The following is a 144,179-nucleotide window of genomic DNA, read 5'->3' as shown; positions in this document are numbered from 1 at the left end:
GATGGGTGGCGACAGCTCAATCCCCACATCTACCCAATCTATTGATTTAGTTTTTTTCTGGGATAGAATGATGGGCGGCACAGCTCATCCCCACATCTACCCAGTCTATTGATTTAGTTTTGTTCTGGGATAGAATGATGGGCGGCGACAGCTCATCCCCACATCTACCCTGTCTATTGATTCAGTTTTTGTTGTCGCCTAATAATTCAACATGGGTCAAACCCCTTGACAAGCCCCACCGCCCGACTCCGCTTTGATTTCGAGTCGAGGGGGAGTCGGGTGCAACAGAGGTTTTGATCCACGCGCTGGTATGTCCGCATCATCTTCTTCCAATTCCGTAGATGGCACAGTTCAGCATCTTTTCCTCCCTCCAGTTGGATCGATCGGTTCTCCTCGCCGGTCCTGATGGGAATATTGGGCGGAACCCTGGGCCCCTCGGATCTTTGCTCCCGGTCCCTGGGTCGTTCTCCTTTGTCAGTCTCCATGGTTTCATCACTCCTAGGATGATAAAGCAAAAGCGGAAATGCACATTCCTAGAAATGTTTCCCTCACTATTGATATAGTGGGGCGGCATATACATTTTATAGTCAAAAACATGAACATATACATTTTTTTCACTCAGGAGGCAAGAACATATTCAAGAATCATAGCATTTTATAGGCTATATGTGGAATATTTTAGGGTGGAACTGAATTAATCTGGAGCGGCCCCCTCTGGGATTCCAGAGGATTCCTCTAGTTGCTGCAGAGTGTGCCTGGGATGGCAACACTTTAGCTGATTTATATGTACCCACTTGTCTTCCCCTTCCGCCAGACTACCTTTGGGGATGCAGATCTTATAAACTACTGGGGAGACCTTGTCTATAATTTCAAAGGGTCCCTTCCATGTAGGCAAAGATTTTCGCTGTTTGGCCTGGTTCCTTTGGAAATTGTATAGATAGACCCGGTCTCCCACATTATATACTTTCCTGGAAGTTTTCAAATCGTAATGGGTCTTCATGCTATCAGCTGATCTTTCTAGATTCCGCTGAGCATAGGCAAAAGCATGTTGAAGGTGTTTCCTTAAATTCTCCACATACTCATGAGTTGTGGAGGCATTGATCAACGTCTGCTCTTGGGTCCTGTAGAGCAAATGCTGGGGAAGCACCATCTTGCGTCCAGTCATCAGCTCAAATGGTGACATTTTAGTTGCAGATGAAGGGGTAGATCTGATGGCCATTAGGACCAGAGGTAATCGGATATCTCAACTTGGCCCAGAATCTGCCACAAACTTTTTTAATATGCTCACAATGGTCCGGTTGTAGCGTTCTACTGCCCCAGAAGAAGCTGGCCGGTAAGCAATATGTAGCTTCCTTTTGACCCCCAGTATCTCCCACATCTTTGTCATCACTTCACTGGTGAAGTGGCTACCCCTGTCTGACTCAATCCTTTGAGGTAGACCAAAACGGGAAAAGATGTGGTTAATCATCAGGGCAGCTGCTGTTTCTGCCTTGCAGTTTGCGGCCGGGAGACATTCCACGCACTTGGTAAACAAGCATGTAACCGTCAACATGTACTTGTTTCCTCTAGACGAGCGAATCACAGGGCCTACAAAGTCGATTTGCAAATCTGACCATGGCAGTGTCATACCCCTCTTTTGGAGAGGCGCCCGGTGTGTGAGGGATGTTGGCTGAAATTGTGCACACACAAGACACCCCTTCAAGTACTGGTCGAGGTCCTGCCCCATGTGTGGCCAGTATGCAACCTCTCTTAAGATTTCCAGTGTTTTGTGAACCCTCTATGACCGGCGGTGGCCGCATCATGGGCGTGACTTAACATCAGGCTTCGGAATGAGGTAGGGACCACCCACTGATCATGGCCAGCTTGGGATTTCCTTACCAACAAACCATCTTGGATTCGGAACATCTGTGAACATTTCATCAACACTCTAAGGTCCTCCCTCCCAAAGTAATCGGTATCCGTCAGGGGAAAGTTCTCAGGGTCCTCAATGTGTTGGTAAAACTTACCAATTATTGGATCCCCCTTCTGAGCCGTAATTAAATCAGCATCAGGGGTCTCCTTACTCCATTGTGCAGTTGAGAGATCATTGTGAGCATTTGTCTGGGACCTAGTGATAGCAGTGACCTGGATTTCCCCCAACAGGGACTCTATTTCTATTAGATCCCCTTGGATGGCCCCGGTTTTGGCCAGCTGATCAGCTAAGTCATTTCCAGTTTTGTCTGGTCCCTCTACTTTGGAATGACCCTTGATCTTTTTCCAGTAGATGGTCATCCCATTCAAGGTGACCAGATAATCAATGTTTTGGATTAACTTCCCATGTTTCAAGGGTTTGTTATTAGCACATAACATGCCTCTGGTTTTCCAATTAACCAGGTGCTCCACGAACCCGTTCCGGGCATAATCCGAATCTGTGATTATGACCAGTTCGTGGAGTTGATGTTGGACAGCAGTGAGGATGGCTTGATGCACAGCCATCAACTCTGCTACTTGACTACTTCGGGAACCGATTTTGTACCCGGCTGAGGGTTCTGGAGACTCATTCACCCATGCATTCCCTACGCTGGCCACCAGTTCTTTTTCCCCGTTGTGGTCAACATGGTAAGAGCATCCATCCACATAGACAGTGGGCATTCCCTCACACTTGTCCTCTTCAAAGACTTTGTGTGGGGAATTAAGGTATGCCTCCATGTTGTCCTTGATTTTTAGACTTTCGTCCTCCAGACAGTTTTCTCTGGCACAATCATGCAAGTCAGCCAGACCTTGCGCGAGGGGACTCTTCTTGTTTTGGCCATAACTGACCTCCACAGGAAAGCCTTGCATTGACAGAATCCAGGAAGTAATTCGGGAATTACTCACATTTCCGGCCCGGATTCTGTCACTTTGGAGGTATTGCAGAGGCTGGTGTGTCTCCACTATGATGTGTTCCCCCTGGATGAACGGGCAGTAATTCTTCAATGCCCACACCGTTGCCAGGAGTGCCTTCTCACAATCGTTGAATTTTTCCTCCACAGAGGCTAAAGTTTTGCTCGCATAGGAGATTACTTTATTGACCTTGTCATGCTTTTGGTATAATACTGCCATCAAGCACGTATTAGAGAACCCTGTCTCCAGGAAGAACTCCTTGTTTCTGACAGGGTAAGCTAGGCAAGGCGCATGGGAGAGGCTTCTTTTGAGTTGTCTTAATGCCTCGGATTGTTCTGGACCCCATTCCCACTTGACCCCCCCTTCAAGAGATGAATCAGGGGTCTGGTGATCTCTGCGTAGCCCTCAATGAACTTTCTGCTGTAATTAGTCAGTCCAAAGAGGCTCCTTAGTTCCCGCAGAGTTGTGGGATCCTTCAGTTTCTGAAGTGCTTCCACTTTCTTTTCCTGGGGACAGAGACCCTGAGGAGTAATCTCATGCCCCAAGAAATTAACACAGGTTCTACACCACTGTGCTTTCTGAAAGGAAAGTTTGGCTCCGGCGGCCCTCAACTGTGTCAGAACATAACGGATCTCTGCTATATGTTCCTCCACAGATGAACTTTTGATGAGGACATCATCTACATAAGCCAGGTTACCCCTCGCACCCAGGTCGGGCATGGCCTTATGTAGGAAAATGTTGAATTCATTGCCGGAGTTGAGGTATCCGAAGGGAGTCCGGGTCCATGTGTACTGCTGGCCCCCAAAGGTAAAAGCCAGTTTGTATTGGTCCTTCCTACTGACAGGCACGGTCCAGTATCCATTGGTCAGGTCTATTGCAGTGAATACCTGTGACCCCTGAATCTGGGCCAGCCTTTGGTCAATGTAGGGCAGAGGCCATCAGGAAGTATGGACCCGTTTGTTGAGCTCCCTAAGGTCAGCGCAGAGTCTCCACTGGCCGTTTGGCTTCAATATTCCCAGCACCGGATTATTGAAGGTGCTGTGGACTGGACAGATTATTCCCCGGGACTCAAGGTTCTTAATTATTTCAGTAAGGGACTCCATGGATGCGAGAGGCAAACGATATTGCCTCACAAACACTGGAGTCATGCCAGGGTCCGTGGGAATTGTTGTTGAGTGGATGTCGGTGCGACCACAGTCATATAAGTCTATCGCAAAGAGATCTCGGAAATCCAAGAAAACTTGTTTCAACTTTTGCTTCTGTTCCAGAGTCACGCAGGCATCAGCTAGTTTGACTCTCTCTTCCACCATCTGCCTGAAGCCTGGAAAGACTTCTGGTTTTTCTATCTCAGCGGCCTCCTCCAGCTGGGCGTAGAAGTCCCTGGTCAGAGTGCTGATTTGGACCGGAGGCTTCAGGTGGGAAAGGCAGCCCTCATGGACCTGGAAAATCACCTCATCCCCTCTGAAGTCACAAGTCACATCTTCTTTACCATAAGGGCAAGAAGTGTACACCAGGAAGTTCCCCCCATGCCGGGTAAAGATCCTGTCTGGTATTGTATTGTCATCACTGTCACTGTCAAAACAGTCCTTGGGGATTGGTCCTAACAGTTCATTTCCTAAATCAATGGAGAAATGTCGGTCATCAACCGCCATTCCAATAATGGTGCCTGTGGCTAGAGGGATACTCTTTAAGTCGCTGTTATCCACCTCTATTGGAATGGTGTCATGTTCTATGTTGACTAATGGTGTTGGGTTTACCCCCAACCCTTGCTGTTGGAGAAAAGCATTTAGATGAATATAAGCATCAGGGATTTTCAATTTTTGTCCCCTTTTAACTTTCACTTCCAGGGAGAATTGTCGGGTCCTTTCTGGGATGGTGACTTCCTCTTTAACCTGAATTTCAACTGCATAAGGTAGCAATTTAGCTGACCTAAATGCTTTTTCTTGATCATCAAAGCCCATGGGATTATCCGCTAATCGGGACCAAGCTTTGAAGTTTATTAGGTCCAAACTAATGGCAAAGCGATTGAGAATGTCACTGCCTAAGTGAAAGGCGGCAGTGACGTCTCGCACGACCCAACAATTATGGACTATGCTCTTGTTGCCAATGGAGATTTTGAGCATACACCTGCTTGGCAGGAGATGTTTGGAATTAGGAGCTTCCAGGTCCAGTTCCCATTTGTCTATCAGTTTGAATGCGGGAATGGCTGGATCTTTTGGGAGTTGGCGGAACATGGCTTCGCTGATGAAGCTCTTACCGTTGTTCACACACACTCGAGCGAGAACAGAGTCCTTCCCATCATTTAACTGAACAGGGATGAACAACTGCTTTCCAATTTGCTGAACATCAGCCAGGCTCTGAGCTGATTTCACAATTTTCTGGACAATTGGAGTGGGAATGTCTGATTATGAATTAGTAAAGAATTTCAGGGTGTTTCCCTCCAGTGTGGAATGCCACCTTAAACTGGAAGGAAGGTTGATTTTCAGAAATAGAGAGGACCCCCCATCACCAGTCTGTTGTCCTACTTCTATTACTGTCACATCTGGAATTTGGTTGTTCTGGAAGTGAAATTCTACTTGGTCCGATTTTTGTTCAACCATGTGGCAGGTGCCGTTTAAACTAACATGGTTGACACTCTGTTTTAGTTTTATTGGTCGGCTAGTCTGGGTCCAGAGGACCTTGTTTACGCAATCTATTAGGGGTGACAACCTTCTCAGGAGGTCATTCCCTAGTAAACAAGGGGTGCCCTCTGGAGTCACTACTATGACCGGGTGTTTCACCTTGTGTCGCCCAATTTTGATTTCCAAATCCGCAGTCCCCTCGACGGGAATTTCCTTCCCGTCAAAGTTCTGGAGTTGTCCAGGAAGAGAGGTGAGAGGAATACGGTAATTCTCCTCCCTTCCTGCATTTAGTTCATCAAAGGCCCTTTTGGACAGAAGGGTAGCTTGGGATCCAGTGTCCACCAGTGCCACAATTGTACCCTGCCCCTGTACTTGTACCGGGGCATAATATCTTCCCTCCTTCTCCTCAAGGGGGCACAGATAATGCACATTTTTGGACAACTGGTGGGCTAACTTTCTGGTTTTGGACATGGCGAGAGAAGAGATTTGGGCAGAATTCTGTGGAGAGCCTGGGGAATCTGTAAGAAAAAGTTGGCAACTGGAAATGGTTTCGGGTTCTGGGCCGCCCCCCCTTTTTGGAGGCAGTCATCAGGATGGGTTTGACCCATGGGATTTTGGTATTGTTGGTTCTGGGATAGAATGATGGGCGGCGACAGCTCAATCCCCACATCTACCTAGTCTAGGTTGGAATCCCTTGGGACCCATGTTTCCTTGGGAGGAGTTCCCCCATCTCCAAAGGAGAAGATCCTTTTCCCAGGATCCTCTGAGGACCCCTCTCCCTCAAATTGGAAGACCTGTACCTCCTCCACAAAATGGGTCTGTTTGGGTCCTTTGTTTCTCCTACCTCCTCTCTGCTCCTTGGGTGGCAGACTTTCAGGGGTAGGAGATTTTGTTTCCGGTTCCTGGTTTTCCAGGGGTTGTTTACAAGTTGGGAAGGAAGCTTCCTCCAAGGCTTTACACCCCCCTTCCCCTTGTGCCTCCTCCCTGGGAACCGGTGGGTTATCGGGGTGCTGCCCCCGTCATTGTTCTGGAGCACCAGGCCCAGAGTTTGGGGCATTCTGCGGTGGCATGCTCATCTGAGGGTTTGCTTGCCAGCAAGACCATTCATAGTTTTAAGCACTTCTTGTGGAGATATGAATGTAGCCTTTCGATTGGAAATATTAACCCCAAAGAGGATGGCTTAGCCTTTTGTATCCTTCTGAGGGAAATTAAATGCATTTTATTGAGTTCAGTAAAATATTTCTGCTGATGTTATGTTATGTATGTTGAAAAATGTTATTTCATTTGTCAAGTGCACTATACCGTTTCTTCATGACATTCTTTTAAAAGCATTCTCCATCAACACATGAACACTATTTGTGGAGTAGTTTGTAAATGTAGCAGCAACCTGGGAGCTATTTTGCATACTTTCTGTGTTTTATTAGAGATTCACCATCTGACAGGTGCTTTAAATTACTTTTAGAAATAGTATTTTTTTAAGTTAACGCTAATCTATTTGACAAATTAATTGAATGTAAAAGGACTAATATTACATCTTTTTTCTCTGTTCTTTAACTAAGGAATTTAAGTCTTGCATAGAAACTGCCAATAGTTGCGTTTCGAAAGATGTGAAATAGTTGGAAGACCTTTTTGCTCCGGTTCAGTTCTAGCCTCAAGTATTCGAGCAGTGTGTCTAGTAAATGGTGGCACCAGCCGCAGGAACCTCAGACTATAGAGAACGATGCTCTGTAGTTTTTAGCGTATTGCAGAACTGCCAAATGGAAACTAAATTGTGATATAAGGAGTGATGCCTGTACGGAAGGGTCACGTTTATTGTGCCAAAAACTCTTACAAAACATTTTTAAAGGGGAGAAGGATGACTATACAGTGAAACACCGGGAGCTTCTGGAGAGAGTGGTGTCCTTGAATGGTACTAAATGTTTAGGAATATGGTAGCAAATGGTGGTTGTAAACAGGATGGCTCAATCTTGCAAACAAGATGGATGGCTCATTTTCAGGACTTTTTTATGATTCATGTGTGGCTACAAACTATTCCATGGGAGATTACAGTGGTAGTGATATTAAATTATCTTAGGGAGATATTGGGGTCTCTATTAGTTCCCTTAAAATTGCAGAAGCCTGAGATGTTTTTAACTGGTATTCCCAGTGATTGCTTATCTTTTGGGAAATTGAAGCTGTCACTGAGTCTGGAGTGAATCCAGATTCATGGAAATGGAAACGCAGCCTGATTGTGCCAGTATTCAATAAAGGTTTCTCAGTTGATACCCACTGTTTTAGGTGAAATATTTTACTGGATATTTCAAGCAAGCTATTCTCCAAACTGCTGCTGCTCAATTGGAGGAGTGGGCCCACTGTATTAATATTGTGATGGCCATTCAACTGGGTTTCAGGCAAGGATATGGTACAGTGAACAACTGCTTCACTGTGCATACCATCATTGAGAAATACTGTAAGGTTAGGAATGGGTATTAGGTATGGGTAGGGAGAATATTGTTGTATTGTTTGGACTTAGATAAAGTGTTTGACTGAATTGTGGTGCAAGCTTTATTCTTTGGGGTTCCAAAAGGATTACTAAAACCTATCCAATTGTACTATGCAGACACTATGCTGTTGGTTTGTTATTCAAAAGCGGCCAAGTATACTTTGTTTTTCCACCCACTAATAAAGGGATTAAACAGGGATGACCCTTAGCACCCTTGTATTCATCCTACTCCTCTTTGACCCTATTACGTCTGGTAGGAAAGTTTATTCATCATTTTTGAAGAAACCATCTTATAGTGTGCTCATATGTGTGGAAAAAATAGTTATTCTGGATCTAACGCTGGTGGGCTTCAACAAGGGCTATTTTAGGCTAATGAATACTTGGAAAACCATAGCCTGAAAGCCAAATATATTTAAATTTAAATAATGTTTCGGGGAGCCATGGGGGATCCTGTAACTGGTCTCTCAACGGAAATATGATCAAAGAGGTTGATTCATAATCCTATCTTGACCTACTCTTTTTGAATAATGACGCCTGGTCGCAGTATATTAAGAAGCTAATATAGAGGGCCTTCCTTAGCCTGAGAGGGCTTAACATTTTGATTTCTGGTTGGGGCATATTGATTAGTCAAATGTTTGGAGGTCTACAACATGAAGATTTTTCAATGATCTTATATGGAAGTGAAATCTGGGGACATTCAAATTGTGAGTCTTTGGGGGTGGTGCAAGATACATGTTTGTGGCAATTACTGGCCCTTTCGCTGGCACCTCTAGTAGTGCACTACGATGTGAACTATGGATATTATGTATAGAGGTCCTGGCCCAGTTGAAAGTCCAAACATACTTTCTAAAAGCACATCTTGGCTTGTCTCATAAGCACATAAGCCTTTGCTCGCTTCTTTTGCCTTCCTGAAGCAGCGTGAGTGTTATCCACCAACCTGGCTCCATTGGCCTCTAATTTGTGTATTTTTTGTAAAATAATCTGGCCCCATGCCCCCTGTGCTCCCATCTCCCTCGCTTCGCCTAACACTGCATCCCCTTCCTGTTTACTGATCCCTCCAGCCTCCCATCCGACCCTCCTCCTGTGATTGGTGCAATCCGCCTTGTTGTTCAGGTCTACCACTCGCCTCTTTTGCTATCCTGAAGCAAGGTGAGTGTTATCCACCAATGTTGCTCCATTGGCCTCTAATTTGTGTATTTTTTGTAAAAGAATCCGGCCCCCAGGTCCCCTGTTCTCCCATCTCCCTCGCTTTCCCTACATTGCATCCCTTTCCTAATTACTGATCCCTCCCGCATCCCAGCCCCCCTTCACCCATGATTGGTGCAATCTGCCGTGTTGATCAGGTCTACCGACCAGCGATAGCCGTCCCTTGCTTCTTTTGCCTTCCTGAAGCAAGGTGAGTGTTATCCACCAACGTTGCTCCATTGGCCTCTAATTTATGTACTTCAATGCAAAATAATCCGACCCCCAGGTCCTCTGTGCTCTCATCTCCCTTGCTTCCCCTACCCGGCATCCCCCTTCTGGATTACTGATCCCTCACACCCCCCAGCCCCCGCTCATTTCGTGATTGGTGCAATCTGCCATGTTGTTCAGGTCTACCAACCAGTGGTAGCGTTCGCTCGCTTCTTTTGCCTGGTTGAGTGTTATCCACCACCGTTGCTCCATTGGCCTCTAATTTGTGTATTTTTTGTGAAATAATCCGGCCCCCAGGACCCCTGTGCTCCCATCTCCCACGCTTCCCCTACCCGCATCCCCTTCCTGATTACTGATCCCTCCCGCCTCCCAGCCAACCCTCCTCCCATGATTGGTGCAATCTGCCGAGTTGTTCAGGTCTACCGACCAGCGGTAGCCTTCACTCGCTTCTTTTGCCTTCCTGAAGCAAAATGAGTGTTATCCACCAACGTTGCTTCATTGGCCTCTAATTTGTGTATTTTTTGTATAATAATCTGGCTCCCAGTTCCTCTGTGCTCCCATCTCCCTTGCTTCCCTACCCCAAAGCCCCTTTCTGATTACTGATCACTCCCGCCTCCCAGCCCACCTTCCTCCCATGATTGGTGCGTTTGATGGTCATAACTGACCTCCCCAGGGCAGCCTTCAACCAGCAGCTAAAACAAAGGTAGGTGTGGCGGGGTGGGAGTAGAGCAACCACTCTACCCCAGAAGCCCTACCACTATACATACTATCCTAGCACTGTGAATGTTGGCCTGCGCCACACCTTAGCGAACTGTTCAATTTGATTTGACTCACATCTAAAAAGTGCCAACTAAGACAGTACTGTGACTAACGTGTCTATGCCACTGCCTCAGAATTTGTCCCTGCTCCATTGACTCAGATCCAGAAAGTGCTTTCCTAGATAGTATTATAAATTATGTCTCACACACTTAGAAAATTGTTCTTGTTACACTGTTTCACATCTAAGGGTGCCACTGAGACAGTACTATGAATTGCATGTCCCACACATTTAGGGATTTCTCCTGTCTGCCTGATCCGCTCCTAGAAAGAGCCCGCTAAGATAAGACTGTGATTTGTTTGTACCACATACTTAGAAAATTGTTCTTGTCGCACTGTTTTTCATCTAGAGGGTGCCCACTGAGATTGTACTGTGAATTTTATTTGCCTGTCCAACACACTTAGAAATTACACGCTGAGACAAGACTGATTTATTGGTACCACACTCCTAGAAAATAGTTCTCGTTGCTTTGATTCACATCCTGAAAATTTCCTCTGCGACAGTACTGTAATTTTATTTACCTGTCCCGCACACTTACAAATTATTCCTGTTAGCTTGATCTGCATCCGAAGTCCCCACTGAGCTAGTTCTGTAATTTATTTGCCTGTCCCACTCAATTGCTAGCCTGATTCACATCCAGAAAATACCCACTGAGTGATATCTGTAATTTACTCACCTGTGCCAGCCACACTGACAACTTGCTCTAGCTGTATTGATGCACATCTAGAAAGTGCACACTGTGATATTCTGTGATTTGTTGCCTCTGCCACTCACTTAGAATTCGTTCCTGTTACATCGATTCTGCTAGTCATTCCTGTTACATCCACTGTGACCTTAAATTTGTTCCTGTTAGACTAACTCACACATAGAAAGTTACATTGACTGTCACCTAGAAAGTCCCCACCGAGCTAGTACTATGACCTACTTGCCTGAACCGCATACCTGAAATTGCTCCTGTTCGTCCAATTCACTTCTCGAAGGTGCCCACTGTGATAGTACTGTGATCTGTCACCTGTGCCGCTCTCCAAGAAATTGTTCTTGTTAGATCGAATCTCATATAGACAACCTGGAGGAAAATGCTTTGTTTCTCATCTTGAAAGTGCCCCCTTGCTTACTCTGAAGGTACTGTGATTTATTTGCCTGTCCCACACTCTTAGGATTTGTTCTTGTTCTTGTTAGATCGAATCACACCTAGAAAGCTAATAGAAGGCTACTGTGATTCTCATCTTGAAAGTACCGCCGGAGATGGCAGTGATGTACTTGCCTACGCTACAGAATTAAATTGCTCTCAGTTGTTCGACTTACAACTAGAAAGTGCCGCCTGAGATGGTACCGTAATTTACTTGCCTATGTTTTAGGCGTCGCTACTTCATCTAGACCTCCACCCTACAGCTACCCTATTTGGCCCTCTCCCACTGCCCTTGTGTCCAGAACCTAGACAAAGGATGTACATCTAGGGCCTCCACATCTACTATTACTAGTTCATCGATCTCCGGGTACCGCCCTGACCCCGGGGATGGAGACCCCAGCTCATCTGAATTCCCCTCTCTGACCCGTCCTGATCCCCAGCCTCCCCCCACCACCCCTCCACATCGCACACGCCTCACAGCGTTTGGCATGCGCTCTAGCACCCATATTCATGAGCCCCTTTTTGCTCCCCCTGATCACAACCCACAACCCCTCCCCTCGTACATCAATACACCCTGACGCCGCCCACCCACTCACCTGCCAACACCCCGCATCCAACTCTAAAATCAGAGGAGCATTCTGGCGTGCCAAACACCTCCCTCCTCAAATGCTTATTCCCCATCCCCCACCCCACACTAACACACCGACTTCCATCCTCCCTCTGACATCTATTGAGAACACCCTGATACCCCCCACCCATACTCCACACCCTTTATCGAACTCCCAAGGCAGAAGAGCCCTCTGGTGCTCCAAACAGAGCCAATCCACCTCTTCTTCCACTCCATCCTTGTGCCCTCGAAGGAACTCCCTTACCTCCCTTCTGAACTCCCTTGCCACCCAGCCTCTCCCCCTTAGCCCACCAGGGAACTCATCACCCTCTCGGCCATCCTCCCTTGCCACCCTCTCCCTCCCCCTTTATACCTACTCGACCCCCACCAACAAACCACCCCCTTCATAGCCCTTTCCATCTCTGAAAGCAGCGTGTCTTGCCTTGCTAGAATGGTAGCTTCATCTCCCTCGCCCTCTGACCTTCCCACCCTCTCCCATAAGCCTATAGCACCAAAACCCACAAAATGCAGAAAACATGACTGGTCCTCTGCCTCGATCCTCTACTCCTCACCACTTCTGCTTCAGCCCAACCTCCCAGTCTCTCACTGCCCTACCCCCACACACTCCCCTCTCTCTTCTCCCAGTCTCCACCCCCTCTCTCTTGACTTCTCACCCTGTACACCAGAACCCCCAGCACCCTCCAGACTCACTCCAAAGTCTACCCGCCTAATCTCCCATACACCAGCTGATCCACTCACCACCCTCCCATCAGGCCTCAACCAACCCCCCACCTCTCACATATCCACCTCCGCCCGCCTACTCTCCAGCCCCCATCGACTGAACCCTCTCACCCATCACTCAGAATCCACAGGCACCCTTCCGTACCCCACCTCAACCTGTCTCAACCACCCTCACCCACTACCCTACCAAGCACCCACGCTCATCATGCTCCCACTCTGATGACCTCCATGAAGACCATATCCCTCCACAAAGTCACCTGCATCCTTTTTCAATGCCCGCTCCGTAGCAGGAAACAGACACATCATCTTTGACCTCCTATCCTCAGACAAGGCTGACCTCATCTTTATCACCGAAACCTGGTTCTCGGACAACTTTGCCCTGGGTGCAAATCAAGCCTTCCCGCCTGGCTACTCACTCATCGCCCACAATAGACCCTGCAGAGGGGGCGGAGTGGCAGTCCTCTTCAATCCTCATTTCTCCGCCTCACTCGTCGAATCCCAGACATGCATTCCCTCCTGTGAATCCCTTCTAGTTAAACTCTCGCTACCACCGACTTTCTCTGACAGCTTCCTACTCATCTACAGACCCCCTGGTTATGACAGACATTTCGCCAAAAACAACCTCTGTGATTCAATAGCTACCATTCAAGTAAATATCCCATCTCTTACACTCCTAGGAGACTTCAATATCTGGTTTGATATTCAGAACAACACCATCACTCATCCACTGGTTGACAGTCTTGATGTGCTCAACCTCTCCCATCATATGACTGGTCCAACCTACTCTGGGGGGCACACCCTTGATGCAATTTTCAGCTCCAATGACCTGGTTTGTATATCCCGTCCCAAACCACTCATCTGGACCAACCACTATGTCATCCCCTTCTCTACCCACACCCCTGCCCCGCCTGCTACAGCTCCTTGCCCCCCCCTCGGATATCAAATGCTGGAACAAAGTCCAGATCCTTCCCGACCTAGCTGAAGCCCTACTTCTTCGTCCCCCTGCAAAGCCGCCCCCCCCTGATAGATCCTTGACAATTGACTCTTTCCACTCTTGGCTTAATGACTCACTAATTCCTCTCACCCGCTCGTGCCCCGCTTCCTCACGCAATGGACAATCCCCCAAAAGGTTCATGCCCCACCTGAGGAACGCCAAAAAACAAAATAACTCTCTTGAACGCAAATGGCGCACATCTGAACTGATCTCAGCAGATCCATGTTCACCCTGCACCACCGCAACTACAAAGCTGAAATCCGAAAGGCCAAAAAAGCCTATTAAAATAAACAAATTCTCAACTGTGGCAACCACAGCAAAGAACTCCACATGCTCATATCAGAATTCATCAAACCCACTTGCACCTCTACCCAATCCACCCCATCTCAATCACTCTGCAACTCCCTCTCCCTACACTTCTACACCACTGCTCTTGACAGGACGACATCCCTTAACACCAAACTGTCCTTCCTCTCCCCCTTCCTAGCACCGACCCCCCTGATCCCATTGCCTCAATGCCCAACTCCCCTGCATTTGACTCCTTCAAACCCATCTCCAGAAACAAATTCCTTGACCTACTATCTGCCAGCAAACCGTCCGGGTCGCCCCTCGACCCCTGCTGCGCTTCTGTCCTGAAAGAAATAGTGTCATCTACCTGCGCAGGAGAACAAGCAAGAGCCATACTAAATGACTCCCTCACCTCTGGCATCTTCCCTGATGCCTTCAAAATAGCACGTCAAGCCTCTTCTTGAAAAGGCATTCCTCGACCCCAAAAACTACAAACCAATCTTCAACAACAGATTCCTTGCAAAACTCATTGACCGAACAGCATACTCCCAGCTCAACACCTTTGTAGAATCCAACGGTCTCCTCGACCCCGCACAATCAGACTTCAGACTGCAACATGGAACAGAAACCACTCTGACCTCGATCTGGGATGATCTCAAGGTCACTGCAGACTCTGAAGGATGTGCTGAACTAATTCTGCTCGATTTCTCTGCAGCCTTTGACACGGTTAACCACTCAATCCTCCCTGACTGCCCCCACTCCCTAGGAATCTGTGGCACTACTCTCAAGTGGTTCGCCTCCTTCCTCAGAAACAGGAAACAAATAACCTTCCACTCCCCTTTTGTCTCAGCTGCTTGCTCGGTGGAGCACTGGAGTACTGCAAGGCACATGCCTATATGCTCTCCTATTCAACCTCTACATGACCGCCCTTCCTGGAATCATCCGCATGCACAACATCTCGTGCTACAACTGCGCTGACGATACACAAATCATCCTAAAAATTCACAAATCAGGACCCAAGTCCCCACCCCGACCTTGAAGCCTGTCTTTGCGATATCAATCGATGGATTACAATAAAGCACCTCCTCTTGAACCCTGCTAAAACTGAAATCATGGTGTGTGGCAATACGCCCTTCTACCTCATCTGCTCCCATAGCCCCCGTCCCTCAGCCCACCCCCCAAACCCTCCTCCGACACAGTGAAAAAACGTAGACTGCACTGGACTCAGGCCAAAACCTCGCCAGGCAGATCAACAACGTGTCAAAAAGCTGTCACTACCACCTCAAACTTTTCAGATGCATCTTTCCCTACCTCTCCTTCCCGAACAGGATTTCCGCAGATATGTCTATTGTGATGTTGACAATGGACTCTGCTAACTCCCTATACCTAGGAGCCCCGGCATACCAACTCAACAAACACCACTGAGCCAAAAACACTGCCACAAAACTGCTCCATGCCCTGGGTCCTAGAGACCACCTCTCACCAGCTCTCCGAACCCTCCACTGGCTCCCTGCTGGACGAAGGGACACCTTCAAGACCCTATGCATCACTCACTGAGCAGTGCACAAGACTGGCCCACTATACCTACAAGAAAAGATAAAACTATACCTCCCACCTCGCACCCTAAACACTGCCCTCCTTCTAGTCATTCCAACCTCTAACTCTGTTAGGATTGGAGGGTCCGCCTTCTCAACCTTGGCCCTAACTATGTGGAACTCACTTCACCCACATATTCGACACACCCAAGTCTATATGACGTTCTGCAAAGCTCTAAAGAGGAGGCTTTTTCTGTAATACCAACCACGACCATCTGAAGCCATTGAACCCTAGCAACCGATGACTAATTGCGCAATGAGATCCCAATGTCGCCAGTGAATACGCCTATTGATTCGCTCCAAGCGACCCATCCCTGAAATCCGGAATATCGATCTCCTTAGATTATAACTCCACCCAAACACTCCCCTATGCATATCACTATGCTTACTCTCTGCTCTACACCATCACACAATTAGAGTGCAGCTACACCCCTCGATCAATTGGGCCTAGCTGCTCACATCGGAACACTACCCCATGGACACCTCATCATTCTAATAAAACGCAGCTATATCCCATGACAAACTGGCCTAGCTGCTCACATAAGCGTCCTTCAGGCCTAACACAGCCAGAACCCAGTCTTGATGTCCACCCGCCAGACTGCACACATTCAACCGATATCAAAACCACCACACCTAATGCTAGGATGCAGCTACCATCAAGAAATTGCATCAGCTGCACACATAACTGGTGCACCCATGCACCCTACGACACCCTTCTCTCTCAACTAACCTGGACTACTGTCCCCGAGGGCGTTCAACCTACCAGCGCTTTGAGATCATACCAATGATATATAGAGTGCCTTATGAATGCCAAATAACATAACATAACATGACAAGGTGAAAGTGGAAGTCTCAGAGATTGTGGCTTCCCAGTTCAAAATAAAGTCAAGTGGTATAACAGTGGCTTCAGGATATGGTCTGCTTGGTATAGGGGAGATAGGTATCTAACTTGTTTTGGCTCACCAGGTCACCTTACTAAAGATATCAATGTCAGAGCCAGTCAAAGGAGGAGAGAGATAGATATTCAAAATACACATTATTTGTCCTCACTAGCATCATACGCAGATTTAACGCTAAAAACATTTCATCAAGAGGTAATTTGTCAAATTAGATTGCCAGAATGTAGGAGGTTGCTGGTGCTTATCAGATTTTATTTACTTCCACGTAACAAAAGCATAAGATGGATGGGTGAATCCATGATATGTGCTTGTGATATGGGGAGCAATGAAAATCTGGTGCATTTTATGTTAATATGCCTTTGCTACCTAGTTCTTCTTAAGAATTGGTTAACACCCCTCATCCAGCAAAATGGAAGAATGACTTGCAATGAAACTATGCCTCATCCTGTGACAATCATCTGTTTATATACAGACCATTTGAATATGTTGAAGCTGCTTTTTCAATGCAGGTTTGTCATTTATAAAAGTTTAGAAAATATGGCACTTGTTAACTTTAGATGCTAGAAAAAGCTATGTTTTATGCAACTAATTGCCACGCATAGGCTCTGACACATATTTTCACAATGGGTTTTCCTGCTATGAATTTTACAAAAGTAGCCCATGGGGTGATTTTAGATATTGTAAGACAAGCTGAAGAGGAAGAGCATTTTGTGAAACTGCAAAAGAATATGTAATGACAGTAAAAGTAGTGAGCTATGATCCTGGGTTCTTCTATAGGAATCATCACGTGGCACCAGGTTGTAATTCTTGCCACCGTACGCACTCCAGCCTAGTCTCCAGCTGCCATCGCCAACGCTGTCATCTTGCTTCTTGCATCATGTGTCATGCTGCTGGGGCAGGACGGCCATGAGGAAAATCACCAAACAAGGGCCTGCCCTGCCCCATAATATCAAGACCACCAAAGGGTACTGCAAAGGGGTGTGACTGACTGCAGCAGTCAGACACCTGAATATATCTTATGTAGTTTAAAATGTGTATATTTTAACACAAATACAATTATGCGTCTACCTATGTATAATCATGTATATATGTAATTAGTATTGTAACGTAAATAGTCATATAGGCTTTTATATATGGTTAATACAGGAATATGTTCAGCTGGTGATTACAAAATCTTGAGTAATTTGTCCCAGTTATAAGACAAAGTTATATGCCGAAACCTTAATCATTGAAGTACTGTAAAAATCTTGGTTGTAGACTTTAAGGTTTCATATAATATTACATTGTTTTCTCCATTATATATATGGGCTTTATGTCGTCCACCTGGGCCATTCCAGACACTACACTTAAAGGGAAGAAAGAAAATAAGAAAGCAGACCCATTAGTTGATTTCATGTTGTCTCATGATCTTTGCCATCTCAATGATTGCACATTCTCGGACATTCCAGCTGCATTCACTTTTTCAATCGGCGTCAGAAGAACCCCAATTGATTGCATCATCACTGATGCTGCTCATTGGAGATTAGTGGAAAACATGATAGTGGTATTATGGCCACAGAATGACCATGACCCTTTGATTGGATATTTCTTATTATTTGAGAAATATGTCTTATTGCCCAATAAACTCATACCTACAAACCCACATTTTAGAACCTGAGTTGGTTGGAAAATATGTGTTTCTATTGGAGGTGTTAAAACATGGTTGTGTTTGGACTGCTGCAGATTGAAATTATTTGAAATGAGCATATAGAAGTGTACACCTTAATGGAACATAATATAGTGTTGGTTGATAATGGGTGTAAGGAGGGCAAGGAAAATCTTTGTAGAGTTATCAGGAAAAAGCAAAACTATGGATATACTGAAGTGAGAAACCTTAAAAGTTATTAGAAATAATTGATAAAGAAGAAGAAAAAAGATGTTTGTCTAAAAAGGTGGGAGGAGTTACAGCTACTTATAGACAAGAGCGACACTAGGGGGTTCTGGCACTTCATTAATCAAAAGCTTGAAGCTTCAAGTACCATCTCATTTCCGTCGAATTGCCTTAGTAATGGTTGGTATGGTCATTCTAGTGCCCTTTATTCAATGATTGGGCAGGCTGAGGCATTGCATGTAATGGATAACATAATGCCTACTAAAAGCCAGGCAGCAACTAAAGTACTGGAGGTAGTAACATCACCTTAGAAGAGTTAAAAGAGGAAATTAATTCACAAATGTATAACAAGATCCCTGGGCCAGACAATATAACGAGTGACTTGTTTAAATATGACCTGCATATCTGGAGACCACTCCTTTATAAGGTATTTTGTCAATTTTGGAGACATCAGAAATTCCTGAATCTTGGAAATTGACACTTATTATACCAATTATTCAGATGGGAGAGAAAAATAATCCAGCCAATTATAGACCCATTTCTCATGTGGATAAACTCAGGAAAATTGCGGAAAGCACATTTTAGCCAAAGTAGAGGGAGTCATTATAGAATATGATCTTCTCTCATCTGAACAAGCTGGGTTTAGGAAGGGCCGAAGATGAAAGTCTTTATCAGTTCCTATTACTCCAGAATATGTTCACCTGTAGAAGATTATACTATATCTGGCATTTGTTGATTTGAGTTTCGCTTTTGATGTGGTTGCTATAAGCAAGCTATGGTATATTCTAAAAACAAAGTGTACCCCCCCCTGTATTTTGATTGATTCTAATAAATTATTATATTTGTCCAACACAGCTTCAGTGAGGTTTGGCATAAATAGAGGAAAAACAGACAAATTGGTATTACGGAAGGATGTGAGACAAAGTTGTGTCCTAGCCCCCTCTTATTTATCCTTTGTATTGACAGCATAGTGGACGATTTAGTTATGAGGAGCTGCTGATGTACCAATGTTAAATAAACATCGCTAGCCCAAAGAAATAGTGGACACATGTTTTTTTGAATTTCCAGTTTGCCACCAATGATTCAGGCACCCCACAATCTAAAAAGGCTACTACCACTTTGATGGTCAATACGAATTTAATTTGAAAATTTAGCAATGAACTGAGAGGCTCTACATTAAATGCTGTTTTCAAAGGATATGACAATAAGGCTGAGCCTGCAGCATGATATGGGTGAGAGCTTTGGGGCCTGGGCAATGTATTTTCCTAGTGAGAGCTGAAAACACATTTCTAAAATCACTCATCTCCTTCCCACAATCCACAGCTAGAGGTTCATTTGTATGGGAATCTACACCGAAGAAAAGGATGCAGAAAAAGGCTCTGTATTTAAAAAGAAAAATGTGGCACCAGGCTGGCACAGCATCTGAAAAAGACATGTGCAAGGAAATGTTAAGTTTTAGCAGTCTACAACAAGAGTATGGGCCTCATTACGAGGTTGGATGTAGCCATGGCACTATTAGCGCCATGGCTGTGTCCAAAATCGTTCCGACTCCGGTCTGGTGGATGGAGTAATTACCGGTCCATTCCGAGGTCGGCAGGACTGGTAATTCCCCATTCACCAGAGCCATTCCCCATTCCCATTTGAGCCCCCATAAGGCTCAATGGGAAGGGGGAAGGTGGCAAAAACGGTACCGAAAATTGCGGTACCGTTATTGACCCTGGCATCCCTTTGCGGGTCCCGTCTTTAACGCCTGGTAAAACCAGCCGTTAAGGAAGGACCCGCAAAGGGAACTCGTAGTAGGGCGGTAAGGGATTACCGGCACCGGTGCCCTTACCGGTGACGTAATCCCTTACTGCCCACCTCGTAATGAGGCCCTATATGATCAAAATAATTAACTGCACAAAGAGAAATCTTCTCAGGTACATGGAAGAATCCAGCAATCATTTGTTAATTGGAGAACAGTCCAATCTTTGAGCCAGATTACATTGTTTTCCCCAACATATACTGCCACATACTTGCTCAAGTGATAGAAAGTGTCTGTAATCACTCAAAGGGCAGTGATCTGTATCAACAAACGGCCGGCACAGCCTAATATCATAGTGCCTTCTGACACAGTTCCATGATGACCAGGCATTTGAGTCCGAAATGGGCCAGCTCTCAGATTCAAAGGAACTAAGATTATGTGACACCAGGTGTTCTGTTTTCAGGTAGGGAATGGTATAATATTTCAGATTGTGATTCATCCCTTTAGATGTAAGAAAAAATGACACTATGTAAGTTTAACATATGGAATCATATTTCTGTTTATAACATTTGATGAAATGTCGTAAAGCCTTATTTGTTTTAATTGTTCAGTTTGAAAAGCTCTATCAGCTGAATGCAAAACTTTTGTTTTACATTACTTTAATTATGCTTCTTAGATGAATTGGTATATTTTTAGTAGAAACAGAGCACTTTTGTGACTCAATAATCCTAGCTTCTGTGCCGGCAAGCCTGTTATTCTGAGGTGGAAAAATAATGTTCTGTATAAAAGTATGAGAGGAATAATTTAACAATATGTAAAACATGTGTCACAGGTCGTGCAAAGTTTAGAATCACATGACTGGATTCACCTGAGGGAGAGCAATATGATGAACCGATTAGTAACATCAAACCATATAAGGAATCTGAGGTTTTAGAAAGTTATAATCATTTAACATAGAAATCTCCAAGATGATATCACATCAAGTGGGAGGAAACTGGGTTTGGAAGTTAGTCCTGTTAGACTGTCCTCTTCATTAATAGGCCCAATGAGTGCAAAGGGGATGGTTTAGTTTGATGGCCCTTTTGGAACATGACCAATCACATACATTGACCAATTAAATTAAGAAATTGTTCACAACTCTTAAGGGAGTCGTTTTTGATCTATAAAAGTCCAAACTCATAGATTCTGGGTGACTCACTTGCTCACTCTCTCACCGGGATCAACTGACTGACAGAAGAAGGAAAAGGGGAATTGAAAACAACAGAAAGTAGAATGGAAGAGATTTAATTCTTTTTAGACCCATTTTGGATTACTAACAATAGACTGCAGAAGTGGCCTACCTGGAGTTAAAGTCCCAGGCCCTCTTCACTGAAAAAAGACCGGAGACAGATGTCATCTTGCTGACTGATGCTCACCTGTTCTCATAGAGTGGGGAAATTGAAGCAGTCCTTAAGAGGGTGCCCACCTGGCCTTTGAGACAGTCAAAAAGAAATTCCTATGTGAGTATAATATTAAAGGGAAATCATTCTAAGGGAAATGATGCTCTAACATGAATAGTTTAAATATCGGCCCTTTTTATTTTGTGAAAGCACTAAGGGGGCAGTCGTTTAAAAGTGTATTGTACATCCTGAGAAATTCATCAATATTTTAGAAGTGTATGTACTTCTGCAATTATAGATTTGATTGAATAGGTCCATAGTGCGCATACTGGGAGATCCTCTGCCTCCTTCTCTGTGTATCAACTAACCACAGACACAGTATTATGGGTGCCTAAAGGATATATCACTGTCTACATACCTAGAAAAATAAGGTATTTGTAGTAATTTTCTAGTTACATCACAAAGCAGAGTTCTGTTACGGGCGCCGAACCATTCAAGATAAAGGGGAAAGGGCGATAAACCACTATTTCCACCTTTATGTTGTGCATTGAAAATGAGAAACGTACCCTTTTACACAGTAATACAATAGAAGTACCATTGAAGGGAATATAGTAAACAGACATTTTAAACAGACATTGTTCTCTTTTCAACTGATTTAAATGTAGGCATGTTAAGTAGCCAGTATTTTAATTGTGTTTCCTATAACGCTGTTTGATATTCTGACATGTCCATTAAGAAAGGTATCTATTTCAAACAAAGCTGAACCAGAGAGAATTAGATAGGCATGGATGCTATGAATAAATTTGGTTTTCTATAAAATGACAGCTTTTTCCTGCGCCCCATACACTTTTCAATGCATGGTGGATGCGTGCTCTGAGTAAACCAAAAGTACAGATGGCGATGTGTTTGTTAACAAATGACCACATTCATATAAACTTAGCATAAAAAATCAATGCGACCAGTTTACTTTTCATTGTAGTCACCACAGACATTGGAATTTCATCGATGCATAGTTTGTTTATATTTAAATTGATTCACTTATTTCTTTTTTTATTAATGAATAGATCTTCTAAACAACCCTGTGTGTTTCTTGTCCCAAAAGGGGAAGGATGCTGTAGGGAATCAATATTATTAAATTGGGGTACTAGGTTCATAAAAAGAACTTCATTCAATACAAAAAAAACTGTACATCCCCGATTTGGGGTTGTTGGAATATTCCCCAAACTAGTTGTCACCCAATTAAAACATCCTACACAATACACTTGGAAATGCGTTCCTATTGCATCAATAAGGTATTGGGCTTTATGCCTTTCAGGCTTTGGATTAAATATTGGCTGAGACCTGATGATGATGAGTACAGATTACTCTTCAAGATATTTTAAGTAAAGAAGGGGTTGAGAGTATTTCATGGCTGGCTCATTTGAAAAAGCTATAACCTTCAAAATCTTTAGCTTCATCCAGAAACATTCTCTAAAGAATATGTAGAGGAGTAGCCGAATACCTCTGCAGGAAGTCCCGCCCCCATTCTTCCTATATTTTGGAAACCGGAAATTGCAACATGCACGACACCAGTGATGGTGTCAATTCCATCGAGAGTCTTTGAGACGAGGTATTCATTGAGAAGACCCTACATGATGCATCCCCGTAGAGATGACAATCTCTTGGAGGAGATCCCCGAAGAAATATGAAGATGAGAGACCTAGATGGCTGTTTTCAGACAGTTGGCCAAAACCCGAGTTGGCATGAACTAACCAGGCACGAATTCAACCAGACATTTGCTTTAGGGTTTCTTGTGAATCCCATTTGAAGCGATTTGTAGGCTACGTAGGTGTTAAAATCACTCATTTGCAACGTGGGACAGAGAAATGGCACGGCGTGTTTATGAATAACAGCAGTTGCTGGATGTGTATACCAACCAGGGAGGGCTGGTTGGATGGTTCAGCTCCCCAACTTTGTTCACTGTTTGCAATTGTGTTCTTTATTGGTTCACTTTTTGTATGTTGGTATTGGCACATGTGTTAGTATGAATGTTAAAGTGTGAACGGTGGTTGGTTTCTAGTATCTCCCACAAGACTAGTTCCTTATTGTGGGAGTGTACGGGTAACAATTCTTTGAATGTGGATGTTCATTGTATGTACTCTTTTTTTAGGATGTACTGCTTTACTATGTGCTTGATTTTGCATAATTCCTGACAAATAATCAATTTGATGCTTAAATATTCATTTTCTACATTTTGCCAGTGCCTTCAAGTTCCTTTTGACAAACAAGCAACTGCAATATTGTCATTCTGCCAAATGCATAAGGGGCTCCTTTTGGTTGTGTTATACGTGTTTCCCACGTTGGGCCACCATGTAATTAATTGTGGATTGACATCTGTTGTGTGTGTGCTCCACCCAGACAGAAGGTGCCTCATATTACCCCTCCAAAGAGTTTGCTCAAGTCACCCCTCCTTCCACATGAGGGACATGTCCTACTTCTCCTCCACTGACTATGTCCCTAAGGGGATATGCACTAGAGGTCATGCCTATCAAGCCTCTCTTTGAGTGTCCACAATAGACCCTGCTCGCCTCTCTAAGTGGGGGCTTCCACTGATGGCTCTGTCTACCTCCCCACTCTTCTCCTGAGGCGCGCCAATGCCTCAGCCTCGCCCACTGACACAGAGGATCAGCAATAGTACATGGACAGGCCAGAGAAACGGCTCAATTTCCCCCCTCCTCATCCATCATGGATGGATTTTCCTCCTCCTTCTATGGGGGAGAAAAAACTCCTCCTCATCCAACTCCTGTGCAAGCTTCTTCCAATCTCCCTCCAGCGTGTGTGCACACCCTGAGAGAACTAAAGTGCCAAACACCAAATTAGGCACAAGAATCAGCACTCAAAGCCAATATAGCAAGTACATAAAGCCTTATAACTACTATACTGTACGAATACAACTAAAGCTAAACCCAAAGATCAGCAACTGGGGAGATGAGTTGACAGCAACAAACACATAAGGAGGAACTGGTAAAGGCTAAACAATGGGATTAGCGGCAAGAAACGTGATGAGCTCAGCTAATTGTTGAAGTTGGTAAGAATCTGTGTTGGATCCCTAAGACTTATAAAGGTGGGATGGATGTGGGTGACAGGAGGATGGTAGATGGACAAATATCAGTCATTCAGGTGGAGCATACGCAATTAATTAAAACAATGAAAGGGAATGGTATGATCGAATAACAAGGCTATATTTGAGTAGGTCAGGTTTGATGATGGAGCAAGAAATAACCTGTATACACAGCATTATTTATAGGCGCCGCTAATATTGTAGCATTTAGAACAAAATACGTTTTCTTACTACAGTTTATAAAGCCAAAACGATTTAAGTACAATGTTATTATACTCCCAATAGCGTTTATGAAGCATGCATGGGGAAGGTACAATGCTTTCATTGCAAGGTGAAACATATTCCCTCTTTTGCCTTGGAGAAAACCACTACAAATAAGCAAAGGAAATGGACTGGCAACATGCTATTTCTGCACCACATAAATTACACTGTAAAACTATCTACTGACACTATGGAACGAGGGTTAAGTGAGTGAATGTATAAGTGAGAGGGTGAGCAGGCAAGAGGAACGGGTGAATGAGTTGAGAATAATTGAAGGTGTTGGTGAGAAGGTGAGTGAGAATGACAGGTGACTGACTGAGGAAGCTAATAAAGTGGGTGAGTGCCAGGTATTCAGGGTGAGTAATCAAGTGAATTAGTTAGTAAGTGAGTGTGTGCGTGAGTGAGTGAGGTGCTATATAGTGCGGCTATAGGTATCAGCTCAAGCCTGTTCTTGATCTCAGGAGGAAGGGGGACATATCAAGATCATGACTTGGGTACAGGTTTCTAAAGTCATTATAAGGGTGGCGGCCACGGTATGAACGGTGCCGGTAAGGCACCGGCACCGTTCATACCGGGCTGCCGCATTACGAATTCTGCTAGCGGGTTCCTGACAGCCCCCCAGGTCTTACCTGGTGGACTGTGCGGCACCCGCGAGCAGAACTCGTGATTGCACCAGCACCTTTCTCAACGGTGCCAGTGCAACCATGCTCCCCAACTCCATTCTGCCCTATGGGGCAGAATGGGGATCGGGAGCCCAGCATTACCGCCACCCACGAATAGGCAATTACCGGCCCACTCATCACGTAATGGGCCCATTATTGCACAATCGCGGGAGGCTGTGCCGCCATACAGGTACGGCTACCGCCATGCTCGTAATGAGGCCCAATGTATCCCTGTGGGTGAAGTGTTACACCTTCAGGCAACTGTATTTTTTAAAAACTTTTTGGAGCCTGGTACTTTCAATACATTCAAACAGAGGGTGGTTATTTAGTCTTAATCCTCATGGTAAATTTACCAATGGGGCCTAAACTCCCAAAAGTGTGAACACATTGCTTTTCTTCCACAAAATGTACATAATGATGACTTTAGTTCATTACACAATAATTATTGGAAATTAAAGTAAAATAAACCGTAACAGAGTATCATCAACAAAGCCGGTACTTGTCTCATACTCTGGCAGTATAGAGTACCAGGTGTGTAAGAGAGGCGATGCACACCATGAACTTTAATATTGAATTATAAAAAAACCAGTATTAATTAAATCAAACACCTCAAACCAGCAACAGTTAGTGAGTGTAAAACATAGGCCAGTAGCGTTTTATAGCAAGGCACAAAGCTTCTACAATCTATATTGCGTATATAAAAATGCCAAAGGTTAGGGGGAGGGTTTGTGCCCAGCGCTCCCCAGTTACTCTACGTGCTTATCCCCTGTTTATAGGGCACCGACTTGGGCGTACACACTGGCCCTTTCTACCATTCAGGAAGATGAACCCTTCCTTGCAGAAACACCCCCTGACGCACTGCAGTGTGCACATAACTGGTGGGTTTTTGTAATTCTGACAGTTGAGGGGGCAGGCTGTGCCGCAGGTGGTGTAGTAGGAGCTGTCCTTGCAGGAATCACAGAGTGCCCTGGTTATGCAGTTGGTGCTGTCAGGCCCTTCAAGGATGTAGCCTGTGTTGCAGACGCATTTTGGCACGCACTGGGCAGTGCAGGTGATTCCTGCTCCTCGCTGTGCGCAATTTTCTGGACAGTCACTGCCGCAGGCACTGAAATGCATGTTTAGTGGACATTTCCCTGCTGAGAAAATATAAAAAGACAAAAAACAAATTTTAATCTTGAATCTTAAAGCCTTCATGATGTCCAGTTTCACCACTACGCCACCCCAAACGCCCCACCTGCTTTCCCCCCTGTCTCTCTTCTGGTCACTCTCTCTGTCTCCTACCTTCGTCGCTGCCTCCCTGTCTCGCTCTTCCAAAATGGGGATCTAAACCACCCTTCCACCACCAGTAATCCCAAAGTAAACCCACAGGGCTGAGTGGCGGCAATGGTAATCGAATTTGATGGCAATTCTGCCGAATTACTGCTAAACTCATGATAAGGCCCCTTGTCTGCTATAAATGCTAGCAGTACCACATGCTGTCAATAGAGGGCACTCTGAAAATGGCTGATGTCCGCTATACACGGATGCACTATTAGTGCTGTCTACAGTTTAAGGTTATTTTGGAAAATTCGACATTACAGTGTAATGTAGCAAACTTTCGGCATTGAACTATGCTCTTGAACATGATATGTATTGTCCATTTGGGCAGTGTTTTGAGTTGGCCCTGAAACAAAATAAGCGTTAATGTATGCCAATGCGTGTCATTCTCTGTTCTGTTGCTCGTGCCCTGTGGGCAATGTGTTTACGCGTATGTCGCCTGTGATATCACTTGTGCCATCATGAGCAGTGCATATCAGTGGATGAGTTATGGTTGCCTTACTATCCATAAATGTCAAATTGCAGTTGTGTTTATTTTGTGCTTTACATCCCAAACATCTTTTTAACTAACATTGTTTTCAGTTAACTTCTAGAGGCCACATACCAGGTTAACCATAATGTCCCTTCAACTAAAGTTTTTTTCAGTGAATTTAAAATGTTTTGATTACTAAATTAAGGAATTAGGAATGAGGGTGCACAGCTTTTCTCACAAGATTGATGTAAACAAGATACGATCTCAATGAAAAATTAGTTTTCAAAGCACTTCTGGTGCCTTGGGTAAAGTCCTAGAGTCGTGGACATCTGACAATTACAAACAGAAAATGACCCTTTTAACAACCCAAAGGCACTCTGATCGGACCGAACTTTTCAAATAATTTCATAGCTTTCACACATTAGACACAACATGTACAGGGTAATTCATAGAATTTCGCACAAAAGTGGCGCACGCGGCTGGCGCACAGTGTGCGCGTGTGAATGTCTGCGCCAGCCGCGTGCGCTAAAATCGATATCCGCGCACAGCGTATTCATGGATTTCACCCTCCAAAACCAGCCGTGGCGTTCACCCTCCAAAACCAGCCGTGGCGCAGAGTGGCGCAGCGACCCTGCAGCAGCGCCAGTTACGCCCCCAAGAACGCCCTCGCGCAAGAAAAAGCCATCAAAATTCCCAATTCAGCGCAAAGGGCTGCGCTAACCCTGGACCAGTATACAGGGCTGGCAAACAGCAAATGCCGAGCGGGGAACGTGTATTACTGGGGTGCGCGGGAAGTTCCACACGCGATTCCAGCAGGGTACGTGTATTTCTGGGGTGCGGGGAAGTTTTACACGCAATTTCAGCAGGGTACGTGTATTACAGGGGTGCGCGGGAAGTTCCACATGCGATTTCAGCAGGGTACGTGTATTTCTGGGGTGCGGGGAAGTTTTACAGGCGATTCCAGCAGGGTACGTGTATTTCTGGGGTGCGGGGAAGTCCAATACGCGATTTCAGCAGGGTACGTGTATTACTGGGGTGCGCGGGAAGTTCCACACGCGATTTCAGCAGGGTACGTGTATTTCTGGGGTGCGGGGAAGTTCCACACGCGATTCCAGCAGGGTACGTGTATTTCTGGGGTGCGGGGAAGTCCAACACGCGATTTCAGCAGGGTACGTGTATTTACTGGGGTGCGCGGGAAGTTCCACACGCGATTCCAGCAGGATACGTGTATTACTGGGGTGCGCGGGAAGTTTCACAGGCGATAGGCCCTGTGCGAGTGGGGAACGTGTATTTCGGGGGTGCAGGGGAGTCCTGCACGTGAATTGGCAGTGTGGGTCCTCCCAGGTGTTCCCTCTACACCCTCCACGGCCCCTGCAGGCAGACCACACCACAGGGGACTACCCTGCACCCCTGGACATGTCCCACAGGCAGCCCATCCACCATGGGCATGCCCCCCCAGCCAAGCCACATGTCACCTTGCACCAGTTATCACCAACGCATTACCCCCTTGCACCCCCACCCCACAGCAGTGCAGGGCACCTGCCAGCAGGCCCCCACTCATGTCCCCTTGCACCCCCACCCCCCAGCACTGAGGGGCACCTGCCAGCAGGCCCCCACTCATGTCCCCTTGCACCCCCAGCCCCCAGCACTGAGGGGCACCTGCCAGCAGGCCCCCACTCATGTCCCACTCATGTCCCCTTGCACCCCCACCCCCAGCAGTGCGGGGCACCTGCCAGCAGGCCCCCACTCATGTCCCCTTGCACCCCCACCCCCCAGCAGTGCGGGGCACCTGCCAGCAGGCCCCCACTCATGTCCCACTCATGTCCCCTTGGACCCCCACCCCCCAGCAGTGCGGGGCACCTGCCAGCAGGCCCCCACTCATGTCCTCTTGCACCCCCGCCCCCCAGCAGTGCGGGGCACCTGCCAGCAGGCCCCCACTCATGTCCCACTCATGTCCCCTTGCACCCCCACCCACCAGCAGTGCGGGGCACCTGCCAGCAGGCCCCCACTGATGTCCCACTCATGTCCCCTTGCACCCCCAACCCCCAGCAGTGCGGGGCACCTGCCAGCAGGCCCCCACTCATGTCCCACTCATGTCCCCTTGAACCCCCACCCCCCAGCAGTGCGGGGCACCTGCCAGCAGGCCCCCACTCATGTCCCACTCATGTCCCCTTGCACCCCCACCCCCCAGCAGTGCGGGGCACCTGCCAGCAGGCCCCCACTCATGTCCCACTCATGTCCCCTTGCACACCCAACCCCCAGCAGTGCGGGGCACCAGCCAGCAGGCCCCCACTCATGTCCCCCTGCCCCCAGGTCATGACGATCCTCAATCATGGCCCTTATGGCCAGCCTCCCCAGACCAAAGACCCTACCAAGTATTGCACCCACCCACATAGAAAAGGCAATTACATGATACAACCCCACTGGCAAGTATGTAAATGAACACATGTCCGTCACACACACACAATGGTTGCAAGTGAATGTGAAAACCCATATCATGACATGCATGAAACCAATGAGATAATACCACACATGGAAGTATGAAGAAAAAAATGTATTAAAAGCAACATGAATGGAATTAAAATCAAACAAACAACAATGGGAATAAAAAAAGAAAAGCTGCATGTCCGTAAAATAATGAAAAAACAAGAAATCATAATCCAAAGGAAAGGTGTCCAAAGTCACAGTCCAACAAAGCAAATCCAAGGGAAAAACAAAAGTGAAAACCATTGCTCCATGGGAAAACCAAAAAAAAAAGATGAATCCAATAGTGAACTATATACAGATGAACAATCCAGGGTCCATGATCCCAATTGAATAAATGAAACCTATAAAAAAATACTACCTAATGAAAAACTATATACAGAAACGTGGTGCATTGTCCAAGCACAACCAAAAAAAAGAAAAAAACAAAGGAAACCTAACACTATCTAACTATTTACAAGGGCAGCGGGCAAGTCCAACGGCTCACATGTTGATGTCCCGGGCCAGGGCATCATCGAACTCCTGCTCGATGTCCCGGAGGCGGTCCTCTTCCATGGACCCGAGGGTTCGCAGGGACGATGACATCTGGAACTCCAGGTCCCTGCGAATGGCCTAGAGGCACTCGGCCCGCCTCAGGGCCCTACACATGGAGTTCTCCGCCCTGACCATCGTGAGCCATGCCTCTTCCGCCCGCTGCCGCTCCGCATCTATCGCATGGCCCAACCGCTGCCACACGGAAGACACTTCCCGTCCAAGGTCCTCCTGCCCTCCGGCCATTGCCTGCTCCTCCGATGATGAAGGCCCCGAGCCATCATGGCTCCCACCTTGTTGCTGCTGCTGCTGTGCCGCTGCCTGTGCCCTGGCTCCTGCTGCCTGCACGTCCTCCTCCAGCTGGGGTGCAGTTGTTGAGGTGGCCACCCCTGCTGGACGTCCGACTCCCGACTGTGGCAGGGATGTGTCCTCCACCAGCCTGGCCGCAGGGTCAGAGGCAGCTCCACAGGGCACCCAGGTGACACATGGGTGGGAAGATGGCACGGAGGACGACTGGCGCATAGGGGGTTCAGTTGAGGAGGGGGTAGGAACAAGGTCCAGAAAACTGAGGAATCCGGCCCTGGTGAGCTGTCCCAGTGGGTCAACGCGGTCAACGAGCCATGCGAGAAGACGTGCACTCTCCTCATGAAAAGACTGCAGGTCAGCTCCCATGGCACGTTGACGCAACGCCACCCCACCCAGGACAGACTCAACCCGGTGCCGGATAGCCACATCCGCAGGGAGAGGAAGGCCAGTTGGTGTAAGCCAATCCCCTCCCTGAGAACGGGTCTGGACGTAGGTATCCCTGCTGGTGCAAGATAATGCAGTCACAGGATCGGGGACAGGATTACACACAGGCACCTCCGCGGCGGCCTGTGCTCCCTCCTGTCCCTGCCCCTGCACTGCACCACTAGCACCCGTGGAATCCCCACCTCCAGACCCCGTCTCTGTCCCTTGCACGGCCTCCTCCTCCACCAACCTGGATAACTCCGTGCCATCTTCCTCCGTCGGGCCCTGTGGGGTCTCAGCTGCCCCTTCGGCTGCCGAGGAGTCCAACTCCAACCTCCGCCTCTTGGACCTCCCCTCGGCAGCTGCGACCTGGGACGCGGCACCGGACTCCTCACTCCCCGACGAGATGACTACCTGGGAGGGGAGCCGGGCCTTGCGTCTCCGGCTGGCGGTGCGATCCCTGCCGCTGTGCTCCACAGCACCTTCTCCACCCTCTTCATCAGTTGACGGTGCAGACAGGGAGAGATAGGAGACAGGCATCAGGGCACTGTACAATGGACTCATACACACATGAAAGTTGTACATGAGTGGCATTGTCAAACTTCAGACATGGCATCACAATCCCCAACACACATGTCATTGCAACTCACACACATGAGCTATTCCACAGCCATATTGCAACAGCCAGCACCATCCATACACATACAACAGCATGAGCAGCCAAAGGTGAGCCAGACATCACATGAAACACAGGGAGTGCACTAGACATGCACACACGCCACCACAATTACATGCATGTGTACACCTCCGCCAACTGTCGCAGTGATGAGATTGGCATCCATGTCACATCTGGCAATCAGTCTTCTACATATCAGTCTCACATGCATCCATGTTGCATCACTGTTGCACCAATGTCAAATACACACACATGAACATGTACACGTTGCAGATGCATGCAGCTGGAACCAACATCCATGTGTGACACCACAACCATGCCAACTTACATACACAGATGCTCACACATCTGCATTTGGCCTGCATGCTTACCCACACATACACCATCCATGTGTCTCACACATGAAAGGACTTGCATGTGTCAGCCTCACAGCCCTGTACATACACATCCATACATGGCCCTACGAAACCACATGTACAACCTGCAAATGACTGGCACACCACCACATGCACAGCTTCCAATCAGAATGCATGTACACTTACCGCTCAACTCCAGACGGGTCTGCCTCTCAAGGACCTGCACGTGGAGCGCTGGGCATATGCGTTCCAGGACCCTCATCTGATGTTCCGACAGGTGGCCCCGGCGCCCCTTAGCATCCGCTGCCTTCAAGAGGCGCCGGGCCTTGTTGAGGGTCCTGGACCTGAAGTCCTACCAGCGCTTCTTGACATGTTGGAAGTCGCGGACTGCCACCCCCTCCACTTTGATGGCAGTCACGATGTCTGTCCAGATCCGAGTCCGTCCTTCCTTGTCGGCGGCCGACCTTCCGAAGAGGGCATCATACTGCCCCAGTACTTGCTCCACAAGGACACCAACTTCGGTGGCAGTGAAGCTGGTGGCCCTCTGCCTCTCTGGCTGGGGGTTGCCAGTGGTGCCAGATGGTGTAGTGCCCTACATGGCAACCCCAGAGGTAGGTGTGGGTGGGCAACTGGGTCCTGTGGCTGGGCTGTGGAGCGATGGAATAGCAGTCGGGAGTCTACGGTTCCAGCAGGGGTGGTCACAGCAACAGCACCCCGGCTGACATGCAGGCAGCAAATGGCAGGGCACGTGGGCAGCAGGCAATCAGGCAGCAGCAGATGGCAGGTGGGAGCGTTCTCGGGGCTCTGGGGGGCAGTAATTCAGCCTTCTGGGCAGGAGCATGGTCTTCCGTGTGCGAACGCATTGCCAGCTTGATACAGAGTGATTTGGCACGTGAAAATCTTGCACGTCAGCGTGTAATTCGAGGAAAGGCCCTTAGCACGTAAGCGCGTCAGCACGCGAATGCGATTTCATTGGACCAAAGGCCCTTAGCGGGCGTTTCCCTGAACCCGGGTGCATGTTACACGTCCAAGAACTGCACGTCCGAGTGTCAGCTCGTGTAATTGGAGGATAGGGCCTGAGCGCGTATACGCGGAAGTGACGTTGGACGTGTGGGCCGGCTCAAAAGGTGCGTGTAGGACATCATTTCCTTGTACGTGCTTTTCGTGGAGAGCGAGTGGGTGAATTCTGTACTTCTTGTCGGTTCACACGTGATTTACTTCACAGCGCTTCTAGTTCGTACTCCCTGTTACCTCTGACAGCTTTTGTCTGATTGTCTGTTGGGCCTGTTTCCTCAAACAGCGTTCACTTCTTCTTTTGTCCTGTCTCCTCAGACAGCGTACAATTCTTCTTTTGGCGGGGGTGTTGCCAACGCGCACACGCGCGTATTTTTCACGCTCTTTTTACAGGCAGACGGTGAGTCGTGCACGTATTTACCAACTGTGCTTGCCCCGTGTGTCGCATACCCCTTCAGAGGTCATTGTAGGCTGCGTGTAACACGCGTGCGTTCATTTTTGTGTTTCTGGGTGCCACAGCGTAGTGCGGGTTCATTTTTCCATGCACGTGGTCTACGAGGGGTTGCGTGCACGTTATTTTCTGTTTTTGGGGTGCCTGTGCGTTGCGTGACCCATCATCTTTCCCCAGGGGTCACATACAGCCTTGCTAGAGCATTAGGGTACGAATTCCATCTAGTACCCTACCCCTTTGACCCCCAATTGCCCAGGACAATAGTTTACTGCAACTCCCATACGCACAACAACATCAGTGCCATGGTTGGGAGGCGACCAAGCGGTAAGGGTGGCAAAGGTGGCCGAGCCTCATGAGGTGGGCGTGTTGGGCGCGGTAGGGGACGTAGCCGGGATTTGCAGGGCACCCCTAGCCCCCCATGTGTGGAGGACCAGTCAGGGACACCCATGCCTCCCCCCCATGGTTGAGGGAAACGTGGCTGACACCATCTCTGCTCAGCCCTTGTTGGACCCGCCCATTGTGGACCTGACCTGGCACAGGGTGACTCCCAGGCTGACTTCCAGGTCGCCAAGTCTAGGCCACGTGTGGCGGTGCAAGTTGGTGTCACCAGGCCACGTGGATCAGGGGCAGCTATGTCATCTGCTGCCCCGAGTAGGCAGGGTGGGGAGGCTGCAGGGGCAGCTGCAGCTCCATCCACCCCAGCTCTGACTCTCCCAGCCAGGGCAGTGTTGGTCCCAGTCCATCTTGCTAACGTTCCCCCTGACTATGTCACACTTCAGCCAATGCCTGCACCAAGTCCCAAGCTCAGTGTGCATTCCCACACTCCAACTACCCAGTCCACCGGTGCTCCTGCCCCTAGTGACCAGAGCGGCGTAGGCCACTCAGGATCCCCACCACCTTCCAAAAGAAAGAGGAAGAGTGCTTGTCCAGTACAGGCTGATACCCCAGACACGGCTACGCAGTCCGGCACACCAAGGAAGCCTAGCTTCAATGATGCCGAACGTGATGCACTTGTGCAGTATGTGTCCGCACATGACAGCGAAATGTTGATCACTTCAGGGTGCAAGACCACACCTGCTCGACGTCAAGCACACTGGCAGACCGTCGCGGACATCATAAGTGGCCTTGGATTTGTGAGGCGCACAGCTGGTGAGTGCTACAAGCGCTGGAATGACCTTAAGCGCAGGGCAAAGAAAAAGCTGGCCTCAAGTCATGCCACTACTCTGGTGACTGGAGGTGGGTCTCCACAAGAGGACATTGAACTCACTGTACATGAGTTTGTTGCTGGGACGTACGTCACAAAGGAACAGATCCAAGGTGTGGGAGAACTGCGAGATTACGAGGCATTGTCCGGTGAGTGCACATGCATGTGTGTGTGATCCATGTGTATGTTGTGGGTGTGAGGGGTTCTGATTGGGTGCCAGGTGAGGGTGTGTGTGCTTGAGTGGTTTGGGTCACCCATGTGCTTCATCCAATACATTCTGCGCCCCTGGATTTGGGTATTACAGTATCCCTTCTGCCCACAGTAGACATTTTGTGCAACATCACGCCAGTTGCCCTTGAAGTGGCATCTTGCAACAACATTGTTCCGTATTTTTCAGTGTTCATTCAGGCTGATTGTTTCAATTCCCACACTTTCACTACGTATTTCTCAGCCCTATTGTCAAGCAATATGTGACATGCCTATGGTACATGCCATCTGTGTGATGGCATGTGTCATGTATGTGGATTGGACATGCCACTCACAGGCCAATGTGTGATGGCACTGCTAGCCAGCATGCAGCTAATGTGTTGCTCTTCCATCTTGGTGTCATCAGTGTCTGACATTTTCCTCCCCTTCAAACTCAGTGACAGTGCATGCATGGGAGGGTTATTGTCATGTGGGACATGTGTCAATCAAGTACTGGTTCTGTAGCTTGTCAGGCCTAATTGTGTGCCATGGTGCTAATGCCTGTTTCCATTTTTTGTCTTTCATGTTTTTGCAGGGGATGACACACTTGATGCTGTTGAGGGTGAGGAGACGGTGCAGACCCAGGAGGGATCTCAGGTACGACCGGGCACCAGTGGGGGACAGGGTGTGGTGGTGGGTGAGAACCCACTCTTGTTGCAGACCGTTCTCTCCAGGGGTGTCTCTGGGTGCACCTCCCCAGACCTCTATTCAGGTGTTGATTCGGATGATGAGACCTATGTGGCTTCGCAGGTAGGTGTTTCTGGAAGGGATTGTATTCTGTACGACCTACCTGCACCAGGGGTACAGCCCACTATGGGGATGTCACTGTTGGTAGGTCCGCCTTTGGTGGTTACGGATGCAGGGCCACACTTCGCAACATATGATCCTGTTCCTGGGCCAGCAGATCAGAGGGGGAATGCAGTCCTGCAGCCTCAGGCAGTGCCGACACAGCAAGGCACAGTTCGCCTTGCCCCAGACAGGTGTGGTGCCCGCCGACGCAGTGGCCGTACGCCACCAGGCAATACTGCATGGGAGCAATCCACATACGGTATGGCAAACCAACAGGCAGCATCATCTGAGATGATGGCTCAAGCAATGGAGAGGGTGGCCACTTCCATTGTCCCCCCAGAAAGGCAGATGGAGCAACTACATCAGGCAACAGACTCCATTTGCCAATCACTCAGGGAGGAAATGTTGGCGTCCAACAGGGGCAGACGGGCGGCCCTGGCCACTCTGTGGGAAGCCATTTCTTTAGAGTCCCAGGGCCAGAGGGAAGCCCTGAGGGTAGAAGTCCATCACCTCAGGCAGACTCTTGTGGACCTTGAGGCTTCCACTGTCACGAGGACAGAACAGCTGCTGGAGCGGGTCACACGTACGCTCTCAGCAGAGATGCAGGCAACACGGGAGGAGGTCCGGGCATCTCGTCAGGTGGTGCATGGGGATCTCCGCACCATATTCCTCCAGAACGAGACCTTCCACACCCGCATGCTTGCTGCCATGGAGGACCAGACTAGGGCTTTGTGTGGGCTGCCTCCTATAGCACCACCACCTCCTGTGGCGGCAGCAGCACAGAGTGATGAGAGCGACCACAGCGATTCTGAATCTCTCACGATAGCGTAGCCGTGCAGGCCATGAGCCCATGGAGGTGTTTTTTTTCTCGCAACATCCACTCAGGTGGCTGTTGGTGTGCACCCTGTCCTCGGACCTCCTGGATGGCCTCCCCCGCTCCCCCTGGCCCTTTTTGATTTTTTGTTACAGTGTGTTGCCTTGTGTGGCTCCCGTGGGCATCCACTGTATTCCGGCTGTGCACATGCAGACTTGTCCTGAGATTGGTTTAGATGCTTGGGTTCATGAGACACACACCCCTCCTGCTTCCCGTTTCCATGGGCTTGCAAAGGGTGTTCCCAAGTGACACTCACTTACACAGTGACGTTGGACTCCCATGACATGTGTGGGCAGTCTGTAGTCAATACTGTGTATACATTCCTAGTGCATATTGTTGTAGTATTGTACACTGCATGGTGTATTGATGTGTGCTTGTGCATCCATGTCTCCCTCCTGATTTTCAGGTTCATTCCTCATGTCTTCACAAGGCCGTCTACTTTGGAGATGGAGTTCATGTTGTAAGCAGTGCACTTCCAGATTTGCGTGGCACCAACACTGTACAGTTGGAAGTGGTCGATGTGCTAGCATCACCAGGTTGTAAGACTACGTATCCTTTGACTTAGTACTGTCATGTGAATGCTATGTTTGGGGTTGGGTAGCTGCATTGTAGTGTGGTAAGTATTTGGTTTTGTGTGTTGTCAGTTCTACATTAATGGGAGCATATTGTGTGTGGCCAGTTTCCATTCGGGACACTGTACTTTGTGACACTTGTGTCATGTTTTGGGGATTCCTTTGTTTGCTCTCACATAGCATGACATGCCATGGTGATTTGGGTGGCGGTGCTGGGGAGGGGTTGGGTGACATGGCACTGTTGTCATGTTGTATCTTGCAAGAGGGTAATGATTTTAGCAGCATAGAAGTGTGTCTTTTGATGACACTGCATTGGTGGTGTTTGTGTAGGTAGGGATGCACACAATGGAACACTTCCAGGTGAACAATCTCAGGCTGGTATGGTTGTGACAGTTGACTGTCACTTGACTCATCATCATTGATAGTCAGCTGGTATGTGCCAGGGCTGTGTGCACTCCACAGGGGTGTGATTTTAGGTGAAGTAATTATCCACCAGCTGCGTACGGGCTGCCTCACCCTGTGCCCTTTCCCCTCCCATGCGCAGCGGGCGTGCATGTGGTTGGGGATGTGGGGGCACCACCATGTCCACGGCCAGGCCCCGGCGTGTTGCAACGTTGTGCAGGACACATGCTGCCACTATGATCCTGCACACTACTGGGGGAGCGTATAACAGCTGCCTGCCAGAACGGTCAAGGGAGCGAAAGCGTGACTTGAGCCCTCCGAATGTGCGCTCCACTATGCCCCGGGTTGCAATGTGGGCTGTGTTGTATCTTACCTGGGGTGGCGTGGTGGGGTTCTGAATTGGCTTCATCATGTGTCAGAGGGTAGGCACTGTCCCCTGGGGAGGTGGTGATGGGTATCATTAGTGGGGTTGTGACATTACTCAGTATCTGACATGCATGCATGTGCAGTGGCATTTATACTCACCAAGCAGCCATGTATCGCCATGCCGCCCAGCTTCTAGGTCTCGGTTTAGGGTTGACATTCTGTAAATGAAACTGTCGTGGGTGGACCCTGGATAGTTGGCATATACTGAGGTGATGATTCCCTTGGCATCACATACTACCTGGACGTTGATGGAATGCCAGTGCTTGCGGTTTCTATAGATATGCTCAGATGCCCTGGGGGGACGTAGAGCCACATGGGTGCAGTCAATGGCACCTAGCACTTTGGGGAATTGTGCCACCCCGTAGAAATCCTGGGCGGCAGCCTGCCTTTCTGCAGGTGTTCTGGGCAGGTATATGTGCCTGCGGACTGATGGGCGTGTAGTGATGATGGCCAAGACCTAGTGTAGGCAGCGTGACTGCGTGGCCTGTGACACCCCCCCCACTATGGCACTTGTCCGCTGAAATGATCCAGTGGCCAAGAAGTGCAGTACATTAAGGACCTTCTCCAGGGGGCTGAGTGCTTGGGAGCACAGGGTGGGTGATGTGAGGCATCCTCCCACTCACTGACCAGGTCGAGTATTATGTGAGGTGGAAACCTGTAACTCCCATACACGTGGTCATCAGGCATCCCAAAAAGGCTGGTTCTGGGTGTAAAAATTCTGGCCCTGACTATCCTCCTCCTCCTCCTGTGGTATCCCACGGCCACTGCTGCTAGGAACGGTATATTCATCCTGGCGTCTGAGCTTGTTTGTTGTTTGCGCGCACTTTTATGATGTGCGGGTCGACGTACGCCTGCTTCCTGCTGGCGTACGTGTTTCCGGATTGGCCCGACTTTTTGGGCGCATGCCTTAGCCACGTTCGATTCCATGAATACGTGTTGTAGGCGAGCGTGTGAAACTTCCCGCGCACCCCAGTAATACACGTACCCCGCTCGGCCAGGCCCAATCGCGTGTGAAACTTCACGCGAACCCCTGAAATTCACGTACCTAGGCCAATCGTATGTGACACTTCCCGCGAACCCCAGTAATGCATGTACCCCGCTCACCCAGGCACAATCGCGTGTGAAACTTCACGCGAACCCCTGAAATACACGTATACAGGCCAAACGCGTGTGACACTTCCCGCGCACACCAGTAGTACACGTACCCCGCTCACCCAGGCCCGATTGCGTGTGAAACTTCCCGCGCACCTCTGGAATACATGTACCCCGCTCCCCCAGGCCCGATCGCGTGTAGAACTTCCCGCGCACCCCTGGAATACACGTACCCCGCTCCCCCAGGCCCGATCGCGTGTAGAACTTCACGCGCACCCCTGAAATACACATACCCCGCTCACCCAGGTCCGATCGCGTGTGAAACTTCCTGCGCACACATGAAATACACGTACCCCGCTCCCCCAGGCCCGATCGCGTGTAAAACTTCCCGCGCACCCCTGGAATACACGTACCCCGCTCCCCCAGGCCCGATCGCGTGTAGAACTTCACGTGCACCCTTGAAATACACGTACCCCGCTCACCCAGGCCCGATCGCATGTGAAACTTCCCGCGCACCCCTGGAATACACGTACCCCGCTCCCCCAGGCCCGATCGCGTGTAAAACTTCCCGCGCACACCCGAAATACACGCACACGCTATTTTTCACACAGCGGGTGTCGCTGTTTGTCGCATACCCCTTTGCACGTCATTTGTCCTAGGGGGCCACAGTATGGGACATTTATCAGAGCTGTATATTCGTGCTTTTTGTTAGCGCACATTTTGGCGCACATTTTTTTCCAGCGCAGGGACGCTACCGCCTGCCTTCGCATGGCGGACGGGTTTGGGTCTGTGCGCGTCTTTGCCCGTGCGCTAGTTTGCCCTATTCGATTCCATGAACACGTGTTGTAGGCAAGCGTGTGGGCGTTCCGCGCACTTGCCTCCTGTACTTCCCCGTTGACGCCCACATTTTCACGAGTTGTTCCCCATTCCGAGTGTTACGCCCCGTGTTCTGCCTACTTTTGTTATGTGCGCCGCGCTATGTGCGCTTTCGCTGTGGCCTTAGCGCACGCCGTTAGATGACCTGTGTGCGGGCGTGCACCGCGCACTTTTTCAGCGCACATCCCTGATTTTATTCGCGCACGGACTTCCATGAATAGATGTGCGCTGGTTTCCCTGCGATATACGCACTTTCACTGCGATTTTCGCTCTTTCACTGCGAATTGCACGTTTTCGCACGCTTGCGCCGAAATTTTCAGCGCACATTAATTCCATGAATCGGCCTATTGTTAATACATGTTTTCCACTATTGCACTCTATTAACTGCAATGGCAGTTTTTTTTTTTGGCGTTGGCGTTCATAGATCTTTTTAATGGATCAGTCATGATTTTGATCCATAATATCCATGATCTCCTTTGTGCTTTGCTGATTACTAATTCAGGGCATCTATCTACCATGTGAGAAAGTCCTTAGGCCTTGCCCACTTTTTACAGTATCTGCAGCTGCCAATGTACTGCATCATTTGAACATTCTGCTCAGTATCTGCAGCTTCTGCTACCTTACCGCAGTGTTCTTCTTTACCTTTCATTGTGGCATGCTGGTCTCATCTAATAATATGGGGGCATTGTAATGGCCTATTCTTCATCTCCTGCTCCTATATGTCATCTTTTGTCTATGCCCTTCTTTGCGGCACTTGGGGCTATACAAAGTGTATTTACAGCTGAGGCTAGTGTATTGCATCTTTAATGGATGCATTACACTGGCATCCTATATTCTTACAAACAAGTGGGGGTCCTGAGAGTCCCTCTGCCAGACATTAGTCCTGGTTACAAAGGCCTTACCCAGATTCTTTAGCTCACTATCTTCCACAGAGGAGAAAAATCCAAAGCATATCAGTCTTTGTCCTGCCCTGGGGCAGTCCAGCACCGAAATGCTAGGCAAGTCTCCTCTGAACAAGAGTACCAACAGCAACCCCAGACACGTGTTTCGGTCTGGTTGGACCTCATCAGTAGGGTGGAGCTGTGCCTCTCTAAGAATAGTGAGCAAGGGGTCCATGCCTGGATTCCCCTAGTAATTTAGGGTGAGACCCAAAGTTACTTAAAATATTCAAAAAAACAATGGGGGTCCTGGGAGTCCCTCTGCCAGATAATATTCCTGGTTACAAGGGCCTTACCCAGATTCTTTAGCTCACTATCTTTCACAGAGGAGAAATATCCAAAGCATGTCAGTCCTTGTCCTGCCCCGGGGCAGTCCAGCACCGAAATGCTAGGCAATTCTCCTCTGAACAAGAGTACCAACAGCAACTCCAGACACGTGTTTCGGTCTGGTGTACCTCATCAGGAATAGAATAGTGAGCAAGGGGTCCACGTCTGGATTCCCCTAGTAACTTAGGGTGAGACCCAAAGTTACTTAAATTATGCAAATTAACAAGGGGGGTATAGTTACCTTTTAGGACCCTCTGGACATTACTGGCTGCATGACATTTGGACACCCTACCGCATTCCCTGGATTTCAGCGCAAGGGGTTTGTGGGTTTGCGAAGAATTGCTCCTTATTCAATTCCACACTGTTTCACCAAGCTGCACCATATTTCCATAGTTACCTGGTATGGGCCTCCGGACATTACCAGCTACATGACATTTGGACACCTCACCCCTTTCCCCACATTTCAGCACCTTCACACATGAGATGTTTGACTGAAATCGGTGAAACAACAATGTGATCGTAGAAGGACCTGTCCTGGCACGAGGAACAAAACTCGAGGTCCAGACCATAGGATGGACGGTTTCCAAAATATTTGCACTGTAACAGACTGAAAAACGCCAGGGTGAGGTGACAGGTGGAGAGAGATCACAGAAGTTCCCAGTATCTAGCAGCACACCAACTCTCGCCTCCCCCCAACGTCTGCTAAGGGTTATATCACTCAGTCACACATGGCCATTCTCAGTGCAGTTTACTTCAGGGTGCAAAGCACATCAAGGGATAAGCAAATCAGAACAGTGACCTAATGGAACAGTGTTATCATGTCTGCCTACAGAACCTGTTCAGAAAACGGTCACTTCTGCTAGTATATCATAAATAACTGCTGGCTTTCTGTCCACCCTCAGAACCGCCTCTGCTTTTCCCTCCCTCCTTGCGCCAAAATGCACAATTACATCTTCAATTCAGGACATTGACATCTCAATGGTTGCTCCACAACTGGGGTTACCAAACCCTTCACTATTTCATACCACTAGAGAACAAAGGGCCTGTGGCACAAGTGCACTTCTTGAAGACAGCATAGTGCCACAGCCTAAAGTGTTTGTGCAGTGAGGAGATGCACATGGCACTTAGTTGGGTTACCATGAGAAACTGTCTTCTAGCAGCAGTTAAATATTACACTGTCTGTCTCACCTCTGACAGTCACACCCTCTGCTAAGCCAAAGTAGTCACACACCCATGACCAGATGGGTGGTAATGTCATGGGTAGGGATGTCCTCTGGCACCCTCTTCAAGAAAGCCTACTTCTGCTTTGGCCCCTAAATGTAGGAGGCAATGGCCCCAGTGTCCTTTTCCTGAGCCATATGCAGGCTCTTCATCTGTTGCTCATCAGTCTCCTGCAGCACAAGGGTTTCCTCTCAGCTCTGCTCCTTGTCTGACCGCACCTCTGTGGTTACCTCCCCCTTCTGCTTCTTGTGTTCCTCCTCCTCCCCACCACGTTCAAGGTCAGGTTACTCACTCAGCTTCTCCATTGTCCATTTCACCCTCCTCAACTTTCGTCTTTCACACCTCAATCACTGTCTCCACTTCCTACAGCCATCCTCTTGCCCTGCTCAGCCAAAGTCATTTCCAACTCATGCTGCATCTCAATCTACTGAAGAAATAACATTGGGGTCCACGCTGCTATGTACTTAATTCAAAATAGTTTTTCAGTTATTTAAATGACTCCGTGTATCTTTTCAGATATCACCTCAACAACAATTTAAGCCATATCCATTCTCGGTGCAATCATATAACCACACTATATAAACTATGTATATTAAAAATTCTAATTTATTTAGATGTGACAATTATAAATTCAAAAAGATTCCAAGAGTGAAGAACAGAAAACACTTTTGTTAAAACAACATGTATGAGAAATTGCTGAGAAAAGGAAGCACATGTTGAATCAATAGCAAATCAAAACAAAAGAAAAAGGCAAAAAACAATCATTGCAAATGAGCAAACACAAAAATAAATTCAGTTAGAATACACAATATGAAAGAAGGGAGGAAGCACATTACTATGATACTTCCTTGCATGCCAATTTTTCTAGTTTATGAAATGGCTTATTGATTAGGTGCAGGTCTGCTTACGTGTACGTATCAATCACAATTTGATTCCCAAAAGGTCATAACTTAAGTAGACATCTAAAACACGTTTCGGTGACAGGGCCACCTGCTGGACAATAATGTCAAAGAAGCCTTCCTCAGGGCAGAGAGCAACTGAACCCCATGTTTAGTGGGCAGGACAATTTTAGGCCAACCCGTAGGAGACCTTGACTGCACAGCGCATAAGTGGAGGGGTGAGGCCGAGGGGCCAACTCATCTGGCCTTGGCAAATCTTTAAGAATGGAGCAGTGGATGCATCCAGAAATTTTAGTTGCACTATTTTGAGGTCAGACTAAAGGGTGCTTGTGAACACCGATACGGACGTAGAGTCGGAATTAATTTTCATAGATGGCTGGACCCTGAAACTTGTTTGAGATGGTTTCAAAGAGACGGCCGTCATTGAATCGAGCGTACATGGAGTAGTATTTTTAATTTGCCGCTTCTCGTGGTCTGCGTCTATGTTAATTCTGTGTTCCCTGTTCTTGGTCGTTGCTATGGGCAACCAGACTCTAGGTCTTCAATATCCTCTTAAAGCTCTTTTACCCCTGCTGGCTGACTCGCTCATCCTTTGACACAGAGGTTGAGAAGTTGTCCAGATCCTCATTGTCTCCTCCCAATACACCCTCCAAATAAAAGTACATATTGCCTAAGGTCCCAAAGTACAAATCACAAATGTGCCTAAGGTGCTTAAGGGGTGTGTGATGCATTGGATTCTGCACTGCAGAAGTACAAAGAAGAGTACAGTCTAAAGTGCCCACTAGTCCTCACACTGCTACACACCATGAACCAACACAATCATAAAGATAAAACAGCCACAGTTAAGAGATATACCTATTTCGCTCCCTATGGTAACGTGGGTCGAGGGAATTCTATACTCTCAAGATGGCCGTGGGTGCAATTCAGTAGCAACCCAAACAGCAAAGCAAAACCGTACAAAATAAAGGGAATATCTAATCAAGGCTCTATGAAAAATAGATATACTGTAATAAAATGTGTCAACTGCAAAATAAGTAAATAGACCAACACTAAATAAAACCCAGTTCTGAGGAAAGAGCAGAAAATAATTAAAGATAGCACAAGGCAGCACTCTGGCTAATGAATTGTGGTGGCTGTTAAGTGAAAACCACAATGTTTTTCTAAAGGGATATGTTTCTTGAAGATAAGAAGGGATGTAGTGACCTAACCAGTCTCTAGGGCCCACAATGGACCAAGGGTGCAGTTAAGAGTCTATAGTACCTTCTTCGGTTACTTGGCGGTTTGACGGTGTCAAATCGGGGTTTGCGGTGCTGTTCCAGCAGTTCGTATTGGGTTCAACTGGGTCGCGACTATTGTTCCTGATTGGAGGAGGCATCGAGCTGGTGTCAAGTTCGTTGTAGTTCACAGAAGTGCAGATTGTGTGCTAACAGCTTCAGTTTGGTAATAAAGCGGCTGATGACTTGATTTGCGATTTGAACGAAACTGCTCAAGTGCAGTGTTCGCAGATCACAGTTCAAAGGTTCCTCCAGGGTCTGGCCGTCTGCTGATGAAGATCTGCAGGGAAGATTCTGTCGACTCGAAGAGGGTGTTCTAAAATGGCAGGTGCAATTAGGAGCTCTATGTTTGAGCAGGTGCAACAACGCACTCAGCTGGTTCCTTGCGATGGTGAACTGGTTCAGGATGTGGTTCATTGGTTCTGGAGCAGCAGTTGTGTTGTTCTAGGCAGGGTGTAACTGGGTATGAACAGAGGCGGCTGCATTTCAAACATGATCCTTGAGAAGGGCGAATCGTAAGGGCCCCCAGGGTCAGTTTGGCAGTTGATTCGACTGTGGGGATGCTGGAGATTGGATGTGTGGGTCCACTTGATCTGTTCAATGGAGCACTTCAGGAGCTGTGGATCGTAAAGGCCACCAAGGTCAGCTCAATGGTTGGTTCAACAACGGAGATGCTTTAGTCTGGAAACACAGTTTGGTTTGAGAAGCTCGATGCAGCATTCGATGGTTGGGGCTTGATGGACCACCAGGGTCGGTTTGACTCGGGTTGGCAATCAGCAGCGAAGATGCTGACAGCTCAAGGCATGGTTCGAATGTGGCAGATGCAATTATGAGCATGCTGTTCGGGCTGAGGCTGTTTTGGTCCTCTGGTTGCTGTGAGTTCCAATCCAGGTGCTCGAAGAATAAGGTTGGGTTCTTTTCTTCATCCTCCCCAGCACTAGGGAGGCTGGTCCACAACTGCAGGAGTCCAACAACGCAGAAAGGCCCTGGATACAGTTGTGGCCGGCAGAGAGGCAGATCTTGTCCCAGCAGCAGGCCCTCCCCAATGGTGCATGGAGACAGTAAGGTGACAAAGCTCACCTGCGCCTTGCACAATCACTCTTCAAGTCACTGGTGGAGGACTTTGGAGAGATTAACTCTCGCAACAGAAGTCCAGTTCATTCTTCCCCAGGTTTATGTTCAAGAGCTCATTCAAGAAGTGTTGTGAGACCCCTTCTTCTAAAGGGAAACGTCCACAGGTGATTTGACTAAAGGCAGCCTGCCTTAGTGTTCCAAACCCTGCTCTTAAAATAACTGGGCTTTGCCATTTTTGCATCACACCCAAATTGCTTTGTGCTAGAGGAAGTGGAGGGGACAGGAAGGAGAGAGAGAGAGGCAGAGAGAAACAAGATGGTCCACTATACCATAACTCAGGTATTGCTTATATTCAAAGATTATTCTGCCACTAGGAGGTATACTCATAATGATAGGGTTTTGGAACATGGGTGCATATCATTAATGCAGCCCCTGTGCTGAAGAGTCTTAGCTGTCACTGCAGCTGTCAAATGGGCACCTGTGACCTATGAACCTGCTCTGTGCTACTGGTAGGACATGTGCTGCAGATCAGGATACTGATGCAGCAAGACACAGGTACATGCTAGGCATTTGACATGGAGCTTATGAAAAGGGACTCTTGCCAGACTCACAGGAGGGGAAACACAAATCATTGCAAAAAGGGACAGAATACAGTACAGAAAGGGGTCTCAGATTCAAACGCATAGTTTTCTTTACAGACTAAGGAAAGGACAGGTGTTAGAAAACATTTTAAAAGGGATTAAGGATAAAAGAGGGAGATTAAGAGGGAGCCTACAGAACACACAGAAACAAACAGCAAAACACATCTAACATATAACAAACTCCCCCAAAATACTCCCAATGTCTCCTAAACCTGCCATAAGCACTCCAAAACATATATAAAACGTTTGTAAACCTTGCTTGTGTACTTCTAACTTGTCAGCCAAACAAAATCCACAAAGGAACTGTTAGGCAACCTGTGCCTTTTACTGGCTCTCAAACTTACTTTAGAATGGTTGGTCCACGTCACCTACAGATTCTCATATCTTGCAAATCTTATCATTGAATGGAAAGCCTCGAACCCCACTGTGAGACCAAAGTCGTGGTTGGCCCTTTGGGAAATATCAAGGGGCATGTCGTTCCTACACAAAAAAGCTTGACATTCCTGCAGTGCACACTTTGGAAGTGAATGCATCATTTACAGCATTGGACACAATGCTCACCCAATTGCTTTTTACAGATCCTAAATGTCCTGGCAGAGCACCTGAGAGGCAAATTTCACATAAGAGCTTGATTTCATGGTAAATTGATCCCAGGGTATGATCTCTTTCAGAGCATTAGCAAACCTTTGGCCACCCTATTACTAATCATTGCTTGTTCAGCCGAAATAAATGGACAATCCATGAGGCTGGTGAACAGTGGATCTACAGAAAAGATGACTATTTTCTCATGAGAGCAGTCAACCTACACAATACGTATCCTTAACCACAACACAGGTTCGATCCCTGGGTCGGCGCTTAGAAACCTCTGGGTATTAAGCGCGTTATAAATAACCAATTACAATTACACACATTTGTAAGACAGGTATTTGCCTCTTGGTTCCCCACAGCATCAAGAGCAGATGCTTAAGAGGAAGAAGTAGATGAAGTATCTCTCTTTCCTGGAAAGTTTGCTTTCATTATAGCCCTTATACAAACCCGCCACATATACTCTGTGGAAATGCCCATTGCTTTTAGCCATTCCCCAGATTCCTCCTAAACATCTCATGTGTCCACTGGGTTTAGCTCCAGTCACACCGAGCTATCATTGTTCCCTAATCTCTCATAAGCCACCGCTGTAACCACTGGGCAACCTGCACCCATGCTTAGTGTCCACTTTGCCCAGGGTCTTTGGTCATATCTAAGTACCTCACAAACGAATTTCTGTGGCTACTGAGCATGCTTTCTCTCATGCCCGTGGCAACTTTGCTTACGGCATGCCTGTACTCCGCACTGAAAACTGGCAAGTTGCATCACTTTGGGATCCCCCTGACCCTAGGCAAAGTCATGGGGGCAAAGAGAGGAGCTGAATGGCTAAATGTCAACTAGTAAATTTGGTTGCCGAGGTCAACGAATTTAAAATGGACCATCAGTAACTCAAACATGGGATTCTGTGAACAATGGCAGAAAGGACATATATCTTTATTGGGATTCTGCCCACTTTTGGGGGAATTTAATAAAATAGTTGGACTGATTTTCAGAAGGTCAACAAAGAACCCTGAGTGAGTTCAGAAGCAATCTTCTCACACAGGTTTGGAGCAAATCTGTTCAGTGCTTTACTAAATAGAAGGTACGAGCTAAAACTGTCCAATGAGAAATTGCTTTGGACAAACTCCTTTTCAGAAAGCCCCTTTGCATCACTTGGATGGAACTTTACAACACTTTCCAAAAGAATGTACAGTAGGATGGACATTATTTTTGGAAAATGTCCACCAGCTTCGGGGGTGTTAGCCAGACTGTATTCAGGGACTTTGGTGGTCCATGGTATGACAGGCAAAGATGCCAAAAGATGGCTAGAGGAGCTTGCCGACTCGTGAAGACGGAGCAGGAATTAACAGTTCAGAATGAAAGCCTGATATGCATATGGAGTCCCCCCTGCTTCTATGGCACATCAAGCTGAACAGTTTGGTTTAAAGGGATGCCCATTGAAAAGGGAGTGGTTAGGATGGATTCAAATTCTTGCGTCCCTTATTCTTCAGTACCGTGTATATTCCCTGCCTGACATGCACACTTCCTCTAGGGAAGGGCAGATGATTTTATAAACATGTTGGCATGACTGTCTACATCTAACGAATAAACTGATGATTGCTATCTTTGGGCAGGAAACTAATCTCGCGAGAGCTTCTTAAAAGTGGTTTCACGTGGACCTCACCCGTTGCATCATAATATAGCATTGTAAACCGGCTGCCTAGTGTGTTTATTTATTTATTTATTTATTTGACTTTATAAAGTGCACAAACAGCCCAGGGGCATCATGGCACCATTCCGACTTATTTACATGGGGATTACATGATGTGTTGCATATTGAGACATTACATATTAGCAGTGCCGGCTGTTCAGCATACAGGTTCAAGCAAATAGCCAGGTTAGTGTTAGAAGGCCGAGTTTAAGGATGCAACCTTCCCATTGCCTTAGGTGTGGTAAGTTATGATTCTAGTTGTGTCGGATGTTGTGTAAACATATGCACATATCGCATTGTACGATGTCGGTCTAGTTAGTAGATTTCAAAATCTCGAATGAAGTCATGTGTTCGCCCAACTTTTTTTAAATACATCTGCTGCCCCGTGGGTTCTGCATTTTCAGTGATTCACTGAGCATCTCTTTCTGTCAATTATCCGATCGTCCATTGTCTACGCCATGCCCTCTAAAAATCAAAAACGTGATTTTTCCTTACCATAAGTGCCTGGAGAAGCCATCATCAAGGTGAATCCTGTGAACAAGAGCAACACATGTGATTATATCAGTATGATTCACCTTTTGGTTGCAGCGTGACATTTACAACAAAATGAATATGTTGAAGTCCATTGGCTAAAGCAACTTTTGCAACATTGGTTGCAACTTTTGCTTTTTTCATTCACAATTCTTTCTCTTATGTTTCACAAAAGACATTTTGCCATGAGCATGACCTGGGTGAGGGTGTGGGGGTGATGAATGAATATTGATATATTCGCCTATGTTTATTAAAACTCAGGGTATCTAGTCAATTAATCTAAATCCATTCCATCTAATACCATTCCATCGAATGTTTTCCATCTAAATTATTTCCATCATATAAGCATGTTTTTGGGGGGTAAAGGGTTAATTTTCGTTCAGGTGTATTTTAAAGGGAAAAAACAGGGGTTTAGGTGGGGGACCTCCCAAAATAAATAAACAAATTAATAAATGATTTAGATGGACATTTTTTAGATGGGAACATTTCGATAGAATGCCATTAGATGCAATGGTTTTAGATGAAATGGTCATAAACCATTGGCCTGGCCTATAAAACGACTTAGGGCATATATATCCCTCCAAGCAGGTTACCTACCACACACTCAACTTGACATGTTTGGCAACTTGTTTGTTTCTATGTGGCAGCAGCATCGCTGTTATCGTAGGTGAGTGGAAAGCCATGCCTCATTGTAATAGGTAGCCTCCCGCATCACACTCCCGCCATTATGCTCTGTCGAGGGAATGGGATATGTGCTGTGTATTTTCATTTTGAGCTGCACAACCAAGGCTTCTCTGGCGGCAGCTTGCTCTCTGTGGCTCACTTAGAAATGTTCATTGTAGGCAGATTAAAACTTATAAGAAACCCAACACACCTTCCCCGAGGCCTGCACATAATGAGACATACATTTGGTGCCCCTGTCAGACCCAACTTCTTTAGGGAAGCGAACCTTACTAAGGATGTCTAATGATGCTCTTGCAACTGCCTTGGTAGTTACATTTTTAAGTGGGGTGGCTTCATGATATACGGTGGCACAGACCACGGGGCCCAGGGAGACTCCATTTCAGCTCAGCTGACAGTTTATTAAATGTGTACCTTGGTCAGCGACCGCCATGCGCCCAGCTTATGCTAATAGCTGTTGTCCCCATGTCCTGCCCCTGATCTTCTTCTACCATTTCTTATGATCGCAGTTGCTCCAAGGCTCACTCGCTGTCTACCTTATAAGAGCATTGCAGATTGGAAGGGAAATTATGTCGGCAAAGAGAAAAAGTATATGGGTAATCGTTACAAAAAATATTGGCAAAATCTGTACAATTAACATTCATGGATATCTTTGTGTCTCTGGGCGTGTGGTAAATTACTGTGTCATGGGTTTTCATCTGGGTAGGATCATGTAGTGCTCTGAACTATCCAACACAATGTTGACAGCAAATGGGTGTAGACATTTCCATCATCATTAGATTGATAGGAATGGTGTGCTTCCTCCTCACCTGTGGCCAGTGCCAGGACAATAATGTTATCCTTTCCCATTGTGAAAGGCACCAATGCTCCTGATCTGTGCCTAGAAACAGAGGTGTCACAGTTAGATTGTGCCTTGAGGAAGGTCGACATCAAGTTTTAGCAATGATAAACATACCATTTCTACGTTATACACCTCAACAAAGCCAAGTCACAATTTTCTTACTTCAGGCGTGATTCCATCAAAACATTTTACCAACACATTCAAAAAGTTCCGGCCAACTCTTGGGGCCTGTTTATAGGCATGGGATAGGTATTTGCCAGGCACCGGCATAATTGCACTTGGTGGCATAAAATATGCAACAGCTGAACATTTGATAGCAGTGGCAGGAAGGTCTCTAACTAACACCTATACACAAGCCAACACTGTTGATTTTGGCAGTGCTTGGTATTAACAGGACATCAGTGCAAGGAACAGATGTGAGGACACATTTATTGTATTTAAGTCAATTGGAAGATGGAACACTTGGTTACGACATTTATATTCCACCAGACATGCACTTATAACTCTCAGAAGAATGTTATTGCTTGATAGAGCTACCTAAAAGAGTTCACAGGTGGATGTGTTTTAGGTTGGAAGTGGCATGTAGTTGGTGGGAATGGCCATATGGATTAGTGTGCTCATTTCCAGTCAATCAGTGGGATAATATTCAACCAACATCCACATACCTTGTGTTCCTCCACAGTTTCATTTTATAGGTGGTAGTTAAGCACCACCAAATAGCCAACGCTGAAAATGATCCATGTTCAATTACAATGATATACAAATATCACAAATAATTTAAATAACTGTTTACATAATGATAGAAATAGTAGAAAATATTATTGCCATAAAGGTGATAAATAGGTGTCTGTGTCATGCCTGCGCCATGGGCGTATACATTGGCGATCAATATGGACTAATTGTTATTCATTTTTCTGCGGAGAACTCTTGGATCAACTGTTGTTCACTTTTTGGACCTTGTTTCCCATTTGCGAGACTTTGGTGCTTTTCTATTTTTCCCAACAAACTTCACTTACCATAATGCTCTTGGATATAACTATCTATTCCTGGCCATTCCTATTCATAATCATCGGAACTACAATCCCCAGAAGCTCTAGGGATCAGCTCTGCTTCCACCAGCTCAGGAACAGAGAGGGAGGAGGCAGATTGTATGCAGGTGTTCTGATACAGGTGCGACCAATTAGCCTGCCTCTGTGCTGGGCGGTATAAAAGCTGCTGCCTACAGGAGCTCAGTCTCTTGCATTTAGTGTCCTTCCGGCACCTTTTTGCTTCGAGCTACGGATCTTTGTATGCGGTTCCTCCTTACTCCTGCTTTGGATCCAGTGCCCTGCTGGGCTCTCTGCTTTGCAGCCGATCACGCTCTGCTGCTTTCCAGCCTCCGCCTTTGCCCTTCCGGGCTTTTGCCTTGCAGCCAATCACACTCCGCTGCTACCTTCCGCCCTTGTCTTCCAGGCTTCTGCCTTGCAGCCGATCACGCTCTGCTGCTTCCCAGCCTCTGCCTTTGTCCTTCCGGGCTTCTGCCTTGCAGCCGATCACGCTCCGCTGCTACCTTCCGCCCTTGTCTTCCAGGCTCCTGCCTTGCAGGCGATCACGCTCCGCTGCCTTCAATCTACAGCCTTCATCCGCTGGGCTTCCAGACTAGTAGCCCTCTACAGTCCTTTGCAGCCTTCTACAGTCAGCGGCCCTGCTCCTCTGGGCTTACTCCTTGCTGCCCGGTCCTTCTAGCTCCTTGCCGCGCAGCCTGTTTCTCTCCGCTGTCAACAGCCCTTGTCCTCGGGGCTTCCTTCCTTGCAGCCGATCACGCTCCGCTGCTTGCTACCTACAGCCTTTGTACGATGGTTTCTCAGCCTAGCAGCCCTCTACAGTCCTTTGCAGCCTTCTACAGTCAGCGGTCCTGCTCCTCTGGGCTTACTCCTTGCTGCCCGGTCCTTCTGGCTCCGTGCCACGCAGTCTGTTTCTCTCCGCTGCCAACTGCCCTTGTCCTCGGGGCTTCCTACCTTGCAGCCGATCACGCTCCGCTGCTTGCTACTACAGACTTTGTCCGCTGGGTTCTCATCCTAGCAGCCCGCTACAGTCCTCTGCAGCCTTCTACAGTCAGCGGCTCTGCTCCCCTGGACTCACTCCTTACTGCCCGGGCCTTCTGGGCTCCTTGCCGTGCAGTCTGCTTTACTCCGCTGCCTTAAGCCCTTTCCCTCTGGGCTCCCTTCCTTACAGCCCTGCTCCTTTGGGCTTGCTCATTGCTTTCCTGCTCTTCTGAGCTTTCTACCTTGTACCCTACCGTCCTCTGCTATCCACAACAGTTCACCTACTTAATTTACTTTCAGTTATTGCAGTCCCCCTGTTTCCTGACTGCTGCTCCCTTGCTTTCTTCCTTGTTTTCAACCCTCTGTTCTTTATCCCTATCCTATCCTGTTATACGGCTTTCCCTTCATTTCCTTCTGCTAGTTTGCTATCAACTTCCTTTTTCCTGGATTTGTCTGTTAGTGTCTTCTCTTGTTCCGTTTGTAGACCCTTGTACAGAGCTTGTCTGTTGGTTTCCGTCAGGCAACCTCTGACCCTTCCCTTGTCTCGTTTCTGCGTTACAGACACCCATAGCTGTTGTTCCAAGCCATGAGCAATCAGCGTGGGCCTCTGTTATAGCAAACTGTGCAGAAGGCTAGAGTTTTTCCTGAGGTCCGTGGAATACTCTTTTCCTATAACTGCATACACCCCAAGAGGGAATTCATTCTGTTGTACCTTATTTCCTTGCTACACTTGCCTACTCTTCGTTCTCTCTACTTTCAGCTGTGTGTGTACTTATCTGTCCACCTTACTTCGGCACAACCACCCAAACCCTTCCTGGGTGTCCTGTGCCACTCTTAACAGAGTGTCATCCGTGACAGTCTGGTAGCAGGAATATAAAATTATACCACTACCTGTAAACTCCATCCTGGTGCCCTTTTCTCTAGCTTAAATTACACAAGTTAATAATGTTAATTTTGATTGGGAATTGAATCCCATGTTTCACTTGGAATGACCATCGTTGACCCTCATCAAACCTTAAGATAAATGTAAGTGTTACTTCTACAAGCAGTGAATTCAGTACCATTAGCAAACTTCAAATAACAGTAACCACACAAGACAGTTTGAACCTCAGGAGGTACACGATATGTATGAGATATGTTTGGCTCATTGCTAGATTAGAGGTACATAAAAAACACAAAGTAGCAGAATTAGTTCCTGTTTTTTCAGTCCTCCTGATTATGGGCCTCATTACGAGTTTGATTGTACCGTACAAATGTGGGACTAATGAAATTACATGCTATTTTTACCCCAATGCCATTCAACGAGTTTGGAGGTAAAGTGGAGCGGATTTACATTGGGCAAAATTGCCACCTGAGATAAGTCCTTCAGGATCCCCATGGAATCCTTTGGAAATCCATAAATCCGGAGTAACACTGGCCTTTTAGCCTGGTGGATTCACCAGCAGACTGAGTTCTGGTCAATGGAATCAAGTTTAGTGATATTGCAGAAAACAAATATGGGGCTTGATTTTGGGTGTGGTCATTTTGTTAAAACTATAATATCAGCACTGCAGGTAAACACAGACAAAAATATCATTCAGGTCCCCATGCCATCCCAGAATGTGTTCCACTGGCCCCTAAATCAATATCTCTATACCTCTTTTGTTCCATTACTTTTGATGCAGTAAGTAGAATATTATTATGACCCCAGCAAGGATGGTTTCAGGTTCACCCAATTAGCACAATAGCTGGCTCGTTGGTGCCTGTCCATAACATACATTCAAGGTCAAACTGAAATCGTTCTAAGAGAATTATCACAGCTGCATATATTGGGTACAATGAAAAACTAAGATTTTCTTAACGGTTTTAATCTGGAAGCAACCTTAAAAGTATTTTTTATATGATGTTGGCAGTGAAAAGGTTACTCAAAACAATTGCAGCAATTGCAGTAGTTTCAAATGTGTGAGTACATACATCAATAAATTGCAGAGCTATAGATTTGCATTCTGCCTGCATTCATAATATTCAAGATGGATTCTCTTTATCAGCAGAATTGAGCACTACTGCTAAATTGATGCGTGGTTCTTTGCAAATGAACCTGCATCTCATTATTACATTGTATCTACTTGCAGTTACATTTCTTATTAACATAATGTTTAATGACTGTTTGGTTGACTTCTGCATTCCAACTTAAGTGTGTTTAGAAACAGACAACTAAGTCATTGCATTTCTCCACCTCCTCCAGTTCCCTCCTAATAGGCCATAATTTCAGAAGTTCATGCACCACCAATGGAGTGGAGGGCAATAGCCGTTGCTTTGGAGACATTTAGACTAAAGCCATGGAGTTGCATAGAAATACATATTTTTTTTAGAATGCAGTGGCCAATAGTCAAGAGGGCAATCAGAAATGCACTAGATGCATAAAGTAGGCACTATGACACGTATATTGTATTGTAGGTAGGTCAAGTATTGTGCAGTCAATTATGACTTTAACTCATTAACATATAAACTAAATACCAAAGGTGCTTGGATGTGTACTTGTTGGATTCCCTTTTTTACCTCAAATGGAACAGGCATTACTCCTTTATGCTACAGAGCCCTGAGGCTGCTGAATCTGAGCAGATGTTTGTTAGTACACTTGAATATACCAGATCCAATCATACCAAAGCAAGGACCTTCAAAAGCAGAGCCTACTCTGTCAAATGTTGTCTTAATACCTATGAAGGCTAAAAGCAGTTTCCCCTTTCCCCCCACAATGTATTTTTGACAATGATCAACTGCTTCACAAATACCTTGCCTAAACCCGTATTGCATGTCGGATATAGCCACTCCTGAAAACCGAGTTGGAGGCTTTTCCCTCAGGTCTTCACTGTATCATCAATTAAAGAAATTGGTTAGCATCATTTTAGGTCCATGCAGTCTCCCTCTGTAAAAAATAGGTCAATCAAGACCAATTTTCAGGCAATCTATTAGGAAGCAATGCAGAATAGCATAGCCATCTATAAATGGTTCCATGTTCTTTCATCGCCTGCAATTTAATCCCCTGCCATTTCAACATGAACATTCTAACGAAAATGTTCATTGTTTTTTTTCTTTATTTATTTTTGGGGGGGTTACCCCACCAACCCCCTGCACCCCCACACATTTTTAGCTATTCCCTACCACCCCAACCCATTATCTACCCTTTCACACCCCCCCTAAAAAATTAGATGAGCGTTTTCATTAGAATGGTCACCTTGAAATGGCAGGGGATGAAATTGCAGGCGACGAAAGTACGTCGTACCCTGTAAAAATAAAAGTCAAGAGTATATTTGAACAGATCATCTGGCAATAAGCACAGTCCAGGGGCATTATGTGATTCCTGATCATAAAGAATCAAGAATATTTCTTGTGGAGATGTTTAAAATTGTTAGCCTAGCCAAATGTGTCTCAATGTCAGCAGGGTTTCTGCTTCCCCATTTCACTTCTATCAGATAATGTTTGGGAGTTGTCTCCTTTTCTTCTGTTACCTCTATTAAACTATTATCCCACTGATTTTGGTGCCTAAATTATGTTGTGGTTGACTTCCTGCAGACCCTTAAAATGTGTTACCCAGTCTGCTGTTAAGATATGTCTGTTTTTTGTATCCTCTTTTGTGTGTTATTTGCTTTGAAATATTTTACCACTCACTGCCAGACCTTTCTTGAGTCCTTTTCTGTTGCTGCCTTCTGTAGTGTTTTCCACGCCTCTTAATCAATAATTGTTTTCCTTTTTTAAGGGTATTGGTACTGGTTGACTGGGCTGCACTTCTCTCTTACATATTTACTTCCCTCTTTGAATTACATCTATTAAGGCTATTCAAAACTATTTGCCCTGTCTTCTAAACCACCCGTATTTTGCGTTGTCTCCCCATTTTCAAGCCGGTTTTGAAAAGATACACGTGCTTCAACGTGTTGAATAGAACTTAGTCCTGCATTTAAACATAGAGAACCAACCATTGTACCATTCATAAGAATGGCCCTTTGCATCTTCTTTAGCCTATATTTTTCCGACCGATTTTCTATGAAGCCTAGAGAATGGGTTCCTCACTTTTTGCCAAATTACAATGTCAAAGGCTTATTCCCAAACCATAGTCCAGAGTCACTAATTTTATTAGTAGGCCAGCAATGTTCCAAAACAAAAGTTTCTCAAGGGAGCATTTGGGTACCCGGTAAAGAATGTCATGTATAATAACCATTTTTTTAGTAGTATGTACTCTAAGAGTATGACCTATGACCGCAGATATAGGACCTACCAATTAGGTCTTTAATTCCGGGAATACATACATACAGTCTTTTACGTTTTTATCATTATTATTATTTGTTTAATTTCTTATGGTTCACATAGAAAACCTTTGCAACAACATAAGCAATACATCAATACACATAAGAATACAACAGTAGAAATGCAATCACTCACTTTAAAATCAATTCCAAACATTTTAAATGTGCTATTTCTAAAGAAATGTCATTACTATTTAAAATCCTTATCCAAATCATTTCAGTATTTAAAAGAGAGCCATTAAAAAACAATCGAGCCAAAGTTTCTAAATGCAGCACTTGAGGAGCAGAACACACAACAACAAGATGGTACAATGTTTCAACATCTTTGCCATACTATCTACAGTGCCGTACATTTCTCCGAGGACTTCTCCAGTTGAAAATAAATTCAATTTAAAATACAACATTGCTTATCTATGGGGTCTCGATGGATGTTTTAACGAATAAGAGGGCCGCACATCATATCCCTTAATTTCGTGCTTAAGATGGTAAAATAGATGATAATGTATTGCTGAGGCCCGGTTATTTATCCAGTCAGTTTCAAATTTTTTCTTTTTCACCCTATACAGAAAAACTTTAATCTCCTCATCAGAAATATTGTAGACAACTGATCATTCGTAATGTGTTGTTTGCACTCATGTAAAGCCTTACAGGAATTCCGATCTAACTGTCACGACTGCTGGCAGCTGGCGAGTCTGGTGGAGGTGGAAACTCCGACGCCATTAGACTGTTCCGCCACATTTCCTTGAAACGCTTAACCGCAGTCTAATCTTTTCCAACATGCCGCCGTCATGTATACAACCATTAGTTATTCGGCGGATCAGTGCGTTGCAACTGTGTTTTCCCGTGTTGCGTGCGCTCTATTCTGTGATTCATTCAGCGATTCTTGTTACGCCTTCCCCACCCTTTCCACCCTCTTCCATTCCTTGCTTCTAGTCTAACCGTTGTTCTTTGCCTCTTCCTCCTGGATCCCTACCTCTCCTTCTCCTTCATTTTCTGCTTGTGGCAGTTGTGTTTATTATCCTCACTCCCGTCTTGGAGAGCTCCTCCGGAGACTTCTGCTTCAGTTACGGAAAGGTTACCTCTCATCGGATCAGCCTATTTGACAGTCCTCTTCGAAGCATCGTGGGTTTTTTTATGCCTTTGTGGTGTTTTCCCCTGAATAATATCTGGCTGTCGCGGAGAGGAGTCACTGTGAATTTCTCTATATAGAGTCACAGTGGCTTCCTTTCGAGGCAGACCGTATCTGCTCACAAAGAAGAAGACTCCAGCGCAGCAATCCCGAAGAAAGAAGCTAAACTATTCTACCTCATCAGGTGAGGAGGAGGAAGGGTTTTTGGGGCTGTGCAGTAATTCTAGCAGTGAGGAGGACATAGCAGATTCTGAGATCAATCCTGTAAAAGAGTCTGATAGTCGTGTTAGCTTGCAACGCCAAAGTGAAGACATGGCCACACCACAGCAATTACAAGAGCTGGTGGCAGCAGTCTAGAACCTCCAGGTTGAGGTCCAGACACTCAAGACCGATAACGCGGCTCTCCAGCAGAGAGTTGCCGCTAGAGAACAACAGTCTACAGATCTACCCCTTTACCCCTGGTGTCAGGGAAGTTTGATGGCTCCGAAAGGAAGGTAAAGGAATTTCTTGACGCCTGCAATATACATTTCACGTTCAGACAAAATGCCTTTTCCACACACCATGCTAAGGTGGGTTTTATGATAACACTCTTAACCGGGAACGCCTTGGCATGGGCAACCCCTTTTGTATCCCAGTCCGATCCAGTCCTACAATATTACACTGCCTTTAAAGACCTTCTGAAACAAACCTTTCTTCGGACGGAATGTGCCCACATAGCCAGTGAGGACTTACTGGATGTTCGCCAAGGGAACTCCGATCTACTCACCTACATATCCACCTTCAAGAAATTGGCTACTGAGGCTGGTTGGCAAGAACAAGCCCAGTATACGATTTTCCGCAGGGGATTGCGAGAAGAACTTAAAGACGAACTTGCCAGGATTCCTCGCCCTGACTCTTTCTCGGATCTACTAGCGGCAGTTCTACGAATCGATTTCCGTTTAAACGAACAAAAGAACGAAAGGAAAAAGAGTCGTAGCTCTACCTCATTCCCAGACACTCACACTCCTGCCTCCTCACCTACTGCCAGCAATGCCCGAGAGGAACCCATTCAAATCGGAACCACCAGACCTCCTTTGACCGCAGAAGAGAAGAAGAGGAGACGAGATGAGAATCTCTGTTTGTATTGCGGTTCGGCAAATCATCTATTGAGGGATTGCCCAGATGTGCCTCCCAGAAGGTCAGGAAACGAAAGCCCTCGGTAGTTGGTGGGACAGACTACCGAGGGACTCTCCCTTGTTCCTACACCACACTCTCGGTAACCTCATTAAAGCCATCGAAGATCTGCGACTGATGGTAATAGGAATCAAACTTCGTTTCAGAGATAAGGAAGTCAATACTCAGGCGCGATTGGATTGCGGAGCCGCAGGTAACTTTCTGGACACCCTGTGGTCAGATAAGGTGGGTCTCCTCAGAATTGCCAAGAAAGAAGATCAGAAAGTGGAAGGGTGGATGGTACTCCCTTATGTTCAGGGCTCATAACCCACACCACCGAGATGGTACAAGTCTCTATTTAGCAACACAAGGAGCAGATATTGTTTGACATTATCCGTGCTGCGCATTCTCCTGTCATCTTGGGTATCGGTTGGCTTCGGAAGCACAATCCTACGTTGGATTGGACTAACAATCTTATGAGCTTTCACTCCAAGTACTGTCAAAGGGAGTGGTTACCGGAACCATCACATGAAACCGTTAAAACGGTAAGCGCTACGGAGAAGATTTCCATTAATTGTATTCCAGGATGTTTTTCTGAATACTCAGAAGTATTTCAGGAACAGGTGCCCATTGCACTTCCTCCGCATAGACCTGAGGACTGTAGTATTGACCTGGTCCCTCAGGCCTTGGTTCCTTTCAGACGGATGTATCCTCTATCATTATCAGAAAAGGCAGTACTCGGGCGTTACCTTGATAACAACCTAGCTAATGGACTGATCCGCCCTTCTAAATCACCTGCAGGAGCCTCGTTGTTCTTTATCCCCAAGCGAGACAGCAAGGAGTTGAGGCCATGCATCGACTACAGGGGACTTAACAAAGTGACCATCAAGGACCCCTACCCGATGCCCATCATCTCTGAAATTTTGGAAGCTGTCCTAGGCTCAGTAGTCTTCACCAAGCTCGATCTACGGAATGCCTACCATTTACTTTGGATCAGAGCAGGAGATGAATGGAAGACAGCATTTCGCACACCCTATGGCCTGTTTGAATATCAGGTGATGCCGTTTGGCCTGGTTAATACACCCTCGATCTTCCAAAGGTTCATGGACCGTTTGTTTTCGGATCTATTGGAACAAAACACTGTGGTCTACTTGGATGATATCCTAGTGTATTCCCGCAATCTGGAAGATCATTTCTCCCAAGTTAAAGAGGTTTTACACAGATTACAACAACACCACCTTTTGGTAAAGCCGGAGAAATGTACCTTTGCCCAGTCCTCCCTGTCATATCTGGGATTTATTCTATCTGAGCAAGGAATCACCATGGATGCCAAAAAGGTCGAAGCCATACTAGACTGGCCGTCACCCACCTCCATCAAAGAAATCCAACGATTCTTGGGACTTGCAAATTTCTATAGGAAGTTTATTCCAGATTTCTCTCAACTTACTCTTCCCATTACTTCCTTGTTAAAGAAATCTTCCAGACCCTTTATTTGGTCAGCAGAAGCTGAGAACAGCTTTCTCAGCTTGAAACAGAGTTTCTGTTCTGCACCCATTCTTAAGCAGCCAGATCAACTAAGACCTTTTATGCTGGAGACCGATGCTTCAGCAGCGGCCGTAGGCGCCGTTCTCCTTCAATCTGACCAAGGCCGGGAACATCCTGTGGCTTACTATTCAAAGACTTTGACCCCAAGTCAACAGAAATGTTCTGTCATTGAAAGGGAACTCCTTGCCATGAAACTGGCTTGCCTTGAGTGGAGACATCTACTCCAAGGGAGTCTTCATCCCTTTCAAATCCGTACGCATCATAAGAATCTACAAATCCTCAAACAACAAGAATGTTATAACACCAGACAAGCCAGATGGGCTCACTTCTTTGCTCAATTTGAATTTTCCATAACCTACATACCGGGTACCCAGAACCAGATTGCAGATGCATTGTCCCGCCGTGATGACACTAGCTCGACCTTCAGGAAAGAAATGATGTTCCCACACACCCGAATTATATCTATGGTGTCCTCCTTTCTGCAGGAGGTGAGAGAAGCCTCTCTGAATCGGTCAACACTGGATACTTGTAGTCTGCCAGTCAGTTGTAAAGATGGTCTATGCTTTGTCCAAGGGAGACTCTTCTTACCCACTCAAAAACTCTGCCAACAGGTTCTTCGATGGTGTCATGACTCTAAGACCGCTGGACATCGAGGGATACGGGGAACGCTAGAATTACTTAAACGTTCTTTCCATTGGCCAAACATGAAGACTGATACACAGACCTACGTACAATCGTGTTTGGTGTGTCAGCAGAACAAGCATTCCACCCAAAGACCATTGGGATTATTACACCAAGATTCTATCCCTTTGGGTCCCTGGAAGTCCATCTCTACCGACTTCATCGTTGAATTGCCTAGTTCCCAGGACTGTACATGCATTATGGTTACTGTGGACTCTTATTCTAAACTAGCTCATTTTTCTCCACTGTCCAAGTTACCGGCAGCCTCAGTCATGGCGTAAGTCTTTCTCAAAGATATTTTTCGGCTACACGGCTTGCCCCAAGAGATCATATTGGATCGAGGCGCTCAATACACCTCCCGATTCTGGAAGGCCTTGTGTAAACTTTTGGGCATGGAGAGAGCCCTTTCATCAGGATTTCATCCCCAAACAAACGGTCAGACCGAAAGTTTCAAAGGAACATTGGAACAGTATCTGAGATGCTTTGTCAATCAACAACAAGACAATTGGGTAACCCTACTTCCTACCGCTGAGTTCGCGTACAATAACGTGGTACAATCCGCTACGGGTCTCACCCCCTTTTATTGTACATATGGTTTCCATCCTCAATCCATCATGCCTACCATCTGGGAAGAGACCAACATCCCGTCTTTGGAGACTACACTCAAACAGCTTAAGGAAGCTCATGACACGGCTAAACAAAGCCTATAGGAGGCCAGCATACGGTATAAGAAACAATCAGACAAACATCGGAGTCAAGTGCCTACCTGGGATACAGGCACAAAGGTTATGCTGTCCACAAGGTTCTTGCCTCATTGGGTTGGCCCTTCCAAACTATCTCCCAGGTACATTGGACCATTTGAAATAGAGTCCAGAGTCAATCCAGTTGCCTACCGATTGAAGTTGCCAAAGACCCTCAGACGGATCCATCCGGTATTTCATACCTCTCTCTTAGGCTCCTTTGTACCTGATACAAGGAAGCAAATTTTGCCCAAATTAATGATCCAGCCAACTTAAGCTTTGGATGAATACGAACTCTCACAAATCCGTGACTCTCGATACCATTGAGGGTGCCTTGAATACCTCATACACTGTAAAGGTTATCCCTCCTCAGAGGATACTTGGGAACCAGAGACTCAAGTCCATGCCCCCCGACTTCTACTCCAGTTTCACAGACTTCATCCGGGTAAACCGGGAGGAAGGGGTCTTCGAAGGGGGCATACTGTCACGACTGCTGGCAGCTGGCGAGTCTGGCGGAGGTGGAAACATTAGACTGTTCCGCCATGTTTCCTTGAAACGCTTGACCGTGGTCTAGTCTTTTCCAACATGGCCGCCGTCATGTATATAACCATTAGTTATTCGATGGATCAGCGCGTTGCAACTGTGTTTTCCCATGTTGCGTGCACTCTATTCTGTGATTCATTCAGCGATTCTTGTTCCGCCTTCCCCCCCCTTTCCACACTCTTCCATTCCTTGCTTCTAGTCTAACCGTTGTTCCTTGCCCCTTCCTCCTGGATCCCTACCTCTCCTTCTCCTTCGTTTTCTGCTTGTGGCAGTTGTGTTTATTATCCTCACTCCCGTCTTGGAGACCTCCTCCGGAGACTTCTGCTTCAGTTACGGAAAGGTTACCCCTCATCGGATCAGCCTATTCGAAGCATCGTGGGTTTTTTTTATGACTTCGTGGCTTTTTCCCCTGAATAATATCTGGCTGTCGCGGAGAGGAGTCACTGTGAATTTCTCTATATAGAGTCACGGTGGCTTCCTTTCGAGGCAGACCGTATCTGCTCACAAAGAAGAAGACTCCAGCGCGGCAATCCCGAAGAAAGAAGCTAAACTATTCTACTAATCAGGTGAGGCGGAGGAAGGGTTTTTGGGGCTCTGCAGTAATTCTAGCATTGAGGAGGACATAGCAGATTCTGAGATCAATCTTGTAAAAGAGTCTGATAGTCTTGACACTAACCCAGCTGAAGGGCAAAAAATTCACTCTTTTCAGGAGCTGATAAGAGATTTCTTTATAGATTAACTTTTTTTCCAATCTGTTCAAGCTTGTAGGGAGATTAGCCCAACCTCATGCCTTAAAACTGAAATGGGAATTCCTTGCTGTATGGGTGGATTCCTCTTCCATAATAGCAAATCAGCCTTATCCCATAGATTATGGAACAAACCTGTTTCAGCACCAGACCGTTTTTTGATGATACTACTTTATAATGGGAATAGCTGAAAAGCAACCATATTTTGAGTCAAAGACCAATAATTCAGTAGCATTCACCTTTATTTTACTTCTCATATTTTGCACAAGTGTGCGGTTAGACATCTTGGCATGAACAACTACGCCAAAGTATTTAAAACTCTGGACTACTTCTAAACGTTTACGATCTAAAAACCAATAGCATTTCATCTTTCTCTGTTTATTGTAATTCATGTTTAAAATGTTTGATTTATTCACATATAATAGAAGGTCCTTTGATAAGAAATAGGCGTTTGTTGTTGCAAGGGCTCTTTGTAGGACAACGGGTATAAGATCATACAGAAAAACATCATCAGCTGGTTGCCAATTTTGGAGGATTATTAGATATTTTTGTGAAGATTTTGCCTAAATCGCTAATTTAAAAACGTAATAAAAAGGGTGCCAAAATGCAACCTTGGTTAAGGCCTGTTTTGTTTTGATCCACCTCGTCGGATTTCCCTTTTGGTCCAATCTCACTTTAGTCTCTGTTTCTGAATGAAGTGTTATCAGCATGCTCAAAATACCTTGCGGACAACCCAATTTATCAGGTTTTTACCATAACATAGCCCTATTTACGCAGTTGAAGGTCTGGTAATATCCAAAAAGGTGCAATAAAGCACTCTTTTTTCATATTTCATTTGCGCTTGGGGCAGATGAATAATAAAAAATGTTTTGGCTGTACCCATAACCACCCTAAAACCCAACTGTAATTTGTCCAGACAACGATTTGTAGAAGCCCACTAATTTCGTTTCTTGAGAATTAGGGCACAAAATATTTTGCTTGAACAGTCCAACAGAGAAATAGGGTGATAATTCTTAGGAAGTAATCCATCTTCATTCTTCTAGATAACAATGATCATGGCTTTATTCCACAAAACTGGAAACGCACTCAGATGCAAAATTTTCTGAAATAACCCTCATAAAATAGCTGCCCACAGATTGACATTTTATTTTAACTTTGCATCGGAAATCCCGTCTGGGCCGGGTGCAAGGATACTTGTCTTTATCAATGTTTGCCCTGATTTAAGTCCCCGTCAATATAGTCTGCCCAACACACCATAATATTCATGTCTATACAGCTTAGAAAATTGTTCCTCCCATATTTCAGCTTTTATCGGCTGAGTTTAGAGGGAGTATTGGAATTCAGGGGACCTATTCAACCGCCAAAATGAATGTGCGTCTTTAGACAAAATTGACCCAAACATAGCCTTTGTATCCTCAATATTTAGGTTAAAGTGATAATTCTCTAACCAATTCGTATCATTTTATTTTAGCACCTTCATTTCTGCTTCGTGGCCCAGAACAGCCTTATTTTCGTGTCTTAGATCCATTCGCAAACATCGCTTCCTGTCTATACTTTTTTTGTCATATCTATGTCCATGTGTCCGCATGCCTGGCCCAAACTGATGGGCTACAACTTTAGGGGCATACACATTTTCTAATATTTTCTGCACTACCGTAACATAGACAAATGGATTTAACAGTCCATGTTTATGCAGGTCCTCAGTTTGTAATACATTCTCATTAAAACTCCGGTTTCCATATAAGGGCATTGTTTCTTGGATGAACGCCAACCAGAAATTGTATATTTTCAGAAACATGCTCCACGACATTTAGATCCAAGGACAGTGCAAGTAGGCAATGATATTTGGAGGACATTTCAATGATTTCCAGACCCGTACATAATAAACTTAAATCCATTGCAATGAACACATAATCTAATGTAGATTTCAAACCCACATTTCTCCAAGTAAAGTGTGGGGGTTTATCACCCGTGATGTTGCCATTTGCCAAGGTTAGCTACCAACCCTTAATTTCCTCCCTTATGAGCCTATGTTATTCCAAAGCCTGGTATTCTATCAGACATGTTGCAGTGCTCTAAATCCAAACATTCACTAGTGAAATCTCCAAGAATGAGAACACTGCATAAGGTTTCACCCACAGCCTCAGATATTAGGCCAGATAGGCTATCTAAATATATTACTATATTCGTAGTTAATGGATTAAAATATACATTAAACACGAAGCATACAACTTCGTTAATTATCTTACCATCGTTCGTCTCTATTTTAACCAACTGAATGTCACGCCTACTTGTTTTTTTTGGGGACATTTTTAAACCCAGTCCATCTTTAAGGGCACACAGCAGTCCCCTGCCAGTCTACCACGTTGACCATGTTGCACATTTATGGTACAAATGGTAAAAACATCCTCATATGGAGAACCTGTTAACCAGGTCTCCTGTAAACAAATGAAAGAACAGGGCTATAACAGCTAAAAATGTGTTTTCAAAAAAGTATTTCCCCTGCAGTTCCAAGAGACAACAGTAAACACACTTTTTCAATCAGAATGTGTAGTCCCAGATGAACCCCTATGCAATGCGGACAAAATAGAAGACTACTCATAACTTGGTCATACGTCCAAGTGATTTTGGTCAACCACATCACATACTGAATTTGGGCAACAGGTTATAGTTACATTGATGAAACATTTTGAGCCGACTCCAATGTCCTCAAATGTGTACATGATTCAGATCTACCAATGGCCTCATTTACATTTTCCCCATTCTGAAATTGGATAACATCATAACCCAATGACCTGGAAGATACCAATTCTGACAATACCAAATTTCTGATCATACATGAAAAAATATACAATTTGACTAAATACAATCTCTTTGCTGATACAATCTCAAACTGTGCAATATATGTTGATGTAATCCCATGTAAATGAGTTATTTCTGCAAACAGATCCATTAAATGTCTACGATTTATGGGATAATCGGACCCGTCCACTAAAATCTGTTCAAGAAATAAGGTTTGATTGTCTGTGAAATTAGTGGCACCTGTCGAGCCATCTATGGCCTTTTGAGCTACTCTTTGGTGTACCTGAGGGGGCGCAGACAAATGACTTAAGATCTTATTAAATGGTCTTGTCAGAGTACTTAAAATGGGAGGAGATCTCGAAACCCCAGAGACCTTTGATATAGAGGAGTTATGCATCAAAGAATGTCTTTTTTCCTCTAAAGTCATAAAAAGGTGAGCTGAGGAAATTTGAGGCTTTACCACCAATGGTCCAACAAGAGATAACTTCTCGAGAACCTCAGTCAAATTGTTTTCCTTTTCACCAAGGATAATACATTTTGGAACACATTTTTCTTGAAAGGTCAAAGACTGATCTTTGGCAGCATCCGAGGGTAATGAAAGCGTCACACATTTGCCGGTGCCTTGATTTGAGTAGACAACCTGTGTGCTCCAATTTACCATCTTATCACATAAAACAGGTTTTAAAATTGGCTGATGGGAACTGTGTTAACTGGAACTGCAAGAGACATTTAATAGGCTCATCGATGCTTTCCATCTCAGAATAAACTGACAAAGCACTTCTATTTTTTAATTAATCGTGAACTTTGGGAAAAGGCTTCAAATAATTCTTAATTGAACCCTGAACTCCTGTTGACATGTTTTTTTCCAAATATTTTTTCTTACTTTTGGCTTTTCTTGGGAACACCACTTACCCCAGCTAAGAAATGTAGCTCAGGATCATCAATGGATACAAGACTACAATTTTGGTGTGGACTTAACATACCCCCGTGCCTCAAATTCCCCAGAAATTTGTGAGAACCTGTATCTTTTTATTTTGAAAGATTTTTTCATATTTTCTTATCACTTCTCCGCAAGTGGACATATGGAAACCATATTTGTAGCTGTATCTTTCCTCGTTAGGCTAGTTACACTAAATTTGTTTAATGAGGAATGTGGCACTTCACTCTGAGATTGTAAATCCTAAACTATAGTAGATGAAATCAAATATAAAGGAGAAGCAGCCATGCCATTTAACGTTCCTACCAAAACTTGTGGAACTGGCGGTAGCTGCAAAGTTTGAACCTCCAAACATTTCATAGATTCAGACGAAGAAATACAGGCCATTGAAGAATTTACATAAAAATTGGCCTTCAGTTCCACAGGTGATTCCACTAGGGACGACATGGGAACTGAGCTTTTCGAGAACAAACTGGTTTAAAGTACGATCCTGTTGGACAAATGTCAGATTTTGGTTCTAAGGTCCCATAGATAAACCCTTCCAGGGATGCCAATTTAGATGCTTTTATGGTGATTGTGGCTCTCTGTTCTCGGAAATCTTCTGCAATGCTTTCTGTGGAGTTTGCTGATTGCGTCAATGTGAAGTTCAGTGCATGCAAAGCCAATCTTGGTGTAGCGGATACCTCAAGCAAAGATGCACCAATACAGAGTGAGTAGCTGCCCTTGGGGGGATGCTTTCATAGATAAGTTAATTGAGTGACCATTTAAAATGTCCAAGTTTGGAGAGTCTGGTAAAAAGAGTGATGGTGATTCGAGACATTTGTGTCTGGGATTATCCAAACTCCTGATAAAAAAGATATATGGCGTGTTTGCAATAAACCATCATTATCCACTGGTCTAGCTCCCTCTCTTTCAACTAAGTCCAAGGTGCCTCTATTTGTAAAAACTCCATATAGCATAGATGAGTCCATCGTAGATGGCTGCGGGGGATTTAACCTGGAAGAAAGAGGGGTCTTTCTCATTTCTGAGCACGCCACAACACAGTGAGATTGAGAAGCTGAAATCAGATCTGCAATTTGCTGCACCGGTTTAACCACAGACATTTCACCAAACAAGCCGCTGTACTAGGACTTTGTTTTCCCCTTTGCTTTACTTCAGAGGGAAGAGATGTTCAAGGACATTTCATGTCCTGCCAATCCAAAGAATGGAGCGGCACGTAGCAAGACAGCCACATTACAAATAAAACAGAAGAAACACTGCTCACCCAAAGCGTAGAATGGTTGGAGACCTCAAAACACTGAATCGCTCAATACTTGTTTACTGAAGTCTGAGCGAAAACAAACAACTTGAAATACTAAAAATAGAGTCAAGCCAAACGTACTCAAAATTAGTCAGGAAGGACAACAGAGTTACAGCTGTCAACGCTCACTGCATCGCTGACTGCTCCTACCACTTGGCAACCACTTCGTCACAGACTTTTACAACCATGTGGTCGACTTGGTCTACGATGTGTCCCGACTAACTAAGTCAATCATTAGAATTTTGAAATTAAATTGATGTGTCATTCCATAAGCTAGGCCCTGTCTTGAATTAAATGAAGTATATACTACCACACAAAGACATAAGCTACCGTAAATCAATATTAGCAACCTGACCCAGCACGTGTGTGTGCTCGTGTGTCTGTTTCTGTGCATGTGGTTGTGTGTGGGGGGGGACATGTGTTTGTGTCGCTGTGTCTGTGCACATGTGCCTATGTTTGTGTGTTTCTGTGTTTGAGGCATGCAGTCGAAAGGTAAAGGATGCAGTTGTCACTTGGTTCTAATTTAGTCGTCTGCAGTGCTAGGGTGGACAGTGTGGATGCAATCCTTTATACAGAACTCAAGTGAGTTTGATGTCAATGTTATCATCGGAAAGGTAAACTGTGTGATGACTGGACAGCTGCTACGTAAGCTTCAATTATATAGATAGGCAGGCTTCATATAAAATAGTTAGATTCCTGAGGCTTAAAGATAGCAGATATTTTATTTGTGTTTGTGTGATTCAGAAGTGTAATTTCTTACATTTTAAAACTCAGCATAATATATACTTATTCCTGTTAAATTGCTCTCTCAGTTCTTAGGGGGGTGCCAATGAATCAGTGATTTTGGGAAGAAGTCCTGACTATTAGATGTGCAAGGGGGTCAGTCTGCATAGCTCTGCCCAGGGCCGGGGCCCCATTAACTTCCTGCTAACCTTAGAAATAGGGTGACATGTACAGGTATTGCAAAAAGCGCATCGTGTGCAACGTTTCTCAAAATCACCCATATCTTGTGCATCAGAACCTTTATTTATCACCAGCAGCTGCAACTGCAGTCACATTTAAATGAGGGGTGCACTCAAGAGCTGTTGTGTCTTTAGAGTGGACTTTCATAAGACTATCGTGAAAGACACACCCCAGTCTTATGAATTTAAAGAGTTCAATTGTAAAGGCACAGCAACATGTCCAGTATAGCATACCTAAAGATATCGCAGTCTTATGAAAGTTATAACAATACAGTGTATCTTTAAATTTTATTTCGAAAGACATGGCAAACATGTTTGCCGCATCTGTAGAATTTGATTTTCAAGATACAGTTTAGTATTATAACTTTCACTAATGCTGACTGATAACATGGATTGCAGCTGGCTTGTTGGTACATTTATCGGTTTTGCAGCAGTCGAAGTTTGAACATCTTGTGCAACTGTGTTTTGTTTTTGGCGTGGGTTTGAGTCTCGGACCTAGGGCTGTTTACTTCTATGGTGCAGTAAATACAAACATTATTTGCTGCACCACAGAAGTGGACGGTCCCTTAACCACAAGATAACACCATCATTTCTCCTTTCTTGTTCTATGCACCATGCCTTAGGGAGGTAAACTATACTGCGGTACAGGTAGTTCCTCTCTGTCTTCTGTGAATATGTTCTTGAGGAGAGCTTCTTGCCTGCATAGTAATACTTTTTATGTATTAGGGTTTCCTGCCCGGTTTTTCGTGTTACTTGTAGAAGAACAGTAGTTTTCATCAGTATTCCAGAGTTAACCTGGTCTGTATTTTCACATATGAATTTAGGAAGGGTGTCTCAGATAATTGCTGAATACACAGAGAAGGAGCAACATCCTATTCGAGATCGCCGAAAGTACTCAACTCCATAGTTGGATCACCAGCGAAGCAGAGGTAACATTGTGGCACATATTGACTTAGTCAAATCTTAAACAATTTTGGCCCATTATTAAATGCTTTATGGGTAAAGCAAGCTTGGATAAAATCTGATATTGGCCAGAAGACATACAGGGAAGAGCAGAGGCGTCTATGCTCAATGCCTGAACTTGAGCCCCATCTCAGCTCAGCAACTAATCACCGAACCCTGCAAGGGAAAAGTACACAGTAAAATTACTATTTACCATTTACAGTCAGGACAAATGGCAATCGCACTGCAAGAGGCATAGCTAAAATGTTAGCATGGTAACTATAAAATAGCTAGGCAAAGTGAACCTAACTACTCACTAATGACCACAGTAACGGCCAGGTGCCTAGGGTGAATAGGAAAGGGGTACCTGCTCCACAGGTTCACAACCTTCGTTTCTTAAGCACTATCAGTCAAGCAGGCTTCCTGATGCTTCTATTTCTCCTGATGTTTTCTGAAGCGAGACATGTGGCCATGGAATCTGGGGTGTGGTGAGTGGATTGGGGATCAGAATGGTGCATGTAACGCCAGCTGGACAAATCTGTTCTCCAAATCCAAGGGAGGGTTTTTTGAGCAGGGGTTTAATGTGGGATGTCTTGAAAGCTGTTGGAAATGTGCCTAATGAGAGTGAAGAGTTAATGATAAATCTTGCAATGCTGTCTGCATAGGTTGAGGAAAGGATATCTGTTAGGAGAGCGGGTGAGACTGCTGCAGGCAAGTAGATTCAGGAATTCAGGTGGCGAGATGGGAGAGAAGGTGGAGAAGATAGGGTGGCCGGTGGGAGGGTCTGCAAGGCCGAATGTACGTGCACTTGATTGGAGCGGGAGAGCTGCTAATTTAGCCCTGATGGTGCAATTTCTTTCCACTGCTATGCTGTTGAAGTTATCTGACAGGGTGTCACAGAGTGCTTGGAAGTGGAGATTGGGAAGGGGGGGAGAAAGTGCTGGGCGGATCCTTTAAATCTCTGATGATTTTGTGGAGTACCCTGCTAGAGTTACGGGCGTTAGAGATTCTGTTCCAGTAGAAGTATATTTCGGCCTTCCAGATTTCTTGTAGGCTTTTTATCTGGCAGCCATATGTAGCTCTGTTCTGGGGTGAAAGGTCAGCCTGCCAACTGCATTGCAGGGTGTGGCTTAGTGTTTTGAGGGATTTGAGCAATGGGGTGAACCATCTGAGGGAAAGGCCTTTTCTATGGGAGGAGAATCTGAAGGAGATGAGAGCTCTGAAGGTACTGGATAGCCATTGGTTAAAATGGCTCATGGAGGGCAGACCTCCCCAAAGAGGAAGAATGGGTAAGGAGGCAAGCAGGGCGTCTGCCAGGTCCGGAGTTACTATGACCTTGTTCCACAATGGTAACCGAGTGGATGGTTCAGGGTTAGTTAAGCGTGGTGTATCCTGTGTGCATGTGGTGGACACTTACATTCTTGGGATTATGAGATCCATGAAGCAAATAAACTGCTTAGGCATGACCTGCAGATCATTAACCATAGCCATCATGCTGGGTACACCTCAGTCAGGGCCATGAGGGCCAGAAAAATTATATGTGGCCACCGTACACAGAAAAAAAGAAGTACACAATGGGGTACCCTGATATTGGCAGCTATATGTAACAATGGACAGGGATTTTGGAAGGAAACTAATTAAGCCCTGTTTGATGACACAATCCTAATTGGGGATGTCTCTTGTTCCGATGGGAAAAATGCATTGGGGAAACCATTGGGCAACTTGTCATCTCTGACAGTGTCAGGCCTGACACTAAGGATAGGTGGTGCTATCCTGGTGATGTGAGCGAACTTGTAGAAATAGTTTTATCCTTAAAAGAAGCTCGCTATACCAGGGCAGATAGCCTTAGTAATGTGTTGCTAAAAAGTAATCCTCTATGGTTGGCACATGATTTTCATTTTCTCTTCACGGTCCTTAGCATTGGAGGTCCCCTTCTTTCTACTTGGGCTGAAAGCATCATTATACCTGTTCACAAAAAGGGCCCTTATTTTAAGCCTAAGAACTATCGCATCTTGGCTATGCCGGACCCCCCTTCCAAAGGTTTTGCATGTGTGCTTTTGTCAGAACTGAATTGCTGGGTCCTGACTGCCAACATCATACCATATACCATACCATACAATCAAACAGGGTTCTGTAACGGGACGGGCACTAGGGCTAACCTGCTGGCATTGGTATCCTTAGTAGAGTATTGCTAACAAACCCTACAGCAAACTGTATGGGGTTATGTAGATTTTAGCTCTGTGTTAAATCCCGTAAACTGGGACGTATTGTGGCAGAAGTTGCTTAGATGGGGAATACTAAGCAACCTATTTAAAATGATCACATTGCTTCACACTAGTACCAAGGTCAAAGTTAGGGTTACCATGAAGAGCAAGGTGCCAGAATCTATGCCCACTAACGTTGGCCTTAAGCAGGGGTCATTATTGCAGCTATTCTGTTTAATTTATATCTTGTAGACCTCAACGATCATGTAACCATACCTGCGGCTTGGGCGCCCAGGCTGGGATTTTCTCAATTGCAGTGGCCAGGCTGTAGAGATGACCTGGTGTTGTTTGATTGCAAGCCACTGGGTCTGAAACAACAGCTTAATTGTTTGCACCAGTACTCCAGGAATAACGGCTTTTCCATAAAGATCTCCAAGACCAAGGTCATGGTCTTTAACCCCTGCCCGTGCTGTAAGAAAAGCGTAAATGCATGCTGGTCTTCGGACTAACTGAATTGAAGCTGTCAGCATCTACGATTATCAAATGGTGAATTTTGACAACAAATAACCCCGCAAATCACAGATGGATAAGGTTACATGGCCTGTAACTGCCTCAGCCCTTGCCGAGGCCCTCGCTTCACTCGGGACAACCGTTACCGCCCATGTTCGCCCCTGCATAGATTGAAAGCCATAGGACCACCTCATCGCAGAAGACAGCCTTTTTTTCAGAAAAGGCCTAAGGAGCATCTTTTTCAGAATAATCTACAACATTTTGGGTCAAGCTTAATCCTCTGGGGCCCTTTAACATCTTGCCTTACTGTTGGGCTGGTTTGACTTTTCTGCTGCTGCCATCTTATTCACTAGGCCATATGGCTTCTTCTGGATACATGTGTTGCACGTGTAGCATTCACTGTAACTGATTGATTGTACTTACATGCACCCTCCTTGACACCTTGCCTTGCACTTATCATGATTCTTCCAAGTCCCTGTAGATATTGTATTTCCATTTTCCCTTCCCTTTTGTACTTGGCGTGCTAGGAAGTGGGAGTGCTCACAGCTTTGCGCCAGAGAAATCAACAATAAATATATAAATACCTCCGAGCTGCATGCCTCTGACAAATAAACATTCATAGCAGGTGACTTCATAACTGGTTCTTTCAGTATCTATCTTTAAGCTTTAAGTGTTTAAAGTAGAAGGAGAGTTTACAAAGATATCACCTTGTCACTTGCCAGGTCATGTGTACGTCTTTAAGTGATGGCACACCACTTTGTATTGTAGTATTTGGCCTACATTCATAAAGGGGAAATAACACCACAAGTGCAAGAGTGCAATTCAGATTGATATGAGCATAAGTCATGTAGATCATCAATTGTGGGGGTTGCACATATTTTAAATACACCAATGAGTAATCAAAGGTGATTTTAAGTGAGAAAAGTGTGCTGTAGCTTGTCTTCATCTCTTGTCATTCAGAATGTCCTCTGTACCAGGTACTCCCCGTGCAGACTGTTCTTTGTGGCAGAAGAAAACAAATGCTTTATTGCCAATCAAGCGAATCTAACCCAACTGCAACCCATTTCAGAAAAAGGGGCTGGAATTGCCTTGCTGTGACTTCAAATCCTGTGATAGCCCTTCCAGTAGTGTTGCACATTTGATATGCTATTAAGTCCCAAACATTTCTTTTTGTAAGACTTGTGTCCTGATTCCAAACCTCCTGAAGCGGAATAGGTGGAAGTCTTCAGATGGTGGAAATTACTTGTCTGCTGGATCCATGATGGATTTCTTATACAGCTGGACAAGAACCTCTTACTTCAGCTGGGGAGGTAGTGAGGATGCTCCCTCTTGTGAAGGATGCAGGAACATAGGGGGATATGCCTCATGCTGGCATGACGAAGAGCAACCAACCACAAGCGGTTTGGAAGAACAGAACTGTTATAGGGCAAGGGAGGGGCAGTGGGGAGATGAGGAGTTGATGGTGTAGGAGGAATGGGCTAGAGGGGAGTGGGAGGACTTAGAGATTATTGAAGAAGGGGAAGAAGTGGAGCAGGATGTTGTGAGGACAGGAGCAGGACAGGGTGCAGGGAGAGAAGGGGGGTTGGGCCCAGGGCTTACGCTAGCAAACAGAGCAGGTTTGCAGATGTGTTTTATTCCCACAGCAGGAGTCCTATTGCAGGAAGGGAAAGCAGGAAATACGGTGGTGCAACCTGGATGGCACAGATGGATGGGGCGTCATGATTGCAAGGAGGAGAGCAAGGAAAAAATGGTTGGTATCTTGGGTGAGGTTGGGGGTGTGGTGGGGGTTGCAGGGGAGAGCAAGGGAGGATCAGGGCTTGTGGAAAGAGATTTATGGGGGAGAGGAGGGTGCACAAGCATGTTTGGGGAGGATTGGGCATAACACAGTGGAGGTACAAACGGACCAGGTATCCCAAGGAAACAAAGTGCAGAGCAAGCAAAAGAAGAGAAGAAAATAAATCTACCTTATATGGGCAGAACTAAACCAATTAGGGGGCATCTAATTGGATCAATGTAAGAAAAAATATGGAATGGGGAGGTTCTGCATGGAGAGGTGAGGGCAAAAGAAGGGTTAAAAAAAGAAAGAGAAGGAGCTAGCATCAAGACACAGTACCAGTGACTACTGAGAATTGGACATCAGCATTTACTATATGTGAAGCGTATACTGCAAAAAGAATCAGCAGCAGGTGTGCAGATCAGCACCCTATTACTCAGTGTTTAGCGGCAGGTGACATTGGAAGGGGAAGGGTTGCAGGTTGAGGGAATATGGGAAAGGGCCCATACATCAGTTGAAATTGAGCAGTCGTTAGAATGGCTGAAGTTTTATCTGGGTACAGTATGTGCTAACATTTTGGGGGATTGTTTTAGGGAGGGTTTTAGCTTATAGTTTCAGGGGCCAAGGTTGCGACGATGGGCACAGAATTTGAGTTCGTCAAAGGAGCAACTGGAGATAGTTCCGAAGAAGCTGGCCAAGGAAGTTGGGGAACGAGAGTGGTGGGCCCATTAATGGAGTGGGTGGGATATTTGGCAGTGTCATCACTGAGGGTTGTACCCAAGAAGACGGAGTGAGGTTTCTGGTTAATTCATCATTTGTCATGGCCGGAGGAGTCATCATTCTATGACTTCATAGTGCAAGAGGATTGTGCGGTGTCATAAGACAGTGTCATATGCCAGTGTTGACCAGGCAATTCAGCGAGTTCAGGAGAGTGGCTACGGAGCCTTCATCACTAAAAGTGACATTAAGGGCCTCATTACACAGATGGCGGTAAGGGTTTACCGGTACCGGTATTTTACCGGTACCGGTAAAACCTTACCGCCTTACTACGAGGTCCCTTTGCGGGTTGGGGAATTTAACGCCTGCTTTTTGCAGGTGTTAAAAACCAACCCGCAAAGGGACCAGGGAGCTAATTACGGTAACGCAATTTGCGGTGCCGTAATTAGCACCCTCCCCTTCCCGATTATGCCCTATGGGGCAAAAATGGGAATGGGGAAGGGCAATGGGGGAAGGGGGAATTACCACCCCACCAACCTTGGAATAGGGCGGTAATTCCCCTTTCCAGCAAGGCGGTGCCGGTATTTTACCGGCATGGACCAAGGTGCTAATAGCACCTTGGTCCACAGCCGTCCGTGTAATGAGGCCCTAAGTCTGCCTTTGGGCTGTGGCCGGTGCATCTAGAGGATTTTTGGCTACTGGGCATGCAGTTTAACACACTGCCCATGAGGTGTGCACTATCATGTGCGTAGTTTGAGCTTTTTTGCTCATTTTTGCAATTTTTTGTTGCAGGTCGGATTCCCAAAAGGTATTAGATCATTTGGATGATTTTCTTATTGTAGGAGGCACTGAGCAGGAGGAGTGCAGGAATATGCTGAAGGTGTTTGTGGGGTTAATGGAGGAGTTGGGACTTCCCTTGATAGAGGAGAAAATGGAGGGACCAGATACGTTTTTTTTAAAAAATGAGCTGGATTTGGTAAAGATGACAAAACGCTTGCCAGAGGACAGGTTAACATGCTGGTGGGTATTTTACAGGTGGCTTGAGGAGTGTGGAAGATGGAATTGAGGGCGATGCAGAAGCTGCTGGTCCACTTTAATGTGCCTGCAGTGAGTTAGCCCCAGAGCACAATTTTTGCAGAATCATGGTGTGTTCCATGTCGGGAGCCAAGCAGCCGCACCACATTATAAAGTTGTTAGGCGCCCTCAGGGAAGATTTCAAGGTATGGTTGCAGTTTCTGTAGAAGTACAATGGTGTGTCTATGTGGCTTCCAGGTGACCCAGTGTTTTGGGGGGGGGGGGGTGCAGGTATTTTAAGACCCATCAGATGCAGGAAGTTTTGGGGTGTACTGCGGGGTTAGGCAGTCCACGGAGATTTGGCCAGTGCAGTGGGGAAAAGGGGTCACGAGTATAGCATTCTTGGAATTGTTCCCACTGTTAGTAGCATTGGCACTGTGGGAGTCAAATCTGGAGAACAAAAACGTGAACTTTAATGTGGACAACAAAGCGGTAGTGGAAATCAAAGGAAGAGAGTGTGTCCAGGTAGTTAAGGGTGATTGTGCTGAGGTGCATACTTCACAATATCTTGTTCAGGGCAAGGCATGTCTCAGGGAAAGATAATGCCATTGCTGACTCCTTGTTTCTTTTGCAGTGGCAGAGGTTCCATGAGTTTGCACCGGAAGTGGACCAAGAGGTGAAACAGATCCCAAAAGACTTGTCGAAGCTAGGGGATTGAGAGCACTAGAATTAGTGGAGAAGTCTTTGGCTGCAAGTTAAATGGGGGTTTAAATGAGAGCATGGTTGGAATTTCTGGGGAGGCACGTTCTTGGGCTAGGGGTGTATATACAGGGGAAAAAAGATGGGAGGATTTGGTGAGATATATTATGGGATTGATTAAAACGGGCTTGTCAAGGGTAACTATAGCAGGAAAAATGTCAGGAATAGCATTTTATGGTAAATGGCTTTGGGGTTTGAAGCCAAGCAAGGGCGAGATGGTTACGAGAATATTGGAGGAGTGGGCAAGGGAGAGGAGACGGACGAGAGGGCAGAAGGGTGTCAAGAGGAAGGCAGAGATGGCATGTCTACTCGTGAGGATATGCGGGTGCTGGAGGAGGTGTGTTGGTCAGTATGGGAAGTAGGAATGTTCAAAGTATGTTTTACATGGTGGTTCTTTGGGACTTTTAGAATATTAGAATTGTTTGCCGTAAAGGGCGGGAAGATGTGATTTTGTCAGAAACAAGACTGGATATTAGGACTAAGCGGTCAAAAACAAATCAGCAGAGTGGAAGAGTATGGGTTTGGCTGAGTAGAGGGGAGCGGATTTGTGCCTGGTTAACGAAGGGAGAGCATGGAGGGAGCAGTGTGGCCAAGTAAGGGCCTGGTTTTTAGATACGAGAATGTGGAAGGTGTGACTGCCGGGCAGGTTTTGATGGTGCTAAGGAAAGCTCTGTCAACTTTGGGGGAGGATGGGGGAGCATTTGGAATTCATTCATTTAGAATGGGAGCAGCATCGGAAGGGAAGAGAATAGGGATGAGCGATCAGGACATTAAGAGGTTGAGGTGTTGGAAATCTGTGAGGTCCAAAGTATAAATCAGTGACCTGGGATAAGGGGTGAGGTAAGGGCAAGAAAAAGGGAATAGGGGAGATGTTAGGGAGAGGGGAGATTAGGATATATTTTCTTTCTTTTGCAGACACGGTGCAAAGGAAATTAAAGGTGCCTCAGATATGGAGAGGCCTAGGACCTGGGAGAAAGGGTGAGGTGAGGGCAAGGAAAGAGGAAGAGGGGATAATGTTAGGGAGAGTAGGGATTAGGATATATTTTCTTACTTTCACAGAGGCGGTGCAAAGGAAAGGAAAGGAGCCGCAGATAAATATAGGCAGCCACTCGCTAATGAAATGGGCAGAGAAACAAGTGGGGAGATAGCCAATTTGGGACACAGCTGGGTTGCAGTTATGATGATGTTTTGGTAAAATGGTCAGCGTTGGGGAGCTAATGTGGATTCAATTGTTGTACATGATGGTGGGTATGCAGGGGTCAAATGGGATTCTAGCTGCAAAAGTAATTCATGCAGGGGAAAACAACCTCATTAAGGAACCAGGGGTGGCACCGATAAGGAAAATGAAAAGGGATATAATGATGTTGGTGGAGGACTTGCCGGAAATTCAGTTATATTTAACAGAGATGTTGCCAAGAAGGGTTTGGGGGGCGGCGGTTAGAGAAAGGTCTTTGGAGAGAACGGGGAAGTTAATTAATAAGGAGATGGGGAAATGTTGTGCCGCCTGGGGGTGCACGCGTTGAGGGACCCAAATATTACATATGACGAGGTTTACATGTTTAGAGAGAACAGAGTTCACCAGGTCATGATGGGGAACAAGTTTTGTATTGCTGTCATTAGGATGGCCGTGGAGGAGGTGGTGAAAGGTTTGAAGTGATGATGGGAAATGGGGTGGGGTGAAATAACACCTCTGGGGAGGGGTTTTTCTGTATGCAGGGGACACGGTCATTTGAAGGGTGGTTAGTGAAAGCTGACAGGGTTAGCACGGTTAAGGTGGGAGTTGGTGCTGCTTAGAAAGACAAGCAAGCCGGAGGTACAAGAATGAGGTAGAGATATGAAAGATGGATGGGCTTTGGCTTGTTGAGAGGATTGGGAAGAAAGTTGAGAAAGATGTTGGGGGGAATTAAATGGGGAAAGGAAGATGGAAGGGAGAGAAAGGGAAAATAATTATATATATTGTTAACGGTTTGGTTAGTCTGTAAGGCTGAGGAGCCAGGTTAGCATTGTTTTCAATCTGTGGCCTCTCACATTAAAGCAGGCTTTTCCACTTAGAGCGAGTCTAGCGAGTCTAGCCCAAAGGGAGTCCCAAGGGTATGTGGGACACATTCCCCCAGAGGGATTTGGTTGCTGCTTGCACTGCCAGTGAGCTGACAAAAAGGGGTAGAGTGCCCCTTACCCCTAAGAAGGTCAAGGGGAAGGTTCAGGATCAGCCAACAGTTGGAAGCTGTAGCGAGTAGTTAATAGCCTTCCCACCCCCAATTTTTGCAAAATGGCTGAGGGAGGGGGACTTGGTATTGTACTATGCAGGTAGTTGTTGCTGATGTGGCAGGTAAGCCTGGCTGTGCGTTTATGAGTATGGAGGAGAAGGATTTGTAGAGTAAGAAGGAGGGGAGTAAGAGGTTACTCGAGACACAAATATTTGAAGGATGGTTGGGGGAAGACTACAGGGTTATTAGCGTTGCAAAGGAGGATGTTAGCGCTGTTCGGACAGACAGGCTAGCCTTGGATACAAGAATGGGGAAGAGGTAGGGACAAAAGATGGGGGGCATTGGCTTGGGGAGCTGATATGGGAGAACGTTGGGAAAGATGTTGGGGAAGTTGAAGGGGAGGAAGATGGAAGGTAAGGAAAAGGGGTGATTAATTAATTACATATTGTAAGGGTGCAGAAGTAAGAGATTGATACACAGGTGGCATATTGTTGGCTATACACTTTTATTGAAGAAATGGAATAAGGAAACCTAACTATCCCTAACTCTAAGTGGGGGTTCCCTGCCTCAACAAAAACTAAGGAGCTGTCTGAATGTCCTTAGCTACAAATTCCACCATCTTGTGTCCAAACCCTACTTCTATCCCTTACACTTGGAAAGTAACTAAACGTTCTGAGTCCAGAAGAAAGACTCCCTTCTTCTGGATGAACACAGTTCACAAGTTGGAGGAATGCCTCCCTTACCCTGGTCGCAATTCTCCTCTTAGGCAAAAGAACCAAGTTCCAACCAAATGTCAGGTTGCATAAAGCAAAGTTCCAAAGTTGCACCAAAACAAAAAGTTCCAACTCAAAACCTTGTTACAAAGAGAGTGTCTCTCTTCTCTTGGTTCTCCTCAGGCTCTGTTCAATGTTTGATGACATACTAGTGGGTATGACACCCTTGACCTAGCATCTTAGGCTTTTCGCAATGCCAAGCGAATAACTCCCTTGTCTTGGCTTTTCACAGCATCCACAAACACCAAGATGAATGACTCCCTTTGCCTGGTTCTTCTTACAACTCCATGCACTGCCAAAAGAGTGCCTCCCTTCTTTGGCTTTTCCGCAATGTCCACAAACACCAGGGGGAAGAACTCCCTTGCCCTGGTTCCTTCTCACACAGCCAACCTGGTTCTCTATCCTGCCATGTATTGTGACTATGATCATGAGGGCTGGTGGAGGACCTTGTCCTCAGGTATTGTTGGGTCTGTAACGCTGTGTGAGTTTCAATATATTCTTTCCAGTATACCTGGTTCACTCTCCTGCCAAGTATACTATTGCTTCTCAGGAGGGTCCTCGACCCTGTTACCACAGTGCCTTTCACTTGCATCCCAGACCCCTTGGTTTCTCTCTCTCGGGTTGGAGACCCCTTGGTTTCTTCCTCTGGGGTCCCAGACCCCTTGGTTTCTTTTTCTCATGTCTAAGACCCCTTGGTTATTTCTCTCGGGTCCAACAACCCTCAGTTTCTTGCTCTCTCACTCTCCCAAGGCCCCCGGGCCGCCCACGTACCTTTAGTATGGGCTCTCGGTCTCTCGCCTTGTTTGTGGGTCTCTTGACATCTTCTGACATCGCCTCTTGTTTCTCTCCTGTTAGTATGCTGCCGTAAATGGATCCCCAGCACTTCCTGTGAACCAGGCTGCACATACCCACTGGACTGTCTTCCGCTGCGACCATCTGCGTTGGGTGCCTTAGCTTTGCTGAGCTTCGGGTCTCTAGTCCTCTTCACAGCAGGTAGGGATGCCATCTCAACGTCTGCCACACCCTGGCTAGCAGCTGCAGGTTCAGTTCTTCCGTCTGCAGTATGGGATCTTTGCTCGTGGTGCCTCCGAGGAGGGACTGGCCATGTTGTTAATCCTTCTTCGCTTTTTAAGCTCCAGGGAATATAAAAGCTAGACTGTTCAACGCAATGGTCTTGTGAGCTTGAGCTTGTGCCTTGAGGTGACAGTTCAGGGGAGCCAGTTGTGATCTTCCTCGTCCCAGTATCTTGAAGAGGCAAGTCAATGGAGTAAGCCCTACTCCTGCTCATCCCAATATGAGTGATACATACATACAGGTGGGGTGGTCTACACTGCATGCTCCTTACAATGTCGTCCCCTGTCCCATAAAAGGTTCCCTCCCCATGTGATCCTCCATGATGCACCACCCCCAAGGGGATTATTGGACTGTGGCCCCACCGCCCTGACCCCATGGGAAGGGTCACGCTTTTGGGAGAAGGGACAACATCCAAGGATTTGTCACAGTATGTATATGTATATGCACATTTGTTAATGGTTTGGTTAGTCTGCAAGGCTGATGAGCCAGTTTACCATTGTTTGTCAGCAGTGGCCTGTCACATTAAAGCAACATTTTGCACTGAGAGCGAGTCTGGGTTTTTGTGTAGTGTCGCCCAAACCCGTCCTGGTGAACAGAGCTATTGTTTGAAAGAATCGGAAGCTGCTAAAGCTGAAGACTACAGCTGGAAATCAGTAAATTAAGAAAGGAATCTGAGACAATAGGCTGCAGCTGCTAGGCAGTGAAATCCGACCAGTCGTCACACTTTTAGGAGCAGAGGATTGGTCCCTACCTCTGCCCCATCTGACTTGCCAGGTACTTCAATGTTTTGTTTAGTGTGCCTTTTGATTCAAGGAAATTATTGACATTGGCCTTCAAAATGGAAGACTCTGTTGCATTGTTATAGGAAATTAGCATGTCTATCGCCTTCTCTGGAAATTGCTTGATGTACAGAATTACCAGCGAGTGGTAGGTTTGACATGGCTGGCAAAAATTCTGGAGAAAATCGTTAGTACTCAACTACAGGAGGTTGTGGACAATGAGTCCCTGTTAGATCCGCCCAAAATTTGTGATGGAAACGGCTCTGGTGGCTGTTTGGGATAAACTGCTGGGGGGATCAGATCAAGGGAAACTCTCGCTGCTGGTAATATTAAACTTGTCAGCAGCGTTTGACACGGTGGGCCGTGTCATCCTGACCAAACGCTTAAGGGAATTTGGGATGGTCTCAGTAAAGGTCATTCAGTTTTGGTTTGCCTCCTTTTTGTCAGACTACCACCAGCAGGTGAGGTTGGGAGGTTTTTTGTAAGACTGCATTGGACAGGAATGTGGGGTCCCTCAGGGATCCACACTTTCACCTTTATTATTTAATCTTTATTTGAGGCCACTTATAGATATTTTGCGGAAGCATAGGGTTGGGTTCATGACATATGCTGATGATACACAGTTGTTCATTAGACTTGATCATGTTGAGGAAGCTTTTATGAGGACAATAGTCTGCATGGACGAAATCAGTAGCTGGATGTCAACCAACTCCCTTTTTTGAAATTCCAACAAGACAGAAATTGCCCTGCTTGGACCTAAACATCTCCTTAAAGAGGATAGATGTCCCCTGTCTAGGCCTGGCTGGGTTTCCAATTAAAATGTGTTCCTAGGTTAAAAAACATTTGCTGTATATGGTAGAATGATATGAGCTGTGAAGGCCAAATCGGAGCCAAAGTGCATGGCCTTTTTTATTCCCTGCGACTACTCATACAAGCTCTTCCTTTTGTCCCTGAGTCTGATTATGCTATAGTGGTGGGAGCTCTAGTAAACTCACAGCTGGACTATTGTAACAGTCTTTTAGCTGTGGTGCCGGCTAGACAAATTCAACAACTTCAAAAGGTGCAAAATGCCAGAGTTCAAATTGTGGTTGGGGTCAGAAAATCCACACCATCTCTGGGTTACAGCATTCTCTCCACTGGTTAGCCATGGAGGACAAGATCAAGTTTAAGATCATTTGCCTGATATACAAAAGTCTTAATAACTTGGCTCCTGCATACCTGACTTAAAAATTAAGGTTTTAACAGCCAATATGGGCCCTCCGATCCCAGGACAATTTACTCTTGAAAGTTCCCCTGTCGTCCTGTGTCTCCAGAGGTGACCAGAGATTTTTGGCCCTAAAGAATGGAAACACGTGTCTGGGATTTCAGTTGAAACTCTTGTTCAAAGGAGGTTTGCCTGGAATTTCGGTGCTGGACTGCCCTTGTGGGCGGGACAAAGACTGATATGCAAATGGTTATTCCTCCTTTGCGAAAAGTACAGTGAGCAAAAAGCGATGACTGCGGACTCTCAAAGTGGGGGAAAAAACACAGAACAGGTTATAATGCTGTGTTCTTTCTAGAGAGGTGCACCTGCTACCTTTTTTATATTTTTCATTATGGCCAATCTTTTTAACCATAACATTTTTGAGTGAACTACCCCTTTAAGAATGCTTTTGCTTGATTGTTGAAGCGAGAGCAGAGCTTAACTGAAGCACATAAAACTGCTTCAGTTAAGAAAAGGAATGCCTCCTAGTCAAAGAAAAACTGGACTTTGACGCTCATTTGCCGAAAACTTTCCATAGCAACATTTTGTTTTAAATAAGCTTAATATATATTTTCTAATATGGGGAATAGTTTTAAAGAATAACATTTTTGAGTGAACTAACCCTTTAAACAATGTACATTGTGAACACAATCACCACTGCATGGGCTTGGTCATCATAAGCATGCTGGACAGTTTGTTACCAAGCTGTGAGATGATCACAGCATACATACAAATCACTGTCACAGAGCACAGAGCAAATGCACGTCCATCTGAAAACAAGTGACTCTGTTCCAAGCGCAATCAATTACCTGAATGTATCTTGAAGGGCAACTCCCACTGCATGGCACCATATCCGGTTAAAGTCGCGTGTTCCACAGGCCATTTGTCATGTCCTACCCATGACAATCTGTTCACGGATACTCTTAGTTGCTCTTTTTGCTGTTTGTATAGCCCAGGTATGTCAACCTATGATGTCTTATTCTGTCATTGTATCTCACCTGTCTGGATCACTTAATTTCGTTTTGTTTAATTTGTGATGTACAGGTCATAACGTTTCATGGAATGTTCTTGATGAATTTCGTGATTGATTGATGTACTTACAGCTTGACACGGCGTAATATTATAACCATTTACACATTAAAAGTTTAAAAAGAACTGTCAGAGAGGATAATGCAAGAACATGTCATCTAATAAAGTGAAGCTTTTTAAAGTACAATCAAGAACCTGAATGTGTCTTGAAGAACAGCTCCTATTGTACCACATTGTATCCAGTTGAATTTATAGGTGCCACAAGATATTTGTCACCACTTACCCATCTACATGGTGCCATGTTTGCTGATCCCACCGTGAAAACCTCACCAACTACGGCTTTAAGATAAAACATGTAACACACCACAACAAGCAAGAACTGAACTGTCTGTGAAAATATTTAGGTATCTACCCAAAAACAGAGGGGATCTGCAATAGAACCCCGAAATGCCTACAGTGCCAGGCTGCATTTTCTACCACGTGGCTATAGGAGCAAGGTAACATGTGATCATAGGAGGAAATGGATAAACAGTGGTGAGGACAACGATTCAACGTCTCTTGCCATGTTGCAGCGGATTTTAGATAGAACAATGACTAGAGACATGTAGTGCAAAGTGTCTTCATTCAGCGAGCAAACATAAACAAAAAGCACTGCTATTTCATCTTAGCCTCCTACCTGGGCCGATCCCACAGTCAGTTAGCCTATTCTGTATCTTCGTCAGCCTATCACATGGGTGTGCAATTATAATGTCGACTGCAAAAAGTCGAATGACAAAAATGTGGGGAAAAAATGGCCGAATTTTTTTTTCCTCCAATATGTCATTTTTTATTTTACATGTTTTTTTTTGCTTTCGTGCGTTTAAAAAAAGGGTTTAAATAAAAAAGAGGGGTTGGGGGGGACCCCTCCATTTCAAACAGAAAATTAAAAAAAGGACTTTGGAAAAAAAATAATTCTGACATTTTTTTTCGACATTTTGACTTTCGACATTTTTTAATTCGACATTATCACTATAAACCTATCACACGAATAGAAGTACCTGTGCTATTGGTGCAAGTTGATAATTGAACGATGTCTGAATATAGACTACCTTACTTTTCAAATACAATGGAATTGGCCCCTTATGCCCACATCTAATGTTTGGACTCTGGGTGCAGTGTGTGTGTCATAGTTTGATAGAAGTGGCTTCTTGTACTTTATGGGGAGCTTAGGACCTTCTCCCTGGCTGTAAATGGACACATATAAATAAGGTTTTAATAACCTATTGCCAACTTTGTACTATATGTTTTCATAACAGCACCTATTTATTGATCATTCAATTTATGTATTTTATTTTATTTATTGTTTGCTTGTTAGGCACTTATACATGAAATAAATAATGTTTCAAAGCACCCACAGGGCAACAGGGAGGAGACAAGAGAATGAGCAACAGTTAAAATACATAAACAATATTAAATACAGTGGGGGGAGGACGACCCTACTATGCCTTGTGAGTGTTCAGAACGTACAAGTGCAGAAGGAAGGGGGAATGGGATAGGTGCTGGGGTGCTCATAGGTGAACAACAGGTGAAGTGCAATGTAAAGTAAGTGTGAGGGTGGAGGATGAGCCGAGGAAAGTGCTGACGATAGACAGAAGCTGGGGCTATTTGGTATGGTAGGTCGGGGCCCCGAATATGCATAAGGGCCCTGAACACCAAACAAGCAACTGTGAGATTAGCAGAGGAGAAGGGGCGGGTAGGAGGAGGTAAAGAGGAAAGTCTTGAGGAGCTTCCGGAATTTAAGAAAGTCCTGTTCAAGACGAAGAGGGAGGGGGGGCTATTCCAAAGAAGGGAACCAGCTGAGGATAGAGATCGACCTCCTGCCCTCTGTTTAGCTAAACACTTTACAAACAAAGAGTTGGTGCCAAAGGAGCGCAGAGGTCTAGAGGGGGAATATTTAGCAAGGGAGATTTGCAGATAATGTGGTCCCAGGTCTGAGACAGCCTTGTCCTTGTGGATTATACAGTGGGATTTGAATTTAATCCATGAAGCAACCGACAGCTAGTGAAGACTTTTTAGGACAGGGGAGATATGGTCCGTAGGCTTGAGGCCAAGGATAAGTCTTACTGCCCTATTCTGGATTAGCTGGAGAGGTTGCAAAGTGGAAGAAGGTAGATTCAAGAGGATGCTGTTCCATTAGTCAAGCCTAGAGAGAACCAGGGCTCAGGTAACATTGAGCTTCTGGGGGAAGGTTGTGGACTACATTTACCAACCCAGCAGAACTTCCCCTACATCACCAAACTGCATTTTCAGCAGTTACCAAATATAATGGCTGCACTGGCTATGTTGAGCACAGATGGGGCAAGATGAAACACAGAACACCCCGAGATTTGCGGCAGTTATTTTCTTCATATGCACCCAAAAGAAGAATTCAAAAGCAGCCTGGTGCAGCGCTGCTATACTGAAAGCTCATGATTTCTCACTGAAAGAGAAAATGTTCTGTTTTTAAAATGACTGTGCACTGATGCTATTTCCATCTCATCTTTTCAACAATACACAGTTTGGTTTCTGATAAGACACATCCATGCCTATCTGTCTTCAGGTTGTACACCAGCAAAGGAGGGCATTCCTCACTGAATGGCATGTGTGGGAAGTAAAAACTGTAAAATAGCAGAAGAAACATTCACTCCAGGCTGTACGGCAAGCATTTACTCTTGCAACAAAGTGACACTGGCAAAATTCCTCACAAGAATCTCTCTCGCTCCCTTTGCTTATGTCAGTTTCAAAGACACCTTGTTTTGAACAGATTCCTATGTGTTAGGAATTGACCAGAGCTATGAAAAGGTTCGGAATAAAGATGCAAGGGAAAATGCATTTGTAAATGACCAGGGAAAGTAAAAATGAACCTGTGTTGCACTGCTCTGCAAAGCAGTGAGTGGAGATTGTACCAGCTCAGTGGAAATAATGCTCTGACATGCCCTGAAACAAAACTACATATGTTGGGAAGAAAGGCTGCCAAAATATAAGTAAATTGTACTCTGTTTACTATATTTTACCCCTCAAAAAGAACTTCCACATCATGGCTAGGCCCTGAAATTATGGCCAAACCTGTTCTTGCAAGGCAGGCACTTCTGTACCAGCCCCCTGGGAAAGGAAGTTCCTTTATGACATGAATAGCCCTGAGGTGTGGGATTTGGGGACTGCGTCAGACAAAGCGGCATTGCTTCAGCATGAGATAATGGCCTGCCCTGGCAAGAGGTGTGAAATCCTCTGACACCTCTCCTCAGCTTCAAATTGCCTAGCATCAAAGGGGAGTCATAGCAACCCCATGTGCAACTTGTTCAGTGAAGGATATTTGCCAGGGGGGTTTGAAAGACTGGCCATATTTAGAAACAAGCCAGCCCATTTGATGTCAAAGACTGTTCACATCATGACATTGATGTCAGTAATCTAAAGAAACAGTGATGTGAAATTATGACTGTTTTAAATGTCATTTTTGCGCCATTAAAATAAGACATTGTAGGTTTTTCTGACATGTTGTGGACACAAACGCCAGTAAAATGACATTTCTGGGAAAATCAGACATGACATGGTTATGAAAGTTAAATACAAATATGCACGACGCTGTTAGGCTCATGTATATTTATTTGTAGGATGTTTGATAAAATGTTTTCCATAGAAATTGCAAAAGAATGCCAGGAGAACAAAGCAATATCGCACAAACTTGGCGTTTGGACAGAAATGTTCCTTGTGAAATATGGTATTTGCCTATCTACTTTTTATAGAGGTGACATTTATAAAAATGAGCATTTTGTGTCATAACTTATTTTGGCAAAAGTAACTTTGGTAGAACAAAGCACATTGTAAAAAGCACCCACACTAAAACTGAGTCACTTCCTTCAGTCCAATCTGCTTACAGGGAGGCGGCGACAAGTACAGTCTGCCCTATCCAATTTAGAGGTATTTCTAGCTCAGTTCTGCCCACATAGTAGAAATCCTCTAATGTTATCCGATCTATACAAGGTGGAGACATACAGAAAGTCAGGACATTCAAAAATCCAAGCTACTAGAAAATCCAGCATTCATAACTCAACATCCAGATATCCAGACATTCCACATTCACCCTGCAAGATTCCAGTGGCGGCCAGGAGTAGCTAATAGCAGATCAAGGCCAGAACTGCTTACCCAGGCTGAACCTCTAATCCAGAATGAAACCCTACAAAACCCAATAATTCAGGGAAAAAGGGGAGAAGGCTGCTGAACTGTTTTGGGATTATCCTGCTTTTCCCAGCTACCTGTTTTGCCTAGCTGATGCGCCCTGCTGTTTACTGAGACCAGACTCCGGTTGCCCTGCTGTGTCCCTAGAGGAGAGCCCCGCTGTTGCCCAAGTGACCAGGTCTGTCTCCCGTGTCCCGGGACCAGGCTGGCTGTCCAAACTATTCCATTCAAGTGCTTGTTGTAAGTCCCCAGTAACCAACAGTAATCCCTTTCCCAGTAACCAAAAACTTCATCCCTTGCTGTGTTACCTGGAATTATGTCCAATCCCATAGAACACCTATAAATACCCTAGCAAAATCCTTAAAATTGTCAGAATCCTCTGTGTATCGTGTCCTTGGGAAAATATGTATTAATCTCAAGCGCCATATTTTCCAAATCATTGCAATCCATTGTATAAGTCCTTAATACTATTTTTAATAAATTAATTAATTCCCATATAGAGCTGAACGTGGCATGGATAGGTTGACCTTGCAAATAACCTCCTTGCGTACTGTGTCTTTCGTTAACAATCTAGACATTAAAAATATAGTTGCAGTAGAATACAACCGAGTTGCCTGAGAAAGTGTTTCCCTTTTAAAAAACGATTTTTCAATTCCCTGTCGAATCCCATGCTGTCATCCATCCAGAATCACCCTTTTACTTTCATATCATACCTGCTATGTGTCTTTGTACCTTAGCAATACAACCACATTCCGATTTTGTCTGTTTAGGTCATTTTCCATGCCGTTTGGCTATTTTAAACCTGTGAAACCTAACAATTGCAATTTCGCCACGTGTGATTCTTGCTGCACTGTGTTTCCTTCCATAGTCGATTTTCTACACTGTATGCCCGTTGTTTAGCACATTGCTTTGTAGCTTGTGAGTTTTCTTGTTTCTTTGATACAGCCACACACATGCTTGCCTTATTCATACAACTGCACGTGTAAAACAACTGTTTAGTAATTCTGAGTGCCATTTTGGTAATTTTTCAAGGGAACTCAATACGATTCTTGCCTCCCATTCAGGGATGGTAGGTCAGACTTTCAATCCGATTTTTGCATAGTATACCTGACTCCTTGCTTCTCCTCTCCATACACACATAATTTGTGTAACAGGGTTTTGAGGCGGTGTTGCAGGGGGAATTGTTAACTGTGGTGCCATTTAAAAGCACTACCCAGAAGTAATTTTGCTTTCCTTCTTCGGTGCATTGTGTATCCTGTCCTAGAAGGTTAAACTAAGTGTATTCTATAATTTTATTGTGTAATTGTCACCACACTGGTGATAGGTGCCCTATATTGAATGTGTTTGATTTTATTCATAATTAAAAATAAATAAATATTCTATCATTACACACTGGCCTGGTTCATGGTCCATTGTGACACATAGTGTACGTTAAGGGTGTGAGACAGGTTGGCTGCCTTCTTAAAGCTGGATCCAAATTCATAAATTTAAAAGCGTTATGATTGTGCGCTGCATCCCTGGCCAGTATAAAGAGTCCTGGTCTGGAGTGTGAAGCTCCTTTAAAATCCTTAACACAGTGGGGGCTCGTTGGTGGGATTGAGATACGTATTTCCACCTGTGACAGCTTAACACAACAGGCTAACCATAAAGGTAGTGATGCTTTTTGTGGTTAGAAAGCTGTGTTACACTGTAAAAGCACTTTCCCAAAACTTAGACCCTAAGTATCAGGCCTGTGTGTAAGAATAAAATCAAATCATCCCTGAACTAGACAAAAAGCAACAGAATACAGGTTTACCCTAATATAAATAATTTAATAAAAGAAGCACACTCTTCATAATGACCACATTAGTGATAAACATGGCTAGGAAGTACCTTCTGCACAAATTATTTGTCAGAGGGGATTGGGCACAGCAAAGGGAGGAGGCCTGGCTAGGAGAAATGATGCAACAGGTCACCGGCATGAAGATAGATGTGTGGCAAGATGGTGGCCTATTACATCAAGCCTTGAGCGAGTTGTATATGACTCCGAAAATTAAAGAGGAGCAGGTTAAAATGGACAGAATCACAGCCTACAGATATGTCCACATGGGAGTTATGGAGGAAAAATACAAAGAAAATAGAACCCTTGCACAAAACCAGTCTGGGCATTTAACCCAAATCTAGACTGAACTAAAACTAGTAGGAGTTTTAGGAGAGAAATTGCAAAGGAACCAAGATTCTGAGGTAGGATTGGAAAGTTACATCAAACAGCTAAAAGGGGACTTGGCTCTACAACAACAAAATAATTCAGAACAAGAGACCCGATCAGATACATTAAAAGTGGAATGTCAGGAAAAGGTTGATTCCCTGAAAGAGAGTAAAAAAAAATTAAAACAACAAGTGACATATAATAGCGCCTGCTCAGAGCAGATCATTACATTACAAAAAAACAGATAAAATAATTGGAAGAGGAAAGTAATAAATTAATTATTAAATAACTCCACTTTCAATCATAATTTGATGAAGAGCGTCAAAAGTTAGGCGCCATAAGGCAACAAAGGGATGACCTGACGGAACAGGTTGGCACCCTGTATCAGGAAAAAAATGCCCTACACAAGGACGTGTTCAAATTAAAAACCGATCTGGAGAGAAGGGAGTTAGACCTTCAGGGACTGACTGGCATAAAAGAAGAATGCGAAAAATGAATGGGACATAGGAGACAAATGGAACTTGAGCTAGAGCAGGCTGTAGAGGCTCAAAATGTTCAGAGAAAAGAGGTTCACCTACTGCAACAGAAATTGTCTCAAAGTTCCCAGGCCATACAGGCAGCACAAAAAGACAACAAGACCTTCTGTGAGGAGAACAATGGACTCCACATGCAGGTGGTAGCTCAAGAGCAGGTAATAATAATGATGTGTTATTTATATAGCGCCTTAATCCAAAGTGCTTTACAGAGCACATATTTACATACAATATCACCCAACCGAAATTGGTACTCATTTCTCGACCTCGGAAGGATGAAAGGCTGAGTTAGCCTTGCCGGGATTCGAACCTGCGACCTGCAGATCACACTCAGATCGCAGCAGCGAGTGCTCAACCCGCTGAGCTATCTTACCGGCAAGGTAATAGAGGCCAGTCAAGCCTTGATAGCAGAGCAAAAGGCTCAGACCTTTGCCTACTATCAAGAGGTGGGGCTGAAAAGGCGAAACTAGGGAGGTCAGAAAAAAGAGTGCTAGATTAAATCAAAACTTGAGGGACCCGAACAAGTAGAGAGGCACAGGGCCACCCCTGATCACAGCGTGATGCCCTCTGTACTAAGGGCCTCAAACCCATTGACCCGGTTCTATACTCAAGACACTGTTGACTTCACGTTTATAGGTTCACATGAGCCAGAAACCGTGAGGAAGGCAGAATGAAATAGGCCTAGCATGATTGAACAGGCAGGCCATCGCCCATCAGAGATTGATTGATGGACATCCCTGTACTGATTCAGAAATATCATGGCTGATGTCTCTGACCAGGAAGCCTCATATGAGGAGAAACTCAGGGAGTTAGACCTGCGGAAGCATCATCTCCAAAGGGACCATTTGGTTCGCTTTGCAGAACAAAAAGAGTGTGAATTGAGGCCCCAAAAGAGCATTTTAAAAACCTCCACCCAATCAGGGCTGCGGGGGGGACCCTCCACTAATACAGGAAGCAGAGAGGAGTCAGAAGACTACTCTCCAGTGCGTCATAGGGGGAGAAGAAACTAGGCCCCACCATTCTGAGAGCTGCTTACCAGCTCCAAGAATCAGAGAGAGCCTAGAAGATAAGGAGGGGACCTCAACCAGTAGCAGCTGTGAGTCTGAGGGCAAATGGACTCAGGTGAAGCGGCAAACGAAGGCCAATAAACAAAATAGAGCTCTAGTGAAAGGCCCCATTAGGCAGATTAAGGCTATTAGGAATTTCATGACCGTATATCGTAAAAACACAAAATATTATGTCTGGGAGCATCTGTAGCTATATGAACAGATGATGGACTCTTTTAACATAATAAATAGCCAGAATTGCATAGACTATGCCAAATGGACGTTCTCTCCGGAGTACTCCAGCTTCTTTGCTGGATTTGAAGACCAAAACCATTCAAGGTGGTCCACCTATAAGGCGACCATCTTGAAGCACTTTTTCCACCCTCAGAAACCCCCAGGAGGCTCGCAAAGTAGCCTACAATCTGCAGTGCCAAGAGGATCAGGCTGGAAGTGAATTTGTGCAGGAACTAAAATGTGCCTTTGCGCAAACTACCAGGCGGGTGCGCACGAATAGGAGAGAATTTATAACCACCTATTTGTACACGCTTCCAAAATATATAATGACCCAGCTAGTAAGGGATTTTCACAACAACAGGACCTTGGACTGGGTAATAGAGTAGGCTATGCGGATCTATGAAGTCCAAAAAACCTGCAGAAAGCAAAAATCAAACTAAAAAACCCAAACCAACGAACACTCCTGCCGCTGCTAAGGTGGTGGAGGTGCAGGTTGCCCCCATTTTGGACCTAGAAATGGGGGGGGGGCTAAAAATACACCTTCTCAAAACCAGCCAAATCAGAGGCAAATAAGACCTTCTGATCAATCAGCAGCAGGTAGTAGTCAGGTAGGTAACCCCACCAATATGACCTCTAACTCTGGTCCTAGATATAAGGGCAACAGACCAATCTTTGGGTATGTGTGGACTCCCCCGGCCCAGGGGGGGATCCAACCATGTTAGTTCTGCCCCAGGAAACTTTCCTCCTAACTTCCCCCAGGAGAGCAATAATCCCTCAAATCCTGGGTTAAGCTTTTTCCCCCGGTACCTTCCAAACCCCAACCTGCAGGACAACCTTCCTTTCTCTCCCCGCTTTCAGGAGTCCAGACCACCCAATCCAGGAGAGGGGAGGCCAAGGGTGTTGGGTTACCAAGGGAATCCCCAGTACCCAGGGTCTCCGGGAGAAGGGATAGTTACCCTTCCCGAGAACAAGCTAGGTTTGAGCAAATGCCCCCGTACCAGCCTGAGCCAATGTCCCAACTGGAGCGCCAGGTCCAGAACCTAACTCAGGATCTGAGTTGCATCTTGAGGGCTCAGTAGAACCCTCAGATGAACATGGCGGCTCAGAACCCCTCAAACCAGGGGTCTGGCACCCCCAAGCAATGACGGGGAGAGAACCCCGACAACCCACCGGTTCCAGAGGAGGAGGCACAGGAGGAAGGGGGGTGCAAAGCCCTAGAGGAAGTTTCTTTCCTCACCCATGAAAAGCCCCGGACACCCCGGAACCAGAACTAAAATATCTTACCCCCAAAAATCTGCAACCCAGGGAACAGAGGGTGTGTGTGAGAAACCAAGAAATAAAAAAAAACATTTTGTGGAGGAAGTCAGTGTCCTCCAGTGTGAACGGGAAGAATTCTTGGAGGATTCTGGGAAAATCTACTCCTTCAGAGACAGAGGGGGGAATTCCTCCCAAAGAAACATGAGTCCCAAGAGACTAGAATTTAGACTGGGTAGGGGTGGGCACTGGTGCAGAATCGGCCATCCCTGAACCCTAGAATTGTCATCCAGAAAACAAAATATTGCTGGAGGGTTCCTCCCCACAAACTGGTTCTAGTGACTGCCACCAGGTAAGAGGGGGCAGCACAGAGCTAAGGCAAAAAGGGGAATCTGAAATCCCACATATTTCAGGATGCCAAATTTTTGTTACAGATTCCAAGAATCCGGCCAAGAAAATTGTCCAAAACTCCACCGTGTCGGAGTCCAAAACTCCCCCGTCCGAGTGCAAGGGCAATGTGCATTTTTAGCACTAGTGGACACCGGATACCGGATCTCAAGCCACAAGCCACTAAAAAGACTGTTAGGCAGAATCATATGAAGTACCCTTTGGGAACACCACACACAATTAAGAGTACAAGTGACAGTACAAATTCACATTTGGTACAAGCCTGTACTACACAATAAAATGGTAGCGATGGCTGAGCAGCCAGACTTATCTCAAGAGTAAAGTGAGCAGTATCAATAGTTACACAAAGGACAGCAGTTACTATGGTTCAATCAAACACTGACTCAAGGTTTCTGAGTAAAATAATATGCATTTATTTACACATCAGTTGTAAAACAATTCACTAAAGTAAAGCAGTAGAAATATCACACTCTTAATATATTACACTCCACCCAATAGATTCTGGACAAGTAAAGCTCAAACATCAAGTGTGAGCAAAATGGCACTCTAGCAATTTAAAAAGGGAGGGAAAAACAAGGTTAGACAAAAATTGAGCAGCACCAACAAGTAAGTAAGCAGGGCAATCTAGAAAAGGGTACTACGGTGAGGAAACCAAATCAAGAGGCCTGAGCCAAAGTCAATGGACCAGAGTCTTTGCAGAGGATCAGATAGTTCAGAGTAGTTTGCAGTTAAGTCTTTGCCAAGAGTTCGGAACGAAGTTGGTCGGAAGAAAAGTTACTTTAAAGAATAGAGAAGGACAAGCCCTCGGATTGGCGAAAGATTTCAAACACTTTCACCGCGGTCGAACGGAACGAACAACCGGATTTGAACAGTACCTTACATGAAGAAGGCGGCTGTAGCTGAGGCAGACGTTCCTGGCAGGTCATGCAGGCTCACGGTTCTTGAAGCGACTGTAGGACTGACATGAAGTCGGAAGACTGGAGGGTCCTGCACTGCCCAGGGAAGAAACCAGCAGCAGAGCAAAACAACGAATAAAAGGTACGCTCCTTAAAACCAAAGCAGGGTCCGGTCCTCCTGGCTATCCGGTTCACTGTAGCTGTTCACAGCAAATTCGACCAGAGGAATGGAGACCCGGCTTGCAGTTTGGCAAAATGGTTGGTCCCACAAGCTGAAGGGGAGAAGATTCCTTGCAGATCTTCCCTATCGTCGAAGCTTGGAGATTCGGACCCGCAGCAGGGCTTCACCGGGAGGTTCAGTCGTGGTAGAGGTCCTCTTCTGTCAGCTTCTCTTCAGTTCTCTCGATCCAGTGGCGACTCAGCCTTCTCAGTCCCAGAGACCTGCTTTTTATGCAGTTTTCCCCCGTTCACACAGCCTGGCTGTCAATCACACAGTAGGGTGGCTGTCCCGGTGGGATGGTCACCACAGCCAATCATACAGAGTGCTCCAAGAGAAACAGACAAAAATGGATAACTATTAACCCTTTCCAGAACTGTATGTAAGATAGTTTGTACTGGGTCTGTGAATTTTAAAAGACTAATAAAGTCAATGGTAACTTTACATTTTCTGGGAGACAATAGTCAGTCCCAAAAAATGGAGTTTGAAGTGGGAAGTCTGAAAAAGACAACCCTGTGTCACTGCACTGAGGGTGCTGTGTAACACACCGTAAAAAGATGATGACTATGGATTAGGCTGACACTCTTACCAGCTGAAAAAAATTAATCCTAGAAATCCAGCAAAGCTGCTGAGGGACTTCCTAACACTCGCCCCCCCAGACTAAGGGACAGGAGGATTTAATCCACTCCTGGATGAATCTCTTCACTCTAGTCAGTTATAAACATCCTAGAGCAGGGGTGCACAACTGACAGAGGGCCGAAAGTACCTTATATGAGGGCTATAGTGGGCCGAAAAGTAAAAGTGGGTGGGGCAGTAGGCGGGACATGTCAGGAGGCTTTTTCAACCCCCAATTTGTATTAAACACATGGAAAAAGAATATGTTTTTGAGGGGTAACGATTTTTATTGCATTTCAAACTTACATTTTGTACTACACATTTTCCATTGTTATCATTTATTTCGATTTAGTTATTGTATATCGTCTGTTTAATTAAATTATATATATTTTATTGACCCCTTGATTGGACATTCCGTTATTTTGGACTGCTATAGTTTGCTGTTTGGGTTGCCCAAGAGGAGTATGGCCTTCGTTGAGTCAGGTTTCCTCAAAAAAGCAAAGGATGTACATCTCCTAACTGTGCTGTTTTAGCTTTATTATTGAGTTCACTCTTGGAGTGCAACACTATGCCCCATGGCTCCCACCCCCAACCAAACACTATGCCCCATGGCCCCCACCCACAACCAAACACTATGCCCCATGGCCCCACCCCCAACCAAACACTATGTCCCATGGCCCCCTCACCCCCAACCAAACACTGTGCCCCCGTCCCTCAACCCCAAGCAAACACTATGCCCCCTGTCCCTCACCCCCAACCAAACACTATGTCCCATGGCCCCCTCACCCCCAACCAAACACTATGCCCCATGGCTCCCACCCCCAACCAAACACTATGCCCCATGGCCCACACGCCTCAAGCAAACACTATGCCCCCTGTCCCTCACCCCCAACCAAACACTATGCCCCCTGTCCCTCACCCCAAACCAAACACTATGCCCCATGGCTCCCACCCCCAACCAAACACTATGCCCCATGGCCCCCTCACCCCCAACCAAACACTATGCCCCATGGCTCCCACCCCCAACCAAACACTATGCCCCCTGTCCCTCACCCCCAAGCAAACACTATGCCCCCTGTCCCTCACCCCCAAGCAAACACTATGCCCCATGGTCCCCTCACCCCCAACCAAACACTATGCCCCATGGCTCCCACCCCGAACCAAACACTATGGCCCATGGCCCCTCACCCCCAACCAAACACTATGCCCCATGGCTCCCACCCCCAACCAAACACTATGCCCCCTGTCCCTCACCCCCCAAGCAAACACTATGCCCCTTGCCCCTCACCCCCAAGCAAACACTATGCCCCATGGTCCCCTCACCCCCAACCAAACACTATGCCCCATGGCTCCCACCCCCAACCAAACACTATGCCCCATGGCCCCCTCACCCCCAACCAAACACTATGCCCCATGGCCCCCTCACCCCCAACCAAACACTATGCCCCAAACACACTCAAGCATGCACCCATACAGACCCGAACCCCCAAAATCAGCACACTCTCAAACATGCACCCATACAGACCCAAACCCCCCAACTCAGCACACAAACTCTGAAGCATGCACCCATACATGCATCTCAACATACACACCACAAACATACAAAAACAAACATTCATGCCCACCCAAACCCCCCACCCCCCAACTCAGCACACACACTCTCAAGCATACACCATGCACCCATACAGACCCGAACCCCCCCACCCCCAAAATCAGTACACTCTGAAACATGCACTCATACAGACCCGAACCCCCCACCCCCCAACTCAGCACACACACTCTCAAACATGCACCCATACAGACACAAACCCCCCACCCCCCAAATCAGCACACTCTCAAACATGCACCCATACAGACCCTACACCCCCCACCCCCCCAACATAGCACACACTCTCAAGCATACACCATGCACCCATACAGACCCGATCCCCCCACCCCCCACATCAGCACACTCTCAAACATACACCATGCATCCATACAGACCCGAACCCCCCACCCCCCAACTCAGCACACACTCTCAAACATGCACCCATACAGACACGAACTCCCCACCCCCCAACTCAGCACACACTCTCAAGTATACACCATGAACCCATACAGACCCTAACCCCCCACACCCCAACTCAGCACACACTCTCAAGCATACACCATGCACCCATACAGACCCGAACCCCCCACCCCCCAACTCAGCACACACTCTCAAACATGCACCCATACAGACCCGAACCCCCCACCCCCCAAATCAGCACACTCTCAAACATACACCATGCACCCATACAGACCCGAACCCCCCACCCCCCCAACTCAGCACACACTCTCAAACATGCACCCATACAGACCCGAACACCCCACCCCCCAAATCAGCAGACTCTCAAACATACACCATGCACCCATACAGACCCGAACCCCCCACCCCCCAACTCAGCACACACTCTCAAATATGCACCCATACAGACCCGAACCCCCCACCTCCCAAATCAGCACACACTCTCAAGTATACGCCATGAACCCATACAGACCCTAACCCCCCACCCCCCCAACTCAGCACACACTCTCAAGCATACACCATGCACCCATACAGACCCGAACCCCCACCCCCCAAATCAGCACACTCTCAAACATACACCATGCACCCATACAGACCCGAACCCCCCACCCCCCAACTCAGCACACACTCTCAAACATGCACCCATACAGACCCAAACCCCCCACCCCCAACTCAGCACACAAACTCTGAAGCTTGCATCCATACATGCATCTCAACATACACAACAAACATTCAAATACAAACATTCATGCACATCCGACACCCCGCAGCCCCCCATCTGAACATACACAACAGAAACACTCAAAAACAAACATTCATACACATCCGACACACCCCCCACCCCTCATCTCAACATACACAACACAAACACTCAAAAACAAACATTCATACACATCCGACACGCCCCCCCACACCCCCATCTCAACATACACAACACAAACACTAAAAATCAAACATTCATACACATCCGACAAGCCCCCCACCCCCATCTCAACATACACAACACAAACACTCAAAAACAAACATTCATACACATCCGACACGCCCCCCACTCCCCCATCTCTACATACACAACACAAACACTAAAAATCAAACATTCATACACATCCGACATGCCCCCAACCCCCATCTCAACATACACAACACAAACACTCAAAAACAAACATTCATACACATCCGACACGCCCTTCCACTCCCCCATCTCAACATACACATCACAAACACTCAAAAACAAACATTCATACACATCCGACATTCAGAAGTCCTCCATCCTATTCAGAACTTGATTGACCATCCTTTGAAATGTAGCAGGTGCATTCTTTAATCTAAAAGCCATGATCTTAAACTGGTAGAGGCCTGCTGAGGTTGATAATGCAGTTTTCTCCTTGGCATGGTCTGTCAGGGCTATTTTCCAATAGCCTGACGTCAGATCAAATGTACTGAGGTACTTCGCTGCACCAAGTTTATCCACCAGTTCATCTGTCCTTGGCAAAGGATGTGCATCAGTTTAGTGACTACATTTAGAGCTCTATAGTCCACACAGAATCTCAACTCCTTGGATCCTGCCTTTGGTACTAGCACAACTGGACTAGACCATGGATTGTAGAGGGCTCTATCACCCAGAGATCAAGTATCTTGTTAACCTCTCCTTTGATGTGGGATCTCACATGTTCTGAAATTCTGTAACCTCTGCTTTTCACAGGTAAACAGTCACCAGTGAGAATATCATGCTGGCCCCAAGGGGTCAAGCCTGGTGAAAGTGAAAACAGGGAGGCAAACTGATTCAACAGAAACTTGCACTCATCCTACTGTTCAGATGTCAGACTAGAAGAGAGATTAACTCCTTCTATCTTCTCATCCAAAGGTTGGCCTCTGAGTAGGTCAGGTAGAGGTTCACTCTCATCCTTCTCTTGAGCTGAAGCTAGAAGCAAAGCTCCCACTTCTGGTCTCGAGACATATGCCTTCAAACGGTTGGTTTGAAAGACTCTGGGATCCTCCTTAGGTCTGCCTAAGTTCACCAAATAGTTCACCTCTGCAAGTCTGCCCACAACCTTGAAGGGTCCTATCCATTTGTCCTGCAAGTCCCTCTGACTTGTTGGCACCATAACTAGTACAAGCTGGTCTTGAGTAAACTCAACCATGCTGGCCTTCTGGTCATGCCAATGTTTGACCAGAGCCTGACCTGCTTTTAAATTATCACTAGCTTCTACCATCATGTGTGACATTCTCCTCCGGAGACCTATCACATAGTCTGTCACTCTAACTGGCTTGGGGGAAGGAGCACTCTCCAAACCCTCTTTAATCAGGGCCAATGGACCTCTGACTGGATGGCCACAGAGAAGTTCAAAGGGACTTTAACCAACTCCCTCCTGAGGGACTTCTCTATAAGCAAAGAGAAGGCATGGCAGTAGAAGGTCCCACTTTCTTTTAAGGGGTTCCTCTAAGGCACCTATCATGCTCTTCATAGTACGATTAAACCTCTCTACCAGTCCATTTGCCTGTGGATGGTAGGTTGTAGAGAACTTGTAAGTGACACCACAGTTTTTCCACATGGCTTGCATGTAGTGGGCCATATAATTGGATCCCCTGTCAGATATCACTTCCTTAGGAAACCCTACTCTGGTAAAAATACCAAGTAGAGCCTTAGCCACAGCCTGAGCCGTAACAGTCCTCATAGGTATTGCTTCAGGGTACCTAGTAGCATGGTCTACTACAGCCAGGATAAACCTGTTCCCTGAAGATGTGGGAGGGTCAAGGGGACCAACAATGTCGATGCCCACCCTCTCCATGGGAACTCCCACCACTGGGAGAGGCACCAGTGGTGCCACATTCTTGGCTCCACTCTTGCCAGAGGTTTAGCAAGTGTGACAGCTCCTACAGAATTTGTCAACTTCTGAACCCATCTTAGGCCATTAGAAGAATAGGGAGAGCCTTTCCGTGGTCTTTTTGAAACTCAAATGACTAGCCAAAGGTATCTCATGGGCCAACTGTAGGAAATGGAGTCTGTTTGCTAGGGGCACTACAAGTTTTCTGCAGTACCCAGGGATAGACTCAGTCGGTTCACTGTAGAAGAGGCCATCTTCCCAGTGCAACCTATGCTTCTCAGGCTCTTGCCCATCGAGCTGAGAAGCTGCCTGTAGTCGAAGACCTTCAAGAGTAGGACACTCTCTTTGTCCTTTGCTGATGTCTGCCCTGTTGGGTCCATCTTCTGCCAGTAAAGACTGCAGCTCCGGATGGTCAACAGATCTCCAACTAAAACAATGTCTTCTTCCAGATCTGACTCTTCAGAAACTGGATCAACCACATAGGGTTGTACCTCACATTCTGCCTCATCAGGTGGAGGAGTCACAGGTGTGACTTTGGACAATCTTTGGACAATCTTGGGGATGTCCTTCTTGGTAGCACAGGGGTACTATCTGTCTTTTTCTTGGAGGTCTTGGGTGTCCCCTTTGCCTTTTTCTTTCCAGAAATAGCAGTGAGCAACTCTTTCCTCTACCAATTCCCCTGGAGAGCCTCTCAAGGTCCTCTCCCTTTCAGTCCTATTGAGCTCCTGTTTCCTTTTACTGGGAGGCCTGGGGGTACTAGACACATTCCAGGAGTTTTCAGGTCATTCCCCAACAGGACTCTCCCAGGCACTTCACTCTGCACACTAACAGGTATCTTGACAGTCATATCATTACACTGGATGAGAGCTGGTAACTGGGGAAGCATTTGCACAGGGCCTCCAGCTAAATTGGTTAGGCGTTTGGGTTCCTTAGCAACATCCTCCACCTTGAAAAATTATTCATCAACTACAGTTATGCTGGCTCCAGTGTCTCTGATGGCAGGAGTCTCCTGGCCATTCACAAGAACATTATCTTTATAATACTATTTAGTGTTATCTGGGATGGAATTATAGACATCAAATTCTGTTGTTCCCACAAACCCAGGGACACTAAAGAAACACTAGCTGAGACTATCATGGGTTCATCAGCCAGTAGGTGAAAGTTTCCACTTGCCATAGGTACTTCTTCCTCTGGGGAGAAGGCTAAGGGGACAGTGTGGACCCCTTAAGGTTTACCCTTACTACCTTTACATCTGTGATCCCCTTTCATATGGTAAGTTGACCCACAAACATAACATTTCCCAAATGTTTTGCTGAATGGGGGCTTGTTATGATCTTAAGTCCAGATGATACACGAGCCTGATTCGGTTTCCCTTGTGGCTTACCCTTATTGTTTTATTTGGGGACCTCTTTTGGATTGGAGGTATTAGAATTCTCCTTGTCATCTTTCATTTGCTGCTTACCCTCATCCTTCTTCTGAGTTGCCCCAGAATCCTCGTCAGTAGCCCTGTTGGCAACCCACAAGTCAGCAGCCTTAGATAACTTCTTTGCATCTATCTCCTTAGAATCAGACAAGTGCTGTCTGAGCTCAGGAGAGCAGGCATCATAAATTGACTCCAACATAGCAAGATTTCTCATACCTTCATAAGTGTTTACTCTGTAACCCTTAACCCAACCATCTAAGTTTTTCAAACATTCACATACCCAGGTAGCCCAAGGGGTACCATCATGCTTTTTGAGGGTCCTAAACCTCTTAAGGTACTGGGAAGGGGTCTTACCAAATCTAGCAATTAAAGCTAGCTTCACACACTCATAATCCATATTATCCACCTCCCCCAACTCCATCACAATATCAGATGCAACAATGGGTAGCCTAGAGAAGAACCAAGGAAGTAACTGATTCCCTGTGATGTGTTGAATCCCATGGTTATATTCAAACGTTGCCAACCAATCCAAAATATCAAGCTTAGCCTCATACATACCAACAATTTCTTTAGGCATACGGGGTCTCTTCGGACTGGAAGACCTAGAAGACCCTGGGAGGGAAGCATTTTCCAAAGACAACTTTTTCATTTCTAAGGCATGATTCAACTCCATTTCTCTGAATTTAAGTTCTTGATGCTTTCGTTCAGTTTGAGCATTTATACATTTAAATTCCAATTCAAGCCTCATCTTTTCTAGAGCAATGAATTCAGGACTGAGTGTAGGACCTGTAGGGATCACAGTGGACAAAGGTTGGTTTTGTTGAGCAGGTAGAGGAGCAATGAGGCCTACATTGTGAGACACATCTGCCTCATCGAACTCATCAATTGATACATTATCATCCTCATCATTTTCCACATTTGCAGAGGGGTTAGGCATTTCAGACCCACCCTCCAGACTTCGTTTCCCTAACAACCTTTCAATCTATTCTGACTTTTTGCCTTTAACAGAGAGATTCCTATCTCTACACAGATTTTTCAGATAATCCACAGTGTAACTAAGGAGGGTCTCCTGACTGCAGCTTTCCATATCAGACAGATTAATATTGCTTTTTAGTGATGTTTAGCCTTGTGGTTAGTTGATCCAAGGTAATAGCAGCACTGTAAGTGTAATCACTATACTTAATCCTCACCACTGTACACCAGTGTTAGGCAGAATCATATGCCGCGCCCTTTGGGAACACCACACACAATTAAGACTACAAGTGACAGTTCAAATTCACCTTTGGTACAGCCTGTACTACACAATAAAATGTTAGCGATGGCTGAGCAGCCAGACTTATCTCAAGAGTAAAGTGAGCAGTATCAACAGTTACACAAAGGACAGCAATTACTATGGTTCAAACAAACACTGACTCTAGAAGTAAAGCAGTAGAAAAATCACACTCTTAATATACGACACACCACCCAATAGATTCTGGACAAGTTAAGTTCCAAAATGAAGCGTGAGCAAAATGGCACTGCAGCAATTTAAAAAGGGAGAGAAAGACAAGGTTAGACAAAAATTGAGCATCACCAACAAATAAGTAAGCAGGGCAATCTAGAAACAGCTACTACGGTGAGGAAATCAAATCAAGAGGCCTGAGCCAAAGTCAATGGACCAGAGTCTTTGCAGAGGATCACACCGTTCAGAGTAGTTTGCGGTTAAGTCTTTGCCAAGAGTTCGGAATGAAGTTGGCCAGAAGAAAAGTTACTTTAAAGAATAGAGCAAGACAAGCCCTCGGATTGGCGAAAGCTTTCAAACACTTTCACCGCGGTCGGACGGTACGAACAACCGGGTTTGAACAGTACCTTAAATGAAGAAGAAGGCTGTAGCTGAGGCAGAAGTTCATGGCAGGTCCTGCAGGCTCACAGTTCCTAAAGCGACTGTTGGACTGACACGAAGTAGGAAGACTGGAGGGTCCTGCACTGCCCAGGGAAGAAACCAGCAGCAGAGCAATGCAATGAATAAAAGGAGCACTCCTTAAGACCCAAGCAGGGCCCGGTCCTCCTGGCTATCCAGTGCACTGTAGCTGTGCACAGCAAATTTGACCAGAGGAGGGAGGCCTGGCTTGCAGTTTGGCAAACTGGTTGGTCCCACCAATTCAAGGGGGAAGATTCCTTGCAGATCTTGTCATCGAAGTTTGGAGATTCGGACCCACACCAGGGCTTCACCGAGAGGTTCAATCATGGTAGTGTTCCTCTTCTGTCAGCTTCTCTTCGGTTCTCTCGATCCAGTGGCAACTCTGCCTTCTCAGTCCCAGAGACCTGCTTTTTATGCAGTTTATCCCAATTCACACAGCCTGGCTGTCAATCACACAGCAGGGTGGCTGTGAGTACGACATAGGGATCCCCAAGGAGACCCTGTACAGGGAGTGTCAAACCCCTCCCTTCCATCCTGTCCCCCTCAGACATTCAGGCGCTTAAGGAGGGCTTCTGTGCAGAAGCCCGCCAAAGGACGGTGAACAAAGGAATGTAACCTGGTTTGGCACGCAGAGTAAAACACAAGAAAGACCTTTACAAAAAGAAATGGCTAATAAACCCAGACGGAACCAAATAAAGTAAATGGGGTCCAGCAGATTTAAATTTGAGGCTACTAACTTAGCCTAAAACAGTACCATGGCTATTTAAATAGACCGCTGTAGGAAAAATAGGGTAGATACCACTGCCATCAGCCAAATCTTAAAGAAAGGGGAACAAAATAATGTTCCATGAGAAACAGACCAAAACCCTTTCCAGAACTCTATGTAAGATAATTTGTACTGGGTCTGTGAATTTGAAAAGACTAATAAGGTCAATGGTAACTTTACATGTTCTGGGAGACAGTAGTCAGTCCCAAAAAATGGAGTTTGAAGTGGGAAGTCTGAAAAAGACAACCCTGTGTCACTGCACTGAGAGTGCTGTGTAACACACAGTAAAAAGATGATGCCTATGGAGTAGGTGAGGCTCCACAGTCTATGAACACAAACATGTTAATTTCTACTGTATTTTCTTCTAGCTTGATCTATGGGCCTCCATAGTTGGATCTGCATGCACCCAAGCTGCCAGCAAATATGACTCCCCATCATTCTGCGATTCCTTTCTCTCTGGCACCTACACCCTCTTTTTCTCTCCTCCTTCTTCATTTCTCCACTGCACAATAAGGTCTGGATGCCCCATGGGGGCAAAGCAAGCCAACATCCAGACATGCCTTGGTGCTCTAAAACCAAGACGGTAGTGATTTGGCAAAGTAGAAAACTTTGTACCAGAACATAGCATAATAATGTGTTTTTATAGTGGAATGCAGCTATATATTGTGCACAGCCAACATGAAAAAGGTTTTACAGTACCAATAAAAGCATGTATTTGCACATCAATTATAATACATTTTTAAAGTGGCATGCTGCCGGCATATGATTGACATTGCCTGTTTGGTCTACATTTTACAGTACAATCTTGGCATATATTGATCATAGCTAATATGATGTTTTGTAGTGTTCAGTGACATGGTACTTGGGTATGTTGGGCGCAGACAGCGTGGAGGTGTATCTTTAGAGTGGCATGTTACCATGTACTTGGAACTGCAGTATAATGGTTTATTGAGATGCCACCCTCAACACGTGGAGTTCCTTCCCTCCACAATCTGGGTGTCACACAATAAATGGTTTAATGTTAGTTCTTTTATTCAGCCCTATCTCCAATTCATCTAATACCCCTTAAATCCCTCCCCCTGAGCTACTAATGAGCAAAGAACCAGGCCAGTGTACAGGAAACATATTAATTTTTATGTGAATTAGATGTTAAAACAAATTGCACTACTTTATCCGTGCCACAACACAATACACTTGTCTCAACATAAATAAATCAAACAAAGTTGGTTGAAAAGAATACAAATCACAATTATTTACTTTCTACAAATTTCACTTGAAGAAATAATTAAACTGATCAATAAACAAAAAAACAATTATGTTTGCAAGGCTGTGCATTTTTAATTTACCTGCACAATTAAAAGGCCAGCAATTTAGTTTTACAAATGTGTGCACACTTTCACTTTAAAATAAACACAGAGTGATTTAGCAGTTTATTTTTCAGACCGCCCCTACTTTAGTCTGTGTTGGGGAAGTCTGACAGAACAATTAGGATGGTTGAAGAATTTTGGATGTCCAACCCACTTCCACTTAAAGGCCTGTGTTGGGGAAGCTGGATAGCACAAATTGGGATGATTGGAGAATTTTGTATTTCAGAACCCCCTCCACTTAAATGCCTGCGTGGGGAAGTTGAACAGAAATGTTGCCCAATTAAATTACAGTCTAGAGTTTTCAGGGCACACCGGGAATGAGCTGTGTTAATTTGTAATTTCTCAAGGAGAATTCATTAAATTAATATGTTTTAGTTAAATAAGTGTCACGCCACTTACCTGGAGACCGGGGTTCTCCGCACCTGCTCGCTCTCCTCCCTCTTGGCGGATCTATACGCGCTTTCGCTTGCGGGGATCCGCCATGGGGAGAGCTTCTGGGGTTCCCGTCAGGAGTCCTCTGCGCATGCGCGTGAGACCACGGTCTCGGTTCCGCGCATGCGCAGTAGATTGGGCCCTCTCCACGGCGAGAGCTTGCGCCTCAAGCCTCGCTTTGGATGCGCCGGCACCCGGCAACGAGACGGTTTGCGTTTCAAGCCTCTCGGGTGCCGGCCATCCCATAAGACGAGCTTCGATCAGGGACAAGTCGCATCTCAACGTGGTTGTGCCCTGATCGTGTTCTTGGCTCGTTTGTTGCTCACCTGTTCCTGCCCTGCATTTTCGCCCGCTCCAGCCTGAATTGTTCCCTGGGTTCTCTCCCCTCCTGTGGCTTCTGGTCCTTCCCTCCTTTGGAGTTGCTTGGAGGTCCTTTTGGGTCCCGGGGTCCCCTTTCCTGGGGTTCTGTTCCCTCTCTCCAGGGTTCCCGTTTTCTGTCCCTGCCTAGTCCTGTTCCTGGGTTGGTTTCCAAGTCTAGTTCCTGGGGTTGGTTCCACTGTCCAGTTCCTGGGTTTGGTTCCCACACTCCTGCCTGTGCTGCTGCCGGTTTCCTTTGGGACTTTTGAGACTACCAGCTGCTCACCAGTCGGATCATCTACCTGCCTGTCATTTTTGTTTCACCAGTGGTTTGCGGGTGCCTGGCTCAACCACCTACTTCAGTCTCCCTGTACTCGCTCAGCAGCTATACCAGCATCTCCTCAACGCTCCTCATTACAAGGTCCTTTGGACCTCTTCCTAGAAAGAACTTCGGACTCTACAGTCAAAGGACATTCAACATCTGCCTCTCCTGTCAGTGCTTGCACTGTCCTGACGCCACGCTAATCAGGATAGTGCGTCCCGTGGCGTTGGGAGTCGGTCCATCTTCCACCCTGTTTCAACCTTGGGTGGCGGAGAGGCCGGTACCCCGCGTCATTTACTCATCAGAAGACAGTCGTCAGTCTGGCTGCCACGTCAAGATCTTCTTCCAAGTCTACAGGTACGCTTCACTCTCGTGATACTCACCTTAACAGATTGAGACGTCTGCCTTCAGATTTGGAGATGGAAGATGGTCAAGACATCCGGAATGAGCTTCAAGCTCTTCGAGCAGAGATGACGGCATTACGTCAGGAAAATCAGACTGTACGTCAAATGGTATCTCAGGGGGCTATGAGTGCTTTGCAGGGAGAAGTTTCACTGGCACATACAACTCCGATCAGGTTCGATGGAGACCCCCGACGTGTAGCAGAATTTTGCAATCATTGCCGAATTCATTTTCTTTTTAGGCCATCTCACTTCACCAGCGACAAGGCCAAGATTGGATATATCCTGGGGAATCTTTCTGGGAACGCTCTCGCTTGGGCCACTCCATTGGTGGCCACCAATAGTCCAATTTTGAATGATTTTGTGGCCTTTGAAAAGGCTTTCTTGGAGGTGTTTCAATCACCAAACCTGGCTTCCGTAGCCCAGAACCAGTTGATGGACATGAGACAAGGAAGTGCTGACATTATAACTTACATAAGCCGCTTCCGCCAACTGGCGACCGACTCTCAGTGGCCAGAGGTCACGCAAGTACCTTGTTTCGTCGAGGCTTGAGAGATGAATACAAGGACGAGTTACTTCATATTCCCGAGCCCGAGACCCTCCAACGTCTTATCGAACAAGTGCTCCGGATAGACCAGAGGCTAGCGGAGCGAAGGGCGGAGAGACGTCGGTCTGAGAAGTTTCATTCTAGAATGCCTAATGTACCAGTCGGATCCTTTGGTTCCCCGGAGTCTGGCTCTGAACCTATGCAATTAGGGGCCATGAGAGGTCCTTTGTCTGAAGAGGAAAAGAGAAGAAGAAGAACCCTGCGCCTGTGTCTTTATTTTGGAGCGGCTGGGCATTATCTGGGTACATGCCCCCTACGCCCTCAGAAAAAGAAGGCGGAAAACTAGGAGACCTGTTGTGTAATGGAAGGGCAGCAACAGGTCCCACTTCTTTCTCAGGCCTTTCCGTGTCTTGTTCCACTTCTCACCCCATGCAACTAGCTGTCTTATTGACCTTGAAGATCAACGGAATACCTCTTCTTTCCAGACAAACAGCCCTACCGGTTGAGGTCATCGATGGATCCCCTCTGTCCTCCGGGCCCGTCCGTCTTCACACCGTGGGGCTGGTACTCTGGATTGCTGATCACCTGGAGACTTTGGCCTTGGACGTGATCAGGTCTCCCATCTACAAATTGGTTTTGGGATTACCATGGTTGCAATGCCACAATCCAGTCATCAACTGGGGAACTCGTACCTTATCCTTCTCTTCCACCTTTTGTTCTCAGAATTGTAACCTGCCAACCCAGACTCTTGTATCTTCAACTCCCTTGGAATCTATTGGCAGAGGTTCGAATCTTTGTTCCATATCTCAAGTTCCACAAGAATATGCCGCTTTTGAACATGTGTTCTCGGAACCAGGAAATATACCATTGCCCCCTCATCGCTCTTTTGATTGTTCCATTGATTTGTTGCCAGACGTAGAAATTCCTCATGGAAGACTGTATGCCTTAACCCAGGATGAGAGGCAAGTATTACAGGACTACCTGTCGGATTGTTTAAGCAAGGGATATATAGCCCCTTCGAAGTCACCTGCGGGATTCCCTTTATTTTTTGTAAAGAAAAAGGAAGGAACTTTACGACCCTGCGTAGACTATCGACAACTGAACGACATAACCATAAAAGACCGATATCCCTTACCTTTGATTCATAGTATCTTGGAAACTCTCCACACAGCTCGGGTCTTCACTAAGCTCGATTTACGCGGAGCCTACCATTTGGTCCGCATTAAGGACAGGGACGAATGGAAAACCGCGTTTAAGACCCCCTTTGGACACTTTGAGTATAGGGTGATGCCTTTTGGCCTGTGTAATGCCCCAGCTGTCTTCCAGAGATTCATGGATAACATCTTCAGCGATTTAATAGGCATTTTGGTTTGGATCTACTTGGACGAAATTTTGATGTTTTCCAAATCTCTTGAGGAACATGTGGATCACGTTTGTGAAGTCCTTCACCGTTTATCCTCTAACCAGTTGTTTGCCAAGGCGGAGAAATGTTCTTTTCATCAACACAGCATCGAATTCCTGGGATATGTGATCAATCATACTGGTATTGAGATGGATCCCAAGAAGGTTCAAGCTGTCCTAGATTGGAAGCAGCCACATGATGTAAAGTCTCTACAGCGCTTTTTGGGTTTTGCCAACTTTTATAGGCGCTTTATTCCTCACTTTTCCCAAACTACAGCGCCACTTACCAGGTTGACCAGTAGCAAGACTGTTTTCAAGTGGGATTCTCTTGCTTCACAGGCCTTCACCACCTTGAAGACGGCTTTTACCACCGCCCCAATTCTGCGTCACCCTCAGGACGAAATACCCTACATTGTGGAGGCAGACGCTTCTGATTTCGCCATTGGAGCGGTCCTTCTGCAGTGTGATCCTAAGACCTCCATTGAACATCCAGTAGCCTATTTTTCACGCAAATTGAATCCCAGCGAAAGGAACTATGCGGTTATTGAGAGGGAATTGCTGGCCATAAAGATGGCCTTTGAAGAATGGAGACATCTTCTGCTTGGGGCACGCTTTTCAGTAGAGGTCCGTACAGATCACCGGAACTTGCAGTATTTACGTTCCTTACAGTGCCGTACGCCTCGCCAGGCTAGATGGGCTTTCTTTTTTTCTCCGTTTCAGTTCCATGTTACCTACATCCCTGGTACCGCCAATCTGAAGGCAGATGCTTTATCTCGGTCTCTGGAGAAGGAGGAGAGAGAGATTGGTGTGAGTTCACCATTGATTTCCCCACACCATTTCTTGTTGGCATTGTCTCCCCACTTACAATCTATTTTGGATGCCACCCGAATGGATCCTGAACGAACGATCCTTCTGCGGCAATCATCGGTGTCTGAACGAGACGGTCTGCTGTTTTTCCAGAAGAGGTTGTACATTCCTGTGGGGCCTATTCGTGATGGCATACTGCATGGTTTTCATGACTCTTTGATTGGGGGACATCGAGGAATGAAAGCTACGCAAGAACTAGTGTCTCGACAGTTTTGTTGGCCTGGGTGGGCCAGTTCTGTCAAGAAGTATGGGGAGAGTTGCCCCGTCTGCGCACAAACTAAGGTACCAAGAAGAAGACCTCTAGGATTGCTTCTTCCTACGGAACTGCCGCCGTACCCGTGGCACACCATTGCCACTGACTTTATTGTAGACTTACCTCCCTCCGACGGATGTACCTGCATAATGGTTGTGGTTGATTGCTTTACGAAGTATGCTCATTTCATTCCTTTTAGCAAGATACCCACGGCAACTCAGATGGCGTCGGCCTTTCTGCCTGAAGTATATCGGTTGCATGGTCTTCCAGAAAAGATTATTTCTGACCGGGGATCTCAGTTTTTGTCTTCTTTCTGGAGTAGGGTATGTGGCCATCTTGGCATTCACAGGGCTATGAGTTCTGGTTATCATCCACAGACCAACGGCCTCACCGAAAGGACTAATCAGACTTTGGAGGGGTATCTTCGCTGCTTTGCCAACGCTACTCAGTCCAACTGGAAGGCGTGTCTGGACTTTGCTGAAGTTTCATACAATAATTCCTTCCATTCCTCTACGGGAATCAATCCGTTCTACTGTTCTTCTGGCCAGCACCTGAAACTGATGCCTTTCCATCCTGTACCCTCTAGTACGGTTCCATCTGCTGATGACCTGGTGTCTTCTATTCAGAGGCAACATGAAGTGGCACGTGAGACTTTGGAGTTGACAAGGAACCGTATGAAGGTTCAGGCAGACAGGGGGCGATGTGTGGAACCAGATCTCCAGGTGGGGGATAAGGTTTGGTTATCTTCAAGAAATTTGCCACTTCACAATTTGCTGGTTAAGCTGGCTCCACGATATTTCGGCCCATTTAAGATAACTAAGCGCCAGTCCTCCGTGGCTTTTCGCCTTGAGCTCCCACGTTCTTGGCATATTCACCCAGTCTTTCATATCTCCCTTTTGAAACCTCATGTCAAAGACACCTTTGGCCGTTCTCCTCTTCGCCCGGCCCCGGTTATGGTTCAGGGTGTCCCCGAGTTTGAGGTTCAGGAGATCTGTGATGCCCGTTATCGTAGAGGGGTGCTCCACTTTTTAGTGGATTGGAAGGGATACCCAGCTTGTGATCGCACTTGGGAACCACAACAGCATGTGCACGCACCTCGTCTTGTGCGTGATTTTTACGAGAAGTTCCCTTGGAAGCCTGGGGCCCCAGGTCTTCCTGGGAGGGGTCATAGTGTCACGCCACTTACCTGGAGACTGGGGTTCTCGCACCTGCTCGCTCTCCTCCCTCTTGGCGGATCTACCCGCGCTTTCGCTTGCAGGGATCCGCCATGGGGAGAGCTTCTGGGGTTCCCGTCAGGAGTCCTCTGTGCATGCGCGGGAGACCACGGTCTCGGTTCCGCGCATGCGCAGTAGATTGGGCCCTCTCCACGGCGAGAGCTTGCGCCTCAAGCCTCGCTTTGGATGCGCCGGCACCCGGCAACGAGACGGTTTGCGTTTCAAGCCTCTCGGGTGCCGGCCATCCCATAAAACGAGCTTCGATCAGGGGCAAGTCGCGTCTCAACGCAGTTGTGCCCTGATCGTGTTCTTCACTCGTTTGTTGCTCACCTGTTCCTGCCCTGCATTTTCGCCTGCTCCAGCCTGAATTCTTCCCTGGGTTCTCTCCTCTCCTGTGGCTTCTGGTCCTTCCCTCCTTTGGTGTTGCTTGGAGGTCCTTTTGGGTCCCGGGGTCCCCTTTCCTGGGGTTCTGTTCCCTCTCTCCAGGGTTCCCGTTTTCTGTCCCTGCCTAGTCCTGTTCCTGGGTTGGTTTCCCAGCCTAGTTCCTGGGGTTGGTTCCACTGTCCAGTTCCTGGGTTTGGTTCCCACACTCCTGCCTGTGCTGCTGCCTGTTTCCTTTGGGACTTTTGAGACTACCAGCTGCTCACCAGTCGGATCATCTACCTGCCTGTCGTTTTTGTTTCACCAGTGGTTTGCGGGTGCCTGGCTCAACCACCTACTTCAGTCTCCCTGTACTCGCTCAGCAGCTATACCAGCATCTCCTCAACGCTCCTCATTACAAGGTCCTTGGGACCTCTTCCTAGAAAGAACTTCGGACTCTACAGTCAAAGGACATTCAACATCTGCCTCTCCTGTCAGTGCTTGCACTGTCCTGACGCCACGCTAATCAGGAGAGTGCGTCCCGTGGCGTTGGGAGTCGGTCCATCTTCCACCCTGTTTCAACCTTGGGTGGCGGAGAGGCCGATACCCTGCGTCATTTACTCATCAGAAGACAGTCGTCAGACTGGCTGCCACGTCAAGATCTTCTTCCAAGTCTACAAGTACGCTTCACTCTCGTGATACTCACCTTAACAATAGGCTAAGAAGCGACACAGTTTTGGCCTCCCAGTCTGCTATAAAGTGAAATGATTTAAGGCCAGAAGATCCCCCACCTTTTTGGTTGCAAAGGGTTAAAAATAATAATAATAATTTGGCATTTATATAGCGCTACGAACCCTCAGGTATCTGAGCGCTGCTTATTATTACCCACGGTGTGTGGTGCTCATTTATCGACCTCAGAAGGATGAAAGGCTGAGCTTGGCCCCGCCGGGATTCGAACCTGTGTTAGCAGGCTCTGCACAGATGTCAAAGCGAGTGCTCTACTCGCTGTGCCATTTGACCGGGTTCAATTCTACTTACATAGAAAACCTCTTTTTAAAGTTCAGGAAAGCCAGCTGCATGTCAGGACCCTCTGGAAGGACAGGGCAGCAGTCTGGTCACTCCACTCTGAAGGATGGTCCCCAGCTCTTCACCATAGAGTCTAGTCTACTTTTTTTAGGCCTCCCTAGCAATAGACAGCTCCTCTCAGATGCAATCTCCTTTGGTGATTCCTTGTGGCTGGCAGATGGTAAGTATCAGCAGCTCTCCCCCTTCCTCATAGTTCATCCGCCTTATATAGCAGTGATGACACCATCAAGTTTACAATATTGGGGAGTACCCTACAAGAGTTCTTGCAAATAGGATTGGACATTTACCCTTCTCTCGCCTCCCAAATCCAGTCTCTCCCTAAGGATTGTCTTATGAGTCTGGAGCAAACATATGGCAGCTTCCATTTCCAATTCCCATTTGTTCTCATGTCAAATGTTTGGCAAAAACTAGTTATGTTTCAAAAACTTTGTGATTTACTAGTAACTGCCATAATATATATATGTATATATATATATATATATATATATATATATTCTGATTCAGCTAATCATGGGGAATTTAACAAAACAACAGCCGGGTCTGCACCATGTTGCATGGCCATTTGTCAATTTTTCGCCATTTTTACAAAAAGCATAATCACCAGGAACATGCTATTTATTCCCCACATTCCTATTTTTACCCTTCACCAACACGCCAACTCTCACATGTTAAAAGCAGCCAAGAAGACATATTAGCTTGCCATTACAATTCCCTGAGTTGCATGTGGATGAATTTTATGTCAACAAAATTGTCTGGAAATTATCAAATAAATGACACATCAATCAAGATAGTATGGCCATATAATATACATAATAATAGTCATTTTAAATTAATAGCAACTCAACTCTTTGGGATATGCAAATTGGAGGCCCCCTGCCTCCAGTGCCATTTGCCTCTGTGGGCCAGTGTGTTTTTTAGTCTCCTTATTGATTGAGATGTAGGGTGCAGATCATAAATGGGGAATGAATTTGCTACACAGAGATCCCCCACTGTGGACATCTGGCATCTTGTCTTCCTATCTGAAGGGGACCACCTTTTGATTTGAAAAGGTTCTATGTTCCTGTATTTTTTCTTTCCAGAGATCAGCCTTGATTACAGCCCATGTGTTCACAACTCCCCCCTACATTCCAGACATGCACCAGCCAGAGCATTTGGCCTGCTCAGAACTGCCCTTTCAAAGACACCAACTCTAGAGAAAGTCTGGTTTCAACATCTCTCAGCCATCACACTTTATTGCAGTTGTAAATAGATGTGGGATGTAAAAGCCAGGCTTGCAGTGGGGGAGTTCTTTGTGAAGTTTGCCCACCAACAAGCCAAAAGGTTTTGCCTTTGGCCCAAATGAAATCTTCATGTGACCCATAGAACAATGTTTCTCTTTTCCCTTGTTGCTGGTATTTTGCGTTTGAAGCATAATATACATTACATCTTGTTTATTCACACCATGTCTTTTCCCTGACATCTTTATGTTGGCAGGGGTACATTTTTCTCATGTCTTGCTTTAACTTGCAAACACACATTCAAAGCCGTTTTGGAGTCACTATTTAAAAATGCTATGTCATGCTGCTTTTGCTTTGGTAATGATAGGTAGGCCTTTTTCACATGGTCCTTCAGTTCCGTTGGTTTGGGGACCATGGATTGCACCACACAGCAGGCATGTACATATACTTTTATAGTGGAATTCTGCTTCCAGATATTGGGTGAGACCAGTATACAAATGCATGTTAATAGTTTTATGTGATGCTAGCTTGTATTGTGCACAGTCAGCAATGAGGTGTGCTTTTACAATGGCACAGTGCTGGAATATATAGGACACCACCATCATGAACTTGTATTTTTACAGTGTCATTGAAATATGTATTGGGAAGAGCCACCACAAAGATATTTTTTATATATTATATATTGGGTACTGCCAGAATATGTGTCATGAACTTCAGATCACGCCCCTTTTGGACCTCCTGGTCCTTGTCTCAACAGGGCTTACATTCCGTACTTCTTCCAACATGGCCGTCCAGAGATGAAGCCCTTGCTCGCTCCATGCGCTGAACGTGGCGTGGTCTATTTATAGACCACGCCTTCCGCGGCTCCGCGTGTCTCAATGCTATTGCAGAGTAGCCCAGACGTGTGTTCATAGCTCACGGTATTGTTTCCCTTGTCCCAGTGCTATTACCCTTTCCTTTTCCTTTCCCCCTTCCTGGTTCCGAGCTTTACTAGCCTTTTCCAGTCTCCCGGATTCCTGGACTCTGTGAACCCGGAACTCAACGCAACCTGGAACCAGACGAATCTCGAGCAGCGCTGTTCAAGACCAGGAGCGTTTGCAAGAAGGCAGCGATCGAAGTCACCGGCGAACATCGGACCCAGGTGAGAAGGGGGGAACTCCTTGACAGTTTGAGACGCCACCCGACCGAACCAAAAAACGAGATGTAAGCCGCCGTGCAGGACTTAAGGCAACGCATGCAAGAACTATCAACCGAGGTTCAAAATCTTAAGGCGGAAAACGCCATGCTCAACCAATTGGTCTTTTCCCGGGGTTCTGCTACAAAGGAGGGTGCCCTGTTGGGCGGTATTGTTGACGGTATTGTTGACATCATTTTTTGACTCCTAGGGCTAAGGTGGGTTTCATCATATCCCACCTTTCCGGCAACGCCCTAACTTGGGCAACGCCCCTTGTCAACTCCGGCGATGCCCTCCTAGACGACTACGATGAGTTCATACAGGCCCTTAAAGGCATGTTTGACCGTCCAGAGCAGGTCTATACTGCCCAAGAACGCTTGCTGGACTTTCAACAAGGCTCCCAAGATATGCTCACTTATGTGACCAGATTTAAACAATTGGCCAAGGAAGAAGACTGGTCCCCTGAGGCTAGTTTTACCCTGTTCAGGAGAGGCCTAAACGAAGAGATCAAGGATGAACTGGCCAGGGTGGCCAGACTAAATTCATGCCAAGCACTCATGGACCTGGCCTTGCAAATAGATTTTCGCATCCAGGAAAGGAAGGCTGAAAGAAAGAAATCCAAGGGAAACCCACCCAAGACGTCCTTTGAGAGCACAGCCAGATCGGACGCAAACCCAAGTCCAGCCCCAGAACCTGAACCCATGCGAATTGGAGCCTTTCGTGGACCCATATCGCCTCAAGAAAGATTGAGAAGGATCCATACGCGTTTGTGTATGTATTGTGCTTCAGACAAACATTTGGTCAGGGAATGTCCTCTGGCACCTCCTCAGCGTTCGGGAAACGCCAGCTCCCGATCTTAAATGGAGCAGAGATTCGGGAGAGAGATGTTTGCTCCACATCAATTCCATCCTTGAACTCTCCTGGACAAAACAGTTTGGTGATACTACAGGCTTTCCTGTCGCCCTCCAAAGACAAGACCTATCCTATTCTGGCCTTGGTGGACTGCGGAGCTATGGGAATTTTCATTGATCAAGACTGGGTGGTTAGTCATCATATTCCGTACGAGACCCGAAACACCATGCAGCCGGTGGAAGCAATTGATGGAAGACCACTCTCTTCAGGGCCCATGAGCCTGCAGACTAAAGAGATCCAACTTTCCATAAACTATCATCAAGAGCGGATTACATTCGACATCATTAAGTCAGCCCATTACCCCATGGTTTTGGGAATGCCCTGGTTACAAAAGCACAATCCGTATATCAATTGGACAGCAGGATCATTATTCCTGGGCTCAGAGTTCTGTATGTCCCACTGTCTGTCCCTGGATCCCTCCTCGGTAACTCCTAAAGAACCACCAAGAGACCAAGAAACACCACTCATGGTTTCCAATATCATACAAGTTCCAGAGGCCTATCAGGGATATGATGATGTATTCTGTACTGCCATAGTCCAGGCCTTACTCCCTCACAGGCCCGAAGACTATGCCATAGATACTGATCCCTCAGCTGTAATTCCTTTCGGCAGAATGTTCATTCTTTCCGAACCCGAGAAAAAGGCCCTTCGGGAATACCTAGACACTAATCTTGAAAATGGCACCATAAGACCCTCGAAATCTCCAGCGGGTGCTTCATTGTTCTTCGTTCCCAAGAAGGATACCAAGGAACTCAGACCTTGCCTCGACTATAGAGGCTTAAACCAATGCACTCTCAAGGATCGGTACCCACTGACCCCGATCTCGGATATCCTGGAAGCTGTGAGAGGAGCCGTAATATTCACCAAATTGGATCTCAGGGGTGCCTACCATTTGATCCGTATCCGGGAAGGAGACAAGTGGAAGACCGCCTTTAGAACACCCTTTGGCCACTACGAGTACCTGGTCATGCCCTTTGGACTAGCCAATGCCCCAGCAGCTTTCCAACGTTTTATGGATAGGGTGTTCTCTGATATGTTGTTTCTCTTCATCATTGCCTATCCGGACGACATATTGATTTTTTCCAAGGACCCTCAGAAGCATGAAGGGCATGTCAAGGCAGTTCTACAAAGACTCCAGGAACATCACCTTTTAGCCAAGCCTGAAAAATGTTTGTTTCACGTTACCTCTGTGCACTATCTGGGATTTATCCTTAGTCCAGAGGGGATTGGCATGGACCCTTCAAAAGTAAAGGCCATTCTCGCCTGGCCTACTCCCACGTCTGTGAAACAAATCCAATCCTTCCTAGGACTAGCCAATTTCTACCGGAAGTTCATAGCCACCTTTTTCCGATATTGTACAACCCATAGTGGCTCTACTAAAGAAGGACACCCCATTTGTCTGGTCAACTTTACAAGAAACTGCATTCCAGCTTTTAAAGACTGAGTTCACACAAGCTCCCATATTGGCTCAACCCGATACAAGTCGACCCTTTTTAGTGGAAACGGATGCCTCTAATTACGCCATAGGAGCAGTGTTGAAGCAGAAGATGGAGGACGATTTGGAACACCCCGTTGCTTATCTGTCAAGAACCTTAACTCCTAGTGAAACGCACTACTCCGTCCTGGAAAAGGAACTCTTAGCCATTCGCCAAGCCTTCACTGAATGGCGACACCTACTTCTAGGAGCCAGACATCCTGTCCAAGTCCGTACTGATCATCGAAACCTACAGATTCTACAGTCACTGGAGTGCAGGAACAGTCGTCAGGCAGGTTGGGCCTACTTTTTTGCCCAGTATCAGTTCCACATTACCCATGTCCCTGGATCACAGAACCTGATCGCTGACGCCTTGTCTCGTCGTCCTGACTACGTGACCACTGAAGATAAAGCATTTCCTAAAATGTTCTCTCCCACAATATTCGTAGCCCAAGTAGTTAATCCCCTGGAAGAAGTCTGATCGCAAACCCAATCCTTGGAATTATGAAAGGACATTTCAACACGAAATCTCTGGAAATTAAGACATCAAGGAAGGCTACTTATTCAAGGACAACGCACTATTCATTCCTAAACGGAAGCTGCAGCAAAAGATAATAAACCTTTGTCATGACACACTCCATTCCGGGCACCGAGGTATCAACAACACCCTCCGTCTTATACAGAGACAGTTCTGGTGGCCTAAAATGAAGTCTGACGTGCAGCAATACATCCAGACTTGTATAACCTGTGCCCAAAATAAACATGATAACAAGAGACCGACGGGTCTTCTTCTGCAGCCCACTCTACCCTCTAAACCATGGGAAATCATTGCTACAGACTTCATAGTGGAGTTACCACCTTGCTGAGGATATACTACCATCATGGTCACCATAGATTTGTTTACCCATATGGCCCATTTTACGCCACTGATGAAACTACCCTCCTCTTCAGAGCTAGCTGGAATATTTCTGGAACATATATTCCGACTACATGGGCTTCCTTCCAAGATCATATCTGACCGGGGTCCCCAATACATTTCACAATTCTGGAAACACCTCTGTCGGGTATTAGGAATCCAACGTGCCCTCTCTTCAGGATATCACCCCCAAACCAACGGAGCCACAGAACGTGCAAATCAGACCCTGGAACAATATCTCCGATGTTTCGCTACCAAGGTCCAGGATGACTGGTCTCTCCTGATACCCGTTGCGGAATTCGCTTACAACAACTCCGAACACTCAGCGCTACAGACCAGCCCCTTTTATTGTAGTCAGGGGTTCCATCCATCGGTCTTACCTTCAGTTCTTCCTGACCCTACACCAGTACCTACTGTTGACTCCTGGATTGAAACTCTTATCAACATTCACCGGGAGGCTAAAGAACACTTAGAGAAAGCCAGATTACAGACCAAGAGGTATGCAGATTCCAAGAGAAGACCAGGTCCGTCCTATACGGTCGGTGACCGAGTGTGGTTGTCATCAAAACTACTCCCCCGACACTTACGACCAAACAAGCTGGCTCCCCGTTACTATGGTCCATTTCCCATCAAGGAGATTATCAATCCTGTCTCATATCGAATCAAGCTACCTGACTCCTGGAAAATAATTCATCCAGTCTTTCACACATCCCTATTGAAACCCTACATCCAATCTTCTCGAAATTCCAGTAGACCACCTCCTCTACTGGTTGACAACCAACTGGAATATGAGGTGTCCCGGATTTGTGACTCCAGATATAAGCGGGGCCATCTTCAATACCTAGTGGAGTGGAAAGGATATCCTCCTGGCGAAAGGACCTGGGAACCCATTTCAAATATCAAGGCTCCTCGGTTGCTCAGAAGATTTCACCTAATACACCCAGGCAAACCTGGAGGGAAAGGCCTTCGGAGGAGACATGCTGTCATGAACTTCAGATCATGCCCCTTTTGGACCTCCTGGTCCTTGTCTCAACGGGGCTTACATTCAGTACTTCTTCCAACATGGCCATCCAGAGCTGAAGCCCTTGCTCGCTCCATGTGCTGAACGCGGCATGGTCTATTTATAGACCACGCCTTCCGCGGCTCCGCGCGTCTCAGTGCTATTGCAGAGTAGCCCAGGCGTGTGTTCGTAGCTCGCTGTATTGTTTCCCTTGCCCCAGTGCTAGTACCCTTTCCTTTTCCTTTCCCCCTTCCTGGTTCCGAGCTTTACTAGCCTTTTCCAGTCTCCCAGATTCCTGGACTCCGTGATCCCGGAACTAATCGCAACCTGGAACCAGACGAATCTCGAGCAGCGCTGTTCAAGACCAGGAGCGTTCGCAAGAAGGCAGCGATCGAAGTCACCAGCAAACATCGGACCCAGGTGAGAAGGGGGGAACTCCTTGACAATATGAATGTGTTTCTAAAGTGGCATGCTGATGACATATATTGGCCGCAACTAGCAAGAACATATGTTTCAGTGGCAATAATACATATATCATTTAGACAGTATTATTGTGTTTTCTATGGACAAAACCAAGATGAAAATGTGTTGCAAGGGTATCCAGTGATAAAGTTGCCTGAGAAAAGGTTGCCATGGGGTGACATTTACCCAAATGTGCACTCCCTAAAAAATCAAATACTTTCCCCAAATAGTCCAGGACTGGAGTATATAAGAGTAAATAATACCTGTCCTCGTATATGTGGCGGAAGGCTTTTAGGGCTGAAGGGAAAAAAAGGCTAGCTGGTGACTTTTTCCCAGCAACATCATCACATGGAACTGTTGGAAGTTGATCCTCTATTTTTGGTGTCCCGGCATCTATTTCATGTGTTGCCCTTCAGAAACAAATGTAAATTGTATAACTATTTGTATGCAGTTTTTATTAAACTTCTACTGTAAAATTCACCATTTGAGCCCTTTATTTAAATTGTTCTTGAGGAGATCCTACTCCCTTTCACACTTCCCACTGCCCCTGCACTCAATATCAATTGGGCCAATTCAGGAAAAACATTTGGACACCCCACTTGAAAAAATCAGCAGCCGCAAATGCACATCCATTAGGTACCTAGCAGACCCAAAGACATTCCTGACACCATAGTACAATGTATTGATCCAGGAAAAGCCATAGCACCAAGTGCATCCTAATTTAGCAGTGCCTTTAGATGCACCCTGATTTTTAGCCTACAGCACATGGCTGCTTGGGACTCCCTTGGTGAGTAGAAGAGAACTGGCTCTCTCTCACTCTGGCTCTTTGGTATTGTTTTAGGACATCATCAATACTGAGACCCAGGTGCCTGTGTTCCTCGCTTTTGCTGAATGGCAACTTCACTGAATAGATATTCGTCCAATTAGTTCCCTATTTCTTTTTTTCCAACAGATGGTAACTATGTGTATGGCATATAAAGGGGCGGGCGGGGAGGTAAAAGCGGGGGTTGTGGAGGGGGTCTCCCCAGTGTTCTGCGGTTAAAAAAGGTAATATCAGCAAAAACAAAACTTGGCAAAAAAATTGCAGCAAAGCCTAATAGATCCCAAGTGCTGTGAAAGACCTAAAAGCAGACAAGCCCTAAGCCATAGACATACTTCCATCATATACTACTAGGATATCATGAATGCAGCGCTGCTGCTTGCAAAGTTTTTCTTTTCAGGGAAATGGTGACGGTTGTACTTTACAAATACTGCTTAATATATTATAACAAGAATCGTGCTGGCCAGGAGGTGGTGGAAACCACAGGAAGCTTGTGAGGACAAGCCAGGGACAACCCATGTCTAGGCAAGCAGGAAGGACCCAAAGTGCAGGATTCAGCATACCAAGCCAAAGAACCTGGGAAATGGACTATACCCCTGCACATGTCCACCCCCAGAGACCTCCAGTGGGTGCCCCGTGTATGGATGCCTGTATCTGCTGATGCTGGCCATGCATACATAGTATGAACAGGTCAGTCACAAGCAAAAGTCCCAAGCACTAGTTCACATTATTTCTGCTACCTTGTTGTTCTGGTGTGTGCTCTATAGGTTCCTCGAAGAATAAACACCTCTCCATTCCACTTGAAGTTTTGCCCTCGAGTCCATGTCATGGATAAAGCGCAATGAGTTAACGAGTGTGCTCTGCACGTACAAATCATTTAAGCCCATGAATTTCAGCCTCAGGAACATTCTTTTGATTCTGCATGTCAAAGCACACATTCCACAGATGCAACTTGCTTGCAGGCTCTCCCATTGCTCCTGTAAACACTCTCCCCAGAGTGTCATTCTGTGGCGTGCCTTTGCTGAGTGAGTGCAACATGCTGATTGAGCGATGCAGGTGTGGAATGTATGCGGTGAACAGGTGCCGCTGGAGTCCGAGGTGCTGGTGGTGAGGGTGCCCTATATCTTCATGCTTGCCTGATGCTACACATACTTACAATAACTACGGAATTTATTTTAAATAAAGAAGAAGGTATGTATCTACCTGAAGGCTCCAACCCGCCTCATTCACCTGCTTACATTGATCTTTAAGAAATCAGACCGCCCTGCACAGATTAAGTGCACTTGACGCAGATACCAGTGCACTGAGGAAATGAGTGTGTTCATGTTTTCGTCTACACCACAAAGAGCAAACCAGCTCACCATGCGTGGAGGAGTTGCGGAGGCAGATAAAGTGGAGTCCCAACTAACCATCTCTTGGGAGGATAGCTCAGGGGAAACTCACGTCTTGGAAGCAAGACGAGTCAGAGCAACACAGGTTTGATCCCGGATCCACGCTTAGAAACCTCTGGGTATTAGCGCATTACAAATAACCAATTACAATCTCATCATAGATTGATGTCATCCAATTCTGCTTTCCCTTTCTGCTCCGCCCTCTGGCCAATTCACAACACGCCTTACCATGTTAGTCATTCAGTTTACTTTTAGGGAGAAGAAGTCAAGCCATTTTAACATTAAACCCTTGAAAGTTATTCCACTGTTTTTGGAAGTATAAATAATTGCATTCCTAAAATGTTGGGGGTATATGTGTCAATATCTAGGTAAGAAGAGAGGTCAAATGTTGGTTTTCAAGTCTACGAAGAAAACATTGGACAATTTAGTAAGGGAATTTTTAAAATGTCCAAATCTGGCCATAGGGAAGTGGAGGACGGAACACTGGGAGAGGTTCAAGTGAAATCACAAGGTCTTTGACAAGTTTGGCAATTCTTCTGAGGTTCCACAAGTGGAACAAATATGCTGAATACAGTGCAATCTATAGAAATGTTATGAAGGCACAATGATCAGGAAGGAGACAGAGAACTGTATATGTTGGGTTTTATTGAGATCACAGGCTACGACCCCCAGCCAGGGAAGCAGCCACCAACCTCTACAAGGAGAATATTACATTCCATCGCTGAACCTTGGATGCATATGCATAACAACAGTAACCATAACATACAATGCTAGCAACCTATTGACAGTGATGTAATGTAGAACTATACCCAATGTAGAATGTCAGTAATATATGGAGTAACAACCCTAACACCTCCCTTCTTTATCAATCAACGAGCAAGCCTCACACACCTCCCTCAATTCTGATCACAGCTATTCTCTCATTGTTCCAGACGCCACCACCTCTAACCAAAACAGAAAAACCCAGATCCTTCACAACCTGTTTGGATTCTGAAAATACAGAGGAGCCCTTCCACACCTTGGTGGCTAGTTTTACTTTAATCTACTCACCCTCCTTCACAGTAACATCTCTGCAACAGTTCCTCTGGTCATAGCACATTTTGGCCTTGACACCACACAAGGATATCTTTTCTTTCAAACTTTCCAGGTCCACACCCACACACTTCAATTTGTCCATCCATCCATCCTGGACATAAATGCGAATTAGGTCTCCTCCCACGCAAAACTTCAAATGGTGAGACACCTGGGACACTGTGAAGTGCTAGCCTGTATTGGAAAGTTCTTTCCATTACCGTTCTTACCCAGTCACCCCAGTGGCAACAGCGATTCTAATGGCCTCCATGATAGTCTGGTTAAACGGTTCCACACACCCGTTGCTCTGAGGGTGATACAGTGAGGTAGTGACCGGTTCCAAACCACACTTACACAAAAAATCCTTGAATTCCCTAGAGACTAATTGGGATCCATTGTCAGATAAGCATCTCTTTAGAAACCCTTCCCTCCAAAACAATTGCTCCAGAAACCTAATAATGCTGCAGCTGGAAATATCTTTTAGCACACATACTTCAGGCCATTTTGATAGTAAATCAATCACTACTAACAAATAATGATCTCTTCCTCCACCAATGTTAAATGGGCCCAAAAGATCTAATGCAACCTCATCCCAGGGCATCCTGGGACATTTACTTACCACCATGGGCACCTTCTGCACCCTGAGTCCTTTATCACCCTCCACACACTCAGTACATCCCGTCACCTGTTTCTCAATATCCTTATTTACTCCAGGCCACCAAAATGCAGCTCTCACTCAGCCCTTGGTTGTGGCTACATCCAAATGTCCAACATGAGCCAACTCCACAACGGATCTCCTCATATTCCATGGCACCACCAACTGGAGTCCCTTATGCAAGTAATTCTCCTGAACCCACAATTCGTCCCTTACCCTTGCATAGCCTTCCATGTCTCCATTGTATTTCCTGATGTCACCTCTAATGACCAGTACCAAGACTCTATGATATACCGCATCATCTAAGCATGCCATATCCCAATCCTCCTTCCTCAGAGCGGTGTGAACCTGAAATATTTCCACAACTCATCTACTTCTTGCGGCAGTTGTTCAGTGGTCAATGGTTCCCTCTCCACAGAGCTGGACAAAGCATCAGCCACCACATTGCTCTCACCTCGAACAAGGACCATCAAAAAGTGCAGTCCCTGTAACACACTCACCCACTTCATGCTGCGTCAAGAAACTCCTTCCAAACCATATCTGGTGAAAATACCAATCAATGGCTTGTGGTCCGTACAAATGGTGAATTCTCTTCCCAAAGATACCTTTAAAAATTTTAAACAGCCCACACACCATCCAGGGCCTCCTTTTCAAAAACAGAATACCTGTTTTCCGGACCCTTCAAGGATCTGGACGCAGACGCTACTGTATGCATTCCTACATGATCTTCCTGCATTAACACCACGCCAATACCATAATCACTGGCATCCACAAACATCAAGGTATGTTAACCTTCCTCAAACATTTTCAAATTTGGCTCCTCTACTTTGGCCCTTTTAATACCCTCAAATTCACCCTTGCATTTATCATCCCACTTAAAGATCACACCTTTCCAAGTGAGAATTCTCAAATTCCTTGTCTTTTCTGAAAGACCTATGATGAATTTCCTGTAAAATTCCACTAGACCCAGAAATGAAAGTACATCACCTTTGCAATTAGGTGCTTCCATTTCTTTATTGCCTCTATAGCATCCTCCTTGGGTTTAACACTTTCCCCTGAAATCTCATATCCTAAATAGACCACTCTGTCAGCTTTAAATGTGTATTTCACCTTTGATATGGTTAATCCAGCTTCCTGCAAAATCATCATCTCCCTCTTTAGATGTTCATCATGCTCCACTTCATTATTCACACATACCAGCATGTCATCTTGGTAACACTTGACCCCATTGTCACTTCCAAGTAACTTATGCATAATGCACTGGAAAACACTTGCCGCCAACATCAACCCAAAAGGCATGCACATGCATCTGAAAAGTTCCACAGGAGTAATAAAGGTTGTGAGATCTCTGGATTCCTCATGCAATTCTACTTGATGGTAGGCTGATTTTAGATCCAAAATTGAGAATACCTTTACTCCACATATTCCCACCAGTAAATCATCTATCCTTTGCAAAGGAAACTTGTCTGCTACTACCATGCTATTCAAATGCCAGAGATCAATACAGAGTCTTATCGAACCATTGGGATTTCTGACAACTACTATGTGACTGACCCATGCTGATGCCTCTACCCTCTCTATGACACCATCCCTTTCCATTCTCTTCAGTTCATCCAAGGCCAAAGGTATGGTGCGTAATTTTGCCACCTTGGGCACTGCACCCCTCTTAAGTCTTATTTTGTGCACAAAGCCTTTCAAACACCTTATCTTATTGGTATTGTGTACCTCACCATATTTCCTGGTGTCCCCTTCATCCACTTCCATGTTCATACTATTCACTGACAACACTTGATCAGGGTGACTCGCATCTAGCCTGATTTTTTATTCTACTTGATCAATCCAGGAGAGTAATTCTCTACCTCTGTTCGCAACATAAATAGTACCCATGACGTTCCTCTCCTTAAATTGTTGTTCTCCTTCAAGACTTCCTATAATGTCTATAGGTGCATCCCCATACACATTTGCTTTCACCCCATCTTCCCACAGTGTGCAACAATGACATTTCTCTTTCCACACTTGCACACTAATCATTGTGTAGTCTCCACCACTGTCAATAAGCATAGAAACAGGTATACCACGAATCAACACAATAGAATAGGGTTTTTTCTTCCTCACCCATCCTCCAACAGCATTTACAGAATGTACTACTTCCCTACCAACTTCACAATAAGCATCATCCTCACCATCCACTCTGACCGCCTGCACCTGGCCAGAACCAGAATTGAAGCTCTTGCAGCACCGGGCGAGATGCCCCTTCCTACCACAATCATGACACACTATGCGGATTGCAAGACATTCCTTATCAAAAGCTAAATGTGACATGCTCCCACATCTATAACATCTTCCAGGTGGGACCTTGAAGTCTCTGGTGGAACAAGTCTCTCTGGTCAAACCTCTCGAGTCATTTGAAGGCACCCATTGTCACCCCCAGACTCTGCTGCCAGTGGACCTGCTCACCTGACGATCCTCTGCTCTCTTGACCAGGATATCTGATCACTGAATGGCTCCATTTGCAAATTGTCTCTGGGAGGCATTAGAGATATTTTGCACCACCCCATGTTCTGATTTTGTCCTAGCAAGCAACAAGTCGTTGCTCCTATCTGCCTGAAGTCTTTTGTTGCATTTCTCAGTATGTTCTACTGTTTTTGCTATTTCTATGGCCTTCTCCAAAGAAGGGTTCAGTTCCTTCCATAATTCCTTTCTAATGTTATCATTGGAACATTTGATCATTAGCTGGTCCCTCAAGGGTTCATTCTGACAGTGATCAAATCTGCATTTTACAGCTAGACCCCTGAGAGCTGTAATGAACTCCTCTATGCTCTCTCCATTCCTCTGTTCTCTTGTGGCAAACTTGTATCTTTCTAAGCTAATGTTCTCCTCCACACGGAAATGCTTGTCCAATTTTGCAATAGTCTTTTTATGAGGCCCTGCATCCTCCATGTCTGCCGGTTCCAGCAGTTTCCTTAATACCTCTTGTCCAGCAGGACCCAAACAATGGAAAAGTAGTGCTTCTTTTTGTTAATTTGAATGATTAGCTCCAAACATGGCCATGGCATACTTGCTGAACCCCTCCCTCCAGTCTGCCCACCTTACTCTAGGCTCCCCCAGATTGGGAAGAAAGAATACTGGGGCCGGTACATTTGCCATTGATATTGCAGTCACCACACAGTCAACTTGAAAACATATAAATGCCAAAACAAGTGTTTGCATATGCAGATTGTTACAAATACTGGAGGGGAAGCATGTGCCCCAATGTGATTAAGCACTCACGACTCAATATATCAGAAGCTGCATCCAAATTTCCCAAACCGGCAATAGAATCACAAAATCCTGTGTTTGAGATTCACGATCATGTTTCCGGGGTTCTGATTTCATGAAACTGTCACCAAAATGGCCACCTCCATTCATTTTCTCATACACGCTGTTAGGTGCTTTCCTTTAATGTTAGGTGTTTGCTAGGCCAACGTTGACGATGAGCCCCTCCTGCGTGTGCACGTCACACAGGCTTCACGTCACTATCCTGCAACACCATCAAGGTAAGCGCTGCAACTTCACTGTGCTGTAACCTTTCATTCAGCGAAGAAGCGGACAGGTTACCTTGACAACTGGACACCCCCACTTCTTAATTGTAAACAGCTGTGAGTGGTGTTCAAACTGCTCATCTGTGTTAAAGTTGTCTCCCTCTAATATTTCAATTCAGATCCGTTATGCTCTTTGGTCACTTGTAGCGGGATCTCACCTCCACAACAGTGCTAAGTGCAGGCGCGAACCGCTGATCAAATCCTCAAGCGGGACGACTCAGTGTCTCCCAACTCGGCAATGTGGTCAGGCAGCCTGCTGTCGCAGAGTCGCCTTGATAAATCCTCACATGGTGGCTGTACCAGGCGGTTGTATTCCAGCCCCTTCCCTCAAGCTCAAGTCCACTCCACAATCCACACCTCGCAGGCGTCGCTGGGGGTCGTTTCTCAAGTTGGCCAAAATCCTCGTCGCCAATGTTATGAAGGCACAATGATCAGCAAGGAGACAAAGAACTGTATATGTTGGTTTTTATTGAGATCACAGGATACGACCGCCAGCCAGGGAAGCAGCCACCAACCTCCACAAGTAGAATATTCACAGTTCTAAATAAATACATTCCATCACTGATCCTTGTGATGCATATGCGTAACAACAGTAACCATAACATACAATGCTAGCAACCTATTGACAGTGATATAATGTAGAACTACACCCAATGTAGAATGTCAATAACACATAGAGTAACAATCCTAACAGGACATCGTTCACTTCCTGGCATTTTCTGAACTTTAAATGTGTTCAGAAATGTCATGACTGAAGCACTGTGACTAGAGCAGCATATTGTTTGCTCACAGCACTTCTGAGTTGAGCACAGTCTTCAAATGAAACAATCTGTACACGACAAAGTCCAGCACAGCACACTGTGTAAGAAACTTGCTGCAACACTGTGGATGGTGTGATGAGCATAGAACTGCACTGTGCCCAGAGCAGTGTGGTATAGGACCTATTGGAGACATGACAGGTCACCACAGCATAGGCTGTATGCCGCAATAGGACCTATTGGAGTCCAATGAAGTGTGCTGATAACTAACACAGTGCATTAAATCACTTTGGTTACTAACCACACTATATTGTTGTCTATTTTGTTATACTCTGTGAGATTTAAATATGCTATCTGATATATGCTTATGTGTATGTGTTGTTTTAATTTATGTGTACTATTAATTGTGAATACATTTTGTTTTATCTGTTTTTTTATTGCTGTCTGATCAAAACGACAGAGGAATGTTCACCTAAGTCTTGGTGTTGGGTACTATCCATTCTATACTGTGTTAAAGGGTGTGGTAGCCTGTACTCAACTGTGTATGTTTTTCAATTGACTAGTACCTCACGAGTCGGGCCCCCGATTAAAAAAAAAGGGCCTTGACCATATTGTATTATACGCCTATTGGAGACATGACAGGTCACCACAGCATAGGCTGTATGCAGCGCTGTCTAAAGGTGTGCCCAGTGCAGTGCGGTGTAGGACCTATTGGAGACATGACAGGTCACCACAGCATAGGCTGTATACAGCGCCGGCTAAAGGTGTGCTCAGGCAGTGCGGGCGCGCAAGGGTTCCCCCTCCCCCTGCCCCATGCAACAAATACAGGGTACCTTGCTTCCAGCTCATTGTCATGTAAACTGAAATATCTGTCTGGCCCTGCACTTATTATAGAATCACGGCTGCCGCCCCCCTAATCATATGCATTAGAGTAGTATTTCTGGGAAGCAGCATGCTTCCCAGAAATACTACTATAATGCTGTCAGAATGTTGGGGAGGATGGGGCGGGGCAGGGTGGTGGTGCCCCGAAAAATCTTGCACAGGGCACCGACTGTATGTGTAGTGTAGGACATCAAGTCTGTGTGCAGCACAGAGCAGCTCTGCAGACTAGCGCTGTGTGCTGCAGCTGAGATCGGAATGTGGGCGCATTGCAGCATAGCACAAAATGTGTGCTATAGAGTATCACACAGGAAAGGAGCGCGGCAGAGACTCTGTGTTAGGATGGCAGTACAAATAATTGCTGTTCATCGATTCACATCTCTCCATTCAACCATTTGTAATCTACCCCATGAGAAAATGTATCATGGTTTACCAGAAGAAAGCATACTTGCCTAATCCAAACCAGAGGGTGTTCCTATGCATGCAACTGAGATTTGCCTGATTATTCGCTGGTCATGTCAAATAAAATATAAACAGCTCTGCATAGCAAACGGGAGCTTGGAAATCTGGCACACAGATGAAGTGGAAGCATTGGCAATCACATGTCCAATAATATGCATTTTCAAAACAAGTAGGCGGGGTCTTGTAAATGTAGAAGGTATGCCTGCTTACATTGTGGGAGACTTCTAGAAAAACAACATCAGACCTACTATCTTTGACAGTGCATGTTTCCCTGGCTGCCCCTTGAGGATCTCAGCGTCTGGCAACAATTGATCAGCGGTTTGAGATTTTCACACAGTTAATAAATAACAAAAACAAAATAGCACCAATTTGTGGAGCACAAGTCACATCCTGTGCTTGACATGTTAACAACGCGTTTTGGTGCCCTCCATCTTCAAACTAATCTAATAATATAATAAAAGGCCAGATGTGCATTGGTCCCTGTATGTTTGTCCGAAGCAGTAGATTTGCCTGTTGTCACCTTTAATGGAAGCTGTAACCTTAGGATATGTAGTGGTCCTACGGTGTCAATGAAAAGATTCACTTTGGCCTATGTACCCGGGCTCTTACACTAGTCATCTAACAAACGAATAAACATCAGCGTGAACTCTGCCAGGATTTAAACCTGCAGCTTCGACTCGACTCATTCAGCCATTGATGCCCTTTAATGTATTTCCCATCATGCTAATATTGTGGCGTTAGCACCCGATCCGGCGGCCTGGATCAGGTGTTATCAGCCCAGGGCCGAGTTAAAGGCCCAACTGGAGCGAGGGCCTTTAAAGAGGGCCTTGGGCCGATAACACCTGATCTGGCCTGCCGGAGAGGGCTTTAAGGCCATTAGCACCCCGGGTTACCAAAGCGGCAATCCAGAGTGCTAAAAAAAAAGGATTTTCCTTCCTACAAAGGGACGCATGCAGTGTCCCTGCTTTTTGCAGGCGTTAAAATCCATGGCGCTAAGGGACCATGGTGCTAATTACGCCACCGTACTTTACGGTGGCATAATTAGCGCCTTCCCCACTCCCATTATGCCCTATGGGGCAAAAATGGGAATGGGGAAGGGTAAAATAGGAAATGGGGATTTACCGCCCCACTCACCTTGGAATGGGGCGGTAAATCCGCCATCCACCATGGTGTAAACTTAGTTTACACCATGGTGGTAAGGGTACGACCCAGGCGGTAACTTACCGCCTGGGTCGTAATGAGGCCCATTATGTTTGTTGTTGCCCTTTAAGTTTTAGCAAAGGGACCAGGAGTTGGAAACATTTACGATTTAAACCCTGGGGGAGTGCGCTTAAGGGGAATAATTCCTTTGTTTTATGTTATGTGTGTGTGCGTTAAAGACTATCACAAAATTGGCATGTGCAAAGGTAGAAAAAAAAGCTTTACCAAAGCCAATCATTTGGACATGTGTTGAGTGGAAAGTTTTTCCTTGTTGCTACTGTGGGTATTGAGATCACATGCCCATATCCCTTCACAATGTGCCTAGTGTTGCAAACATATGTTTGGCCAGGATATGTTAACATACAACCAATTGCAGGCATTGGGTCTCATTCTAACTATGCCGGCACAGTAACAATGGTGCTGGTAAGCCTACCAGTACTGTTGTTACCGGACTGGCACAGTACGACTCTGCAGGCGGAACGGCACCCACTCGCAGAGTTTCACAGATGCATCAGCACTGTTATTAACGGTGCCGGTGCTTCTGTAGTCCCCATTCCCATACCGGGGCCTGACTTCCCAGAATTCCAGGGCTGTAATCGCCCGTAATTTCCGGCAAGCCAGGCGCAGTAAAATTTGCAAGGCCGGCAGCAACCTTCTGGTTTTACTTGCACGGTTACCGCCGGACTTGTGATGAGGCCCATTGTCATCATACAGTTAGACACTCACCTTATTGCCTAGATTGTCATACAAATTGCCAGCTTTTACTATTAGACAACAGCAACTAGCACAATGTCAATGGGGGTCATTATGAGTTGGGCGTTAAGGGATACCGGGCACCGGTAAGGAGACCGGTGCTAGTAATCCCTTAATCCCCAATTCCGAGGTCCCTTAGCGGGAACCGTAAAGGACATGTGGTCTGACCACATGTCCTTTACGGGTCCCGCTAAGGGACCAGGGCGCTAATAACGGGCTTGCTATTCACGGGCCTGTTATTAGCGCCTTCCCCATTCCCATTGAGCCCTATGGGGGCTTACATGGGAATGGGGAATTGTTGGGTGAATGGGGACTTACCGGGTCCTCCAGGGTCGGAATGACCTGGTAAGTCCCCATTCAACCAGACCGGTGCCAGACCCGGTATTGGAGGCAGCCATGGCGCAAATAGCGCTATGGCTACCTCCAATCTCGGAATGAGGGCCAATATGTTGGCATTGCACTTGCATCATATAATTATAATTTCGTGATTTGTATAGAGCTTCACGTAGATGGACCTAAGTTCTGCATTAATCAGTGTTATTATTACTCACTGATGGAACTTGATTCATCGCCCTCAGAATAATGAGGCGCCTAGTTGGTGCAACCAGGGATTCAGACTGTCACATTGCATTGTTCTATTCCCAAAACAAACATGTTGTACATGTGCCATCCATCCGGCTAACAATTATTTGCTGGACGTTAACATTATATGCCCAGGAATTCATTCCATTAGGGAGTTATTGCCATCATATGTCTAAGTTACTCTCACACTATATCAGGTTTTTCCCCATTAAATGCTCACACACTCACAAACATTTGGCAGGTATTGTTATATTTTGTCGAGGTACTCGGACCATATGGCGTCTTCTCCGTACGTTCACTGCTGAGGGTTAAAACGAAGGAAGCGAGGACTGCTGACCACGGTTTGGTTATAATGACCGCAGAGGAACACAGTTGATGGAGCAGGTGCATACAGTACAGTACACAGGTTTAGCCCTGAAGACGGACCAAGTCCGAAACGCATAATCAGACCCAGATACTGTGTGCATACTGCCTCACACGATTGGAAGAATAAAACTGAGCGTTTTCAAAGCAAACTTTGGTCAGAGAATTATATGAAGCTATGAAATTAATACGATGTAACCTTTATGCACATTTGAGCTCCTAGTGAGCACGTGGTTCTCTGAAGGTGACCTTTATATTTTCTTTTGGATTATTTCACCCCAGTTCTAAGGGGTTACATACACCACCTTGCTCCTTAGACATGTTATCATTGAAAGTATTTGAACAAATCTTTCAGAATTATTGAGCGGTGCCCATCTTTTCTCTTTTTGTCTCTCGTTTTGTATATCTCTCTTTAGGAACACGACTGCTTCACCTCATAGCCTATTTACTTCTCTGGTCTTCCCTATTGCACGTAACATAGTTCCAAGGCACACTCTGTAACCTTACCTTGCATGATATAGCTGGGAATTTCCTCCCCTTTCTCCACCCCCTAAATCGTTTCCTGTAAGTCAAAGCCATCTTCTATTCTTCTGCGGGAGCAGGTGGAACGGCGCCTGGGCGCCGTGTCAACCAACAGAAGAGCTTTTGGCTCGTGCTTCACTTTTTGTTGAAAGCAAAATTGTTAGAAAAATAGATTACGCAGCAGCAATAAATGCTTTTGTGGAAGCATCATCTTGGATAGTGCCCTTTATTTAGACAATTAATATAAACATGGAGCAATGCAAATTAATTCCTGTTTGTAATATTGTTGTATTCATTGCCTCCTTATTGGTTTTTAGTACCAGTCAATAATAATAATTTGCATATATATATATTGCTATGAAGTCTCAGGCACCTGAGCGCTGCTTATTATTACCCACGTTGTCTTGTGCTCATTTATCGACTTCAGAAGGATGATGGGCTGAGTTTGGCCTTGCCGGGATCCGAACCTGCGGCTGCAGGGTATGCCCGGCTGTGACAGAAAGCCGCTGTGCTATCTATCTAAACCAGTAGCTACGTTGCAATGGCTTAATTTTTCTGAAGCGAGTGCAGTGCAGGGAAGCAGTAGAGGAGCAACGTGGGAGCAGTGTGAGGGTGTTTCACCCTCAGTGCAATATTGTCTACAATCTGCCCTGGGGAATGTAGACCTTCTGAGATATGAATTTTAAATTTTCTGATATCTACTAAAAAGAGATTTGATTCCTAGATGTCCACTTTATGATGTCCCATTTACTCCATCCCATGATGCACATATGCACGGGCGGCGCTTTCGATTAGAGCGCGCACAGCTTGCACTGCTCATGTGCAGTAATTCCCCCATTATCGCCCAAGTAAGAGAGCTCTTTTGGTAAACAAAGCAGATGAGAGCCACCAAACTCGCACCGTTCATGAAAATATCAACAACTTCGCCCTTAGGAAATACTGCATTTTAAAACACACCGGACCAGTAAAATGAGTGAACACGACCAACTGCACACTGCAAACGGTCATTACTTTCGCCCTCATTGGCCCACAAAAACACCCCCTTTAGCCTAGTACTATCACTCCAGGCTTTGCCATATCGCTTGACGGCCAGAATGTTTAACTTGTCGAGTGCTGGAACAGTTTCTGTAACGTTTGTTTCTATCAGTTCAGCCCAATAATTCGGCTGTTAAGGCTCACATACCATTCAAGTCTTTGAAAAGAATAAGAAGTCCTGGCACGAGAACACTCATATTGAAAAATGCACTTCAGATGATAACACGCCATTGCTTCTTACCTCAGGCTTCGAGCTCCTGCGGAAGAATCAGCCTGTTGCCTGCGATTCCCGCAGGTATCACCTTCCGAAAGAAAAAGCTTTCCAAGAAGGGCGGGAACCTTGTCTTGTGAGAGCTTTTCTTGAAAAAAAGGATAACAAAACGTGGCCTCTTCTTGTATTTTTACAGTGGGTGGGGCACTTTGAAAGAGGTGTGATAAATAGATAGCCAGAATGGAAAGAAAGGGTCGGGCAATGAAGTCGACCCGCCAGAGGTACTTGTGGGGGTTTCAGCAAGAGAATGTTGGAAATAAACAGGCCGATTCATGGAATAAATGTGCGCCGAAAATTCCGGCGCAGAGGGGCCTACGCGTGCGCTGCGCCGAAAAATAGCGAAAAGCGCAGGGAAACTAGCGCACGTCGATTCATGGAAGTCCGTGCGTAAGAAAAGCATAGGACGTGCGCTGAAAAAGTGCGCGGCGCACGCCGGCGCACAGGTCAACCAACGGCGTGCGCCACGGCCACTGCGCTATCACTCCGAGCGCAGCGCACAGCTCTAAAGTAGGCGGAACACAGGGCGGGACACTCGGAATGGGGAATAAAATGGGGCACAACACTCGGAATGGGGAAGAATGTGGGCGGCACGGGGAAGTACAGGAGGCAAGTGCGCGGAACGCCCACACGCTCTCCGGCAACACGTATTCATGGATTCGAACAGGGCAAAACAGCGCTCGATCAAACCAGCGCACAGGCCCAAAAACGTACGCCACAAGTAAGCAGGCGGTAGCGTCCCGACGCACTTAAAGAAAGTGCGCCAAAACCTGCGCCAACAAATACCACCCACATACAGCAATGGGCCATACCGTGACCCCAAAGGACAAATGAGGTGCAAAGGTGTACGCCATTAACACGGACACCCACTGTTCAACAATTTGCGCGTGTGTGTACAACGGGTTGCGCGAGAAGTCACTCACGCGATTGCCCTGGGTACGTGTATCCCGGGGTGCGGGGAAGTCCCACACGCGATTGCCCTGGCCACATCGATATCAGGGGTGCGTGTGAAGTTCCACACGCGAAAAGCCAGGGTACGTCAATTACAGGGGTGCGCGGGAAGTTTCACACGCGAAAAGCTAGGCTACGGGAATTGCAGGGGTGCGCGGGAAGTCCCACACGCGAAAAGCCAGGGTACGTCCATTACAGGGGTGCGCGTGAAGTTTCACACGCAAAAAGCTAGGCTACGGGAATTGCAGGGGTGCGCGGGAATTTCCACACGCGAAAAGCCAGGGTACGTCCATTACAGGGGTGCGCGGGAAGTTTCACACGCGAAAAGCTAGGCTACGGGAATTCCAGGGGTGCGCGGGAAGTCCCACACGCGAAAAGCCAGGGTACGTCCATTACAGGGGTGCGCGTGAAGTTTCACACGCGAAAAGCTAGGCTGCGGGAATTGCAGGGGTGCGCGGGAATTTCCACACGCGAATAGCCTGGGCGCGTGTATTTCAGGGGTGCGCGGGAATTATCACACGCGATTTGGCTTGGTACGTGTATTACAGGGGTGCGTGCGAAGTTACACACGCGATTAGGCTGGGTGGGTCCTGTCACCCTCGACGGCCCCTGCAGGCAGCCCACAAAACAGGGGACTACCCTGCACACCTGCTCATGTCTCCCACCACCCCCACCCCCCGCCACCAGGGGCAGCCTCCACCAGGCCCCCACCCATGTCTCCCACCACCCCCACCCCCCAGCAGTGCAGGGGCACCCTCCACCAGGCCCCCACTCATGTCCCCCTGCACCCCCACCCCCCAGCAGTGCAGGGGCACCCTCCACCAGGCCCCCACTCATGTCACCCACCACCCCCACCCCCCCAGTCACCATGTGCACCCTCCACCAGGCCCCCACTCATGTCTCCCACCACCCCCACCCCCCCGCCACCAGGGGCACCCTCCACCAGGCCCCCACTCATGTCTCCCACCACCCCCACCCCCCAGCAGTGCAGGGGCAGCCTCCACCAGGCCCCCACTCATGTCTCCCACCACCCCCACCCCCCAGCAGTGCAGGGGCAGCCTCCACCAGGCCCCCACCCATGTCCCCTATCACCCCCACCCCCCAGCAGTGCAGGGGCAGCCTCCACCAGGCCCCCACTCATGTCCCCTATCACCCCCACCCCCCAGCAGTGCAGGGGCAGCCTCCACCAGGCCCCCACTCATGTCCCCTATCACCCCCACCCCCCCGCCACCAAGGGCACCCTCCACCAGTCCCCCACTCATGTCTCCCACCACCCCCACCCCCCCGCCACCAGGGGCAGCCTCCACCAGGCCCCCACCCATGTCCCCTATCACCCCCACCCCCCAGCAGTGCAGGGGCAGCCTCCACCAGGCCCCCACTCATGTCCCCTATCACCCCCACCCCCCCGCCACCAGGGGCACCCTCCACCAGGCCCCCACTCATGTCTCCCACCACCCCCACACCCCCGCCACCAGGGGCAGCCTCCACCAGGCCCCCACCCATGTCCCCTATCACCCCCACCCCCCAGCAGTGCAGGGGCAGCCTCCACCAGGCCCCCACTCATGTCCCCTATCACCCCCACCCCCCCGCCACCAGGGGCACCCTCCACCAGGCCCCCACTCATGTCTCCCACCACCCCCACCCCCCCGCCACCAGGGGCAGCCTCCACCAGGCCCCCACCCATGTCTCCCACCACCCCCACCCCCCAGCAGTGCAGGGGGACCCTCCACCAGGCCCCCACTCATGTCTCCCACCACCCCCACCCCCCAGCAGTGCAGGGGCAGCCTCCACCAGGCCCCCACCCATGTCCCCTATCACCCCCACCCCCCAGCAGTGCAGGGGCACCCTCCACCAGGCCCCCACTCATGTCTCCCACCACCCCCACTCCCCAGCAGTGCAGGGGCAGCCTCCACCAGGCCCCCACCCATGTCCCCTATCACCCCCACCCCCCAGCAGTGCAGGGGCACCCTCCACCAGGCCCCCACTCATGTCTCCCACCACCCCCACCCACCTGCACCAGGGTCAGAACCCTCAATGGGGATGTCAGTGTTGGCAGCTAGGCCTTTGGTGGTTACGGATGCAGGGTCACACTCCGCGACATCTGATCCTGTTCCTGGGCCAGCAGATCAGAGGGGGAATGCAGTCCTGCAGCCTCAGGCAGTGCCGGCACAGCAAGGCGCAGTCCGCCTTTCCCCAGACAGGTGTGGTGCCCGCCGACATGGTGGCCGTACGCCACCTGGCAATACCGTATGGGAGCAATCCATTTACGGTATGGCTACCCAACAGGCAGCATCATCCGAGATGATGGCTCAGGCCATGGATAGGGTGGCCACTTCCATTGTCCCCCCTGAAAGGCTGATGGAGCGACTAGAGCAGGCAACCGACTCCATCTGCCAGTCACACAGGGAGGACATGTTGGCGTCCAACAGGGACAGGCGGGCGGCACTGGCGACTCTGCAGGAGGCCTTCTCCATAGAGTCCCAGGGCCACAGGGAAGCCCTGAGGCAGGAGCTACATCAACTCAGGACGACTCTTGTTGAGCTAGAGGCTTCAACACACCAAAGGACAGAACAGCAGCTGGAGCGTCTCACCCGTACGCTCTCAGCTGAGATGCAAGCAACGAGGGCGGAGGTCCGGGCATCCCGTGAGTTGTTGCATGGGGACCTCCGCACCCTCATCCTCCAGAATGAGACCTACCACACCCGCATGCTTGCAGCCATGGAGGAACAGAGTAGGGCCTTGCGTGGGCTGCCTCCCATAGTGCAACCACCTCCGGATGCAGCTGCACAGGGTGATAATAGCGACAGCAGTGATACTCCCACAATAGGGTAGCCGTGTGGGCCATGAGCCCATGGAGGTGTTTTTTTTCCCCAGGATCCACACAGGTGCTTTCTGGTGTGCACCCTGACCTCGGACCTCCTGGGTGGCCTCCCCAACCCCCCCGGGCCCTTTAATGGCCATTTTTGATTTTCTTTTTATTTTAATATTTTTTAAATTTTCATTTTTATTTTTATTTTAATATTTTTCCCAATTTTTTGGGGACACATTGTTGGCTTCCGTGGTTCCTGTGGGCATACGCTGCATTGTGGCTGGGCACATGCAGGCTTGTCATGTATTAGGTTCAGATGCCTGGGTTTGAGTCACACACACCCCTCCAGCTTCCCGTTTCCATGGGCTTGCAAAGGGTGTGCCCAAGTGACATTGAAGTACATGGTGACATTGGACTCCCACTACATGTGTGGGTAGTCTAGTCAATACTGTGTATACATTCCTAGTGCATATTGCTGTTGTGTTGTACACTGCATGTTGCATTGATGTGTAACTCATCATCTGTGTCTGCCTCCCAATTTGCAGGTCCCTTCCTCATGTCTACACAAGGCCCTCTAGTCTGGAGATGGGGTCCTTGTTGGCAGCAGTGCACCTACAACTCTACATGGCACCAACACTGTTCAGTTGGAAGTGGTGGGAGTGCAGGCATATCCAGGTGGTGAGACAACTGATTTATTCCATTACTGAAGTCATGTTTATGGTAGTACGAGCTCAAGTATGTTGTTTGTCCTGCATTACAGTGAGCATTTCAGGTGTAGGAAGTTTCAATTGGGGACACTGTACATCGCAACACATGTCACGTTGTGGGGATAACTTTGTTTACCTGCACATAGCATGACATGGCACGGTGTGTTGTGTGGCGGTGCTGGGGATGGGTTGGGTGACATGGCACTGTCCTCTTGTTGCATTTAGCAATTGGGTATTAATTTTGGCTGCTTGAATGTGTTCCTTCACAAAACTGCATTGGTGTTGTGTGTGGGTAGGGATGCACACATTGTAACACTTCCAGGTGAACAATCTCAGGCTGATATGCTTTTCACGGTTGAATCTCCAGACATTCAGGATCAGTGTCAGGTTGAGTCATCATTGATTGTCAGATGGAATGTGCCAGGCCAGTGTGCACTCCACAGGGGAGTGAATACTATGTGAAGTAATTAGCCACTAGCTGTGTACGGGCTGCCTCCCCTCGTGCCCTTTCCCCTCCCATGCGCAGCGGCTGTGCATGTGGTTGGGGATGTGGGGCCACCACCATGTCCACGGGCAGGCCCCGGCGTGTTGCAACGTTGTGCAGGACACATGCTGCCACTATGATCCTGCACACTACTGGGGGAGCGTATAACAGCTGCCCGCCAGAACGGTCAAGGGAGCGAAAGCGTGACTTTAGCACTCCGAATGTGCGCTCCACTATGCCCCGGGTTGTAATGTGGGCTGTGTTATATCTTACCTCGGGTGGCGTGGTGGGGTTCCGAATTGGCGTCATCATGTGGGGGCTGAGAGGGTAGGCACTGTCCCCTGTGGAGGTGGTGATTGGTATCATTGGTGGGGTTGTGACCTTGCTCAGTATCCAACATGCATGCATGTGCAGTGGCATACATACTCACCGAGAAGCCATGTATCGCCATGCCGCCCAGCATCTATGTCCCGGCATAGGGTGGACATTCGGTAAATGAAGCTGTCGTGGGTGGACCCGGGATAGTTGGCATATACTGAGGTGATGATTCCCTTGGCATTACATACTACCTGCACGTTGATGGAATGCCAGTGCTTGCGGTTCCTATAGATGTGCTCTGATGCCCTGGGGGGACGTAGAGCCACATGGGTGCAGTCGATGGCACCTAGCACTTTGGGGAATTGTGCCACTCCGTAAAAATCCAGGGCGGCAGCATGCCTTTCAGCAGGTGTTCTGGGCAGGTATATGTGCCTGCGGACTGATGGGCGTGCAGTGATGATGTCCAAGACCTGGTGTAGGCAGCGTGACTGGGTGGCCTGTGACACCCCATCCACTATGGCACTTGTCCGCTGAAATGATCCAGTGGCTAAGAAGTGCAGTACATTGAGGACCTTCTCCAGGGGGCTGAGTGCTTGAGAGCACAGGGTGGGTCATGTGAGGTCATCCTCCCACTCACTCACCAGGTCCAGTATTATGTGTGGTGGAAACCTGTACCTTCCATACACCTGGTCATCAGGCATCCCGAAAAGGCTGGTTCTGGGTGTGAATATTCTGGCCCTGACTCTCCTCCTCCTCCTCCTTTGGTAGCCCACTGCCACTGCTGCTAGGAACGGTATGTTCATCCTGGCATCTGGCTTGTTATTTGAAAAGTGCGCAAATTAATGCTTTGCGCGTGTTCTAGGCGAGCGTGTGACCCGCGCACCCCTGGAATCTAGTTCCCACTCCAATAGCGTGTGGAAATTCCCACGCAGCAGCCATACAGGTGCGCTGACGTACTTGCGTGTGTAAGTGCCCGCGCACCCCTGAAATACACGTACATAGGCCAATCGCGTGTACGCGCACTTTTGTCCAATTACACGCAATGAAATACACGTACATAGGCCAATCACGCGATGACACTCTGACGTGCAGTATTTCCACGTGTGTTCCTTCATCACGTGCTGAGTGGGGAACGCCCGTGCGGGTCACGTCAGACGCGCTTACGCGCTGAGGGACTCTGGTCCAATAGAATCGCGTATGCGTGCTGACGCGCTTACGCGCTAAGGGCCTTTCCTCGGATTTCACGCTGACGTGCAGGATTTTCACGTGCCAAATCACTCCGTATCAAGCTGGCCACCCGAAAACACACGGAACACCACGCTCCTGCCCAGAAGGCCGAGTTACTGCCCCCCAGTGCCCCGAGCAGCCTCCCACGTGCTATCTGCTGCTGCCTGCCTGCCTGCCTGCTGCCACCGTGCCCTGCCATTTGGTGCCTGCACATCAGCCATCTGCAGGGGTCCAGTTGCTGTGTCCACCCCTGCTGGAACTGAAGACTCCCAACTTGGATTACATCGCTCCACAGCCCAGCCCCAGGACCCAGTTGCCCACCCACACCTGCCTCTGGGGTTGCCATGTCGGGCACTTCCACATCTGGCACCAGTGGCAACCCCAGGCCAGAGGGGCAGAGGGGCACCAGCTTCACTGCCACTGAAGTTGGTGTCCTGGTGGAGCATGTCCTGGGGCAGTATGATGCCCTCTTTGGATCGTCCCGCGCCAGCAAGGAAGGACGGGAGAGGATCTGGGCCGACTGTGTGGTTGCCATCAACGCGGAGGGGGTGGCAACCCGCAACGTCCAGAAGATCAAGAAGCGCTGGGAGGACTTGAGGTCCAGGACCCTTGTGAAGGCCCGGCGCCTCGTGGAGGGGGGCCGGGGCCGCATGAGTTCCATCCAGAAGAGGGTCCTGGAACGCGTACGCCCAGCGCTCCACGCCCAGGTCCTTGAGAGGGAGGCCCGTCTGGAGTTGAGCGGTATGTGTCCAAGCATTACTGTGTGAGACAGGGCATGTTGCGGTGTGCTGGTTCTATGATACTTGCCTGTATGTGTGCCATGGGCCATGTATGCATGTATGTGTGTAGGGACATCATGGTAATGCATGTGCGACCAGTGATGTGTGACCCACATGGTTGTTGCATGTGTTGAAATGCGGCATGGGGAGCCCTATGCAGATTTTGGACATGAGAGCATGCCAGTCTCTGTACCTGGACATGGATGGGGGTGAAGGATGGGTGCTGATGCCAGGTACATATATGGTAGCCATGTCTGTGTGCCTGACCTGCGTGTCTGTGACTTGTGCATGCCATGGATGCATGACACATGTGTGTGACAATGCACAGATTCAGTGACGCACCCAACTTATCCTTGTTTCGCCTGTGTTCGGTGTGTTTGGGGCCAGATGGATGTGACTGAGGTGAAGTGTGTGCATGTGATATGCATGAGCCATGATGCATGTGAGTTACATATCATTGAATGTTTCTAGAGTCCATTGGACATGCATGGAAATGTCCATGGCATGCACCATGCCTGTTACTGTGTGTGTTTTGCCTGGACTGACCCATGTGTTGTGGAGGGACATGATGGAAGTGTACTTTGACAGTGGTGCTCATCTGCTATTGCTTCCTGTCTAGGGGACCATTGTACAGTAGCCTGATGCTTGTGTCCTTTGTCTCCCTCTACGCAGCGGCTAGTGAAGAAGAGGGCGGAGACGGCGCTGTGGAGCAAGGCGGCGGGGATGCCCCCACGGCTGCAGCGGAAGGGGTGGGTGAGCCCCCACAGGGGCCTGCTACGGCGGGAGACGGTGAGGAGCCATCCAGGTTGGTGGTTTGCACAGAGGAGGAGGAGGCCGACACTGGTGCACACATGGGGCCTGGTGGGAGTATCCCTGCTGGTGCAAGTGGTGCAGTCCAGGGCCAGGGGCAGGAGGCAGCACAGGTCACCGTGGAGGGGCCTGTGCATGTCACTGTCCCTGACCCTGTGAGTGCACCACCATGCACCAGCAGGGATGCCCCGTCCCAGGCCCGTCCGCAGGTAGAGGGGATGTCCATGTCACATGACTCCCCTCCACCTGCGGACGTGGTAACCCCTGGCCGCGTGGAGCAGGTCCTGATTGGGGTCGCGATGCGCACGGCTGTGATTCGTGATGACGTGCGTGCTTCCCGGGAGGAGCACGCACGTCATCACGAAGTGCACCGTGCCGACGTGGCCCAATTGGGATCGGCCATGTTCGGGGGTTTCCTGCATGTGTTGGCCAATCTGACGGCCCTCTCCTCCTCTGTGCAGGCTATCCACCGGTCGTTCTCCTTGCCGTCTTCCAGCCCAGATGCCACCAGGGCCCCCTGTGGACCTGCCCCGACCAATGCAGCCAGCTCGGTGGGGATCCCATCCCTGCCACAGTTGGGAGTCGGAGGTCCAGCAGGGGTGGACAACACAGCAAGTGGACCCCAGCAGATGGAAGATGTGACGGCATCATCGGGCAGGGCACGTGCACGACGGTGTCGGTGGTTTCCATCAGCCTGGATGCCGTCGTGCTGGCAGAGGCAGTGGCGTCGGAGGCAGCAGCGGGCTCGACGTGGGAGGCATCATGGCTCGGGGCCATCAAGATCAGAGGGGCAGGCATCGGCCGGAGGGCAGGGCAACCCTGGGATGGTGGTGTGTTCCGTGTGGGAGGAGTTTGGCCAGCGGATAGGTGCGGAGCGGCAGCGGGCAGAAGAGGAGCGGCTCGC

General features: G+C 46.7%; 1 protein-coding gene across 1 annotated transcript; it reads right to left on the bottom strand.

The window, feature by feature from the left end:
• Nucleotides 1-24,640: 24,640 nt before the first annotated feature.
• LOC138451998 (alpha-tectorin-like) lies at nucleotides 24,641-135,243 on the bottom strand. Its single transcript, XM_069604944.1, has 4 exons — nucleotides 135,164-135,243; nucleotides 50,645-50,715; nucleotides 49,119-49,154; nucleotides 24,641-26,599 (listed from the first exon to the last, which is right to left on the bottom strand). The coding sequence occupies exons 2-4, from the start codon at nucleotides 50,682-50,684 to the stop codon at nucleotides 26,223-26,225; spliced, it is 453 nt and encodes a 150-aa protein (XP_069461045.1). The 5' UTR covers nucleotides 50,685-50,715; nucleotides 135,164-135,243; the 3' UTR covers nucleotides 24,641-26,222.
• Between the last annotated feature and the right edge of the window lie 8,936 nt (nucleotides 135,244-144,179).

The sequence above is a fragment of the Ambystoma mexicanum genome, chromosome 1p (genome assembly GCF_040938575.1).
Source record: "Ambystoma mexicanum isolate Mex_15411 chromosome 1p, UKY_AmexF1_1, whole genome shotgun sequence".
NCBI lineage: Eukaryota > Metazoa > Chordata > Amphibia > Caudata > Ambystomatidae > Ambystoma > Ambystoma mexicanum.
Note: the sequence above shows the minus strand (reverse complement) of the source record. Positions and strands in the feature narration are given on the sequence as shown.

Bases quoted from the DNA above. Each gene is read 5' to 3' on its own strand.
- LOC138451998 (XM_069604944.1), bottom strand. From the start codon at position 50,684: ATGGGAAAGGATAACATTATTGTCCTGGCACTGGCCACAG. The intron at 49,155-50,644 runs GTGAGGAGGAAG...TCTTGTTCACAG, and splicing joins TGTCCTGGCACTGGCCACAG to GATTCACCTTGATGATGGCT. The intron at 26,600-49,118 runs GTAAGGAAAAAT...ATATTTTCTCAG, and splicing joins GGCTTCTCCAGGCACTTATG to CAGGGAAATGTCCACTAAAC.